General features: G+C 45.1%; 1 protein-coding gene across 2 annotated transcripts; it reads right to left on the bottom strand.

Moving 5' to 3' along the window:
• Positions 1-43659: 43659 nt before the first annotated feature.
• On the bottom strand, positions 43660-133614 carry LOC148529109 (uncharacterized). Of its 2 annotated transcripts, XM_088468872.1 has the most exons (8): positions 133570-133614; positions 124861-125172; positions 121187-121501; positions 74291-74371; positions 65300-65324; positions 59984-60024; positions 45612-45649; positions 43660-43850 (listed from the first exon to the last, which is right to left on the bottom strand). In XM_088468872.1, the coding sequence occupies exons 1-8, from the start codon at positions 133610-133612 to the stop codon at positions 43713-43715; spliced, it is 993 nt and encodes a 330-aa protein (XP_088324998.1). In that variant the 5' UTR covers positions 133613-133614; the 3' UTR covers positions 43660-43712. The 2 variants fall into 2 exon arrangements, with proteins under 2 accessions (XP_088324998.1, XP_088324999.1); XM_088468873.1 differs by lacking the exons at positions 59984-60024; positions 65300-65324.
• Positions 133615-144179: the final 10565 nt, after the last annotated feature.

Here is a 144179-nt window from a genome sequence, read left to right as displayed (position 1 = left end):
GATAAGCTCAAGATTCCTAGAGGCCAAGAGTGTTTTAAGTTTACCCTGAGATTGAAAAACCTGCTTAAACAGAGAAAGAAAATCACATACTGTAAGCAGCACACACATGCCTTGTTTAAAAATAAAACAGACTGCAAGTTCATTGCAATTGTATCACTCTACCCAGTGCAATTCAAGGTGCATGCCAATAATCCGCTCTTCCACAAACTACAAGTGCCCAGAGGAGTGTGGGAGGAGGACAAATGGCCAGAGGTGCAATGTACAAGAATGTCAATGTTACATCAAAATCCATCCAACAGACATTTCATTAAATAAAACTTTTCCATTTTTCTGATAAAAACTACTGAGCTACTTCTCGATTTAGGATCATTTCTTGGCTTAAATGAATCATCTGAGTGAGGACTGTTTTATCTTTGGCCTCGTTATCTTATCTTTCAATCTTATTTCTTTAACCTTCCTTTTCTTACTTTTCTCTTCGCTCTTTTGCCCTTTATCCTATTTGTCCTTCTCTCTTAACATAACCATATCACAACACCCAGAGCCGTAACTAGACTTTTTGGTGCCCTGTGCCAGAAAGAGCATTGGCGCCCCCCTCATTTTTCAAAGGGACATAATGCACCTAAAAAAGGAAAATGGCCTCATGGGGAAGGGCCAGGGAAGAGATAGGGGAGGCCAGGAGCTGCAGGGGATGAAATAAGAGGAAGCTACAAGTGAGAATGATAATAAACAGAAATTTGACAGGCCCAAACAGCGCCCCCTGACCTGTGGTGCCCTGTGCGATGGCACCAACCGCATTACCCTAGTTACGGCCCTGACAACACCTACTTCTGTGTATCGTACAGCTACACCTTTTTCTCTCTCCCAGAAACACAAAAAGGGGTATATTTACTAAAGTGAGAGTTTTTAGAAGTGGAAATGTTGCCCATATCAACCAATCAGATTCTAGCTATTATCCTCTAGACGGTGCTAGATAAATGTTAAGTAAAATCTGATTGGTTGCTATGGACAACATCTTCACTTCTAGAACACAGCACTTCAGTAAATATACCCCCCAACTATTTATCTGAGAATTATCTTTTATTTTTAAGGCCCCACATCGATTCTGCAGTGCTGTATGGGCAATATACAAAGTAACAGTTAACCTGTTATATCAAATGTAAAATAAATGTAAGATTACACATTTTAGGAAAAACAAAGAGAAAAATACTGTCAAACTAGGTAGCATGCAGGCAAAGGGCAAGGTTGAGGTATTTCACTGTATCTTAATGGGCAAGCAGAGGTGAGTCCTGTGGGGCCTATTTACTAAGCCTTGGATGGAGATAAAGTGGATGGAGATAAAGTACCAGCCAACTAACTGTCATTTTTCAAACACAGCCTGTAACTTGACAGTTAGGAGCTGATTAGCTGGTACTTTGGGCCGTATTCAATTAGCGTTGAAAAGTCGGAATCCGTGAAAAAGTATCGCGGATGACATCATTTCGCCAGGCGAAAACTTTTCGCTGTATTCAATTGCAAAAACTTTTCGCATACACGGAAAGTCAACGTAATGTAATAGGGGAAAAAGTTTGCCTATGAATAGCGGAAAAAAATGCAGAATTGTGGTTTTGGGGTGCAAAGGTGCATAAACCACTCTGCACCCTTGGAACAGCCCCCCAAAGAATAACTGCATAAAAAAAAACTAAAAAAAAGAGGAACACCCTAAAAATTGTCTTTGAAAATGGGGGCTTTTGGGGTGGTCTGCAAGTATGGGGTAGGTGTTTTTTGGATTGCAGGTGCATGCTGAAGGTGCGTTTTTGACGTCACTTAAAACTTCACTTTTGCGAATTTAAGCCATGTTTGCACCCTTTTTCAAGTACCCCAAATTTGACAGGACTACTTATTTTCTCCAAAAAAACTGCTTAATGCTATTCTTCACCACTTGTGCAAAGACGCTATATAGAGGCAATTGAAAGCACTTAAGTGCCCGAAATAGCTCCAGGGGGGCTAATCGGGGACATCTATACTGATCCCCAATGTTATTGTATCTTTTAGGGGGTGTTAGGCTGATTTCCCCATCTCTGACAGCACTTTTCGCCTGTTTGAGTTTCGGCGGGCCACGTTTTCGCATCCTTTGGAATTGAATATGGCGAATAGCGGGGGCACGCGCAAAACTTTTTGCATCCAAAACACACGATGTAGGCGAAAAGTCCGGCAGGCGGAAAAGTATCGCGGGTGCGAAACGAATTGAATACGGGTTTATCTGTGTTCACATTATCTCCTTCCAAGGCTTAATAAATAGAGCCCACAGGGAGGCGAAGACAGTTCACTGCTCAATGAGCCTGTATTCAACAAAGGGTGAGCACACAGCGTCAGAGTTGTTGTATTGGTCTAAGAGAGAAGGAGAACTGGAAGTATGGATAGTATTAGGAGAGAACATGAGGAAGGAGAGCTCTGCCCATGAGAGCTTACATACTAAGATGATGGGTGAACAGTTGTAAGTTAACCTGGGAAGAAAAGAAAATCAAGGCATGAGAGGAGAGTGGAGATTTAGGAGGAGGTAGGCTGTGATGAAGAGGTGTTTTGAGTTCACATTTAAAGCTGGTGATACTGGTAAAAAATCTGACTTGTGAGTGAGTTCCAGATTAGGGGGGCAGAGAGGGAGAAATCTTGAAGGTGGGCTTGAGAGAAGGTAACCAGGATGGAGTAGTGGTGGCAATCAGAGGAAGAGTCCGGAGGGAATGGAGAGGGAGTGTTAGGATCCGCGGGTAGCGGATCATCATTTTGGCAGGTCCCAGCCATAGTTGCGACTGGGATACTGCATCTAATCCTGTCTTGTCTGTGTACAGCTCATAGCCTGTCATTCCTGTCTGCCTGTGTACTGATCTCATGTGCTCACTAATTAACTAGCTGTCTGTGTGCAGAGCAGGTGTACCTGTCAGCATTTGTTCAGTGGCATTTCTATACTGCATGTCCTGTCAAGCTGAGTGTCAGTATTCAGCTGTTCAACCTGCTGTACACTCTATCCAGTTGTTTATACCCTGTGTTCCGGCTGTAACTGTGTTCAAGTTTCTGTCACCTGGTTCCTGCATCCCGGGTGTCTCAGCCACACCTCAGCCTGCAGGCTGCTTCCTAGCCAAATATCACCCAGCTCCAAAAGCTGCACCTCAGCCCGCAGGCTGCTTCCTAGCCAAGTACTACCCGGCTCCCAAAGCCACACCTCTGCTGTCTCAGCTGCACCTCAGCCCGCAGGCTGCTTCCCAGCCAAATACCACCCATTTCCCAAAGCCGCACCTCAGCCCGCAGGCTGCTTCCTAGCCAAGTACTACCCGGCTCCCAAAGCCGCACACCTCAGCCCGCAGGCTGCTTCCTAGCCAAATACCACCCATTTCCCAAAGCAGCACCTCAGCCCACAGGCTGCTTCCTAGTCAAGTACTACCCGGCTCCCAAAGCCGCACCTCAGCCTGCAGGCTGATTTCAGCCAAGTATCACCCGGCTCTTAAAGCCGCATCTCAGCCAAGTATCACCCGGCTCTCAAAGCCACATTGCGGCTGTCTAAGCCACACCATGGCCTCAAGGCCACATCTAGTACCTTGTATCCATTTTGTTGTGTCCATCTAGTTCTTGTCTGTTTTTCTGTCAATCTTGTCATAGTCTATTCTTGTCTTGTCCAGTCTACTCTGTAATCCTGCTACATCTCAGTCCAGGTCACTCCTGCCCTGCAGCAATTAGTATTGTCATGCCACTCATTGCCTGACTACTCAGTTGCTCCTCAGTCCCTGACATACCTAAGACCATATTGTTCTGTGTAGTACTATCCTCCCACAGCCACACTCCAGCTAGTTCCCTAAGGGGAAGGACTGCCACCTCATCATCTTGTCTAGCCCTCAGCAGTCCTGCAGCCTCACTATCATGTGAGATCATCCCATTATAACCGGCCAAATAACAGACGCTACTGGAGTGTTCTACATGGTCTCTATTTTATCAAATCCGGTTCAGTCTTGAACCCTGATTTGGGACATTTATGAATAAAATTCTGACCCTGGAGAGTATGCAAACACTGCTGCTATGGGCTTTCCTAGGATAATCATCTCGTGTGGACGTGCTGTAGCAGCAAACAATTCAAGTCTCACAGAATTCAGTGGACGCAACTAGGTATTGCAAAAGTCCATCTAGGGAGGAAAAAGTGGGTGGCATCCCAAGTGAAAACTTTCAGAACATCTCAGTCTTTTGGATTGATGGATCCTGAGTTGCTACAGGAATTTCTTCTAAAGACTGAACAGTTGCAGAATTTGTTGTGTAGTACTAATCTGTTAGTACAAAAACTTTTTGGGAATTTTTCTGACTTTGATATTATTCCACCCTTCCCAACAGAAACTAAAGAGGTGACAGACTCCATTCCACATGCTTCTACTGTGCTATCCATTATGCAGAAAAGAAATGGTTTTTGGAGCTACTTATGACCCAGGCTCTCTGAAGCCTAGCGGCAATGGCGTAAGGAATATCGCCTCTGCTTATACTGTGGGAATGCTGATAATTTTATTGGCTGACTGTTCTTTGTGCAAACCCAGGAAAAATAACCAGCCACAAAGTCCTAAGCCTCAAGTTGTCAACTTGCCTTGTAAGCCTACTTATGCCTCTGACTCCATAATTCTCAATAAAGGTGCCGACGTTCCCCAAAAGAAGCCAGTTATTTATAATTGGGGTCCTGTTAATAGAGGACCAAATCTCAAATTTGGGAACCGCTTACATAAAGACTCTCATGTTACCAGCAAGGGTTCTGTTCTTTTGTTTGCAGAAAAAGCATCCGATATTGAAGTTGTCTTGAACTCGACTGTGTCTACAAAGAATGACTAATGCTCCCACCTCTGAAGAGGTGTCCGAAGTACCAACACTTATTGAAGTGTTTGATGTACCCACACCTGAAGGAGTTTCCGATGTCTCAATCATCCAGATTCCAGCAGGGGAGACTGATGTGCCGACCTCAAGTGAGCAGTCCAATGTTTCAACTCTAGTAGGTGTTTCCGATATACCAGTCATCCAGACCCCAGAAAGGGAGACCTACATACCTACCTCTGAAAGGGTGTTCGATATAGTGCCCTCAGAAGAGGCCTCTGTAGTACCACTTCCAGGTGAGGAGTCTGATGTTCCGATTCCTGCGCTCTGGATTTGAACCCTAGTATGTTAGGGACTTACCCTAAAGAGGTTACATGGATATGGTGGGTAGGCCCATAACCTTGGCCATGATTATGCTAAAAACCTCTATTGATTGCAACATATTATTGCATTTATATATAATCAGTCATTTGGAGTTGTGCACCTGAGATTTGTCTATTTCTGATGTTCCGATTCCTAAAGTGGTTTCCGATGTCATCAGACCCCTAGAGGGGATTTAGATGTACCAACCTCAAAGAGGTGTCCGAAGTACCAACTCCAATAGTTTAGATTGATGTACCGACCTCAAGTGAGTCTGATGTTCCAACTCTTGAAGGGGTTTCCTATGTGCCAGTAGTCAAGACTCCAGGAGGGGATTTCGATGTTCCAACCCCTGAAGAGGTCTCCGAAGTACCATCCCCAGAAAGGGAGTTTGACATACCAACCTCAAATGAGGAGTCCAATGTTTCGATTCCTGAAGGGGTTCCCGAAACGCCAGTTATCCAGACCCCAAAAGGGGAGTCCCATGTATCGACTTCAGAAAAGGTGATTGATGTACCGCCCTCAGAAGAGGGCTCCATAGTACGGCTCCCAGGTGAGGAGTTTTATGTACCAACCTCAGAGGAGAGGTGTTACGTACCGACACCTGGAGGGGAGTTTGATTTACCGATCCCAAAAGAGAAGTCTGATGTACCATTCCCAAGAGGAGAGTCGAATGTATCTATTCCAGCTGGGGATCTTCAAACGGTGAAGCCAGACCAGGACCCTGATTGCCTTATCTTTAATGGGGAATTGGAATAATTTGGGGATCTAATGCTTCAATGCCAGGAGCTTCCTCCAGACATTTCTCTATCTGAAAAAATCATGTTCTTGCTCTTGGCATTTAAAGGAGAAGATAAGAAATGGGCTGAGCCCTATATAAGATCTGACAACGCCATTCTCCACAGTCTAGATTTATTTGTCTGTGCTGTCCTTAGGAGGTTTGGGGGTTGAGACATAGTGATTGCTGAACCTTCTGGAAGTCCTACTTGTACCTCCAAAGGACTATTCAAATCAAGATCTGCTAAATCAGCCAGCAAGTCTCAACTCCCTCAGGAGTGTACTATCTCCTCATATCCACATGAGTCTAGACCTACATATATCCACTCTGGATGCTTGTTAACTTATCCAAAGATAGGATCTCCAATGAATTTGGAAATGAGGAAGTCATTAGCATCTCTATCTGTGAAGCAAGCCATTTCTAATAAAAAGTGTATGGTTCAGCCTGTAGATGATGGCTCCAGTTCTGACTACGATTCTGTAGCAGACAGAAGATTCTTGGAGGAACTTTCTGTGGATGATAATAACATCTTTATGTGTGTGTGTGCTGCTGGGGTGTTGGAACTGAATGGAGGGGGAGGAGAGTGTGTGACTGGGTGCTGATTGAGTGTTGGTAGTGAATGTGGTTTAGGGGGAGCGTGTGTGAGTGTTGCTGGGACTGGGATGCTTGTAGTGAATACAAGCGAAGGGGGATACCAACAACTATCTTGCCTCTGGGCTCCTGATATGAACTTAGGCCCCTGTTTCTACTATATTCCAGAACAAACCTAATAGTATAATTTCACGAACCCATTACTAGAAGCAGGAGTGGAAAGGGAACGATGGCAGGTGGGACGGTCCAATAGTTGCTGATTTGGGCTGGCTGCCGGCACACCTGTCGGCTGGGTGCAATCTGCCTGTAGGCTTAGAGGCAGGCAGCATGCGCCACATGGCCATTTACACAGTCTGTTGTGTCCAAGCCCCCAGCTCCACCTCCACTTCCCCCTGCTTCCTTCATTGCTGAGCTGCCTACAGTGTTGGACTGGGACATGAAGGGCCCACCAGAGGAATGCAGGGATAAGGGCCCATACTTAAAGGGTGTGGTCATCCACCAGAAGGGATGTGGCCAACATTACAGATGTTTGGCTAACAATTAGGCAAATCTAGGTAGTTTCTATAGAAGGCGTCGAAGCTGGATAATTGGCTGAGACAGAATCAGTTTAAAATTAAATTGGAACAATGCCATCTTGCGAATAGCCACAAGACACCATCTTAGAAAATGAGATCTGCACGATGCCATTTTGCGAATCCTCCAGGATCCACGGTGTTCGTATAAAGGTAGTTTATGTCTCCTCCTAGAGACACATTATTGATGGATTAAGAACCACCATGTGCCATCCCATACTATAACATTAAAATAATATGTAAAAATGTAAGCCTAAAATAAATGTAAGACCAGTGTATGATAGCATGTTGGTTGCTATCAAAGGGTGGACTGTTGAAGCTGGATAATTGGCTGAGACAAAATCAGTTTAAAATTAGGTTGGAACGATGCCATGTTGCGAATGGCCAGAAGACACCATCTTAGAAAATGAGATCTGCATGACGCCATTTTGTGAATGGCCGCCCAGCGCCATTTTAGAGAAACTCACACTTAAGTACACACGGCGATGCTATTATTAGCATCATGCGATCGCATATTTCACCATACCCCATACACACATTAAATACACACAGTTGCGCTGTTAACATGACGCACATTAGCGAATGCATAAAATCCTGAAGGCGAACGCTGTTTAATAGCTTCATGCGTACGCATCTTCCCTAAGCTACATATAACTAACTAGTGTCTTTTCCCAAACCCCCTCATACTTACACACTGCACACTCACATAAAAGGTTCCATAGCTCCAAAGTGTAATATTCAAGGGTTATCCATTTATTACTAATGTTGTGAAATAAAGACTATTTTGATATCTAAGGTTTAGTACATGATAAGTAAACTGTGTTTAGTGTTGTACTGATCTACCCTGTCTCAACAGCTTTCCAGTATCATCGAGGAGAAGATCGCAACATGCATTCTCAACTTATGGACTGTAGATAGTTAAAACACTAAAATGTACTGTGTAATGTTAGCAGCTTAGATTTGCATGCGGCGGGAAAAAGGATACAAAGGGAGGTTGGAGACCGTTTGTATCCATTTGAAATTGTCCAATAAATTATCCTGTAACCAAGACAACTTTAAGAAGAACCAATGGAATCAAGCCAAACTTATCTATTGTATTCCCAATCCCTGTAAGGGTATAAATGTGCGTACCGACTCCAATCTGGAGTCTTCTTGCTGATGCTGTTGACGGAGGTCTCATGTTGATGCCGGTAACTGGTTCCAGTGCGCGTGCATATGTATAACTGTACCTTAGGTCTGTATAATTTCTTTGCGCTAAATGGTCTTTAGATCACAGCGTGTAACCTACTGTTTTTATGTGGAATAATTTACTTTGTGCATTGGAAACACATTTCAATGTCTGAAGGCTTTTATTTTACTGTATGACTGCGTACACAAATAGCGTCAACCTAGAAGGTATAGGCAGGTGCGTATAAAGGTTTAGAAGGTATAGGCAGGATTGTACAAGGTTTAATTACGTTATAACAGTTGGGGGCTCATCGAGTGAAGTCACGATACCAATTCACATGATAAACATACGGTTATCAATCTCTCACCAAAGGGTGGAATGGCCACACGCAGGGTTAACCTGCAACCACTTGATGCTGAAAGATCGCTATTCGTTATCGGGTGAGTCAAGGTATGCTGACTAGAATCCAGGGACAAAAAAGGAAAAAGTTTGTTTTCCTTGTTGATAGAATTGCATGCTAAAAGGGCTACCGCAGTATTGCGTACACGGCTGGGTCGCATTTTTGTGTACGCAGCAGAGACGCATTTTTGCGTATGCAGCTAAGGGTAAGAGTCATACGGTTGTGTAGTAGTCGCATTATTGTGTATGCGACTAGTCGCACAATAGCGTATACGTATTTCCGGACTCGCTGCCACATGTTTTAAACAAAGCCATTGAGATTACTTTATCAATTGTTGCCAATAACTGTGTTAACATGTATTTTTCTGCGCAGGAAAAAAGTGTGAAACTGTGAGTATTTGTTTAGGGTGTAACACGAGACCTAAATGCTATGGGTATCTTAGGACCCTTAAGTGCTAGGCGTAACAAACGGCCTAGTGACTCGGTAGCAGCTTACCGTTTACTTTACACAAGGCAGGTGTTATTTTTGTTAGGGTTCGGCTCCCAGTGTGATTATAGTATTCAGTAATCAGTGTGTGATAATCTGTTAGGCTTATTTGAGCACTATAATTGAACCACATAGTTTTGGCTAAACTTTGATTGTGAACTGGTGAGAGGGTGGACGAAGTCAACTGGAAAACAAAGGGTATTTTGTTGCCCCCTAGTGGTTGAAATGTAGTCAAAAAGGGATTTCTGTGTGAGAGCAGCTTTTCTTCCATAGGTGAGTGGAGGCGTCTAGAGGTCTTCCATAGGGTTTGTGGATACACCCTTTTTCCAAGGCGTCCACAGGTAAGTGAAAGTATTTTGACTGTCTTTCACCAGTTTAAATCTTTATTGAAAACGTAGGAGTTGTTCCAAGATGGGAGCCACGCAAACAATAGAGATGTTAGACAATGATGTGCTGCTAATGGAAGTGCCGCTTGGATCAGCCTGTCGTATTATGCATACTAAGTACGGTGCTTATGCAATAAGTATTGTGACATATGGTTTAAGACAACGATGAAGAGTGTTAGACCATTTCCCAGAATTGGTAGTTTTAATAAGGATGTTTCGAACAATGTCCGAGATCACATCACTCTGGTGCATTCTTGAGAAAAAGGTAAAATATTACGAATGTTTAAAATTGTGGCAACATGAAGCAGATACATGGTTTAAGGATGCACAAGCGACGCAAACTAGCATTGCAAACGCATTACCAGAAAGTACACCCGCAGCGCTGAATTGCAATGCGTGCAAGCCGCGAAATAGCGAGCACGTGCAGCAAAGTAGCCTTGTGGAAGGTATTGCCAGTGGTTCACGCGCACCACCAGCGCCCTATGTTGATGGTGGTGCAGGTACAGTTACTGAAAAAACCCATAAAAATGTAACAAGTAATTTGTACCCTCTCTTGAGTAACCATAAGGAAAATGTTTATGATGTGGATGATGAGCCTATTGTTATGTCTGCCATTTCCCATGCTGTACACATGTTAGATGCTTCACCACGACAATCACAAGTGGTGCCACCATCTTTATCAGTGGTAGTACAGGAAGTGTTAACATCCACTGCACCTGTAAAGGAAGTTGTTAACTCTATACGTTGCAGTAACAGACTAAACCCCCAGCCAGGTAATAACGTAAAAAGTAGCAGTGTGGCCGGTCTGCATCCCATCCGGACAATAACTGTTCCGAATGGGAATGCGGATGCGAACGGAGTAGTGCCCACAAGGGAAGTAGTAATGCATTGTCCTTGGACAAGAGCGGAGCTAAATTCCATAATGAATGATTTCCCCGATCCCAAAAAGGAATTAGCCAAATGTCAAAGATTTTTGAGAAATTTGGGTAGTTCTCACGAGTCAACCAACAAAGATTGGCGAGTAGTGTTAAGGGCCTGTCTACCACGCAATATCGACGTGACAAAATTTATCACGGATTGTGTATTGGATGGAGATGTTCCCTTAACAGACCAAATTAATCAAGGTAACATTTCCCGCATTGTAACTCAATTGGGTATATATTTTCCAGTAGTAGTTAACTGGAACAAAATCTTTACCATAAAACAAAAAGAGAGTGAATCTGCAGAAGATTATTGTGACCGGGCTCTGCAGGCTATCACCCAGTACACTGGGTTAGAAGATATTAAAGATAGCACTCACCACAGGGGAATGATTGTCACTGTACTCATGGATGGTCTTAAAGAGAACCTAAAGACGCAGGTTCAGACCTCACAGGCTGGATGGAGGGGAGTCATAATAGACAACCTCATAGAATCTGCAATTGAACATGATAAGAACATCTCTAAGAAGAGAGAGACCCAGAGCGAGAAACTAATGGCTGTCAGTATTCAAGCTCTAGAAGGAATGATGGTAACACCACAGCCAGCAGACACACCTGCATCCACACCTGCACCTGCACCTGAACAGTTACATGTCCTCACTAATCCTACACCACCAAAAATGCAGCCCTACCCCACTTATCACTCACAGCCACAGGTCCCATACTATCCACAAACCCCATATCTCCCACAATATCCTCTCCCTCAATATCCTTACCCATACCCACCACCTTTCTCTCCTGCTCAACCTACACAACAAACCTTTCATTCATCCAACCCACGAAAGTGTTTTAATTGCAACCAGCCAGGACATCTAAGTAAGAACTGTATGGCAAAGAGGGTAGGACCCCCTAACCAGGGAGTACCTGGGTATCCCCATAAAGGATATACACAGAGACCAGCCAATGTCCAACAGGCACCAGCTCCAATTGTTGCCGTTAATGCTTTATTGGAGAGTGGGAGTCAACGCTAGGGGTCAGGTCATACCTGTAGTCTACAGATAGTCAGGTTAATGGGAAGTACTGGGGAAGAACCGGTAATGATGGTTGCTGTAGCTGGTACTAAATATCCTTTTCTTGTAGACACAGGGGCGACCAGGTCAGTGATAAAATCTCCCGTAGATTTACAGGTAACCAACGAGACCGTAACAGCAATGGGCGTAACGGGTAAAGTGCAACATTATCCTTTAACAAAATCCACAGAGGTTACTATCGGGCCGTTGCATACCAGGCATTCTTTCCTCCTGGCAGCAGCAGCTCCTACTAACCTACTGGGAAGGGATTTCTTATGTAAGATGGGATGTGTCATATATTGCACCCCTGATGGTGTATTTCTAGATATCCCAGAGAGAGTTGCGCACGAGGTGAGGGATATGTCTGACACTCCCCAAAGGATAATGTATCACTCTACCAGTGTAAATGGAAATCCATCTCAGGTAGATCAAATGTTATCCCAAATTCCAGATTCACTTTGGACGAAGGACGGACAGGACACTGGATTAATGGCAAACATAAGCCCCGTAATGGTAAATTTAAAAGGCGGTAGGCAAGCTCCAAAAATTCCCCAGTACCCATTAAAACTAGGGATGTACAGGCTCGGATAGGTTCCAGTTTGCATGCCAAGTTCGGATTTTTCCCTCCAAAAAAACGGAACTCAGAAAGAGGCAAAACGTCATCTTGCATGGACAAACATCATCATTCCTGGACAAAGTCATCTTGCATGGACAAACATCATCATTCCTGGACAAAGTCCAGGAATGATGATGTTTGTCCATGCAAGATGACGTTTTGCCTCTTTCTGAGTTCTGTTTTTTTGGAGGGAAAAATCCGAACTCGTCATGCAAACTCGAACCAATCCGAGCCTGCACATCCCTAATTAAAACAAGAGGTAGAATTAGGGGTGTATCCCATAATTGAGCGATTGTTACAACAGGGAATTTTAGTTCGTACAGCTAGTGTAGCCAATAGTCCCATCTTTCCGGTAAAGTAGAGTGGCGGGAGGGGTTATAGGCTGGTACAAGACCTTAGAGGGGTTAATAAGGTGGTAGAGAGCCAATTTCCCGTAGTGCCAAATCCAGCTGTCATTCTCATGCAGATCCCACCAAATGCAACCCATTTCACTGTCATTGACCTCTGTTCTGCTTTCTTCTCTGTTCCTCTCCATCCTGCCTGTCAGTACCTATTCACTTTCACATACAGGGGTGTACAGTACACATGGACACGATTGCCCCAGGGTTTCATAGACAGCCCTAGTATCTTTTCCCAGGCCTTACATGACTGTTTACAATCTATTCAACCTGCCAATGGATCTGTTCTAATACAATATGTAGATGATTTATTGGTATGTTCTGATTAATTTATGTCATGTTTAAATGATACTAAACTTTTGTTGCTTCATCTCTCGCAAACAGGACACAAGGTTGCTAAGGACAAACTACAGCCGTGCCAATCCAGAGTAAAATACTTGGGACACTGCCTAACCCAGGGGTTACGACATCTAACTACTGATCGAATCCAGGCCATACAGAACATGACACTGCCGCATAACCAACAGCAAATTCATACCTTCTTGGGAATGTGTGTATACTGCCGAATGTGGATCCCAGGTTGTTCTATTTTGGCCTTGCCATTACAGGACTTAGTCTCTTCCTCAAAGCCCGACCGTGTCATACACACAGAGGAATCAGAGCAGGCTTTCCTTAATCTTAAGGATAGTCTGACAAAAGCCCCTGCATTGGGAATACCTGATTATGGAAAACCTTTTGATTTGTATTGTACGGAACCCGATGGTTGTGCAGCAGGAGTTCTTACACAAAAACATGGTGATGCCAGTAGACCGGTAACATACTACAGTACCCAATTGGACACTGTGGCAACATCACTCCCAACGTGTTGAAGAAGTGTAGCAGCAATGGCTCTATTGGTGAGTAAAAGTGAGGATGTAGTATTGGGCCATGATATGATTGTCTATACTCCTCACGCTGTATCTGCTATGCTGAACTTTGCCCAAACCAGACACGTCTCTTCAGCAGGTTCACCAAATGGGAACTAGCTCTAATTGCATCTGCAAACATCACTATTAAACGATGCAATACGCTGAACCCAGCAACATATTTACCATATGTACATCGTGATGTACAAAGGGTGGAAGGAGATGAGGTGCTGGCGGGAAGTGAGTTCAGCGGACATAGTGCACATGATTGTATGGAATATCTGAACCAGACCTTTATTGCACGACCTGACATACGTGACACCACTTTAGAGAATGTGGATGTGACATTTTACACGGACGGGAGTTGTCATAGACAAACAGACATAGGTGAATTATGTACAGGTTATGCTGTTGTAAATGACACAGACATCATAGAAGCTGAACCCCTTGGTCCTCCTCACTCAGCCCAGGTGGCAGTTAGTAGCACTAAAAAGAGCGTGTGAATTGGCAGCAGGCAAATCTGCTAACATTTACACTGACTCTAGGTATGCGTTCGGAGTGGTACACGATTTCGGAGCTCTATGGCGTCTGAGAAATTTTATGACAGCAGCAGGCACACCAGTTGCACATTCCAGACACATAGAACAATTACTAATAGCAATTCAACTGCCCAAAACGGTAGCAGTAATTAAGTGTAAAGCCCATACATGTGAGGATGATCCGGTGTCACTGGGCAACTGTCACACGCCGCTCTGGAGACCCCAGAATCAGACCCCGCTGCTTACCTTTGCGAGCGCTGACCTGCGCTTTCTTCCGGCTCCCGCACCGTACTCCTCTCTCAGGGCGGTCTTCTCTGTTCTCCTCTGGAGGGTCCCGCTGCTGTGCTGCTTCCTTGCCGGCTCCTGCTGATCGCTGGTCCCCGCTGGTTTCTTCCTAGAAGCGCTGTCCTCCGGTCCATGGGTGCAGCCATCTTGGATTGCCCACGTGACTCCACTTCCACCAATGAGGAATCTTCTCCTTCTCTCTCAGCCTGTCAGCTCTCAGCGTCCACTATAAAAGGATCCCCAATGCTGACACAAGTTGCCAGTGCAACTACTTTCTTAGTTCTACTAAGTGAGCCTTCCCACTGTGCTCTGAAGGTGTTTCCTGCTAGTATTCACCTCCCAGCTACCAACGTCTCCACACGGCTATCCAGCCGCTCCACATAGCCACTCAGCTACCAACATCTACCCACGGCTATCCAGCCGCTCCACGTAGCCACCAAGCTACCAACGTCTCCACGCAGCTATCCAGCTGCGCCACGTAGCCACTCAGCTACCAACGCCTACCCACGGCTATCCAGCCGCTCCACGTAGCCACTCAGCTACCAACGTCTACCCACGGCTATCCAGCCACTCCACGTAGCCACCCAGCTACCAATATCTACCCACGGCTATCCAGCCGCTCCACGTAGCCACTCAGCTACCAACGTCTACCCACGGCTATCCAGCCACTCCACGTAGCCACCCAGCTACCAACATCTACCCACGGCTATCCAGCCACTCCACGTAGCCACCCAGCTACCAACGTCTACCCACGGCTATCCTGCCACTCCACGTAGCTTCCAAGTTACCTTGCTACTTCTACATTCCTCAAACTCCTATCAGTTCACTGCACCCTCTCATGCGGAGAAACTTTATTAAGCCAAGTCTCCTCCAGCGAGCGTCTGCGCCAAGTAATACAGGTCCAAGGCCCAGTCCGGGAACACAGCTTCCAAATCCCACAATTGTGACAGCAACAACAGAGCAGATGAAGCTGCAAAATGGGCAGCAGGGTTAAAAATGAATATACCAATGGAACAAATTATGTCTTTTCAAACGATTGATATGCAGAAATTAATTGAGATGCAAAATTTGTGTTCTATCCAGGAAAAATCAGTCTGGAAGTCCAAAGGATGTGGGCAAGAGTCCTCTGGACTCTGGAGGTACAGACAAGGTAAGCCAGTAGCTCCCAAGGCATATTACCCCAGCCTGGCAGAGGCAGCGCACGGTCTGACTCATTTGGGAAAGAAAGGTATGTGCAAATTGGTGAGAGCATACTGGTGCACACCAGGGTTTTCTTCTCAAGCGGAAAATAGAGCAATGTCCTGTCTGACCTGCTTGAGGAAAAACATTGGGAAAACGATCCCTACCGAACCATCCCACATTCCACCGACTGATGGACCTTTCCAGATAATACAAATTGATTTAATCAAATTACCACCTTGCAGGAATCTTAAGTATGTACTAGTGTGCACTGACGTGTTTTCCAATTGGGTTGAGGCATACCCAGCGGCCACTAATACTGCTGTGTTTACTGCCAAAAAAATTGTACAGGAGTTTGTATGCAGATACGGTATCCCTAAAATTATCGAGAGTGATAGGGGTACTCATTTCACAGGTGATGTTTTTCAAAATATGTGTAAACTGATGGGTATTAATAGTCGACTTCACACCCCCTACTGACCACAAGACAGTGCCAATGTAGAGTGGATGAACGGGACTATTAAAAATAAGTAAAATCATGGCAGAGACTGGACTAGGATGGCCAGAAGCATTACCGTTGGTCCTACATAGCATAAGGACACTCCTATACCCCCTCTAAATCTGTCCCCCTTTGAAATATTGTTTGGTAGACAACCTCATTTGATTATAAGTCCACAGGAAGACTTGAAGGGTAACAATATCAATGAGTAAACAGTTAAAACAACAACAGCAGAAATTTAAATTGTTGTCCCATGATATGCCTGAAACTAACTGTCATGATGTTGAAACTGGAGAATATGTTATGATCCGAAATTTCTTACATTCAGGTTGTTTGACTGATCATTGGGAGGGTCCATATCAGGTGTTACTGACGAGTACCACATCTTTGAAGGTGGCTGAGAGAGATACCTGGGTCCATTCCACTCACTGCAAAAAGGTCAACCAACCAGTGGAGAAACAAGGCGGAGACAAGGCTGATAACGTGTACCTGTCGATAGAAAGCTTGTTTCGGGAGGATTAAAAGATTGTAGTGAGATACCTGAGCTAGAGAAATTTGCTGGTCCTTGCTGCGGTGATGGACTGGTCTGCTGTGTCCATTTTAATACTCTCTTCCAGAGTTTCCATCATCCTGGTTTGTTTGGGGATATCTAGTTTCTGTGATGGGAGAACGATAAAGGAGATGGGAGCTTATGGCAGTGCTGATGGAGTGGAGTCAAGAGGAGGAGTGCTATGCCAATCAGGGGAGTGTTTGACCAATCTTAGTACTGTAATTGTTAAGAGTTCTGCTATGCCGGATACTCGGGGATGGTGTGGAGGTTTATCGTCTGAAGATTCCTGTATTTGTGAACTGTGTGGGTCCCTAGTTGATGAGAAATGTATCCAACGGTGCCAGCCTAAATATAACCCGTACTGGGGTGGGTATCCTTTAGAGGATTATCATAGCATGGGTGTGCTCACACGTGCCACAGGGACATCATAATGTAGGGTTGGTACCATTCCCGCTGAATATTATGGAAATTTTAGAATTACAGAAAGGGAAAACGCTGGATGGAAAATTCCTCTCATCCAAACCACCTCATTTCAAACTCCATCAATTCCAAGTAGATAGATCACTTTTGTGTTTAAACATAACCAACCCCAATAAACCAGGGAGTTGGGAAGTGAAGGGGAATAATCAGACGATGACCTTCTCACTGAGAGCTGATAATGAGCCTATGAATCGTGATCTGTTACACTGAATTAGATCTAATGGGAGACACTTTAGGTATCGGTATACACTAAGTTCCACCAAAGAAATGATTGGTAAGGTACCAGAAGGATATTGTGCTAAGATCATACAACCAGAAACTTGCATGTACCAGATGGAAGAACCTGAGATAGGATTATTTGCAAGGGAAATGTGTTTAATGATAATGATGCATACTATTCCTTATGTTCTCCCCGATGATGTATATTTTATATGTGGAAGGAAAGCATATAAGTGGCTCTCCCCGAGTTCTGAAGGTTTGTGTTACCTGGGAAGAGTAGTCCCAGAAGTTATGACCCTCACACATGTTAAAATGCTTGGTATTCATAAAAACACACCATCACCATATCTTCACACGCAGTATGAACACAGAGGCAAAAGAAATATGATACTTGGTGATGTGCATAAAGCCACTCAGTTAATTAGTGAGACAACTGGCTTTCAAGTTTTAGTAGCATTGGATCCCACCAGGATCGCTCGGGGTACACTAAATTTTAGATATATCCAAAATCTTGCTAAATTGATAGATAATATCACCAAGATGTATGATGACACCTTCAGGTATACAGGTAGGGACTTGCAAGCATACAAGAAAGAGCTGGTGCAACACAGACTAGTGTTAAATTATTTAACAGCTGTCACTGGAGGGTACTGCGTAACTTTGGCCACCCAATTTGGAGTGAAATGTTGCACTTATGTCACGAATGATACCAGCGACCCCAAGGAGGTGATAGACTGAAAGATGGATGAAATTCTGCAGCTAAAATGGGAATTTCGAAAGAACCACAAAGCTTCAGTGGCTGAAGTAGAAGAGAAGGTAGAGGAATGGGTTTCATGGTTGAACCCAGCAAAATGGTTCTCAGGTCTAGGAGAGTGGGTCCAGGAAATGATCGCAAGCATAGGTAAACTCCTGATCCTCATACTGGTTGTCATCATAGTAATTGGCATATGTGTCAGGTGTGTTCCTACTGTGTTGAAATGTGGAATATGTAAAGATAAGGTAAACCGGAAGAACGAAATTATGATGGTGGTTAGCAATGACAATATGAATACTGAGGTAAATGTAGAACTGTATTACAACCCTGAACTAGGAAATACCATCATATAATGTATTATGTTTACACATGCATAAAATGTATTATTAAAATGTAATTCTAAAAACACCTCAAATAATGTAAGTCCCTATCTCCCCCACAAGACTTCCTTTATAGGATAGGTGCATCCCCACACCTTTCCCATGATCCTCCAGGATCCACGGTGTTCGTATAAAGGTAGTTTATGTCTCCTCCTAGAGACACATTATTGATGGATTAAGAACCACCATGTGCCATCCCATACTATAACATTAAAATAATATGTAAAAATGTAAGCCTAAAATAAATGTAAGACCAGTGTATGATAGCATGTTGGTTGCTATCAAAGGGTGGACTGTTGAAGCTGGATAATTGGCTGAGACAGAATCAGTTTAAAATTAGGTTGGAACGATGCCATGTTGCGAATGGCCAGAAGACACCATCTTAGAAAATGAGATCTGCATGACGCCATTTTGTGAATGGCCGCCCAGCGCCATTTTAGAGAAACTCACACTTAAGTACGCACGGCGATGCTATTATTAGCATCATGCGATCGCATATTTCACCATACTCCATACACACATTAAATACACACAGTTGCGCTGTTAACATGACGCACATTAGCGAATGCATAAAATCCTGCAGGCAAACTCTGTTTTATAGCTTCAAGCATACGCATCTTCCCTAAGTTGCATATAACTAACTAGCATCTTTTCCCAAACCCATTCACACTGCATACTCACATAAAAGGTTCCATAGCTCCAAAGTGTAATATTCAAGGGTTATCCATTTATTACTAATGTTGTGAAATAAAGACTATTTTGATATCTAAGGTTTAGTACATGATAAGTAAACCATGTTTAGTGTTGTACTGATCTACCCTGTCTCAACAGCTTTCCGGTATCATCGGTGAGAAGATCGCAACATGCATTCTCAACTTATGGACTGTAGAGAGTTAAAACACTAAAATGTACTGTGTAATGTTAGCAGCTTAGATGTGCATGCGGTGGGAAAAAAGATACAAAGGGAGGTTGGAGACCGTTTGTATCCATTTGAAATTGTCCAATAAATAATCCTGTAACCAAGACAACTTTAAGAAGAACCAATGGAATCAAGCCAAACTTATCTATTGTATTCCCAATCCCTGTAAGGGTATAAATGTGCGTACCGACTCCAATCTGGAGTCTTCTTGCTGATGCTGTTGATGGAGGTCTCTTGTTGATGCCGGTAACTGGTTCCAGTGCGCGTGCATATGTATAACTGTACCTTGGGTCTGTATAATTTCTTTGCGCTAAATTGTCTTTAGATCACAGCGTGTAACCTACTGTTTTTATGTGGAATAATTTACTTTGTGCATTGGAAACACATTTCAATGTCTGAAGGCTTTTATTTTACTGTATGACTGCGTACACAAATAGCGTCAACCTAGAAGGTATAGGCAGGTGCGTATAAAGGTTTAGAAGGTATAGGCAGGATTGTACAAGGTTTAATTACGTTATAACAAAGGGAACAAAGCACCATGTTGATCAATGGTCCAGCTCCACTATGTAACTGACTACCTAATAGAGTAACAATGTATAATTCAAAGGAGGGGGGTCGGCCCTCAGGCACTGATGTAATAAAATGTCATGTTATACATGAGGGTACAATGTATGGTGTTGTGTTCATTTGGATACCAGATCATCTGTTTCTTCAGAAAATCATTCACAAATTACTCACTACATGCTGCCATATTTTTGTAAAATTCCACCCCATGCTCTCAGTATATACAGGACTCTCTCCCCATCCCTTCCATGAATTTGGGGAATAAGTGCTCTAATCTATTTATACTCTGAGAATTGTATTCACAAAGTGACCAAACGGGCTGGGGCCGGTCCCACTGACATCACAAGTGCATCAAAAGCACTCCAGGGCTTGCGGCAATGAGACCCTACCTCGTCGCAAGCCCGATGGTCACGATGGTCTTGACCATCGCGACCATCTTCCTGGCCGCTCGCTATAGATGTGGGTGGTCACCCACAGCTATACGAGCGGCCAGGAGGCCGCTCTAAAAATTAAGAAGGACAGCCCTGATTCAGAGTGATCCCACTTCAAATAAACCCTGACATTGTACATTACATTATCCCAGCAATGAGATCAGGGATGTCAGTCACTCTCATTATATGTTAGTGGATAATATTAAATATTACCACCACTGAGTTACATAGTGTATTTATAAAAATGTCCAGTAGTAATGTGATGCGGAGCCAACTATTCACTATTGATTAATTAATGAATTGCCTAATAAATCATTCAAAACCGGACTTATTAATTTTACCGTATGGATCCTTAAACTCCAAACGTCTGAATTCTCCATAGTCATCTTCTGATGGCCTGATTCCAAGCCGCTCGTAAGCGGCCGCTCGTTTGTTCCTACCGATGTTCGCACAACTGCGCATGCGTACGGATTTGTATACGCATGCGCGAACCAGTCAGTGCGGCCGAAAATCGTGTGCTCGCTAAATAGCGAATGCCTGCTATTTTGAGTGACAGAATGAGGCGTTTGTGGGTGGTAACAGGGGAAGGTGCTTGAAAACGGGGAGTGGAGATCCGAACGCAGGCGTGCTTAAAGGTCAAAACGGGCGTTTTAAGGGTGTGCATAATTAACAAAGCAGCGTCATTGACCACGTCACTTGGTTGTTTTATAGTCAGAACTGCTCGCATGATTGTGGTAGGGAAAACCAACCACAAGAATAGCGAGCAGTTCAGACGCCTTTCGATGTACTCGATTAATCTAATAAATAGCGGACATGACGTAGGATGCGAGCGGCCAGGGGGCGTTTTTTTCAAAATTACGTTCGCATGTTTTGTTCGCTCGTTCAGACATAGAGGCGTGAACAGACCGCAAAGAGCGAACGGTTCATTTAAATAGCCAGCCCCTTTTTCTGAATGAGCGAGCGCAAATAGCGCCCGGCTCTGAATCAGGCCCTGAGTCCGCTATACAAATAATTAGCAGATTATGGGCTTATCTCCCTCTCTCTTTTAAGAGAGATCTGCAAAACATTATATATAATACAACAGGGAGCTCTGGGCCTGATTCAGACCCGCTCGCGAGTGCTGAGCGCTCGCAAGCGGGTCGATGTTGGCCCAGGGCGCATGCACACGACGGAGCCGGCTCCGTCGTGCACTGAATGAGACCCGGATAGCGATGGGCAAGCCGTCGCTCCGGGTCTCGCACCAAAGGGGGCGTGCTGTCGATGGTGAGTGACAGCACGCCCCCTTTGGTGGGCGTGCCAGGGGCGTGCTGGAGGCCGCTCTAAAAATTAAGAAGGACGGCCCTGATTCAGAGCGAGCGCTCTGTCAGAGCGTCCGGCTCTGAATCAGGGCCTCTGTTCCTGTACAAAATTCCATTCCCCCCTTGTTACTGTGACTTGTACCTCTATACAAGGGCGTAACTAGGTATTTCAAGGCCCCATGGAAAAAGTGTGTAAGGGCCCCTATCTACCACCCAATGGTGAAATATGTATATAACACATGTAAGTTTGACAAGAAGATGGGCCCCCACGGCTTTAGGCCCCATTGCAGCTGCACCCCTTGTACCTATGGTAGATATGCCTATGCCTCTGTAGATGATGGTTCCTATGCCTTATTTGACCTTTGGGTAGATCTGATACAAACAGTGGCATCACAAGGGGGGTGCAAGCAGCACACGGGTGTCACCCAGCCGAGGGGTGACACCAAAGTGCAGACTCCCCCTCAGTGACAGGAGCCCGGTGCTGCACTTTAGCATTATGTGCAGCACTCGGCTCCTGTCACAGTGAGGGAGCCGGCACTACAAGTACACTGGTTCCCAGGGGCGGCCCGCACCTTCGGGAACCACTTGAGAGACTAAAACCGGGGTTTGGGTGCGTTGCCCTGCACCCACCCGTGAGGCCATGCCCCTTGACACGTGGCCATGCCCCTTTTTCCTGGCGCGCAGAGATTCCACGTGCACTGCTAAACTACCCACCCCTACCCGCAGCGGGTGCATCAACAGGTAGAGATGCCACTTTATACAGACATATTGCATTAACCTCACTCAGGGGCATATATATACCGCTTAGCCAGGATGGCACTCGCCAAGGGCGCAGGCCAAGGGGGGGCACCATATGGCAGTGCTGCCCGCAGCCAGGGGGTAGAATCAAGCCGGGACTGCCAGGACTGGAGTCCCGGGTATGCCTCTGGCTCCTAGATGTCCAGGGCCATGCAGTCAGGTACAAAGAATTAAAAAAGTTTGGGGGGTTTTTGAGACAAGGTGCGCATTACATCATGACGTCAAGTGTGCTCCATGAGGAGCCAGCCGCAGACGCAGCCAGAAGGTACAGAAGATGGTAAGTATCTGTGGGTTGCGGGGGCTGGATGTGGGGGTCCAGGGGCTGGAGCTGGGGAGACAGATAGAGTATGGCTGGGGAGACAGAAGGGGGATGGCTGGGGAGACAGGTGGGATGGCTGGGCAGACAGAAGTTGGCTGGCTGGGGAGACAGAAGTGGGATGGCTGGGGAGACAGAAGTGGGATGGCTGGGCATACAGAAGGGGTGCAGACAGATGAAACAGAAGAAGGTGCTGGCTGATGAAACATGGGGGACTGGTTGGGGGAAAGTTATAAGTACAGTGTGTAATTATTAAAAATATGGGGGGTGCTAGTCCATTACTTTACCTGGGGCGCTTGGACACCTATATACACCCCTGTCCTCACTGTCTCCCTTATACAATGTTACCCTGTTATAATGTGATCCTACAAACAGGCAAATTCTAGTCCATGCACAGAGCTACTTTGTGGCTAAACCCAGGAATCCTTACTTCCTGCAGTGTCAGTAACAGCAGTTCTCGCTCTTGCTTAAAACTTCTGATACTTTAAGTTAGAATTTCATAAGTAGTCTATTTTTTAGTGGCAAAGCTCTGCAGCAGTTGCACCATGCAAGGGCTTCCTGGGGTTCTGCAATGTGCTGCTGCTGTCTGTGAGGTATGCAGTCGGGAAGCCGGGGGACGTAATCCCAACAGCAGGCTTCCCGACTGCTTTATCCTGGTGAGGGTTAAATGACAGGAGTCTAAATCTAGACGCCTGTCATTTTACTGACACCGGGAGACATCCCGATCAAAGTGATGCCGGGCGCCGTGGAGGATTAGGTTTAGGGCTCCCGGGGGGGACTTAGGGTTAGGCACCCCCCCGGGAGGTTAGGGTTAGGCTTGGGGGAGGGAGGGTTAGGGCTAGGCACCCCCGGGAGGAGGTTAGGGTTAGGCACCCCCCCGGGGGACTTAGGTTTAGGCGGCGGGGAAGGGGGTGTTAGGTTTAGGCACTTAGAGGGGGGATTAGGGTTAGGCACTGGGGGGGAAGGTTAGGGTTAGGCACCCCTAAGGAGGCTAGGGAGGGGAGGTTAGGTTAGTCAAACTTACCTGGGGACGATGAAGATTTTCCCCCATGTTGGGCAGCCGCTGTCGGGATTCCAACTGCCGGACAAGCGGCCGGCGGTAAATCATACCGATTCCGTCTGTGAGAATGGTGGATGTGATACTTCTAACAGCAGATCAGTGAGTTGTGTGCCCAGAAAATATTCCAAATAAACACAGCTTAATTCAACTTGGGTGGACAGGCTTACCAACAGGCTAATTTCCCAAATAAATGGGGGGAGCAGCAGGACCCCATTGGCTGGTACCAGAGAGACATGTGGTCAGAACTTGCAGATTTTATTTTATTTTATTGCTTATGCAATGCAATTGTAATTAATGTTGATGGGCTGGGTGGGAATAGGAGGACTGTTTATCATAGACAAATTATTTTCCAGTGCTAAGTCAACATAAAATTACAAACTTCCATCAATTATTTAACATGTTTAAGCTATTAATAAGAGACAGAGAGCAGGCTGTGGAAGGCTAAGTGGTGGGACTCAGGCTACAGATTTCCCCTTCTCGTCTGCTTCCAAAGCTTCCAGCATCTACAGCAACAGCATACACTTATCTCAGAGGCCAAACAGAGGAGCTTCCTACAAGAGTTCAGTCATCGGTGGGCGGCAGGGTCCTGACTGCAGGAAGGACCATGCTGGGGACTTGTTCTCCTTAGAGGAAGGTGGCTCTGCGCCATGAATCCCCGATGATGGCGCGTGACGTCACCGGCACCACTGATTCCGGAATATGGAATAAGTGGTGCTGGTGTAGACAGTGCAAAAAGACTACTGCCTGCCGCACACACTAACCAGCCGACCGCCGCACACACTATCCCGCCGACCGCCGCACACACTATCCCACTGACCACCGCATGAACCCACTGGAAAACAAGTTGAGAGTGAACAAGGCACTAAGCCATGCCCTCCCATGATAGAGGGAGTGGCTATGAAGCAGCGGGGCCCACCGGGGAATCCCCCGAATCCCCGGCGGCCCAGTCCAAGCCTTGCTGCCTATCACAGTGTGCAACACAGTCTGAGCCAAAGTCCGCCAGTGCCAGCATTAGGCAAGTTTCCTCTGATCTGTGCTGGTATCATGGACCACCTGTATAAGGAGCATCAGTCTAAAAGAAGTCAGCAACAGTGACTGTAAATTCCACTACTATCTACAGTCATCGCCAAAACTTTTGAGAATGACACAAATATTGAGTTTCACAAAGTTTGCTGCTTCAGTGTTTTTAGACCTTTTTGTCAGATGTTACTATGGTATACTGAAGTAAAATTACAAGCATCTCATAAGTGTCAAAAGCTTTTATTGACAATTAAATTAAGTTTATGCAAAGAGTCAATATTTGCAGTGTTAACCCTTCTTTTTCAAGACCTCTGCAATTCGCCCTGGCATGTTGTCAATCAACTTCTGGGCCACATACTGACTGATGGCCACCCATTCTTGCATAATCAATGCTTGGAGTTTGTCAGAATTTGTGGGTTTTTATTTGTCCACCCGGCTCTTGAGGATTGACCACAAGTTCTCAATGTGATTAAGGTCTGGGGAGTTTCCTGGCCATGGACCCAAAATTTAAATGTTTTGTTCTCTGAGTTATCACTTTCGCCTTATGGCAAGCTGCTCCATCATGCTTGAAAAGGCATTGTTTGTCATCAAACTGTTCTTGGATGGTTGGGAGAAGTTGCTCTTGGAGGATGTTTTGGTACCATTCTTTATTCATGGCTGTGTTCTTAGGCAAAATTGTGAGTGAGCCCACTCCCTTGGCTGAGAAGCAACCCCACACATGAATGGTCATGTAATGCCCATTCAGTGGCGTCACAAGAGGTGTGCAGGCCGAACCCGGGTGTCACCTGCCAAGGGTGACTCCCCCTCAGTGACAGGAGCTGGGTGCTGCACTGTAGAATTACATGCAGCACTCGGCTCCTGTCACAGTAAGGGAGCCGGCACTACAAGTACAGTGGTCCACGCGGGGCAGTCCGGACCCCCGGAGAGACTTAAACCAGGGTTTGGGTGTGTGACCCCGCCCCCACATGCAAGGCACGCCCCACACTAGGCCATGCCCCCACATACGAGGCCATGCCCCTTTTCCCAGGCACATGGCTGCGCCGCGCACACTGCTCCCTGCCCGACCCACGTGCATATAAACATAGGGACGCCACTGTGCCCATTACACATTATGCAACACAGAGTTATGCCCCTGACACCATTTTATTCCCCACAGTAGGGCTTCGAATTAATTTTAAATTACCTGCTCGTTATCAGGGGTCTCATGCTCGTTGTCAGGGGTTTCATGTTCTGAGTTCCATGCTTGTTGTCATGGGTTTCATGCTCTGGGTTCCATCATGCTCGATGCTAGGGGTTTCATGGTCGTTGCCAGGGGTTTCATGCTCATTGTCAGGGGTTTCATGGCAGAAGATGCAGCTTTCAATCAAAATGCTAGACCCCAACCAGAAGGGTGTAATGAGAGGACATTCCCACCAAATATGGTAGAATGACCCTACAGCTCCAAGACATCTCCAGCAAAGAGGGTATAAGGCCTTAGAAAATTTGTGGATCATATCTTGGCATCTATACCAGCCAGGGGTGCAGAGAGGGAGGGGCGGGTACTAATTGTTGGTGGGGCCAAGGTCCACAGCTCCCCGCCCTCCTGTCAGCCTTCTCTGCCTGCACCAGATAGAGGGGGAGAGTACTCACACTGATCGCGTCCCCTTCTAGATCTGTCCCTGGCTGAGGGGAAAAATGGCACCCCTGTGGCACGCATCGTAATAGTTTAGTTTTTATTTACATTAGGTCATGCCCCCTTGCCATTACCTAGCCATACTATTGTTTTTACGTATATGTGCGAGTTGAATGAATTTACCTTATTTATTGAACCACCTTCATACGTTTATAGATTTTTGAGGCCATGTGCTTGGGGACTGGTTCCTGGAAACATAGAGGGCCTGATTCAGACGTGGACGCAGTGTCAATGTTGTACTCAAACGGCTTATGATTTCAGTCTGCGCATGTGTCCAGATGGTTACTGTGAGAGGTACGCAGAATGAATTTGGATGCAGAGAGAGGCAATTTCAGTGTACTTTCCTGACAAGTAACAGTAGAGTGGCTAGCCAGATGCGGGTGCGTCATGTCAGGGCTGGTGAAATGTCCGATGGTGGCCCCAATGGTGCATTAGCATAAAGTTGCATTCACGCTGTGGAATAAGATGCCATCGCAGCTGCATTAGCGTCCACCTCTGAATCAGGCTCAGAGTCTCAAAAGGGGACAAGTTTCTACCAATCACGGTTACACCACCAATTGAGGTAAAGAACCCTCTGAGATAAAGAGTGCTTAGTTAATAAATCAGTAAAGGACGAGAGTCTGTCCTCCTTAATCAACTGGCCAATTTGAGTGATTCCTATAATCACCCAGGAATTAAAGGTCTCCAGTGTTAGTCATGGATGAAATAAGGCGATGTAGAGATAAGAAGAGGTAACACCAAAGTAGAAACTGTAACCATGTTACAGAGGCTGCATTCTCTATTGCAATCCACTGCTTCTCTGGGTCATTTCTAAACCAGTCTAGAATCCTGTTGAGGGCTATTGCTTGATGGTAAACGAAGAATCATGGAAACTGTTTACCTCTTTGGTGCCTGTGCCTAAATAATGTGCAATGCTTAAAGCCTTTCTTGCAGCCCCCATACAAAATTACAAATAAGCCTATGAGTACCTCTTAAAAGCTGGAAGGAATCTCCACCTGTATAGTTTGGAGAATGTATAAGGTCCTGGGGAGAACTTTCATTTTAATAACATTGAGCCATGCTAACAGGGACAATCTCTGATTGGACCACAGCTCCAACTCCCTACAAATCATAGGGAAGATTGAAATGTAAGTGGCCTTAATTAAGAGAATATCCAGATATTTAATATATGAAGCTTGCCACTCAAATGACTGACCCAAAGCACCTGCAACTGGAGTAGGAAGGAAAATATTGAGAGCAAACAATTAAGCAATTTTAAACTTGGAGATACGGCCAAATCTATTAAATTCACACAAAAGGTTAAGGAGAGAAATCTAGGGCTTTGCAAGGCAAAAGTCCATACAACCCACAGAAACTCTGTTACGATCTCACACGATGATGAGACCGCAGGACTGCTGACAACGGACAAGACTGGGTAGAGGAGTTGCAGTCCTTCCACAAAATTGTAGTTGGTTTAAAGTCACAATTTAGTCTCTTTTTGTGCTTTGTTTTAGTCAGTGGATCTCAGTTGTAATTTTAGTCAATATTTTAGTTATCATTCTTGCAAACAGTTTAATGATACTGTAATGAATTTTACTGAAGAACTTTTCTCTAAAATTCCCTTGAGAACTTAAGGTCAGCATACCTTTAGCTATGTGTTTAGTAATCTAGGCTCAGTAGGAGTGAAAATGTGTTACACACTGACTTACCATAGTACTCTTCCCACATATCATATACATACTGACTTAAGGTGCCCACACACATAGCGACATTTTACACAATTTCGCATCTTCTGATCTGCCGTGCTGTAGGGCAGATTAGCCAACCATGAACACGATGGAAGCCGATTGTGAGGGTTTTTTTCCTCACGATGAATCGTACGATTCATCACACAATGCGGAATTTGACTGACAGACGCCTGGACACGCCCCATCGCCATCTTGTGCAGCATCGTGTATGGAGCAAGACAGTCGCACATTGAGGAGCCTGCACACTGGATTCTTGTTTTGGACAAGTTTTGGTGAGTATTGGTACAGTTTAAATACAACCACACTGACCACCAATATGTGCTCCCCACTGCCCACCAATGTGTGCCCCCAGGTAATAAATGCATGACCCAGCCACCGCCCGCCGTATTGAAGCGGGCGGTGGCTGGGTCATGCATTAAGCTCCCACTGCCCACCAATGTGTGCCCCCAGGTAATAAATGCATGACCCAGCCACCGCCCACCGTATTGAGGTGGGCGGTGGCTGGGTCATGCATTAAGCTCCCACTGCCCACCAATGTGTGTAATACATCAAAAAAAAAAAAAATAAACATGTATTTTACAAAAAAATCACCATACATTACATTTAAAAACACATTATTTAAAGCTGGGGGTCTTCTTCCTTTCGGTCTCCAGCTGTTGTGGAACTACAGATCCCAGGATGACCTGCCACCCACCTTTGAAACTGTTTTTAGGGCATCCTGGGATCTGTAGTTCTACCACAATGACAGGCCCAAAGGTGGAAAACCCATACTGTCAAACAAAGAAAAACATTATATTACCAAGCAATAAACACATAACATTCCTGTAAAAGAAAACATGATTAAAATACCATAACAAACCATTAAAAACCTGTAAAAAAGAAAATATTAAAACATTAAAAATGTGAAGTATAACAACATTACATTTAACAAAACTATATACACAAATATTTAAATGTCCTTTTTTTTCTTATTCATAGATAATGTCCATGGATTCAGAACGTGAATTCGTTACAGGATTCATTGAAATCCTGCACTCGAAAGACTGTCTGTGGAAGATCAGTTCTCGGAAGTACCACAATAAGTCGCACAAGTTGGCAAACTGTTGGTGTATACGAAAAAATACATATCTGATGCAGACCTGAGAACTGTACGGCAAAAGATTCAAAATCTCAGGACAGTGTACATCAAAGAAAAAAAAAAGGTGGATGACTCCAAAAAATCAGGAGCGGCTACAGATGAAATATATACTCATGCGCTGTGATACTACCAAATGATGTCATTCATCAGTGAACAAGAGCCTCAAACGGAATCAATCACCTTGATGTCTGAGCGTGAGGGAGATGAGGAGGTTGCAGAAGTCTTGGTAAGTAGTGACACAGATTAAACCAAAATCCTTAATGTTTTTGTTGTTAAATCCCAAATGTCCAATTTAGTCAGTAGTTCACAGATAGTCCTCTGCACCTGGTCCATTGAAATAGGTCATGTACTCCTCCCTCACTTCTTTGGCACGTGCGGTGGATGTTGTTGTAGTTGGTGGTGCAGACACAGATATCAAATGTTCAATGTCCTCCAGGGGTCCTACATCTTCTGGTCTAGCTGGGACTGGTCCTCGTTGAGTAGATTTTCTTCGCAGAAAGTTGTGCAGCACACAGCACGCCATCACGACCCAGTCTATCTTCTCCACATGTAGATTGATGGTGGTGTGGAAAATGCGGAAGCGGTTGCTCATTATTCCAAACGCATTTTCCACATTGCGCCGTGCCCGGGATAGACGGTAGTTGTAGATCCTTTTCTCTCTGGTCAGGCCCCTGTGTGCAAATGGCTTCATCACATGTTCATGTAATGCAAAAGCCTCGTCTGCAACAAAACCGTAATTTAGGCTGTGCTTTGTCTGGTCCAGTGAGGGCAAGTTGAGGGTTTTGTTGGTGAGTCTCTGGTAGAAAGCCGTCTTTTTGAACGACCCACCATCCGAAGCATGCCCATTCTTGCCGACATCCACAAACAGAAATTCGTAGTTGGCATTCACCACTGCCATGAGAACGATGCTGAAGAATCCTTTGTAGTTGTAGTAATATGATCCGGTGTTGGCAGGTGGGTTGATGCGGATGTGTTTCCCATCGATGGCTCCTCCGAAGTTAGGGAAATTCCAACGTTGTTCAAAATCTTCCGCGATGCTGGTCCACTCCTCCACGGTGTTAGGAAACTGTAAAAATAGTAAAAAAGATGTTAAAACATGACTATAAATATTTTTTATATTTTTTTCCCTATATAGACTCCCACCCAAGACCCTGATTTAACATCCACACCGGACCTCAGTCTGCTCGGTGGCGACAGTGATCCGGAGAATAGCACACAAGTGGAAACTCAAGTTCCACCTGGACCCTCATCTTCTCAACAACCCCAAAAAAAGAAAAAAAAAGGCAGAAAGGAGAATTTGACAGAACGTGAGGACCATTTTTTACAAAACGCAGAACGGCTGCTGCAGAAATCCCCAGATGCAATAGATGATTTCACAGCTCATGTGAACAGCACATTGAGAAATCTGGATGCAGATATCCAAAGAAATTTTTTAAGGCTAAACTACGACCTCTTGAGTCGCTGTATGAGCAAAAATATCTAAAATTCTACATACATTGCAGATCCAATGCTATTTTCCCCTGCCCCAAATAGGTATGTCCGCCCCTCCCCTGCCCAGTTAAATATTACTCCCCCACCAAGCACCCCAAGCACCAGCACCACCTTGTATAATGCTCTGCTGGATGCAGCAGATGAGTCGCCCCAATATACAGAGATGTTAATTTTTTCTTGATTTTAATATCACCAAATTTTATGAATTCTAATAGGTGCTTGCTGCATGAGATAGGGTGGTGATGACGCCATTTGGACAAGGTCACTACGCACATGGCACAAGTACACATTGCTGGAAGCCGGGGCCACAATGTGTACTTGTGCCATATGTGTATTGGCCTGTTCAAACTGGCATCTGACCCACCCTATCACATACAGCCGGTTACCTATTGGGATTCATAAAATTTGGTGATAATGTTCTTTTGTAAAATTGTTATAAAAAAAGGATATTGCACACAGTTTAGTGCACAATTTCAGTTGCCTGCAGGTCAGTGCACATTGTACTAAAAGAAGGCAATTTTTTGCTTTATGTTGATTAAAAAATAAAAATAAAATTTTTTCTTTGCACAAGAAACCAATGTGTTTTTTTAAACTTACCTTGCAATAGTGGTACTGTAGCACTTTTACGATGGCTTTGCAGGTCTCCGGAATGATGATGCCCAAGGACTGAGGTGAGATGAGTGTCCCAAACTTCAGGTCTTCCAGTGACCTTCCTGTAGCCAGGTACCTCAGGGTAGCCACCAGTCTATCTTCAGCAGGGATTGCCCTCCGCCACCTTGTGTGCTGTCTCTTGATGTGGGGGTCACCAGATGCAGTAATTCTTGGAAGCTGGCGTCATCCATGAGCAGGTAGTTCCGATAGTCGTCCGGGTTGTTCTCCTTGATCTTCATCAGCAGGGACATGTGAGAGCGGGTATCCCTTTGTAGCAGCCACTCCTTGGTCCAGCATGCTCTCGTCCTTCTTCGCTGGGCCCTCTTCCTAATCTCCTGGACCCCAGCTTCAGCGACCAACACTCTATACTGATAGGGACGCATCAGTACAGAATTCAGGAACAGGATAGAATGCAGGTAGGTAGCACACACTTGCAGGTAGAATAAACTTTGTATAAGGCAAGCCAAATACAAAGAGCACAGTAGCAATGTACAGGATTCAGCAGGAATACACCTAGCCTCATCTAGTAGCAGAGCAGAATGTACATAGAGTTTAAAGGATGCCTACTGTTTATACTCCCTAGCTAGCCCCTCCCATTGTTATGGCTATTTAAATTTCCCTCCAATAGTCAAGAGCCTGTTTTATTTTTTTTTTCAACTCACGATTTGTTATGGCCAATCTCACGATACGTACGATCCGATAGATCGTGAGATCGTAAGACAGATTGGGTGTCTCTTTTCCAATATCGTGATCACGACGGCAAGGGAGCTCCCGTGAAAGTTCATGAGGAAATTGGCCATAAAATCGTATCGTGAGCACATCGGTATATGTGTGGGCACCTTTACTGTAGTTCTTCTCCCATATATCATATACAAATTAATGCCTTAGGTTTGTTAAAATAAGTGCAATACACAATCATATTTTCTTCACAGGTCATATTTATTCTCTGCAAATATTTAGACCCAAACTTGTTCTTTAAAAAATTTAAACAACCCTACTTCAAAAATAGAAAGTAGTATATGTAGTATCAGTGTTAATTTTGACAAGGATTTTAAATTTAGTTTTAGTTGCCTATTTAAAATTGAACAGAGATTTAATCGTAATTTTCGTTATTAAAACGTTTATATTATCGTTACAATTTTGTCCTTCACAAAAATGTTGTCGACAAATACTTTTAGTCAACATTTTTCTCGACAAAATTAAAATTGGAACTTTCCCAGCTCCAACGCTGAACAAAAGGCATCCAACTCCTATTCTTGAAGGATAAATTGTTTGCCATTATGGGAAATCTGTATTCTTATAGGAAAGCTCCATCAAAACTTGATGTTTCTCTTTTTTAGCTTGTCTGTAAAGGGACGTAACATCCCCAGAGGAAACCCACGCAAGCACAGGGGATATACAAACTCCCACAACCTCAGTGCTGTGAGGCAGTAATGCTACCATTACACCATATGATGTCCTGTGGTCTTTCAGGCTGTACCTCTCAAAAGCTCAAGGCCCTATAAGCCCTGTTATAAGTTATTTGGGTATCTGGGTCATTTTCCAGCTGCTCGTTGAATATCTTTGGGCATCAATTATACCTTGAGGACGAACAGACTCAGTTATGCCCCTAATTCTAAAATTATTCCTGTGCCCTTTATTGTCAGTGTAAACGAGACGCGTATGAGTTTCTACTAGATGTTCTTATGAACGTCGAGCAAGACCTGCATGTCGTATTTCCATTAGATCCAAGTCATCTTCAGGTGAAACAACTCGGTCAGCCCCCTATTTAAGATCAGACTGCATGTTGGTGATGTGTAACTGGACTGTCTCCTGAATCTTCTGTTTGTGGACCTGAAAGTATTTTTAAATCTCCTGTCTCGTAGGGAGTGACTTGAGGTTCATCATGATATCACCAATCTCCTCATGGGAGATCTGGGAAGGAGTCTGCTCTAGGGCAGCAGAGAAAGAAAGGTCAGCTGACTGTGAGGTTCTGGTTTTGTTGTGCGCCCGGGGGGATAAAAGGAGCAGACACTGAAGCAGATTTAAAAATAAACGTGGTTTTTAATGAGTGGCTTAACAAACATGAATGTGAAAAAAAAGTCCAGGTATAGCACTAAAGTGCACTTGGGAAACTGTAGTGAAGCTATAGGAAAAAGTCCAGGTAGTGATAACAGAAGGTAATCCAGTATTCCAGGGTTTGTGAGGCATTGCAGGCTGAAATGAGTTGCAGACTGAAGTTAATTGCAGACTGAAGTGAATTGCAGGCTGAAGTGAATTGCAGGCTTAAGAGAGTGGCAGGCTGAAATGAATTGCAGGCTGAGAAATAATGTCCAGGGAAACTGCAAGTGGAGGCAAGGTGCAGGGTAACAGCTGACACAGGTACTCAGGCAAGGGAGAGGCAAAGGAGGAGGTAGGAGCCAGTGGGGCTGGAACAGGCAGGGTGAAGCAGGCTAGGCAATGATCCCAACAGACAGGTGAATGAGCATAGGAACTCTCTCTCTCAGCTCTCGCTGAGAAACACGTTGCACTGGCAATGAGAGGAAGCTCGGCACTCCCTTAAATACCCAGCTGCACTGTGACAGGCCAGAGAGAGCATGTGACACACCAGGATAGGGCAACTAGGTCACATGACCGGAGGCAAGATGGCGGCGCCCATGCCAGAGCGGAACGGAAGCACACCCGGCCTAACCAGACCAGAGTGACAGTATGCCCACACAGGACTACGTAGCCAATGCACCCCGCCAGATACCAGCGCCACCGCCAGACGCCCCTCGCCATAGCGTGCCGAGAAACCCTGGTCGTGACAGTACCCCCCCCTTATGGGTGGCCTCAGGACACTCACCAGGCTTTTCAGGATGGACAACATGGAATTTCCTGACGAGTGCGGAAGCATGGATATTCCAGGCATCAATCAAACAGCGTTCTTCCGGGCCGTAACCCTTCCGATCCAGAAGGTACTGTAATCGACGCCTGTAGACACGAGAATCCAGAACCTGGGAGACCTCGAACTCCACACCTCTAGCAGTTTGGATATGAGGGGGAACAGGGAGAACTTTGAGGAACTTGTTTAGGATTAATGGCTTAAGTAAGGAAATGTGGAAGGAGTTTGGAATTCTTAAGTTAGAGGGAAGCTGAAGGCGATAAGTCACAGGATTGATGATTTCTGTGATGGAGAAGGGTCCGATGTAATGTGGGGCAAACTTCATGGAAGGGACTCTGAGGCGTAGGTTCCGGGTGGACAACCAAACCTGGTCTCCAACTTTCATGTAAAGTACCTTCCTTCGCCTCCTGTCTGCTTGTAGTTTGTAGCAAGAGGACGTCTTCTCCAAATCATTGCGCACTCGAGCCCATATGGATGCAAATCTCTGTACAGTATCCTCGACGGCTGGAACATCAAAAGCTGGCAGACTCCGGAATTCAGGTACTCGAGGGTGAAGAGGGTGAAAACCGTAAACCACCTGGAATGGAGTTTGATTCGAAGAGGAATGATATGAGGCATAGGCCCTCATTCAGAGCCGTACGCTCTGAGCAGAGCGCATGCTCTGAATGAGGGCCGGCCTCCATGAAAATGGAGCGTCCTTCTGGACGCTCGTATAGCTGTGGGTCACCACCCACAGGCTATACGAGCGTGCATTTTGATGGCCGCGATGGTCGTGACCATCGCGACCATCGAAATTGCGAGCCAGAGCCTGCGGTTGAGGTTTTCAACCGCAAGCTCCGGAGTGATTTTGGCTCTATCAGAGCCAAAATCACTCCCACTGACATCACTAGTGATGTCAGTGGGCCGGCTTTTGACGGGAGGCGTTCCCGTGGGAACGCCCCCGTCAGGGAGGCACGCCCCCGGCACGCCTACCAAAGGGGGCGTGCTGTCAATCAACACGCCCCCTTTGATCGGACACAACGAGCGAAGGACTTTCCTTCGCTCGTCGCGTCTGGCGCATGCGCACGACTAAGCTCCCTCGCGTCTGGCGCATGCTCAGTCCAGAACATCGACCCACTTGCGAGCGGACAGCCGCTCGCGAGTGGGTCTGAATCAGGCCCATTGTGCGCAAATTCGGCCCAGGGCAGTAACTCGGACCAATTGTCTTGGGATGATGACATGAAAGAATATTCTTAGAAAAGTCTCAAGGTCCTGGTTGACTCTTTCTGCGGATCCATTACTCTGTGGGTGGTAGGCTGTTGAAAAATTGAGTTTTACTTGCAGAATGGAACATAAATCTCTCCAAAACTTTGCCACAAATTGAACGCCACGATCTGAGTCTATTTCTGCAGGGAGCCCATGCAGGTGGAATATGTGCTGGACAAACAAATGAGCCAAATCAGAAGCTATGGGTAATTTCTTTAAAAGGACATAATGGAACATCTTCGAAAATTGATCCACCACGACCCAGATGGTGGTGTAGCCCTCTGAACTTGGTAAGTCCATTACAAAGTCCAAGGAGAGGTGCGTTCATGGATGTGATGGAATGGGTAGAGGTAACAACTCACCCGCTGGGGCTTGACGGGAGGATTTGTGCTGGGCACATGGGGTACATGAAGAGACAAACTCCAATACGTCAGTATTCATTGAGGGCCACCAGTAGGACCTTTTAAAAAATTCCAGGGTCTTCTGAGTACCAGAATGACCTGCGAAGCATGAGGAGTGAGCCCATGTGAGCACCTGCTTCCTTAACTCCGGGGCCACAAAGGTTTGTAGGAGGCTGTAGCTGTGTGGTAGCAAACACCCTTGATTCCAGCACGGGGGTACTGTGCGAGGTTTCAGTATTGTTGTCACAGGGAAATGATCTAGACCAGGGGTCTTCAAACTTGGCCCTCCAGCTGCTGTGGAACTACACATCCCAGCATGCACTGCCACCTTTTTGATATAACAGCATGCTAAAACTATGTGCAGTGCATGCTGGGATGTGTAGTTCCACAGCATCTGGAGGGCCAAGTTTGAAGACCCCTGATCTAGACAGAGCATCTGCTTTCTGATTGAGGGCTGCAGAGCGAAAGGTCAGAGTAAAATGGATTAGAGCAAAGAATATTGCCCATCGGGTCAGACGAGGACTTACACACTGGATATTTTTGAGGAAGAGGAGGTTTGTATGGTTGGTGAAGACAGTAAAAGGGAATTTAGCTCCTTCCAACAGGTATCGCCACTATTTAAGTGCCAGCTTAACTGCCAAAAGTTCTTGTTCACCAATAGCGTCATTTTTTTCAGCAGGAGAAAACTTCTTGGAGAAGAAGCCACAAGGGTGAACTCAGTTATCCTCATACTGTTGAGACAGAACTGCTCCCACTGCCTCCGAAGATGCATCTACCTCCAACAGAAAAGGTCTATCCACGTCTGGTTGTCTTAACACTGGAGCAGTGATAAAAGCTGGAAGGCTGTCTCAGCTTCAGGAGTCCATAGAGTAGGATTAGCGCCTTTACGAGTCAACGCTGTGATGGAAGCCAACAGGGACGAAAATCCTTTAATAAAGTGTCTATAGTAATTGGCGAATCTGAGCATTCTCTGGATGGCTTTCAATGTCTGGGGTCAGGACCAATCTAGAATTGCCTGAACCTTTTTGGGGTCCATTTCCAGACTGGAACTGGAGATGACATAACCAAGGAATGGCAAACTGGGTACACTGAAAACACATTTCTCTAGTTTACAATAGAGATGTTTTTTTCTTAAACGAGACAGCACTTCCTTCACATGTTTATGGTGCTCCTCTAGAGAGGAGGAAAAAATCAGTATATCATCCAGATAAACGACTACGGACAGAAACTGTAGTGAAGTAATGGGAAAAAGTCCAGGTAGTGATAACAGAAGGTAGTCCAGTATTCCAGGGTTTGTGAGGCTGAAAAGAATTGCAGGCTGAAATGAGTTGCAGACTGAAGTGAATTGCAGGCTGAACTGAATTGCAGGCTGAAGAGAGTGGCAGGCTGAAGAGAGTGGCAGGCTGAAGTGAATTACAGGCTGAGAAATAATGTCCAGGGAAACTGCAAGTGGAGGCAAGGTGCAGGGTAACAGCTGACACAGGTACTCAGGCAAGGGAGAGGCAAAGGAGGAGGCAGGAGCCAGCGGGGCTGGAACAGGCAGGGTGATGCAGGCTAGGTAATAATCCCAACAGACAGGTGAATGAGCACAGGAACTCTCTCACTCAGCTCTCGCTGAGAAACACGTTGCACTGGCAATGAGAGGAAGCTCGGCACTCCTTTAAATACCCAGTGCTGCACTGTGACAGGCCAGAGAGAGCATGTGACACACCAGGATAGGGCGACTAGGTCACATGACCGGAGGCAAGATGGCTGTGCCCATGCCAGAGCGGAACGGAAGCACCACCAGGCCTAACCAGACCAGAGTGACAATATGCCCGCACAGGACTACGCGTCAGACGCCCCTCGCCATAGCGTCCTCACAGGTAATACCTGCCGGCTGACATGCCGAGAAATCATGGTCGTGACACTGACTCTGGAGAGGACATCATGGGTGTCTGTGACAGCCTGTCCAGGGAGGCCATGGAAGATTATGCACCAAACAGGGATTGGAATGCAGTTTGAAAGAAAGATGTGTGAGAGTTGACAGACAACTTCTTGGAAGAGCTTTTTTTTAATCTTTTATAATGTAGATGTAAAATGAAGAGGCAATGGTAATTTTGGGACAAATTTTGTCATATTTTCCACAAATTAGGTTATAATTGTGGCATGGCAGTAGAGGCAGGGCCACAAGGCTGAGAACTTATAAATTGTCAGATATGGTAGATATAAAACAGTACAATGAAAGAGTGAATCTTAGTTTCACAGCTGTATCCATCGAGGGTTGTCTTATCAGTGCCTGAATAAAGGAGGTAGCTTAGCAAGGTGTCTAAACCCCTAACCAGTTTGCAGGGACGCATGCTAAGTATGCCCAGTCCAGCAGGGGAGCTTATCTTATATTGCAAACCTGCAAGGTCAGAGGAGGAGAAGGCCACAGGACCTACCAGGCAAAAGTCAACTCCCTGGAAGAAATGGGAGTCATGAGGTCCATCCAGCAACAGAAGTGTATGCAGAACCTGGGCCAACACTTGTAAATGGAGTGGTAGGTAGAGGAGCAGCTATTTGACTTGATGAGCAGAGGTTTTTGCCAAGGAGGAAGCAAGAGTATGGGATTCTAATATGGTGGCCATCTTGCAGGACCAAGGCTGCCAAGGAGAGCATGTTTCCGGCCAGGAGCCAGCACTGAGCAGTGAGGGTTGGGGAAGCGAGCAGTGGAGTCTGCCTCAAGTGCCTCCCCAGAAGCAGTGGGAAAGGAGATCCAGATAACTTTCGGTCAGCACCCTCAGAGGTCCAGGACGGATGCTGCTTGTAAGTGCAGTCTGTGGCTATAGGTGGATGGGTAGGACCAGGCTGAGGACAGTCTCCAGGAGGTTACGGAGATGCAGCAGGTAAGAACTGAGGGCTGGAGAGAGGGGAGGGACAGTGAGGTAGCAGGTGGTACATATGAAACCCCACCAAAAGGGCCACTATAGAAGCGGGAGCCACAGGGAAACATATCCACTTGTCTAGCCAGCTAGGCCACGCCCCCATTATATATTTTTTCATCTATTTCTATTAATTTTTTTTTATTTGTGGAACTGAAAGCATTTATGTGTTTTATTTGTGTTTTATTATAAGAACGTTTGCATTTATATTTCTGTAAGTCAGTTTGTCATCACTAAGTTTATTCAATAAGCATTGTGCCTTTTTGTCATGTTAATATTGTTCAGTCTTTGTATGCTTAAATAATTTATACAGGAAATTGTTTGGCTTACAATAACTATGATTTATCTAAGTTGTGATTGCATTTTGTGATTCATCAGAAAGTAAGTTAAGACTTCCAATAAGTGTCAGCTGTAGTTTTTAATGTATGGAAGTAGTATGTGGTGCTGTTTCTACTCTTGCATGTAGAAGTAGCATGTCTATTAGGCTGGTAATGAGTATGAGAGGGAGTGTTATTTATCTGTATTAATCATGTTAATTGTTAAGGTTATATTGAAACTTCCCTTTGGATACCCAGCGCAGGCCCTACATGTGACCTTCTCAGCACCAGTAGCACATCTGAAATTAGTGGAGGATGAGGTAGATAATTAATTTTTTAATTATGTCCCATCATGAACCAGTGAATGAATAGACAGCTTTTCAGTGTGCTGAAAAGCTGTCTATTTTTTGACTCCCTTCCATATGTAAAGAGATGTTCTCTATAATGGGGCACATTGAAAACGACAATAACAACAGGTTCACTGATAGAGACCTCTCTGCAGATTTGCATTGTGGCGGTTTAAATCTAACTCTAAAAAGCTGGTGGAAAATCTGATCACCCAGAAGCATCACTGAACTGTCAGATTGGTTTGTTATAACTTATAACAAATGTTTATCTAACATTAAATGGCTGCTGATATGTTATTACAGGATGGGGTATTTTGCTTTGGTTAAATGTATTGTTTATTACTAAGATAATGGGTTGCATAAAGTCCTTGAAGACTATAAGTTTGCTGATCTCTGCACTAGCTGCTAGAAGCAAAGTTGAACTTCCCACACTTTGCTTTTTTATAGATATAGCAAATTACCATGCCCCTTACACTTGCCACCATAGGTGAAACTAAGGGGTGCACTGGACCACCCATTAGCCTCTGCCGCCATTTTGCTTTTTTAAACAAAATGTAAAATAGCCGGGAGTCAGTAAGGCATTACTGCGGCTGCGTCCGCTCTACATAAGTCCGCACCTGACAGGCCGGACCTGGAAAGTCTGCAGCTCCGCCTCCCCTGTGTTGGCCCAATCAGAATTGGCCATCGGTGCAGGAGCGCGCGGTGACGACGACGGACCATGAGCGCTCGTGTGCTACTGAGGAGCGGATTTGCTGTTGCTCTGTGAGCTCAGCTGCCCGGAGGAGGAGGACGCCGCGGCCTCACCCACGCTGTCGCTGACACACTGAGCTGACAGTGACAGCCTGTCTCCAGAACAGAAGAGGAGATAAAAAAAAATGCATTTGCATTTATCCTCCAGCAGGTAAGGCATTTATTATTCTGGCAGCAGCTTGCAGTTGGAGGAGGTGCTCATTTTTGACGTTACCCCTATTTTTAATTTTTGGTAATAATTTTCTCATGAAAGCTATACTTTTTAAATGCAGCATCTTATTTTTTCTACACCTTTTTTATTGGCAGATGTAAAAAGTATATATGTGTGTGTGTAATATAATGTAATATATATATATATATAGATATATATATATATACACAGCAGGTAAAATAAGTATTGAACACATCAACATTTTTCTCAGTAAATATATTTGTAATGGGGCTATTGTAATGAAATGTTCACCAAATGTCAGCAACAACCCATGCAATCCACACATGCAAAGAAATCAAACCATAGATGTCCATTAAGTTGTGTGTAATATTGTGAAATGACACAGGGAAAAAGTATTGAACACGCTGAAATTTATTTAATACTGCGTACAAAAGCCTTTGTTAGTAATGACAGCTTCAAGACACCTCCTGTATGGAGAAACTAGTCGCATGCATTGCTCAGGTGTGATTTTTGCCCATTCTTCCACACAAACAGTCTTCACATCTTGAAGGTATCCGTGGGCCTCTTCTATGAATTCTGATCTTTAGTTCTTTCCATAGGATTGTCAATTGGATTCGTCAGGTGATTGGCTGGGCCATTCTAGCAGCTTTATTTTCTTTCTCTGAAACCAATTGAGTGTGTCCTTGGCTGTGTGTTAGGGATCATTGTCTTGCTGAAATGTCCACCTTCGTTTCATCTTCAGCATCCTGGTAGATGGCAGCAGATTTTTATCAAGAATGTCTCGGTACATTTTTCCATTCATCCTTCCTTCAACCATATGAAGTATGCCAGTACCGTATGCTGAAAAACAGTCCCACACCATGATGTTCCCACCTCCAAACTTGACTGTTGGTATGGTGTTTTTGGGGTGATGTGCAGCGCAATTTCTCCTCCAAACATGGTGTGTATTATGGCATCCAAAGAGTTCAATTTTGGTATCATCTGACCAAACTATATTCTCCCAGTATTTCACAGGCTTGTCCAAATGTTGTGCAGCAAGCTTTAAACGAGCTTCAACATGCTTTTTCGTCAGCAAAGGAGTCTTGCGTGGTGAGCGTGCATACAGCCATGCTGGTTGAGTCCATTACTTATTGTTTTCTTTGAAACAATTGTACCTGCTAATTCCGTTTCTTTCTGAAGCTCTCCACAAGTGGTCCTTGGCTCTTGGACTACTCTTCTGATATTTCTTTTCACTCCTCCTTCAGAAATCTTGCAAGGAGCACCTGGTCGTGGCCGGTTTATGGTGAAATGATGTTCTTTCCACTTCTGGATTATTGCCCCAACAGTGCTCACTGGAACATTCAGAAGTTTAGATATCCTTCTGTAACCAATGCCATCAGTATGTTTTGCAACAATAAGGTTGCGAAGGTCTTGAGAGAGCTCTTTGCTTTTACCCATCATGAGATGTTTCTTGTGTGACACCTTGGTAATGAGACACCTTTTTTATAGGCCATCAGTTGGGACTAAACCAGCTTTTAATAATTTGCACTGACAAGGGGCAGGATTGCTTTCTAATTACTGATAGATTTTAGATTGGTGTCTTGGCTTTCCATGCCTTTTTGCACCTCCCTTTCTTCATTGTTCAATACTTTTTTCCTGTGTAATTTCACATTATTACACATAACTTAATTTATGGACATCTATGGTTTCATTTCCTTGCATGGGTGGATTGCATGGGTTGTTGTTGACATTAGGTGAAGATTTCATTACAATAGCCCCATTACAAATATATTTACTTAGAAAAATGTTGATGTGTTCAATACTTATTTTACCCGCTGTGTGTGTGTGTGTGTATGTATGTATATATATATAAAATGATGCAAGTTGTTAGCCATATCAAAGTTCCAGGTGTCATCAGACCGGTAGACAGAGAAGATCACTCCTCCAGTATTGTTGTTATTGTATTTATACAGCACCACAAGGGTTCCACAGTGCCTTACAAAGTTTATAAACAAATGAGTGTGCAAGAAAAACCAGGAGGCTGATGGAAACAGAGGGGGAGGCTGAGAGACACAGGGTGAGGGGTTGAGGCTGAGAGACACTAGGGGCAGAAGGCTGGAGTGATGGGGCAGGAAGCTGGAGAGACGGGGCAGGAGGCTGTAAAGGCAGGAGGGGATACAGGGGGCAGGAGGCTTGAGTGATACAGAGGGCAGTAGGTGACACGGGACACGAGTCTGGTTGAACCTCGGTTGTATGATGATGACATTGATTATATTCCTACACACACAGGCATCTTCTGGACTATGTGATCTCCTACATGAACAGTGAATACCAAGTGAAGGCACAGTATGCCCTGGGAGGATCAGTTCAGAGCTTCCATGTTGCAGAGAAACCACCAAATAGGTAAGGTGAATTTGGAATGGAATGGATAGGAATGCTGCCAGAGTAACGAGAAATGGGTGGAGTGTCAGGATAGCATGCCCTCATTTTGAGTGACCACGCCCCTTGTGACCCATGGCCACGCTCATTTTTTTTGTCATGCGCCTTCGGCATGCACATGCTCGAGTTCTATAAATGTTTTCTACTTGCAGTGCTGAAGATAGCATAAGATCTGGATCGGGGTTGGAACTGGGACCACCCATTACCTAATGTCTAGTTTCACCTATGCTTGCCACTTGACACATTGAGGAGAATTCCACCGGGATCCAGTGAAGATGCTGAAAGACGGGATGCCGGACATCAGGATAATGATGACAGAAGCCCGCCACCCATGAGAATGCAGATGTCGCTATCTCGAAGAGATCAATATAACAACGTCGGCATCCCGACCGCTGGCACCCCGAAAGCAAGTTTGTGGGTTAACATTAGGGATAGCCCGAGGATGGGGGGATTAGGTTTAGGGACCTCCTGGGGTGTGTTAGTGTTAGGCACCGACCGGTTTATTCTATAATGAGGGGGGGTTAGGGTTAGGCACCACCGGGAGAAGGTTAGGGTTAGACACCACCCTGGGAAGGTTAGGTTTAGGGTGCGGGAAAGGGGGGTTAGGAACCACTGGGGGGAGGTTAGGGTTAGGCACCACCGGGGGGAGGGATAGGGCTAGGGGTGGAGAGGGGGAGGGTTAGTGTACTTACTGGCCCCTATTGGTATTTTGCACATCGGGATGCCGCTGTCGGTCTTCTGACCGCCAGACGGTCATTCATACCGATTCCATTCCAACAAATAGGAAAGCATGAATTATGGGTATATTTATTTAGCGTTGCAGTTTTCCATGACAGGTAGAAAACAATAATCCTTTTACACATATCAGTCATATATTCCATGATGGGTTAGGACCACTTGACTCAGGACAGTATATTCAGTCTCACATTCCTTCATTTCAGTATGCCTTGTGTTTGTTCTCTTGAAACTTGGTACCAAATAGACAATATCAGTATTTTCATCCTGAAAAAAAAAATGTTTAAATATTACTTTACAATAAAAAAAAACAAGGGGCGCCACAAATAGTGCTTTAAAAGTGTAAACACCAATAATTATAGTTTAACCTCTAAGGTTACATGCGCACCCTAACAAAATAATATATGTGCTCATCAAATATGGTCTTGCTTCTGTAAAAAAGATGGGGTCTCAGAGCCTCCATAGATATAGGTACCTCTAAAGAAATTAAATGAAAGCGTTCTGACCTATTGGGATTTACCTGTTGGATATCTTATGTGGAAATTTCAATTTGAGACGTTCCTATGGCCAAAGGACATTCCTAACTTGATGTTACTAAGGATCTCAGATAAGCTATATGTTTTTCTAAATTCATTTATGTGCATTTTTATGTTTTATACTATCTTGAATATACAGCAGTACACTATAGTTTTTTTTGGCTCCTTGTTGTCTTTTAGACTAGTTCATGTTTGAACAGGTGTATTCTACAAGGAGGCTGCCAATCACATTTGTTTTGTGTATCTTTATTTCGGTATGTAGTTATGAAACCGGGGCCGCATGGCATCCCGACACTGTAATCCCGGCAAGGGATTTAACATAGGCGTCGAAATAGCGATGCCTATGTAAATCCTGGCGCTGGAAAGTCCAGAGGACGGCGGAACGATCATCCTCTGCCGGGGGTGAGTATACACTTAGCCAGGGATGGGGGGGCTTAGTTTTAGCGAACCCTGGGGGACTTAGGGTTAGGCATCCCCCGGGGAAGGTTAGGGTTAGGCTAGGGGAAGGTTTAGGCACTAGGGGGGGAGGTTAGGGGTAGGCACCCCCCGGGAGGGTTGGGTTTAGGGTGCGGGGAGGGGGTGTTAGGTGTAGGCACTAACGGGGGGGAGGTTAGGGTTAGGCACTAGGGGGAGGTTAGGGTTAGGCACCCCTAAGGGAGGGTTAGGGTTAGCGGGGGGAGAGGGGTAGGGATAGTATACTTACCTGCACTGTCAGGATTTTCACCCATCGGGCTGCCGGCGTCGGGATTTGAACCACTGGGCTCATGTCCGGTGGTCATTCATACTGATTCCCTTTATTTCACATGGTTTTTGTTACTTAGCACTAATTTGGGATCTTAACTTTTCTATTCACTAATTATGTTACAATTGGTCTGCATTTTTCAATACATAAAACACATCATTCCACAAAATGCTGTAAGATCTGTGTGGATCAATAGTGCTTCTTATTGTCGTCTCACATTTTCTGTTTACTAAACACTATAAAATGCAATGTGGGATTAAGTTGCTGAAAATCGCATTGAGATAGCAGCAACTGTGGCCTCCAAGTCGAGGGATGTAATAGCCTGTGTACAGTAAAGAGCTGGAAAATTGCAGATATGATGGCGATGTTATTAAAAGTATGTTGTGTAAATACTCCCTACATCACAAATGCGATAAGCACACTGAAGTGTCCCCAGTTCACATTATGCCATACAGAACCCCCATCCCCCGTTCACATATGCCACAGTGCCCCTCACACTAGGCAACTGCCCCTGCTGCCCTGTTATTAATCCTGCTTTGGTGTAGGGTGTGCAGTGCCAGGAGTGTGTGTGTGTGTATGTGTGTTTATGTGTGTGTGTGTGGGGTATTACAGAACATATTGAAACTGTAATATGTTCTACCTCTCAGTACAGTTACATAAAGTGATATTTTTTTACCTCAAAGTACTTTTCATTACATAAAATAAAGAAACATTTAATACATTCAGAATCTGGTGCTGCAATGTTCCCACCTCACTGCTCTTTTGATGTGTTGGCTCTGTTGCAGCCTCTGTGAAGAGAAATAATAAATCTTTAATCTGACACTCTATTACTGTTTGTAAATGTACATATAAAAAGTTTAAACATTTAGGGGCATAGTCAATTAGGTGTGAAAAGTACTTTTCGCATGCCAGACTTTTCGCCGTCATCGCTGGTTTTCCATGCGAAAAAGTATCGCTCGCGTCTCTGCTTATCCCCGTATGCAAATAGAAATCAGCAAAAATGGATCCCGGCGAATTCAAAACCAGCGAAAAGTCCTGTCAAAAATGGGGAAAACACTCTGTACCCCCCGAAAAGCTGCACTAACATAAGGGATCACTATAGGGGTGTTCTAGTACCCCAAATAAAGCTAATCTGGGAGTTTTTTTCCTCAAAAAGTTTGCTATTAGCGTCTTTGCATAAGCGGTGAAGAATGGCATTAAGCAATATTTTTTCTGCAAAATAACTAGTCCCAGCATATTTGGGGTACATGAAAATGGGTGATAGCATATTTTGAAGTTGCTAATGTGAAGTTTTAAGAAACTTAAAAAATCCACCTGCCGCAAGCAGCTGCAATCTTAAAAACACCTGGGGCATACTTGGGGACCCCCCTGGAGTATATTTCACTAGTTTTTAAGTTTGTCCCCCAACTTTGTTTTTTTTTTTGCCCCCAAAATGAAAGTACTTTTTGGGGTGTTCTCAAGTTTCTTTTAAACTTTTTTCGACACAGTTTACCTTTGGGGACCTGTCCCAAGGGTGCAGTGTGGTTCCCGCAAGTTTGCACCCCAAAACCCCAATTCTGCACTTTTTTTTGATAGTTTTCATAGGCGAATCTTTTTCACCTATTCCAATGCACTGACTTTCTGCATCGGCGAAAAGTCTTTGGAATTGAATACGGGGATAAGTTTTCGCCTGGCGAAATGACGTCACCTGTGATACTTTTCCGCAGAAACTGGCTTTTCGCACCTAATTGAATATGCCCCTATATTGAAAAGGGAAATACATGTATTTACAACATTAAAGTCAATAAAATACAAGTCTAACTTCATGGCAAGTCCACATAGCGCACAGTTCTCTGTTATCATCTTGCATACTATCTAGGCATAATTCTTAAATGATTGTATGACTGTAAGAATCTTCGGTTGTTTGGACCGCCAAGCAATACATGGTAATTATTTGCAATTCATGTTTGACGTGTGTGTAAACCAAATAATATTCCAGTGCTGTTCATCTGTTACTACAAAATAACTGAAAAAAATATGTTGACATTTTCAGTGGCTTGTAAAGTCTTTGACTATACTAAAGCTGGCCACACATCTAAAGATTATCTGTCCAACCAGCCAATTAGTTGATTGGTTGGAATGAAAATCTGGTAACGTATGGGAGTAAATGATTATCAACAATTTGCTCCTAAATGCCAGAAAACAGATGAAAATGGTCGTCAGACAAGTTTGTTAAATGTTTGATCTAAACAATTTGTTCAAATAACAGTTTTTGTCCATTTTCTGGTGTTTGGGAGTAAATTGCCGATTGGTATTTGCTTTCATACCTTACCAGATTTTCATTCCAACCAATCAACTAGTTGGCTGGTTGGACAGATAATCTTTAGATGTGTGGCCAACTTTAGAGACTGGGCCAGATAAACAATTGGCGAATGGAGCTCCAGCTCCAGGCCTCCACATAAAAATAGGCCCATCATCATGACAGTATGATGATGATCAGCCGTCTAGATGACGATATCGTTGGCCATAAGTCATAAATATTAAAACATATTTTCTAGTTTTCTCACAAAACTACTTTTATGTGTTTAGGGAGACAGTGGGGCTGAATGTGTGAAGATTGTACACACCCACCAGGCTCTGGCCACACCCTCAGCACTGGTCCTCCGCTCCTCCCCTTCCCAATATAGATTCTTGAATATTTGTAGCTACAGGCCAATATGACTCTTAATGCGGCCATGCTAAAAGAATATATTTCCAAAAACAGTGCATTGTATAACTAGCAGTTGTATTTACGTATACCAAGTTCCAATAGTTATATATTTACAACATTAGGCTAGTATATATATTTTTGTGAACGATATATTCAACTTTTTTTTTATTATGAATACTTTTATTTTGTGTTCGGCAAAAATAAGACTTGTAGTTCACTAAAGAACCTGCAGAGGGTGCTGCTCACAAATCGATGAGCAAATGAAGAGCTGCGTTAGTGTCTTAGTATGTTTTTCTATTGCTTTGAATATGCATGAAGCAAAGAGCTCACAACTATTAACAAGCTCCTGAGTAGATGCACATTTCTTCCTCTCTTAATTAACTCTTTAGGTTTAGATTTATGTCCACCTTTCATAAGGTTCTGCACCCACATCACTTCTATATATTATATTATTTAAGGTATAAGTTATTGGCGGATTATAAGCTCTTCAGGACACTCTTTTCTCATACCATATTTGTGCTTTGTATAATAATGTTATTTTGTGTAACCATTTCATTTATGTAGATTCCATATATACTCACTTTCATTTATGCACTTTGGGAGAGTGCTGTATATCAGAGCCCGCCCTAGGCATAGGCATTCTAAGCAAATGCCAAGGGCATCTGTAATGCCTTAGGGCAATGGTTCCCAAACTGTGCGCCGCGGCACCCTGGGGTGGCTCGGGACACTTGCAGGGGTGCCTCAGGTTGGTGGTCCAGCACCAAATCAAATTCTTTATGGTCAATGTAATGTAAATATGTGCACAAAAAGAAGCACAAACCTGTCCACCACTATATAACCAAACCTAAGGATGACAAGTTCACTGTACTACTGCCCTACATTTTTTTCTGAATTTCTCAATAGCAAACTTTTGGCTTAGGGGTGCCGTGAAAACAATGCTAATACTCTAGAGCGCCGTGATTCAAAAGAGTTTGGGAACCGCTGCCTTAGGGGCAGTATCCGGTCATTAGATCTACATTGACTAGATAGACAATGTTTGGGTAGACAATGGAAGATAGACAGGCAATAGATAGACAAGGAATGAAGGTCGACAGGGTCTGAAGGTCGACACACTCAAGGTCGACTGGTAACAAGGTCGACAGGTACTGAAGGTCGACAGGTAGTAGGTCGACAGGGACTGAAGCTCGACAGGGTCTGAAAGTCGGCACACTAACGGTCGACTGGTAAAAATGTTGACAAATATGAAGGTCGACAGGCAGTAGGTCGACAGGGACTGAAGGTTGACATGGTCAGAAGGTCGACACACTAAAGGTCAACTGGTAACAAGGTCGACAGGTATGAAGGTCGACATGGTCATCAGGTCAACACTCATATGGTCGACATGCAAATGGTCGACAAATGGTTTGTTTTGTATTTTAGCCCTAAACTTTACCCTAACCCTAACCCTCCTCTTGGTGCCTAACTCTAACCCTCCCTCCTGGTGCCTAACCCTAACCGTCGAGGTAAGTGCCTAACCCTAATCGTCGGAGTAAGTGCCTAACCCTAACCCATTGGAGTAAGTGCCTAACCCTAACCATCGGGGTAAGTGCCTAACCCTAACCCGTCAGAGTAAGTGCCTAACCCTAACCCGTCGGAGTATGTGCCTAACCCTAACTGTCGGAGTAAGTGCCTAACCCTGACCCTAAAAAAAAAATGCAGACTATATGAGAGTCGACCTACTGCCTGTCGACCTTGTTACTAGTCGACCTGTCTGAGTAAGTGCCTAACCCTAAGCGTCGGAGTGAGTGCCTAACCCTGACACTAACCCTAACAAATAAATAAAAAATGTGTTGACCATTTGAATATATGAGTGTCGACCTACTGCATGTCGACCTTCATAGCTGTCGACCTTGTTACTAGTCAACCCGTCGTAGTAAGTGCCTAACCCTAATTTTTTTTTAAAAAATGTGTCGACCATTTGACTATGAGTGTCGACCTAGTGCCTGTCGACCTTCATACCTGTTGACATTGTTACCAGTCGACCTTTAGTGTGTTGACCTTCTGACACTGTTGACCTTCAGTCCCTGTCGACCTTCATACCTGTCGACCTTGTTACCAGTCGACCATTAGTATGTCAACCTTCTGACCCTATCAACCATCAGTCCCTGTCGACCTACTACCTGTCAACCTTCAGTTTCAGTACCTGTCAACCTATTGCATGTCGACCTTGAGTATCTGTCAACCTTCTTACCAGTCGACCTTTAGTGTGTCGACCTTCAGACCCTGTCGACCTTCAGTCCCTCTCTATCTTCCATTGTCTACCCAAACATTGTCTATCTAGACAATGTAAACCTAATGAACCACACCCCTTAGGGGCATCCCACAGCTCTGCAGCTGCGATATGGAAGTTCAGCTCCAATTGGGCAGTGGTCAGAATGAGCTTCTGCGCATGCCAGGGGTTCTGTGTTGGGAGAGGGGTCGTGGATGAGGCCAGGAGTGCTGTGCTGGATGAGGGGTGCTGTGTTGGGAGAGGGGTGCTGGATGAGGCCAGGGGGGTTTTCCTGGATGAGGGGTGCTGTGTTGGGAGAGGGGTGCTGGATGAGGCCAGGGGTGCTGTGTTGGGAAAGGGGTGCTGTGTTGGATAAGGGGTGCATAATGAGGCCAGGCGTGTTGTGCTGGAGGGGTGTCGGATTGCTGGATAAGACCAGGGGTGCCGTGCTGGGAGAGGTGTGCTGTGTTGAGAGCTGAGAGGGGTGCTGTTCTGTGAGGCAGGCATTGTAGGGGCAGAATGTGGTGCTGTGAGGAGGGTCAGTGAGTGCTGTGAGGTGGGCGGTAACTGTATTAGTGTGTGTGCGCGCTGTGCATATATATAATATATTTATATATATATATATACACAGTATATATATAATCCAATAGTTCGGCACTCCCTAATGACAGAAATTACTTTACCCCGTTGCCAGCATCAACATATCAACATAGACATGCTATAATAAAGGAGCAGAGTATATGTGGCACTCAGAGGCTTCAATAAGACACATAACACAAGTCTTCCTGTGGTCAACATTTCAATGGCTATGCATTTTCGTCAGGACAAAAAACAAACATGACACCAACCATTAAATATGTGCTCCCCATTAGCGCACCAGCTTGGTGAGGGGGTGCACCTATTTAATGGTGAGTGTCTTATTGAAGCCTCTGAATGCCGCATATACTGTTCCTTTATATACAGTGCCTTGCAAAAGTATTCACCACCTTTGCATTTTTCATGTTTTGTTGCCTCACAGCCTGGAATTAAAATGGATTGTTTGAAGGTGTGCATCATTTCATTCACAGAACATGCCTACAACTGTGAAGTTGAGTTTTTTTATATTGTGATTCTAACAATATTTATTACAACATAACAGAAAACTTCAGCGTGCATAACTATTCACCTCCATAAAGTCAGTACTTTGTCGAGCCACCTTTTGCGGCAATTACAACTGCAAGTCGCTTTGGATAAGTCTCTATGAGCTTGCCACATCTTGCCCCTGGGATTTTTGCCCATTCCTCAAGGCAAAACTGCTCCAGCTCCTTCATGTTGGATGGTTTCCACTTGTGAACAACAATCTTCAAGTTTGACCACAGATTCTCAATTGGATTGAGATCTGGGCTTTGACTAGGCCATTCCAACACATTTAAATGTTTCCCCTTAAACCACTCGAGTGTTGCTTTAGCAGTATGCTTCGGGTCATTGTCCTCCGTCCCAGTCTCAAATCACAGGCAGACTGAAAACAGGTTTTGCTCAAGAATATCCCTGTATTTAGCACCATCCATCTTTCCCTTGACTCGAATCAGGGTCCCAGTTCCTGCTGCTGAAAAACATCCCCACAGCATGATGCTGCCACCACCATGTTTCACTGTGGGGATGGTGTTCTTGGGGTGATGGGATGTGTTGTGTTTGCGCCAGACATAGCGTTTTCCTTGGTGGCCGAAAAGTTACATTTTAGTCTCATCTGACCAGAGCACCTTCCTCCATACATTTGGGGATCGCCCACATGCCTTTTGGCAAAATAAAATCGTGTCTTCTTATTTTTAGCACTAAGTAATGACTTTTTTCTGACCACTCTTCCATAAAGCCCGTTTACGGCTTATTGTGGTCACATGCACAGATACACCAGTCTCTACTGTGGAACTCTGTAGCTCCTTCAGGGTTACCTTTGGTCTCTGTGCTGCCTCTCTGATTAATGCCCTTCTTGCCCGGTGTGTGAGTTTTGGTGGGCGGCCCTCTCTTGGCAGGTTTGTTGTGGTACCGTGTTCTTTCCATTTGATGATGATGTATTTGATGGTGCTCCGGGGGATCATAAAAGATTTGGATATTTTTTTATAACCCAACCCAGAAATGTACTTCTCAACAACTTTGTCCCTGACTTGTTTGGAGAGCTCCTTGGTCTTCATGGTGTGATGCCTCTTGCTTAGTGGTGTTGCAGCCTCTGGGGCCTTTCAGAAAAGGTGTGCTTATACTGACAGATCATGTGACACTTAGGCAGGGCCGGATTATAGGCAGGGCGACAGGGGCGATCGTCCCGGGGCCCCCACACATAGGGGGCCCCCACACACTGTCCCCTGCCACTACTACTAAAGACCGGCGGAGTACAGCATTTAGCTGTCTCCGCTGCGGTCCTCCTCGGCAGTCAGTTCCTATGGTGACTGACTGCAGCCGGGCAGAGCTGAGCACTTGGGCTCAGAGCGCGGCGCTGCTCCGGCCGGCGGGCAGACTGTGTTGGGTCAGTGAGTGCTCTGGGACTTTAGCCTGATGGAGCACAGCATATCCCAGTATCCAAGAGAGCTGTCAGCTGCAGGTACCAGTCGCCTCACAGTACAGTGTACGGGGAGTGCGGAGTGCACCGGGTGTCACCAGCTGAGGGGTGACACCAAAGTGCTGGCTCCCCCTCAGTGACAGGAGCCAGGTGCTGCATTACGTGCAGCACTCGGCTCTTAGCACAGTGAGGGAGCCAGCACTCAAACATGCTGGTCCCCGGGGGAAGCCTGTACCACCAAAAACGGGGGTTCGGGCCACGCCCCCACCCACGAGGCCACGCCCCCTATTTTTCGGCGCGCACAATGAAGTGTACCTGTCCTCCCGACCCGGGCCGCACCATGTGATGTCAGGTAAGACGCCACTGACTAAAGGGGCAGCATTCCTGCTCCACCAGTGCAGCGCTATGACATTAACTATGCCATTGGGGGGATCGGCTCAGGGAGCCTTGCAACCTGCTATGGCTCTGCACTCAATTGTGATATGTGAAACTACAGTAATACTACTATTATAACCAAGCTGTGTTATCACTGTCCCTGATACTACCCAGCAGCTTCTATTAGTATTCCTACTACTATCACTACCTCTGAGCATCAGAGTCCCTACTTCTAATACTAGTACCAAGCTATAATTTTGTGTCCCCACTACTACCTCCACCCGATCTGCATTCCTACTATTACCCCCACCCACCTGTAAGGTGTCCCTAATACTATACTACCTCCACCCACCTGTCATGTCTCCCTACTATTATACTACCCCAACCACCAGTCACGTGTCTCTACTACTAACATCCCCATCCATCTGTCATATGCCTTTGCTACTGTATTATCTCTACTGACCTGTCCTGTATCCGTGCTACTATACTACCTCCACCCAAATGTCATATCATTATTACTAATATCCCCACCCTCGGACACATTGTAGGCAGGGCGACTACTACTAAAGACCGGTGGAGTACAGCATTTAGCTGTCTCCGCTGCGGTCCTCCTCGGCAGTCAGTTGCTATGGTGACTGCAGCCGGGCAGAGCTGAGCACTTGAACTCAGAGCGCGGTGAGCAAACTGTGTGGTGGGCTGTACGGCAGTAAGGGGCGTGACGTCAGAGGTCACGCCGCGCAGCCCCACTCCAACCCACTCCCTCAACAGCGGTGTCTGAACCGTGTCTAAAGCCCACCGACGTGAGAAGACAGGAGCTGCACCTGCTGCTGCAGGTCGCTACTGTTGTGTTATTGCCCTTTCCCCCTGCAAACTGCAAGTTTTCAAGGAGGGTGAGTCAATTAATATTTTTTTTCTCTAAGGTGGTGCTGCTGGGCTGGGTGTGAGGGCACACTATTAAAAGATATATATATATATATATATATATATATATATATATATATATATAAAATCTTTGATCACTAATGGGGGCCCCCACAAGTTTGTTGCCCAGGGGCCCCCACAGACCTTAATCCGGCCCTGCACTTAGGTTTCACACAGGTGGAATTAATTTCACTAATTATGTGACTTCTGAAGGTAATTGGTTGCACCAGAACTTTTGAGGGGCTTCATAACAAAAGGGGTGATTACATATGCACATGCCAATTTTCCGAATTTTAGTTATAAAGATTCTTTTTGTATATATATTTTTCTCATTTCACTTCACCAAATTAGACTATTTTGTGCAGATCCATCACATAAAATTCAGATAAAACAAAAAAAAAATGACAAGTTGTAATTTAACAAAAAAGGTAAAAAGCCAAGGGGCATGAATACTTTTGCAAGGCACTATATATATTATATATACACACACATACACACCATACTTGCCTACCCTCCCGATTCGGTCGGGAGCCTCCCAAAAATCGGGTGCCGCTCCCGCACCCCCAAAAAGGTAGGCAAGCCTCCCGGGCCCCAGCGCCCCCCATGCACTTACAGTATAAATCCCGGCAGTGGAGGGGCCGGTGACGCGATTCGCACTGAATTGCGTCATTGTGGCCCCGCCGCCTGCCTCACAATGCCATTAATAATGGCATTGTAAAGAGGGGGCGGAGCCATGATGACGTGATCACGATGTCCCGCCCCCAAATACGTGTCATCGACGGGCCACGTCCCCTTTTTACAGCGACCCGCCCCCCGCCGAGAAAGCCCGTCAGCTCCCTCCCGGAAGGAGGGAGTGAAATGTCGGCAAGTATGATACACACACAGGGCTATTTTTCTGGAAAAATAGGTTCAGGAACTGTGGATGGAGCTACTGGGGGTTCAGCTATAGAAAAGCAATTATATACATTTTATATATATATATATATATATATATTATACATACAAATATATATACATATATATAATATTTAGAAAAGAAGGCACTCAAAAGGGAATATACATTTTGGCCCAGGACATTACGTCATAGTTAATGAGAGGTTCAGGAACTGAGGGCCTGATTCAGACCCGTTCGCTAGGCTGCATTCGCACGTAACCTGCCAATGTTTGCGCGAACCAGTCCATGCGATCGGGAAGCGTTCGCACCCCGTACACAGACGCTTTGCAAGAACGTGTGACAGGAAGTGCCGTTTGCGGGTGGCGACAGGGGGTGGTCAATGGTAACGGTGGTGTGGTTGTGCGAACGCAGGCGTGTCTGTGCGTCTGAACGCCGTTTCAGGGGCGTGCATAAGATGCAATGTCAGCATACATGTCACATGACTGAATTAAACACAGCAGCACTCACAGTGCTTGCGGTAGGTTATGGTCAGCCACAAGTGGTGCGTATGGGTCCGATGTTAGTCGATGTTACCGATTGTTTAATACACTTTCTGGACATGACATATGTTACTAAGGGAAAGTGGGCATCTTGTGTCAGGCTGGTGGGCATCTAAATACATACTGCTATCGCACGGCAAGACATAGTGGGCGTGCTAATGTCTTGCTAGCGATCGCGGGATTTGCATACTCTGGCTGCTGACGGCTGCGTGCAAAAGCATCCTAGCAAATGGGTCTGAATTAGGCCCTGATTTCCTGCTGAAAAATAGCACTGTGTATGTATATATATAATATAAGGGCACAATTGTGCCCTTATATTAAGGCTGAATCGAAAAAATCGGAATTCTCCCATAGAGAACTCCCGAGGGGGAGGCATGGTGTTTAAGCGGCTACACCTCAAAAGCTATTGGAGGTACTGAACTCCAATAGGTTTTTTCCTACATAAACTTATGTGAAGGATGTTCTATTTCAGAATGCTAATGAAGAGTATTCTATTTGTTTTTGGCACGGGCAGTAGAACTGTCTCTCTGTGCTGCATGCCAGATTTCAAAGCAAAAAAATAAAATAATGAGGATTTGGGAGTAATCTAAAGTTCCAACTTACATTTTTTTCCGACACTCTCAATTAGGACCACTTTTCTGCTGTTCTCTATGGGGGATTTTTGGAAAGGCATAAGTCAGGGTACAGTGCGAATTTAGACTTGGGGTTTGTTTTATTAGGTATCTATTGTTCCAGGGTAGGTGCTTTTGGGTAATTGAGAAAGTTACAGTTTTTAAACTATTACCTCACATTTACGCCATTATACAGATAGGAAGCTTCAACTTGTTGCGCAGCCTCAGTAGGTGTCTCCAGCAGGAGGGTGTACTCAAAGTGGCTTCACTTGGGTGCACCAAGATGGCTGTTCTTTGTGGGTGGTAGCGGCGGTGGGACTTGGGGGAAGGAAGCGTGCGTTAGATGTGGCTGGGACCCGGGGAAAATAGCCAGCGTTAGTTGCGGCGGTGCTAGCTGCATGACCCGGGGGAGGTATCAGGTGTTAGTGGCATTGCGGGTGGCAGTGGTGTGGGCTGCAGTACCCGGGGGAGGTAGCGGGCGTTAGTGGCAGACAGATGCAGGCTTGGATCAGGAAGATCCATGATGCCTGCATCTGTGTATAAATAAAACACAGAAGAACGGACAGGATCAGTGAGATCCACCTGTGCTTCTGAGATTAAAAAAAAATAAAACATGTGTAAAAAAACGTGCGCCCCCCCCCACCACCAAAAGAACAACCAGCACTGGGCTCTGGAGACCAAATTACATGGGGGTCCCCTGTATAAAGCACAACCAGCACTGTGTTTTTCAGAACCAGTCCTGGTTGTCAAAATACAGTGGACAAAAGATGTAGGGGTCCCATGTTTTAAGCGCAACCAGCACTGGCCTCTGAGCCAGTCCTGGATCTGGAAATACAGGGGAAAAAATGGTAGGGTCCCCCTGTATTATCCAGAACCAGCACTGGACTTTTTCTAGCAGGGGGTAATGCCACAGCCAGTGGAGCCCTTTCACTGGGTCCCCCAGCCGAAGCATCACCCCTGACCGTTAGTCAGCCAAGGCCGGGTATCCCTGGGGACCCTCCCAATAAAGGAGTCCCACTCTCCAGGGCACCCCAGGCCCAGGCTGGTAGCCAGGGATATCCCCGGCACCCCTGGGTGGTGGGTGCCAGGTTGACTGAATGGGAAGATTGTGGGCACTGAGTGGGATGTGTGTGCCACATAACTGCTTAGACCTCAGTTGCATAGACTGCATTCCAATGAGCACACAATTCTGTGAATTAGCAGCTCCACCATTTTGTGAGGGACAGCAATCTCACTCTGTGAGTGCTGAATCTGCAGTTAACCACAGGGTGTGATGGCATACAATATCTGTATTGCGCAAGGAACATGTCCATGAAGATGTGAGCCTTAATGATCGGAATTTTATTGCTGTTTTAAGTTTGAGCGGCAGAAATTCTGTAGGTTTTGTAAAATTTCAGATCATGGCCAAGAAGCCTCAATGGGACATGTGAAACCGTAAGGTTTTTTGTCTATGCAATATATATATATATATATATATATATATATATATACTGTATATATTGTACAGCAGTGTGCAAAAGTTTTAGGCAAGTGTGGAAAAAATGCTGCAAAGTAAGATTGCTTTCAAAAATAGAAGTGTTAATAGTTTATTTTTATCAATTAACAAAATGCAATGTGAATGAACAAAAGAGGAATCCAAATAAAATCAATATTTTGTGTGACCATCCCTTTGCCTTCTTCTAGGTACACTTGCACACACATTTTGAAGGAACTCGGTAGGGAGGTTGCTCCAAACATCTTGGAGAACTAACCACAGATCTTCTGTGGATATAGACTTGCTCATATATCCTTCTGTCTCTTCATTCAATCCCAGACAGACTCAATGATATTGAGATCAGGGCTCTGTGGGGGCCATATCATCACTTCCAGGACTCCTTGTTCTTCTTTACACTGAAGATAGTTCTTAATGACATTGGCTGTATGTTTGGGGTGATTGTCCTGCTGCAGAATAAATTTGGAGTCAATTAGACGCCTCCCTGATGGTATTGCATGATGGATAAGTACCTGTCTGTATTGCTCAGCATTGAGCACACCATTAATCCTGACCAAATCCCCAACTCCATTTGCTGAAATGCAGCCCCAAACTTGCAAGGAATCTCCACCATGCTTCACTGTTTCCTGCAGACACTCATTATTGTACCTCTTTCCAGCCCTTCTGCAAACAAACTGCCTTATGTTACAACCAAATATTTCAAATGTTGACTCATTAGTCCAGAGTACCTGCTGCCATGTTCTGAAACCCAGTCCCTAGGTTTTCGTGCATAGTTGAGTCGCTTGGCCTTGTTTCCATGTCGAAGGTATGACTTTTTGGCAAAAATTCTTCCATGAAGACCACTTCTGGCCAGACTTCTTCAAGCAGTATATGGTTGTACTTGGGGTCCACTGGTTTCTGCCAGTTCTGAGCTGATGGCACTGCTGGACATTTTCTGATTTCGAAGGGAAGTAAACATGATATGTCTTTCATCTGATGCATTAAGTTTTTGTGGTCGACCACTGCATCTACGGTCCTCAACGTTGTCCATTTTTTTGTGCTTCTTCAAAAGAGCTTAAACAGGACATCTTGAAACCCCAGTCTGCTTTGAAATCATTGCCTGGGAGAGACTTTGCTGATGCTGTATAACTACATTGTGGCTTGTTGCTGTGCTCAGTCTTGGCATGGTGTATGACCTGCGACATGAAAGTGTCTTCCACAACCTCACCTTTGTAGTAGAGTTTGGCTGTTCTTCACCCAGTTTTAAGCCTCCTACACAGCTGTTTCTGTTTCAGTTAATGACTGTGTTTCAACTTAAGGCCCCCATACATCAGCAATCTGAAAACCACAATTGAACAATTTGAAGATTTATTGCCCGATCTAAGGATTTCCCAATTGAGCAATCTGCGCCCATACACTACAGATCTTTTTCAGTGATTTGCAGATCGATTGCAGCAAACACAGATCTGGCAATCTTGAAAGGCCCATCATTTTGCTAGAAACGGTCTGCAAATCTGCTGATCATGTCCATACACTAGCATCTACAGTCCCAATTGATCTGTGAAATCCAACATGTTGGACAATCTGATTAAACAATTCCAATAACTTTTTGGTTGCAATCTGCGATCTGTGAAGCCCATACATTGCAGATTTTTATACACAATCGATTGCAAATTGCACGATTGCTGCAATCCATCTCTGATGTATGGGGGCCTTCACATATGAAAATCATGATCATTATCACCTGTTTGGTATGATTGGTTAATAATACACCTGACTATAATCCTAAAAAATCCCTGACTTTGTGCAAGTGGACCTAGAAGAATTGATGCTGTTTTGAAGGCAAAGGGTGGTCACACCAAATAGTGATTTGATTCAGAATTCCCCTCTGCTCATTCACTGTGCATTTTCTTAATTGATAAAAAATAAACTATTAACACTTGAATTTTTGAAAGCATTCTTACTGTGCAGCATTTTTTCCACACTTGCCTAATACTTTTGCACAGTATTGTGTGTATATAATGTATATATATATATATATATATATATATATATATATATTTATGTGTGTGTATTATATATATATGTATATCAGTGATATGTGGTCAGGTGAGGCAGAGCCTTTCCTGCCTCACCTTAGATATACTCCAGAGTTTTCACTATAACAATTGTAAGAAAAATGTAAAGAAAATATTATAAATATTTTCTTTGCAGTATTCTAATTATTTTTATAATCAAAACTCTGGAGTAGAAAGTGTATGGCAGGTGAGGCACTGCCTCCCCTGCCTACCTTTTCCGCACATCCCCAATCAAAACTCACCAAATTTTCAGCACTATATACTGCTGCACCTTTGTATAATGCCCACATGAACCCTTGGGTTCATATATATATCTGAAAATCTGGCTCTGATACTAGCCAGTGCCTTCCCAGCCATTTACCTCACCTCACATCACTGATGTACATGTAGCTATATATCTATCTATCTAGAGAGATAGAGATGTAATAGATATGTTAAAATGGGGCAAATGAATCACAATTTTGTGTCCACTGCCAGACTCCTAAAGGAACAAAGAAGAGGAAGCAAGAAAAAAGAGGAACACCTAAGTGAAAATTGAGCATCATGTTTCTAGAGGTGGGGGAGAGAGACTATAGAATGTAGTGTGTTGGGATTATCTGCTAGGGGGCACCCACCATAACCTTGCCTAGGGCACCAAATTGGTTATGGCGGCTCTGCTGTATATAAATATACTTTTTTACATTTATAACTGTTTATTTATGTTAACAATAATTTATTACTAAAAATCATACATGAATTAATAGATGACAACGTGTTTTATCTTACCAGTTATCCTGGTACTTTGTTGTCTTGATGAATTGGAGACTCTGAGGAAGAGTGTTATGAACATCAGCTTTGAAACAAGGCAACTTTTAATACAGGTTGAGTCTCCCATATCCAAAATGCTCGGGACCAGGGGTATTTTGGATATCGGATTATTCCGTATTTTGGAATATTTGCATACTATAATGAAATATCTTGGGTATAGGACCCAAAACTAAACACAGAATGCATTTATGTTCTATATACACCTTATACACACAGCCTGCAGCTCATTTTATACAATATTTTTTATAATTTTGAGCATCAAAAAAAGTTTGTGTACATACATGAAATTCATTTATGTTTCATATACACCTTATACACACAGCCTGAAGGTTATTGTATACTGTATTTTAATGAATTTGTGCTTTAAAACAAGTTTGTGTACATTGAACCATCAGAAAGCAAAGGTTTCACATTCTCAGTCATACTAAAAATATTCCGTAATTCGGAATATTCCGTATTTCGGAATATTTGGATATGGGAGACTCAACCTGTACACAAACAAGGAATGAAAAAAAAAAAATAAGTAGTATTTATTAAAGGTAGTGGAGAACATGTTCTGTAACCATAATAACAGACTTTAGCTTTTGTTTTCCAACCAGTGACAAAAAAAATGACTGCAAGAATTAATTTATTGGTGCTGTTAACAGTGGCGTCACAAGGGGGGTGACACCAAAGTGCTGACAGGAGTTGGGTGATACACTGTTACATTACGTGAACTGTACAATGGTCCCCGGGGGCAGTCCACACCTCTGGGACCCCCGGAGTCACTAAAACGGGGGTTAGGGCTATGAGGCCATGCCCCTGTCCATGAGGCCATGCCCACTGCCCGCGAGGCCATGTTCCCTTTTTGCCCTCGCGTGGCTTTCCCGCTCATGTGACAACACTCCCCGCACCGGGTGTCACAGTGGGGAGGGACGCCACTGGCAATTAACAGGTACTTGTGAGCCACATTTCATAAATGTCCTCCCTTGGCATTATTATAAATGAACCACAGATACATGTCATAGTAGGATTAAAGGTGGAATTATCATGGTAACAGGGTGTAAACCTGCTACATAGCCAGTCTCTCCTTTCCAATCCCCATGTATTCCTTCCAACACCTATGTAGCAAGGGATGGTGGAAGGTCTGTGGGTGCCCCTGGCATCCCCATCTCTCATGGCCCACCTTATGCTTCTTATCTTGGCATGCATTAGGTGGATATCCCCTGCTACTGTTAGTCTGGTAGTATGGAGCTGTGACATCAAAGCCAAGCACCATGCTCCCATCCCATTACCAACATGGAAATGGCTCTCCGCAGGCACTTGATTACAGTGTGTCTCCCCAGCATGATAGTATACAAAGTTCCCTCCAGAAGAACAGTATGGGCGCAGCCATGTTGGACTCTGGGCCTGATTCAGAGACGGACGCTCTGAACGAGCGCTCGCTCTGAATGAGGGCCTTTTTTTTTTTGTCCACCCACAGCTATTGCGAGCGGCCAGGTTGACGGTCGCGATGGTCAAGACCATCACGACCATCGGGCTTGCGACGAGACCCTTGTGGTAGGGTCTCGTGGCTGCAAGCCCCAGAGAGCTTCTGGCTCTAATAGAGCCGGAAGCTCTCCCACTGACATCACTAGTGATGTCAGTGGGGCCGCCCCCAAATGGCAGGCCTTCGGGAACGCCTCCGTTTGGCCAGCCACCCCCCATGCCCGCCTCCCAAACGGGGTGAGCTGTCAATCACCATCGACAGCTCGTCCCCTTTGGTGCGAGACCCGGAGCGATAGAGCACCCGTTGCTAGTCGGGTCTCGCGCATGCGCACGACAGAGCCGGCTCCGTCGTGCGCATGCCCAGTGGGCAAACATCGACCCGGTTGAGAGCGCTCAGCAACCGGGTATGAATCAGGCCCTCTGTCACCTGACTCTCTTCCTCCACTCAGAGCGCTGCTCCCAGACCAGCTGATCGCAGCATCCAATCCATGGGGATCCAGCCCTATGAATTCTATTCCTTGACTGGCCCTCAATGCCAGTACATTGCCTCTTGCTGAAATTACAGCTCAGTATTGAGCTCCCAAGTACTTTGTATCTGAACGGTTTTGTTTCAGCAAAAATCGCAATTGCAAAGCTGCATGCATGCAGCTTTGCTATTGCGATCCTTGCTATTATGCAAATGCAGGACGAAGTGTATGACACCCTCTGCTGCATTTATGATCTCAGCACTGCAACGGAGGATGCAGGCTGGGATCACGATCGCGTCCATCATGACCATCGGTGGTTGAATGTTGCGATGTTGGATGGCGCCAGGCGGCTGACAGCTGAGTAAGCCTCAGCTTACTCAGCCTGGCCGGCTTGCAAGCCCAGCAGACTGCATGCGTCCACGCAGTCTCTGGGCTGGCCACTCCCGGAAAATGGGGCGGACACTCCCTGTTTCCGGGAAAACCAGCCGACCCCATCCCCGCACCGCCCCTTAAATGTCTTTACCAGTCAATCAGGCAGAGGCATTCAAGAGCTTGCGAGTGTGTTAGTGTGTACGAGACCCGGAGCGATGGTTTGCCCATCGATATCCGGGTCTCGCGCATGCGCACGACGGAGCCGAATCCGTCGTGCGAATGCGCACTGGGCCAACATCGACCCGCTTGCGAGCGCTCAGCGCTAGTGAGTGGGTCTGAATTAGGCCCCCAGTGCGCATGCGCACGACTAAGCCGCCTCTGTCGTGCGCATGCGCGAGACCCGAATAGCAACGGGGAAACCGTCGCTCCGGGTCTCGTACCAAAGGGGGCGTGCTGTCGATGTTGAGTGACAGCACGCCTCCTTTGGTGGGCGGGCTGGGGGCGTGGTTGCCCAGACAGAGGCGTTCCCATGGGAACGCCTACCCGTCTGGGGCCGGCCCCACTGACATCACAAGTGATGTCAGTGGGAATGCTTTCGGCTCTGGTAGAGCCAAAAGCACTCTAGGGCTTGCGGCAATGAGACCCTACCACACGGGTCTCGTCGCAAGCCCGATGGTCTTGACCATCACGACCATCTTCCTGGCCGCTCGCTATAGTTGTGGGTGGTCACCCACAGCTATTCGAGCAGCCAGGAGGCCGCTCTGAAAAACAAGAAGGACGGCCCTGATTCAGAGCGAGCGCTCTGTCAGAGCGTCCGGCTCTGAATCAGGCCCTCAATTACATCAAGTTCTTCAAATCATCAACATTAGTCTCAAACTGATCCAGCTCTCAATCCAGCATCATCAGTCTCAATCCGATTCTGCTCATTGATTCAGTATTATATATTCAGTTCCATTTCAACCTGCTGGTCAATAAAGACTTTCTATTCCTGTTCTCGCCTTCGGGCCCATCATCCACTGCTGTATCTCTACCTCCTCACATCTATACACGAGGAGGCCCTGGTTCAAACCACCTAAGTTCATCCACACCTCTCAAATCTCTTCAGTCTCCCACGCCTGTTCGAACCCAAATCCAACCCTCAGGTGTGACATAAAATTGGCATGCCCTCCATAGGGTCCTCTGGTAAGCCCTTTTCAAGTTGGGACTGTCCTGTCTAAAGCCGGTTACACACTAGACCAGGTTATGTCAAACTCAAAATACCAACCGGACCAAATATTCAAGGCCTAAGAGGGCATGGGCCACAACAAAAAAGAAAGTTTAGCAATTTGGAAAGCTTTATTATTAATAAAAACCAATACAGTGCCCCCTGTAGTAGTGCCCCTTATGCAATTTCCCCCTGTATTAGAGCAACTTATGCAATGTCACCTGAAGTTGTGCCCATTATGCAATGCCACTTATGCAGTGCCCCAGTAATGTCCCTTATGTTGCGCCCCCAGTAATGTCCCTAGTAGTGCCCCTTATGCAGTGCCCCCCCAGTTGTGCCCTTTATGCAGTGCCCCCAGTAGTGCCCCTTATGTAAAGCCCCCAGTAATGCCCCTAGTAGTGCACCTTTTGCAGTGCCCCAGTAATGCCTCTTATGTTGTGCCCCCAGTAATGCCCCTTATGCAGAGCCCCCAGTAATGTCCCTAGTAGTGCCCCTTATGCAGTGCCCCCAGTAGTACCCCTTATGCAGTGCCCCCAGTAGTGCTCCTTATGCTGTGTCCCCAATAATGCCCCTTATGCGGTGCCCCCAGTAGTGCCCCTTATGCAGTGCCCCCAGTAATGCCCCTTATGCAGTGCCCCCAGTAATACCCCTAGTAGTGCACCTTATGGAGTGCCCCCAGTAAAGCCCCTTATGCAGAGCCCCCAGTAATGCCCCTAGTAGTGCTCCCAGTAATGCCCCTAGTAGTGCACCTTATGTTGTGCCCCTAGTAGTGCCCCTTATGCTGTGCCCCCTCCCAGTATAGAACAGGCCCTACTCATCTGTGTTGTATTTACCTTTCTTCACGATGGCCGCTGGGCACCGCTCCAGTCCACACCGCCATCTCTTCAACCGTCCCGCGTAGACGCTGCCACTGTCTGGATCTAACTAGATCCAGTGCAGCAGGAGCAGGCTTCTCTCATCGCGGGAGATGCGGGTGACGTCATGACGTCACCCGCGCGCTGTATCACTGGGAACGCTGACAGAGGTGATCAGAGGCTTCTTTAGTCTCTGATCACTTCAGAGACCAGTGTTGCCAGTTTTAAATAAAGTAAACACTGCCCGATCGGAGCTGAGCTCTGATCGTGGCAGGGGTGTGGGCCGCATAATATATATATTTGGGCCCACACTGTCGGGCCGCATAAAATGTTTATTTGGGCTGCATGTTTGACATGCCTGCACCATACATGCATACTCTCCTGGGAATTGCGGGAGGCTCCGCGATTTTTTGGGTACTTCCTACTGAGGTGGGCAAGATGGGGAGATTTGACCTGAAATTATCGGGTCCATAGGGAAGGGGCGGGGCTATATAGGGCAAATCGCGTCATTTAGCACCGCCCTTCCTCACGGACCCGCGAATCGCGGGGGTTTCCTGTAAAGGGGGCGGGGACCTAATGCAGTCTATAGTATGGCCCCGTCCCCCGAAGAAGAGAGCAGCAGGTCCCCTCCTGCTGCTCCCGGAAAGCTGCCAAGGAATGTAGGTAAGTATGGCCTGCACTAGACGATATGTCTTCCGATCTGGCGGATCAGAAGACTTATCGTCCACATCGACCAGTGTGCACCGGCTATGTCGCTGACAAAGTGCACTCCAGCGCATCATGAGCGTCATCGCCCATCGGGCCTGCATGCATTAAGTGTGTTACCCAGCATCAAGCAGGGCAGTTGGTATCCACATTGAAAATGTATGTGTATCAACCGATTATTAGTTTTTATAAACTTAAAACATACCTGTTTCCTAGACAGTGGCCTTTTCCTGGTAAATAAAGCAAAAGTGATAAACAAAAATTGTAAAAAATAAACAAAATTTTTTTGTTTTATTTATTTTATTCATTAACATATATTTGTATAGCAGCACCATATATTTAATTTGTAACAAATATAATAATAAAATGGCTAATAATAACAGACAAACAAAGAGGTAAGAGGGTTCTGCTCACATGCTCATATACACATAGAAAGTAGCTTATGTATAGATAAAGAACACATGTAAGTTTTAATAGAGTAGGTAGTTTGATAAGCTTGCCTGAAGAGGTGAGTTCTCAGAGAACATTTGCAGGTTTAGAGGTCTACGGGCCTGATTCAGACCCGCTCGCGAGCGCTCGCAAGCGGGTCGATGTTGGGCCAGTGCGCATGTGCACGACGGACCTGGCTCCGTCGGGCGCATGCGCGAGACCAGGATAGCGACGGGCAAGCCATCGCTATGGGTCTCGCTACAAAGGGGGCGTGCTGTCGATGGTGAGTGACAGCACGCCCCCTTTGGTGGGCATGCCGGGGGCGTGGCTGGCCAGACGGAGTGGCCAAAAGCACTCCAGGGCTTGCGGCAGACGAGACCCTACCAGAAGGGTCTCGTCGCAAGCCCGATGGTCATGATGGTCTTGACCATCGAGACCATCTTTTTACCCGCTCGCTATAGCTGTGGGTGGTCACCCACAACTATGCGAGCGGCCAGGAGGCCGCTCTAAAATCGGGAAGGATGGCCCTGATTCAGAGCGAGCGCTCTGTCAGAGCGTCCGGCTCTGAATCAGGGCCTATGTACTAATAATCGCGGACCAGCTGCTAGATTATTATCTATCCATATCCCTGGGGATATTTAAATTTTTAATTAAAATATCCTCGCTATGTACAAAGGGGAACTCACAGGGACATCGGTTGTGGCAACCGCTGTCCCTGCGAGTTATATCCTCAGCAATTTTTAAAGTCTTTCAAAGAAGTGAAAGACTTCTCCAGGGGAAGCTGACTCTCCGGATCACTATTGCAGGTCTGTAATCGCTCGCAGGTCTGCTGCGAAAATATGCTAATGATTGCTATCGCACTGCCAGCATAGAGAAGACCACTGACTCCCACTACCACTATCTCAAATCTGTAATGCCTTACAAACCTCCATGAACTTCGGTAACATTGAGTACCATTGGCCCCTCAAGCAGAATTACAACAGCCCTGACCTTACTTAGAAATTGCTAACCTCGTTGCACGCAGTGGGTGCTCAAGCTGCGTGTGCAATCGCAATGGCTAATTTATGCATGCCCATGCAACGGCGTTCAAACAGTCAGGCACGCGTTTCTCCAACTACTACCCCCCCCCCAAATGCACACTGCATGTCAATCACTCTGCGTTGGCTCTGCATGGTCTCCGCCATCACAGTGGCAGGCTTGCCGACTTTCTGGCTGCTCCTTCCAGGAGGGAGCAGCCAGATCAACATGATGGGGCGTGGCCATTGCAAGGAGGCGGGGCCGGCCAGACGTGCATTTGTGGGTGGAGTGGGGGTGGGGCGGCACACGATCGCGTAATTTTGTCCCTGTCCCCGCTGCACAATGACGATATTACAGGCATTGTGAAGCGGGGGCGGAGCCAAAATTACGCGATTCAGCCTGAATCACGTCACCGGCCCCCTTGCTGCGGGGGTTTCTAAGGTAAATGCGGGGGAGATAGGAGGGGTGGACGGCAGCCGGGAGGATTGCCTGCCTTCCCGGGAGGTTGGGAGCGGCACCCGATTTTTGGGAGGCTCCCAACCAAATCGGGAGGGTAGGCAAGTATGCACAGTGGTGTCTTTGCGCACGCGCATTGTGATGCATACGCATGCACAGTATGCAACAATCGCCCGTCTGAGTACGCTTTAGCACTAGGGATCCATAATCAGGCCCAGTGTCTGCTTCTGGAGCTGGCTGGGGGCTGCGAAAGAGAGATCGAAAGATGTCTCTCCTGCACCTGTAGCTACATAGGCTTAAGGGGCCTATCAATTACGCAACCTGAAAAACTGAACGTCTAGCGTTCAGTCCTTCAGGTCGCTGGGTGCGGTGCCCGCACTGAACCTCTTTCAGTGCAGGATCCCGACTCCCTATCTGGGAACATGTGGAACCTGACGATCGTTGTCAGGTTGACCAGCATATTCTGTAGATAGTCGGGGTCGGCAAGGACCCAGCGTGCATGCACTTCGCTGGTCCTTGCCGGCTATCCATTAAACGACTTTCTGAACAACGCGACCAAAACCTCCTGGTTTTGGTCGGATCGTTCAAAAAAGTTGTGTAATGGATAGGCCCCTTTACAGTAGTTTACACCATCTGAAGATGGTGTAATCTATCAGGGCTAAACTCCAAAAAGCTTTGCTTTTTGGAGTTTAGTACATAGGGGGCAGATCGTAATCCCCATTGATAATAATGGGGACTGCGATCTGAAGTGCTAATTAGCACTTTGTCTGAGATTTCTGTGAAACCTTTCGCATTGTGCCATTAGTACATAGGAATGCGGATGACATATGCAGAGTAGAATTGTTGAGTTGGGAGATATTTAGCGGTAAATTTACTAAAGTGAGATTTTGTAGAAGTGAGTTTTAGAAGTGATGTTGCCCATAGCAACCAATCCGATTCTACTTAACATTTAACTAGCATCTTCTAGAAGATAATAGATAGAATCTGATTGGTTATTATGGGCAACATCACTTCTAAAACTCACTTCTAAAAACTCTCACTTTAGTAAATTTACCCCTAAATATTTTTATGCCATTGTATGTACTATGGGGGTCATTCAGACCCGCTCGCGAGGGAAGGTCGCTCGCAAGCGGGTCGATGTTGGTCGAATGCGCATGCGCATGACGGACGGAGCTCCGTCGTGCGCATGCGCGAGACCCAGCGAGCGACGAGAAATACGTCGCTCGGGGTCTCGCACCAAAGGGGGCGTGCTGTCGATGGTGAGTGACAGCACGCCCCCTTTGGTGGGCGTGCCAGAGGCGTGGCTGCCAGACGGAGGCGTTCACATGGGAACGCCTACCGTCTTAGTCCGGCCCCACTGACATCAGTAATGATGTCAGTGGGAGTGATTTTGGCTCTGATAGAGCCAAAATCACTCCTGGGCTTGCGGAAGCGAGACCCTACCGCAGGGTCTCGTCGCAAGCCCGATGGTCGCGATGGTCTTTGACCATCGCGACCATCATCATGGACGCTCACATAAGCTTTGGGTGGTAACCCACAGCTATGCGAGCGTCCAAAAGGCCGCACCATTTTCAGCTAGGACGGCCCTGATTCAGAGCGAGCGCTCTGGTCAGAGCGTCCGGCTCTGAATCAGGCCCTATAAGCGAAGACTTGTAAGTACTGACATAGCAAAGCAGCAGCAGGAGAAGAACATTTTACAAGGAGAATTGGTCTAGCAGCTGCATTCAAAATAGATTGTAGAATGTAAAAGTTTGGCTAGATGGAGACCAATAAGGAAAATTTGCAATAGCCAATGAAGAAGATTGTGGGGCCTATTCATCATCACTTAATTTTCACAAAAGCAGGTGAAAAAGCACATTTTCACCTGCAATTGTAAAAATTAAGTTATCGGGCCATTCATCAAGAAGGTAAAGCAGGAGAAATCACAGATATCTCCTACTTACATTCCTCTCGCGGAATGGTCCGCAGTTCCCATACACTAGTATGGGGACAGTATTCATCAAGCTCCGAAAAATATAATATTTTCAGAGCTTGACTGCGGGGGCATTCGCCATCTTCAGATGGGGAATGCTCCTGCTTCGGTATCGCAACCCGCTCCTACTCTGTGGGAAGGAGGTCCGGGTCGGGAAGAGGGATCCTTTTGGATCCCTCTGCCCCTGTCCGATTCTTCCACTGGACGTCGGGGCTCTTGTGCGCATGCGTGACCTGTAGGTTACACATGCGCACTCCCGTCACTGCTCCGAAAGATGCAGTGAAAAGATTCACTGTTCCAAAAGGGGCAGTGAAGCCGCTCGCAGGGACAGTTGATTTTGCTTCAGATGTCACCGCGCCGGAGCAATGATGAATTGCTCCAGCAGCCGCAGCGAGTTAGAATTTTAATTATCGGGACCCCGATAATTAACATCATCAATAGGCCCCTATGAGAGCATGAATTAGGTTTTGCACTGTCTTTGCTGTTATCACTGTTTTAGTTGTTTTTAGAGCGAAATGAACTTTGTAAAAAAATATATTGATATGTTGTAAAAGAGAAGTGAACTGCATTTGTTTCCAGACTCCATCTTTACAGTCCTTGGCCCTCATTCAGAGCCGCTCGTTAGCGATAGTACGCTCGTTCCGAGCGATGTTTGCACATCTGCGCATGCGTACGGTTTTTAGTACGCATGCGCAAACCAGTCAGTGCGGCCAAAAATCGTTTGTACGCTATATAGCGAGTGCCTGCTATTTTGAGTGACAGAATGAGGCGTATGTGGGTGGTAACAGGGGAAGGTGCTTGAAAAGGGGGGAGTGGAATTCGAACGCAGGCGTGCTTAAAGGTCAAAACGGGCGTTTTAAGGGTGTGCATAATTAATCCAGCAGCGTCATTGACCACGTCACTTGGTTTTTTTAAACTCAGAACTGCTCGCAAAATAGCGGTTGAAAAAACCAACCACAAGAATAGCGAGCAGTTCATATGCTGTACGATGTACTCGATTAATCAAATAAATAGCGGACATGACGTATGGTGCGAGCGGCCAGGGGGCGTTTTTATCAAATAAACGAGCGTATGATTTGCTCGCTCGTTCAGACTTAGAGGTGTGAACAGACTGCAATTTGCGAACGGATCATTTGAATAGCCACCCCTTGTTTTTGAACGAACGACCGCAAATAGCGAACGGCTCTGAATGAGGGCCCTTGTTTTAAGGATATACATGCTTGAGTCTAAATGGTTAATCAAATTGACTCAGGTACTCATTAAGTCACCTGTGCTCAAGCATGGATAGCCTTAAAACCTGGACCGTAATGGCGAAGAATGGGAACCTCTGGACTAAACTGTTTGTTGCTGTGTGCATATAAAAGAGCACAAATACTCTTGTGATGTCATGTGCTTACTTTTGTATGAGTGCACCATGGTTTGCAGGAAAGCTCATTGGTTTTTAGGCCAGGAAAGCTGATCTGCTAGTGTGCAAAAATGAGCTCAAGTTGGATGGTGTTGGTCAGATCGAAGCAATTCCTTGACAAGAGAGTATTAGTTGGATTTGTGACATGACATTTTGCAGGACAGAATTTTTAAAATGTGTATATAATATATACCTGTAGTATTACAAAACTATGACCTCCAGTTCATGTTATTTCAGACAGAACATGTTTTGTTCCTGAACATTTGGGTTAACTAAAGCTAGGTACACACTGGAGTGATCAGCAATCGTTCCGACTTTACTGACGATTTCCCTTGAGCCCAGAACAAGCGATATTGAGTGTACACACACTGCAATCTTGTGAACGGCCGTACGATATATTGTATAGTTTGGTCGCTAGTGATTTATCATTCCTCCTGTGCACACTAGAACAACCGTCATTAGGACGAAGTTGACGTCAAATCGGTCCGACATATTGTTTGTCGTCCGGTTTGCTGTACACACTGCACGATAGTCAGAAAATTGCTTGCAAGATCGCCAGGTATGATGTGCAGCACATCACACCTGGCGACCATCGCTTGCGACCGCGGGAGCGAGCAATCATGCATACACACTGAGCGATGTAGGCGATATGCCATTACGAAATGGCAAATCGTCCTGACATCGCTCCAGTGTGTACCTAGCTTGAGCACAAGGTGAGATGGTGCTGAGAATCTAATTATGTAAATGAACATTTTGGCAGTTAATATCCCTTTAAAGTATCCATAAATAGTTGCATCATGTACTGGAATTTATAACACCTGTCTAAAAGCAAGATATTGATTTAATTTGACTATATTATTCCTTTGGAAGCAAGTTGTAAAAAAAACCTTCTTTTATTTTCTGTTTCCTTTTTAACAAATTGAAATAAACTATAGAATCATCTTTCTTCTCACCAGAGTCCTTTCTTCGTATGTGTCTCACTGCTCAGCAGGTCTCCAGTTATCGCAATAGCCATTAGCCTCCTTGCAAGTGTTGCTCAGCTGGAGCAGACTGCACAGCCTATCCCTGAGTTCAGGATTGGGGGTCTATTCATCATTTCTTATAAAGGTATCACAGGATATTAACTTGAGGAGCTGGTGCGGTCTACCGTCCCCATCAGGGCCCTAGATAGGGTAGTGTGGCCGGTGCCATCACACAGGGCACCGCAGGGCAATGGGCGCTGTTTGGGCCTGTCAAATTTCTGTTTATTATCATTCTCACTTGTAGTTTCCTCTTATTTCATCCCCAGCATCTCCTGGCCTCCCCGATCTCTTCCCTGGCCCTTCCCCATGAGGCCATTCCCCTTTCTTGGGTGTATTATGTCCCTTTGAAAAATGAGGGGGGCGCCAATGCTCTTTCTGGCACAGGGCACCAAAAAGCCTAGTTACGGCTCTGGTCCCCATACACTAGTTTATATAGTAGATATATAAAAGTGCCCGCTAGTTTCTTGGGAAGACAGTCCAAATTGCAAAGAGGGATCCATTCGGATCCCTATACCCCCTCCTTTCCTGCACCCCTTCCGGTAGTGTTCATGCAGGCACAGTAACCCATATTTGCAGTCTCTGCAGACTTCCTTGCTGGGTTGCTGACTGTTCCATGAACAGCCTTTAATCCAGATGTTCGTTAAATTTGATTGTTGGGTTTGTACTTGGGTTATGCAGGTTGTTGTGTATTATAATATACTTGAACCATATTGGCTACTGTGTATTATACATTATAATGTACCAGAGCTGTGTTAATTGCTGTGCATTATATTGATTAAAGACATGAGGCATGATTTGAGGGAGGTTCTGTTCTGGCATAAGGGCACATGATGAGGGGGCTCTCTCTGATAGCATGTAAATGGGCATAGCATGTTGGACCTCTGACATATATATGGGCCTGAAGGGTCTCTTATGACATATGAGGAGGTTCTCATGACATAGGGGCATGAGGGGGGCTCTGGCATATAAAGGGGCATGTGTTTATTTAGATTGGTAAGAAAATAGCCTGAAATCTGAAAATTAAAATGGTTGTAATTAGAGATGAGTGAGTTCGGTTTCCTGGCCTTAGCTTATCCGAGTAGATTCGAGCTGCTGCTCGTAGGGAGGCCAATCCTGGGATCGGGATTGGCGGGATATCGAGATTTTGGGCAAAAAATGCTAGGATTTCAGTCATGGGATTGGTGCTTCCAATCCTGGAATTTCATGCGCAGTTTAGTCGGGCAGCGCTGTTTTTTTTCTTAGTGTGGTGCTGGGCTGGCTGGGGGTGCCATGAACGTTATTTTATTCCTGTGAGGTGCAATGGCTGGAGGCCCTGAAAGTTTAATTTTTTTCCTGTGGGCCTCTACTTTTGGGCCAGAACAGCCCACAGGAAAAAAAATAAAACTTTCATGGCCCCTCCACACCACAGGAATAAAATAACATAAAAGGCCAGACGCACGACGTCATCTTCCCCATGGCGGATCTGATGTTTTCTTGATCCGATATAAGTCCCTCCCGCTGTGATTGCAGTGGTTCTGCATGAAAATTAGCTGTTTCTCCTCTATGGGGAAGGATTAAATGTACCAAATAAAGCAGCATCAAACCCGGCTGGAGCTACAGTGACTGACATGCATCTAAGCCAAGTCCCCAGGCAGCAGCCTGATGATGCAGTAAGAGAGAGCCATGTGAGGATCCATCTCAGGCTTCTCAGCATGGTTTTCTCTGTCTGGACTGTATGGTGCCCTGATAACACAGGGAGCACTAGTAGTAACACAAGTGCCTGTTGATACACAAGTGCAGACAGGGCTCTGCTAAATAATTCTAGAACCTACACTAGGTAGAATAGTAATGCTGCTTGACAGGAGAGGGATAATGGGTGGTCCTGTGCACCCCCGGACCACCCCGTAGTTTCGCCTATGGGCCCAAACACACTTCAGCCACAAGTGCCAGTCCCTGTCGCTGAAGTGGTTGGTTTGTTAAACTGTGCATGTCCTGTTTAATATACAACATAAGGATGGGTGGTAGGGCCCAAGGACATCTCCATCTTGCACCTCTTTTTTTTTACATTATGCGCTGTTTGGGCATTGTTGGCTGTCTTTTTGCATAGACGACAAACATTTTTCTAGTTTATTAAACTGCCATCCCATCTGCCACTGCTGTGTAGCAATGTTTCATAGATGTCCTATATTCTTTTAAACTGCCCTAGGTTTGTGGCGCTGCTCTGTCGCTTAGTTTAGCCAGCCAGCTCGCTGCAGCCTGTGCCCTATATTGGTGAAAACTAGTAAAACAATATTGTGAGCTGTGAGGTAGTCAAAATTGACTGGAAATGACTGGAAATTAATGTTAGTGAGGATAACAATACCATAGGAACAAAAACATGCCCAAATTTTGTGATTTGAGATGTTTTACCAATTAAAAAAAAAAATACAGATCCAAAACCAAAACACGTGAGGGCGATTTTGGCAAAACCAAAACCCAATGACGAATCAAAACCAAAACATGGGGGTCGGTGCACATCTCTAGTTGTAATCCTACTGTGGATTTCGCCACACCCCGTCTGAAAATCTGATAATAAAAAGGTGGTAACCCTAAACATAACACCTGCATGTTTGAGGTCTAATGTTTGCCAGCCCAGACCCACATGACCCTGAGGTAGTAAGGGCATAACCAGATAGATGTTATGGAAGATACACTATCACAACACTTGCATGGACCTACAATTACTGAGGTTTTTATGCTGCCTGACACATGAGAGTGGGAATCCATGTTACACATACACTTGTAGTGATTTAATCCTTGTTATTTACACTTGTTGCTTTTATAAATTAATTTAGCAATTAGTTTTTTTTTAGCACTCAAATGTTCTATATCCATTTAAAAATTGTGTCCATCTGTATAAATATTTAAAATTCATACCAATTTTGTAGACAACGAAAGACAGAAGTGCAGAAAACAGGGCTCCACCAATTATGTACCACATCAAGTCTTTTAGGGCACCTAAAAGTAGATACATGAAGGAAGGAAAGAGCGTCAGCATAGTGATCATGTTAGAGAACTAGCACTTCAATTTGGTGGTTATAAAATAGACATGAGCTCAATTACACTGGAACACACAATATTTTTTGGATGAGACACCTTTTTTTAATGCACATGCTCAAAAAAAATGCATATGCCAGAGGTTCCCAAACTCCACCAATGCAGTCCAGGTTTTAAAGATATCCACGCTTGAGCACATGAGAATTAGGGCCTGATTCAGGTTGGATCGCAAGTGCGATTACACATGCAGACGGCCTATTGTTGCGTTCTGCGTATGCACCACAATGCGCGTGCGTGAACCAAACACTGCAATCGAGACTGCGATCGCAGTGATTACACAGACCCATCGCAGAATGATTGACGGGAAGTACCGTTTGGAGGAGGTGACAGTGGAATGGTTGGTGAAACGCAGGGGTGCCAGTGCGTTTCAACGCCGTTGCAGGGGCGTGCATAAATTAGGCACTATTATGGCATACACAGAGCTCTCACAGCATACCGTAAGGTTAGCAATTTCTGAGTATTGTCTGACCTTGTGCAAGTGTGCGTGATGCTCTGATTGTACACGATGTTACCGATGGTTTCACAGCCTTGCACAGTATTATGGATGCGTGTAAGGTAAGGTGGGCGTCCTTATGTTATGCTGCGACGGCATATCGATCACAGTGGATTAGCATATGAGTGCAGTGGGACTGCGTGCGTAATCGCAGCCGCGATTGCACTTGCGATACAACCTGAATCAGGCCCTTAATAAGCACATCAGTCAATTTGGTTCAACCAAACATGGATATCTTTAAAACCTGGATTGTAAAGACGGAGTTTTTTATTATGCGGTTACTGGAGGGCTGGTTGAATGATACATAAGGATTGTGACTATCATCCGCACTATCCAGGGCCTTAACTAGTGGCGCACAATCGGTGCCTCTGCACAGAGCACTATATATATGCTTCTGATTGGCTGATTGAATAAATAGAAACATAAAATTTGACTGCAGATAAGAACCACTTGGCCCATCTAGTCTGCCCCATTTTTAAACATTTTGTTAACTCAATCCTTATTTATCCTTACTTCTTCTGAAGGATATCCTTATGTCTATCCCATGCATGTTTAAATTGCTCTACTGTCTTAGCCTCTACCACCTCTGATGGGAGGCTATTCCACTTGTCCACTACCCTTTCTGTGAAGTAATTTTTCCTCAAATTTCCCCTGAACCTACCACCCTCCAGTTTCAGAACATGTCCTCTTGTTCTAATACTTCTCTTTCTTTGAAGAATGTCTCCTTCCTTTACCTTGTTAAAACCCTTTATATATTTGAACGTTTCTATCATGTCCCCCCTATCCCTTCTCTGCTCCAAACGATACATATTAAGATCTTTTAGTCTTTAATGGTACGTTTGTGGTGTAGACCTTGCACCATTTTAGTTGCCCTTCTTTGTACAGTCTCTAATGTATTAATATCCTTCAGGAGATATGGCCTCCAGAACTGAACACAGTATTCGAGATGAGGACGTACCAATGACTTATACAGTGGTATTAGCACTTCTTTCTTTCTACTACTGATTCCTCTCCCTATGCAACCAAGCATCTGACTTGCCTTCCTCATTGCTTTGTTACAATGTTTGCTTGCCTTTAAGTCACCTGAAATAGTGACTCCTAGATCCCTTTCCTCTTCAGTAGTTTCCAGTATAGTGCCATTAATACTAAATTTAGCCTTTGGACTTTTGAGACCCAAGTGCATGATCTTGCATTTTTTGGCATTAAACTGTAGTTGCCACATTCTTGACCATTCCTCTAGTCTACCAAGATCATCAATCATTTGTTTTACCCCTCCTGGTATGTCTACCCTGTTGCATACCTTTGTGTCAACTGCATAAAGGTATAGTTTCCCTTCAATACCATTTGCAATGTCACAAATAAAGATATTAAAAAGCACTGGTCCAAGTACAGATCCCTGAGGAAATCCACTGGTAACATTTCCCTCGTGAGACTGCACTCCGTTTACTACAACTCTCTGTTTCCTATCCTGCAGCCATTATCTTATCCATTCAATTATCTTTGTATCCAATCCCATGCTTTCCAGTTTATTTAACAGTCTGCGATGTGGAACAGTGTCAAAAGCCTTACTAAAGTCTAGATAAGCTATATCTATGGCCCCCCACTTCATGTATTTCCTTAGTCACCCAGTCAAAAAAAGTCAATAAGATTTGTTTGACATGATCTCCCCCCAGTAAATCCATGCTGTTTGGGGTCCTGCAAATAGCTGGATTTAATATAATCTACGACTCTTTCTTTTAAGAGTGTTTCCATTAATTTCCCTACTACTGATGTAAGGGTCACTGGTCGGTAGTTGCTTGCCTCTTCCTTGCTTCCACTTTTGTGCAGTGGGACAACGTTTGCTCTTCTAACTGATAATATGTAAACATTAGTTTGTGGCTTTATTATAAGAAGTTGCAGTCATCTATCTGCATTACTTAATTAACAATTTATTTTTGACTACTGCTTGAAAGAAGATTCCCACTGATTTATAAAGGTGTAAAAACAGTTGTGGATATATTGGTATTTAATACAAATATTGAAAATGCTACATTCACAATTATTATTACATATCACTACATTACTCTTGTGTATATGACCCTTCATTACATTATTATATTTCTGTCATTGCCATTTGCAGCACATTTCATTCTCATGCACTAATGTAGGTCTACACTCTACAGCCTCTACCATTAGGCATTGATGATGGCTGCCTTAACTAATTTATGGATGGGGGGGAGTAGCCAATATTAACTTTGTATCTGTATCTGTACACTCAATGCTACTCTGTAGTAAGACCACTTAAGATTTATAGTGCCCTACTCTACCTTGGATGAATGGCTAATTTAACAAGAATACCCCTAAAACTCAACAAAGCAAGTTCTATGCCAATTTCTGAAAATCTCTAGATCCTCTGCTATGGGTGACACTCCTCAGGGTTTGGTATTGCTGCACCCAATACACAGGTTGCTGCCCTCTGAGAGAGTTCCTAGTATATGGGCTGGTGACGACTGGTCACAGAGAAGTGTCCTGGAGACAGGTTGTCAGGCATAGGTCAGAACTAGGCCGGCAATGCGGTACTAAGGGACGGGCAGAAGCAAGTCAGGATGAAGCCGAAGTCAGGACCAGAGAGCAGGCAAGAAGAATCATCAAACAGACTAGATCTGGATGCAGGTAAGTTCATTGGAAGTTCAAACAGAACAGACGCTGGAGCACTGAAGTGAGCCTGATACTCTGGCATTGACTAGTACCCAGAGCCTTCCTTATATAGGGAAGGGATTCAAATTTGGCACCAATGTGACATCACTTTTTGCGCATGCCTGTGCCTTTAAGAGAGGAAAGAGGTGGTTTTGAGGGGAGCCTGTACCACATCGATATTTCCCTCTCAAGGAATCAGATAAGACATTCTTGATTCTATAGCATTTTATTGCGATTGTCCTTATTCATGCTTTTATTATTTTATTGTCTGATTTTGTTATGTTTTTTAAAATATGTCTGTATGCTATTTATGTTTGTATCCTACCTCAATGTAGTATTAATAAATTAATATTTTGCATGTTTACTCATCCACTTGCATTATCCAGTCCTTTAAAATCAGTCACGTGGCACGTTTATATTTGTACAAACACTCTTTTTACATATACCTGTTATATATGTATGTGTATTTTGATTAGCACATTTTATACATTTCCATAATCTGAGGCACTTTTTAGGCACTCTGATCCAGTTCTGTTTTCTATACATTTTCCAGGGGCTTACCACCCTGTAGTTCCTATTGGATTGAGCTGACATCCCATACTGGTTGGGCAGTGCTCGTTTTGTGTTTATGAACTTGTATGCTAAACACTTATATCCATTTGGGGTACCCTTCTTTTGTGTTATTGGTGCCCCTAGGAGATTATTTATTTCTATATTTATTTATTTATCTGGAAATTTTCCACAGTAAATCACAATCACTGGCGCTTGAAGAATTCATTAGTTACAGTATCTCCATATTCAAATCCCCGGAGTTTTCGCCTACGCGAAAACTCCATAGGCAAAAACAGGAATAGTTTCTCCAGCAAAAGGAAGGAGAAAAGAAGTGCAAAATCCATATTTTGGGGTAAAGATGTGGGTACTTAGTTCAGAACCCTTTAGACATCCCCTAATGGCTAATAGCGCAAACAAAATAAAAAAAATTACTTAATTCACCCCAAAAAAGACGTAATTTTTTGGGGGCAAAAAGAAAAACATGTTGGAAATTGTAAAATAAAGTGGGCTGCCTGGTACTTTGGGTGGCTATATGGTTGGGATAGGTGTTTTTGGGATTGCAGGAGGCTGCAACAGGTATATGATTGAGATTTTTTAAATCTTCATTTTAGAGACATAAAAATATACTAGTACCCATTTTCAGGTACCCCAAATATAACCTCGGTACTTTTTGTTTTAGAAAAAACATTGCTTTCTATCACTTATCCACACATATTAAAAAATGCATATAACAGCCCTTTGCACCCAAACCCCCCCCACTAAATACTTTTATTAGGACTACTAGTACTATTCTATATTGATTCCCAGGGTCACTGAAGCTTTTTATGGGGTACAGACTGATTTCTCCCAAAAAAAGAGGTCCTATACGCTAGTTTCGCTTTGTTAAACATTCGCCTATCTGCGTTTTCGCGTGTTTTACAATTGAATAGGGCAAAAAGCAGGGCCGAGCATTGAGAAAACATCACGGCAAAACAGGCGAATGAGGCGAATTCATTCCGCTTTTTCGCCAGACTGCACTTTTCGCAGCAAATTGAATTCGGCCCTAAGTTTCATGCAGTTTATTATTAGATCTTCTATACTATGTTACATTATTTGTTTTGTATATAAATTGATTTGTTTTCACTGATACTTGTTTTGTTCCTATTTTATATAGTTATTTTATTTTATTATATTTAATTATATACTTCCTGAGAAAGGCAGAAAACTCATGCATGACTCATTATTGAGAGGTCCATGTATTATGTTAATTATCGAGGGCTGGCAGCCCCTAATAATTAGGGTTCCAACTCACTGCGAGCAGCAGCAGCAGTGGATACAAAGCCACCGAAGCAATTCAGCATTGCTCTGGTGCGGAGACAGCTGATCTGAAAATCTGCAATCTCCTAAACTGCTGCGAGTAGCAGCAGTGAAAATTAGCACTGCCGAGTCTGACTGCGCATGCGTAAACGTCGGTTCACGCATGTGCAACCTCCGGCAAAAGGAGCTGGACGGTGGCGGAGGGATCTAAATGGATCCCTCTTCACAACCCAAGACTCCTTCCCATAGGAAGGAGCTGCGATCTGGGCACAAACGCTGGGTTTTGCTGTTAAATTAGGGGAATTAAAATGGGACGCAGTGATTTCTATAGAAATCACTGCGTCTTTTTTCTCCCACCTCCAGAGCAAGTCAGATTTTTCCTAAAATGGTTAATTTTAGGAAACATCTGCGGGACTTGCTCTGGGACCCCTGCGGAGCCCCCCATGAGGACTAAGCAATTGAAAGTATCCAATTAGCTTAATGAGTCCTTAATTACTCACCTTCCAAAGCGGTGTCTTCAGGCCATGGCACTTAATACTTGGTTGTTGATGCCCTGCTGCTTTTTTGAGTGTTATGATCGCTATTGCAGCAATGTTTCTAAACTATGTTCTTATCCTGTATTGTTTTGTACTGTAATGGTGCGTATCCACTATACGACCTTACTGAGCGACTGCACGATTACGACATCGTAATTGTGCAATCGTCCAGTAATCGACCGCAAATCGGGCATTTAAAAGTCAAAAAGGACCAGCGATGCGCGTGCTCGCCGGTCGTTATGACATCTATCATCACCCATACATGCTGGTCAATCTGACGTTCACGTCAGGTTCAGCATGTACTGGGCTGATGGATGTGCCTACACTGAATAACTGAACGTTCAGTGCAGGCACATCACAGACTGTGAAACGACAGCACGATTACAATGTCATAATTGTGCTCTTGTTTCTCCATCTATTAGTGGATACACACCTTAAGTCGCTGTTTTCGTGTTTGCTCATTTATTTATGTACTTTGTGAGGCGCTGCGGAACCCTTGTGGCGCCATATAATTAAAGGATAATAATGATAATAATAATAATAATAATAATAATAATAATGGGGCAGGGACGGTGACGGCCACAGAGCCATGCACTCTGTATGGTGGCAATTACTATACTCCTTAAGATATTGTTGTAATTGCATTACGTGAGCCATAATGTGGCTCCTACTTCATAGCCAGGCTATCTGTCTTCGTTTCATTTGCTCCTCTCCCATGTTTGCATAAATAAATGTAGTGTTTGTATTTTTCTTACTGTTTTATGTATTTAACTTAATAAGTTTTGTTGGCTTTTGTTTTTATTATTGGATTTATTATAGTTGCCATTGATTTCCCATACCCCCATATGTTACTTTCTGGACATAAAGGCCCTCATTCAGACCCACTCGCAAACAGCAGTACGCTCGTTGCGTTCCGATGTTGACTAACCACGCATGCGTCGGTGTTACACTGCGCATGTGCGTACGGCAGATTGCGAGCTTTTTATCTGTCGTTCCTAAAATAGCGTACAGGAAGTGACATGTCAAATGTGATTGACAGAACAGGGCGTTTTTGGGTGTTGACGGGGGTGGAGATGGAAAAACGCAGGCGTGGCGAGGCGTTTTTTGGGCGTACATACATTAGCAGATGCGAGCGTAAAATGTGTTCGGACCGTCACATACGTCACTGGAACATCCTCTTTCCCTTCAAAATGCTCGCACAGTTTAGGGTCTGGATTACTCTACCACATTGGCGATGGCCTTCTCCTCCGTCCCGGGACTCCACGATGTTGCAGCGATTAATCGCGGGTGGTCACAAAAGCAATTAGTGTTGTATTGAAAACCGGCTTGGTATGTGTTTGGAAAGCAGTTTATTGGGATAGCACAAAACCGTACGCAGGTGGAAATCATACCTGCTAATGTCAGGATTACACAATCAATTGGCGTACATTTTTTGGGGTTTTTTTTGGCCTCAATTTGTTGTTTATGGCCTATTGTGACAATAATGTCATCATGTTTTAATTAGCTCCCCCTTTTTTTTTTAAATGTGCAATTTGCATCGTTATGTGTTTTTTTAAACGTTCCTTCAAGAGGCCTTTTTTTTAGACAAATGAAATGGTTTTTGGTGTCCTTTTTTGCCTTTAGGGCCAGGATTAAATGTAACCCATTTGTCCAATAATGTCACAATACAATGTCAGATTTTTGGCATAAATTTATTGTTTAAACACAAACCAATTGGCATAATATTTTTTTTTAGTTTTTCTGCCAAAGATACTTTTTATCCCAAAAAAAAAAACAATAACTGATAACATAAACGTACAAAAATAACTTAAAAACATTTCACAAGAAAGGAGAGGGAAGTTTTGACCAGAAAGGAATATGAGCCAAGCACAGAAGGAGTGTGGGAAAAGTCGCCATTGCTGTCACCGTTTTTTCGCCCGTTTGGATGGGGGAGGGTGGGCGCCAGACCGGGTCCGGGATGCCATCGGGCTGGCCTGTCCAGAGGCAGATGTTGTGGCCTCTGGACTAGGCACAGGGCTAGGCACATTTGGAGGATTGGCTGATGTTGTGCCAGAGGTGGAGGATCCTGATGTTCCGGCAGGAAGGGAGGTCGGCTCCACCATGTGCTGGCGAACGAGCTGCTCCAGGGCATCGGCGATGCGGATGTTGGCCCTGGTATTTTCCGCCAGGGCCTGACCAATGGTCACGTTGGCCGCAGCATTTTGCTCCAGGGCCTCAGCCACCCGTAGCAGACTGGCGTCCATCCTCTGCAGAATCTCCGTATGGAAATCCGATTTGAAATTGAGTTCTGTGAGGAGGCCCACTGCCTGCGAGGGGGCATGCCCTGGACTGGCTTCTGCAGGTTCCTCAGCCGGATGTACTGGTTCCTCCCCTGCAGAGCCAGCAGAAATTCTGCGGCCAAGGCTTCCCTCTGGAGCAGACTCATCCGCCTGTGTCTCTGTTTGAAAAATGAGAAAAGAGTCACATTAGAATCTACATATTGGCACAATAGCATTTCAGAGTTGGTGACATCACAATACTTACCTGGGCCAACATGAGGAGCCGCAAAGTCTGGCATGTCCGTATCCATGTTGGACACGCCAAACACCTCCACAGGCTGCACACACCCCTGTGCCAGCTCTTCTAAATCGGTCAACTCCAATGACACAGGGGTGGGACCCCCACCTGTCCCCCTTGCATGCCTAGCCCTGTCCGCGAGTTTTTGCTTTAGGCGATATTTGAAGTCGCCCCATCTGTGGGGAAAAATGGAAGCCATTATCCTTTGGTTTAAAATGGGGTTTGTTTTTAGGGGGGGCAAGGGTTTACTTACCGCCGTTTGACATCCCGGGCTAGACGGACATAATCACCCACCGTATTGACAGCAACGGCTACCTCTTCCCACATTCTCCACTTCTGGCTTAGACTCATATTCCTGTCTGCCTGTGGCAGGATGTCCACACACTTCTGGATCAAAACCTCCATCTCCTTTCTTGTGAAATGTGGCTGCCTTTTTTTTTGGGCCGCTTTGGCCGGAATACTGGGCCCAGCAGCCTCTTCCATGTCATCCTCCTCACCTATTTGTGTAAAATTACAGAATTCACAAAATCACAACTTGCCTCATCTTATGGTTCAAATTAATCGTTGATAGAAAATGCATGAAAGACTTACCGCCTGACTCTTGGGCATTTTTTCCCTGGTCTGTCGCCATGTCTGCGGTCCAAACAAGAAATACACCAGAATTTGAATGTGTTTTCGTGACGTATTTATACATGCGTCCTTATTTTGCAGCCGCATCATTGATTGTGCGGCCCTATGATCCCTCCTTAATTTGTGCGGGAAACGAAACACTATTTATGGCTTGGTGTGTCTCAAGTCGAGGTGGCGTTTTTGGATTGTTGGAGGTTATCTTGGCTGGAGTGTATTGATTGTGTAGAAAGGAGTTGGAGGTTGTTGAATCGTTTTTTGGTTAGATTTGCGTTTTTTTTCCCGTTATCTTTGTTGGTTTATATTTTTGGGACCTCGTTTGTTGATTTGGTAAGTTTTGTGAAGTCTAATTTTTGTTCAATTGTTGTTTCATTGTGTTTCGTATATTTTGTAATTTTTGGATACCTAATTTATTCTATTTTAGATTTTGTTTTTTTTCGACCCCAAAGACCTTTTGATTTTGCATCTTAGATATTTGCTCTTGGTAAGTCCATTTTTTATCTTGTATTAGCGAACTAATTAGCGCATTTTTAGTAGTTACTCTTGGGACTTGTATTAGCGAACTAATTAGCGCATTTTTAGTAGTTACTCTTGGGACTTGTATTAGCGAACTAATTAGCACATTTTAAACAGCTTAATAATCATTCTAACTTATTGATGGTTTAGCTTTCGCATTTTTAAGCCAACATTTCGACCCGTTTTGATGTACTGTGTTAAATGTCGCTTTGCGGTTTTGCTAAATGGGTGTTTGGCATATTTGAACTTTGGTCTAGCACAAAATGTATCCACAAAAATGCACAGAGTGAAATGTGTCAAGTAATTTTGTTGTTTATTTTCAGTTTGGACGTATCATGACAATACCCCGGCATGTAAGCAGCAATGGATGCTATCATCAAGCTAAGTTGTTTTAATATAGTTTTGGGGTGGGTCAAAAGCCTTACTTTAAAATTTTGGATTTTCAGGTTGATCTGAGGAGGATTGTTCTGGCCATGCTCCCGGAAGCCGACCAACCTCAATCTCATCCCAGGCGTAGGCATCGTAGGCATGCAAGGCCCCAGATATTTCGAACACGTGTCACCCTTTTTGGAATGCCCGATGATGAGGTTTTAAGACGCTACCGTCTACCTCCCAAAATCATCATAGACACTCTCTCATTAATAGAAAGTGATCTTGAGCGGCAAATTGACAGTCCAACAGCAATACCACCACTGACGCAATTTATGGCGGTGTTACATTTCTGTGCCTCAGGATCGTTTCAAACAACGGTTGGAATAGTGGCGGGCATCTCCCAATCCTCCTTTTCCCGGATCCTGAGGGCAGTGATGGAGGCACTTTTCAAGCACCTCCATCATTTTATTCAAATGCCTTTGGATATGGGTGCCCTTAGTGTGGCCAAGGCCAATTTTTACCAAATAGCTGGCTTCCCACACATCATAGGGGTTGTGGATGGTACTCACATACCACTTCAGCCTCCAGCACGGCTGGAGGCAATATTTAGAAACAGGAAACACTATCACTCCCTGAATGTAATGGTGGTATGTGATGCCTCCCTCCAGATCCTGTCCCTGAATGCTAAGTTACCAGGAAGTGCACATGACTCCTTCGTCATCCGGCAATCAGGGATATGGCAGAAATTAACCAACCTACAAGCTGGTGATGCGTGGCTTCTGGGTAAGTGGAGACCTTTAGTACATAACAATGTTAAGCTTGATACACAGTGTTCCTGATGTTGTCTCTTATTTTTCACAGGAGACAGTGGATACCCTTGCATGTCCTGGCTGCTCACTCCTTATTTGGCTCCCACACCAGGCCCACAAAGTGAGTATAATTCCGCACTTACAGCCACCAGGCAAGTGGTGGAGCGCTGTATCGGCCTTTTAAAAGGCCGATTCAGATGCCTCCACCGCTCTGGTGGCGAGCTCATGTATTTGCCGGATATGGTGTCGAAAATTGTGGTCCTGTGTGGGATATTTCACAACATCGCCATAAGGAGTGGTGTCCCAATGCAGCCAGAGGATGCCTTACCTGAGGATGGCCCCCCCGAGGTTGGTCGTAGGTCAGTGTGTGGGGGGGCCATACGCGATGATGTGGTGGCCAGATTTTTTAGGTAAGTTTGACCCAAACTACAGTGTTTATACCTAATGTGTTTGTGTTTGTTTGCGAACATCTAATTTATTTTTATTTTTGCACCATCTTCTGTTTGTTCAAATAATCTTTGCCACTCCAACGCTCACTACTTCCTGCTACCCTTACCAAACCTGGATCTGGTGATTTTGGCCATATATTCTGGAACCCATATCGCAACGCCATGTTTGTGGAATCATGTTGGCATGGTCCTTCGTCAACCAGTTCTTGATTGTTTTTTTAAATTAAATATTTTATTTGTATGTGTTGGATTTGAGATTATCAGTGTTTTTTGGTTTTGGGACTGACCACTTTGATTTCTCATTTAAGTTGTGAATAAATGTTTGGAGAGTGAAATGGTCTTCCTTTTTTTGGACGTTAACAGCAAGTGTAACCAGGTTAACACACCTTACAATTGACTAAGGGGTAATCCAGTACTGACACCAGTTGATGTAAACTGAAATATGTTTGCAGGTTCCCAACCCACACCAAAAGGAAGCCTGTCCAAACCTTTGGATTTTGAAGATTGGCCTAAGCAGCTTGCACACCAACTAGGAACCTGTAAACTGTCGAAATATCTAATTGACACTACACCCAAAAAGGGAAATGACATTGTTACTGTTATGTGTTTCTTGTGGCTGTTTAACATACAAATACAAAATACAATCTCACTTTTAAAAAATGGAAATCCGTGCAGGAACAGTCTACTTATGTCAGGGAAAACTATTTGTGTTTTCGAAAAAAAGAATGAGCCAGAACGTATATTAGAACTACAAAATTTATTTACAAAACGAATCCAAAAAGAAAAAACTACTGGCGAAGGATGCCAGACAGCCGGTCAAGGGCCACAAGAAGGCCAATTACATGTTGCCGCATCTGGCCAACACAAGCCTCCACCTCTTGACGACGCCTCTGTTCCTCTGTGGGTGAGAAAAGTGTGTGGATTAATAAAACAATAGGGAATCCACATTAAAAAAACAAAAACACAACGAAATCACTCCTAAACCGAAAAAATAAAATCCAAAACAAAAAGGGGGTGCTGGCAAAAATACAAGGCCTATGTACAAATTCACACAGGTGTGATATGTGTATGTTGAAATCAGCAGGAAGAGGTAAAGGCAAACTGCTAAATCAACAAAAGTAAACCAAACAAGCACGAATAAAGGCACGACACATGATTACATACAAACAGTTTGTGGTTAAAAAAAATGAGAAAGAAAAACATACCGGGAGCCAAAACGGGAGCTCCGGAAGTCCATCCATGTTCCTCCTCGGAGGAGCCTTCATTCCCCAAAGAACGGGGAGGGGTAATGATGGACTCCGGGGAGGGGGTAATTGGAAGAGGGGTGGGTGGAGGAGAGGGGGAAGTGGGACGGAGGGGAAGGAGGCCCGACAGTTCCGGGAGAGGGTCTGGGAAGGCTGGGGAGGAGTGGGGTATAGGGGAAATATTTGGGGTGGAGTGTTGGCTGGGGGTTGGGGATAGTGGCCGGGAACGCCGTCTGGCCGGACGGTGACGGCGTAGTCTTGGCTGTCCTCCTAAAATATGTAATACAAATTGAGGTTAGTTTCTGGGCAAATCCGGGGCCCAAATTTAAAAAAAAAAACCAGCAACAAAAAACATGCAAAAAGGAGTAGAATGAAAAAGACAGAAATAGAGGGAAAACATGCACACGCAGATATGAGGACAAATAATTAATAGGACAGACAGGAAAACATGCACACGCAGATATGAGGACAAATAATTAATAGGACAGACAGGAAAACATGCACACGCAGATATGAGGACAAATAATTAATAGGACAGACAGGAAAACATGCACACGCAGATATGAGGACAAATAATTAATAGGACAGACAGGAAAACATGCACACGCAGATATGAGGACAAATAATTAATAGGACAGACAGGAAAACATGCACACGCAGATATGAGGACAAATAATTAATAGGACAGACAGGAAAACATGCACACGCAGATATGAGGACAAATAATTAATAGGACAGACAGGAAAACATGCACACGCAGATATGAGGACAAATAATTAATAGGACAGACAGGAAAACATGCACACGCAGTTTGCCCCACAAACACAAACATGAAAACCACAATACATAACACTTACTTTCCAGGATCTGCATGCGAAAGCATGCCAGCAAGCGGGGCGTTCGCCGTTGCAGGTCTGACCACCTGCGCTCAAGCTGCCCGATGTTGCGGCGTGAACCCATCGACCGCAGGCGGGACCGTGCCTCCGCATACGCGGAGCGCTTCTGCCGGTTGGTGATGGGTGGAGGCTGGCTGGTGATCCGCCTATCCATCACCTCTGTAAGCACCAGCAGCTCGCGCCTGGTGAATGCGGAGGCTCTCATGATGGCAATGGAGTTTTTCATACAAAACATTTTTGATAAAGTGTGGCCCAAATTTCTGATTGGCTAATGTATTTTGGAAATTAACAGGAGCAATTTTATTGGTTAGTGTATGAGTCATGTGTTCAACAGGGCCAGAAATCTCTGGAGAGTTATGATAGGCTTGATGCAGTGACATGCGTTTGCAAATTTAAATAAAGAAATGAACCCCGGAAAATATGCGGGGATCCACAGCAATAGAACAATTGTTTAATTGTGGTTCACATGTTTTTTGAACAATAAAAGCGAATGTTCCATCCATACGTATTCTGCGGGTAAACACAAACACGGACAAGAGTAAAGTTTCTTGCATTGTGTTGGAAAAAAAAAAAAAATGAGCTAATTGATACATTGATTGGCATGATATGATTGAGGGAGGTAGGCAGAATAAAGGAGCAGGTAATCGACATCTGACAAGGCCACTTCCGGTTTCACTTGTGCGTGCGTTCCCTTCAAGCCATTTCGGGGATGTACGCTCGCTATTTCGCACGCTCGTTAGTTAGAGGAGGGGTCGCCTGAGTTTAGGGAGGAATTTTAGATGCGAACGAAAATACGAGCGAGCCATTGAATTTAAATAATTTTGTACGTACGCCTAACGTACGTGCGCCCGCTTGCGAGTGGGTCTGAATGAGGGCCAAAGTTGTTTTAACTCCCATTCTCTGCAGGAGTGGTTTAGAGTTAAGTTCTTTTTCACCATACTTCCTTCCCTTCCCCCAGCATTCATTACCTCTCCTATTCATGAAGTCTAGTATTATGTTATCAAAAATTACTTATAGCTGTTTTATGCACAATGGGCCTGATTCAGAGCTCTTTGAGAGCGTTCGCTCTGAATCAGGGCGTCCCTTTTGTTTTTTAAAGATGGCCTCCTGGCCGCTCGCATAGCTGTGAGTGACCACCCACAGCTTATGTGAGCGGCCAGGTAATGGGGTAATGGGGCTTGCCAGGTAATGGGGCTTGCGACGAGACCCTTGTGGTAGGTGCTCGTGGCCGCAAGCCCCAGTGGACTTCCTGCTCTAATAGAGCAGGAAGTCCACCTACTGACATCATGAGTGATGTCAGTGGGGCCGCCCACAAATGGCAGGCATTCCTTCGGGAACGCCTCCGTTTGTGTAGCCACCCCCCCGCCCCGCCTACAAAAAGGGGCGAGCTGTCGATCAACATCGACAGCCACCCCTTTTGTAGTGAGTCCAGGAGCGAGAGAATTTCTCTCTCGCTCCGGGGCTCGCACATGCGCGCGCACAGTGGGGGACCATCGACCCACTTGCGAGCGCTGTGCGCTCGTGAGCGGGTCTGAATCAGACCCACTGCTCTTTCAGAATACCTCTCTCCTCCTTTCCAACCCACTGTGCTTCAACCACCTACATAATAAACTCTAGCCAGATTAGCTTTCATTATTTTCAACATTCAAGTGAACTTAGTTTACACTCTAGCTTCCTGTTTATCATACAGATGTCACAAGTGTCAGAACTGGGTTATATGCGTTATGAGTTTATATGTATTTATTTGTATATTTTTTACATTTCTGGTGACCAGTAAACACCACAGAAAACTGACAGCTAACCACAAACAGGAGATTTCTATTACCTTTTTTCTAACAGGAAGATGGAAACTATTTGATATAATTAGGTGAGCACTATTGCAAACTTTGAAAAGAAACTGAAAGGTCTGACAGCATTAAAGAAATGTAATGAGATCATACTTGCTTACATTCTAGAAGAATCCAAGTGAGTAGGCCACCCCCCCGGATCTGTGGCCCCTGCCGCTGATCTGATCATTATTATTGATGATCCGCAGCACTAACAGCTGTCAGTGGCTGCTACTTGTCTGGGGTTGCCTTGGACAGTGTGGACTTTCAGCAATCCCGGACACGCTAGGCTTCTGCACATGTGCTGCCTGCTGGGGACTGGGAGAGGTGATCTCGCGAGTTCTGCAGGCAGGGTACTGAGTCAGGTCACCCTCTGCCCATCATCCTCTGCCTCTTCCTGTCACCACATGCCCATCACCCTCTGCCTCGCCCTGTCACCCTCTGCCCATCACCCTCTTCCTCTCCCTGTCACTGGAGCTGAAGCCTACCACAGCCTGGCCGGTGCCTGGTCTCGCAAGAGGCCAGAAATCTGCATCCGCAGACGCAGACCCTGGCCTCATCCCTCCCGGAACATGGAGGCAATATGCCTCAGTTTCTGGGAACAGTGGCCAGGCACGCCCCCGCTCCACCACCCACACGCCGCAGCATGTCAATCATGCTGCTGCCTGGCGGGGGAGGATATGCAAGCGAGATCGCAGGACCCATTGTGCACATGCGCAGAACGGGTCCTGCATAGACGCAGATCCTTCAACTTCAGAGATATGCGTTCATCCTCAGATGAACATACATGTCTGAATTAGGCCCTATTTGTGGATTTTAAAACTGGAGAATAGCAGCTGCTGGGTTGTTTCTACATTTAGTGCCACAAACTAACGACAGTAAACATTCCAAAGTCAATGGATTGAAGTGCAAGAGTGGAAGAAAGTCACACACCGAAGTACAACTTAAATACTTTTTTGTGGAAGGATACATTTATAAATATTTATTGTCCCTGAGTTTATATGAACTATTCCTAGAAGCATCTCTCAAACCAGTAAAGACTTGTGGTTCCTTTAGGATTCAGGCTCAAAGGTATAGTGCAGCAGTACTCATTTTATAGTGTACTGTATAATCTATGAGAGGAAAACTACAATTATATATTTTCTTATCCATTTACTTGTGGTGCTGTGCGGCATCTGCTTGTAAATTTGTATCTTTTAACCAGTTATATATAGCTCATTAGTAAAACCCTCACAAAAAGTTGTATGGGTAATAAGTTTATTACCGCATATCTACTGAGTATTGCATTTCAATGTTATACTACATAGTATAATGAATCGTTTAATATTTTGATGGAGTGAGTTTTAAATTATATTTGCTAAAAATGTTATAAAACTTTAGTTGATTACTTACCTGACACTCTGAATTAAAATAACAAGTAAGTGGGTTTACCCAAGCAGGCCCACTTAATACTCTGCTTTAGTGTACAGCTTGGGTGGAGGCACATAATTTAGTAACCAAGGGTCCCTTAGGAGATGTCTAAGAGCAGAACATGGGGGCCACCTACTATTAGTGGAAGAGTGGGGGAAGTAAAGTCATGAGAGGAGACAGAAAAGTAGCGGTTACTCAAGGAGCTTGGAGGCAAAAGGGAGGAGAGAGATGTGTCAGTGGATCAAGCAGGGAGTGGGAGGAAATAAAGGCAGTAAAACGATTGTAAACAATATGCTCAAGGAGTTTGGAGGCAAAAGGGAGGAGAGAGATGTGTCAGTGGTTGCAGAGAGTGTTAGGATCAAAGGTAGGTTTTTTAAGAATGGGGGATACAAGGTCATGCTTGAATGCAGAGGGAACAGTGCCCGATGAGATTGAGGTGGGCAAGATGGGAACAGGCAGAGGAAGAAAGGTAGTGGAGGAGGCCAGAGGGGATAGGGTCAAGGGGGGGCATGGAGGGGGCTGAGAAAAGAGGCCATCCTGGACAACCTTTTGCTCTATAAGAGGGCAGCCGCAAGGGGGTGTGTGTGCAAGCAGATGAAGTGTGGGTGAAGGCGGGTCCGATTTTCACTAGCATCCCAGCCATTCTGGGAGAGTAGGCAAGTATGGGTGTACCCCACAGACTGATAACCTGGTCTCTACCATGTTGGTAGAGGACAATCAGGCTAAGCAACCAGGGCACTCGAGATCAAGTTGGAAACCAGCATACCTACAACAATGTAACAACAGGTAGTTCTTCTTCAGCAGTTTCTCTTTCTATGGTACTTCTCACCCTGCAAATGTGGATAAGCTAGAGACTATGGAATGCTTAAGACCATAAAGATGGCCGAACTATTAGGGGGTGAAGGGCACTCCAAGTGAACTCATACTTGATGGTATTATGTTGTATATTTTGTGTATATATTGTATATACTGTAGCTATGTTACCGTTTTTACATTGTTACATTGCATGTTGTGGAAAATAAAGGCAACATTTTACCTTTGTTATTGTCTCTTTCCTGTGTGATCTATAAATCCATAGGGTGTGGCTCAAAAGTCTGGACCTCATTCAGAGGCACTCGCAAAATGCGAGCGCTCGCTCTGAATGAGGGCGGCTGCATCTATTTTCTGAGCCGGCCTCCTCACCGCTTGCTAGGGTGTGGGTGACCACCCACAGCTTTAGCGAGCGGCCAGGTTGATGGTCGCGATGGTCAAGACCATCGCGGCTTGCGACGAGACCTTTGTTGGAGGGTCTCGCTTGCCGCAAGCTCCAGTGAGCTTTCGTCTCTATTAGAGCCGGAAGCTCACCACTGACATCACTCGTGATGTCAGTGGGGCCGACCCCAAACGGCAGGTGTTCCGTCGGGAACGCCTTCGTTTGGCAAGCCACCCCCGCCTACAAAACAGTGCGAGCTGTCGATCACCATCGACAGCTGCCCCTTTTGTAGTAAGCCCCGGAGCGAGAGAATTTCTCTCTCACTCTGGGGCTTGCGCACACGCAGTGCGGCTGCTGCGCGTGCGTAGGGCCTCTACATCGACCCGCTTGCGAGCGCATCGGCGCTTGCAAGCGGGTCTGAATGAGACCCTCAGTTCTTGTCTGCAATTTATCTGCAATTTCATGGTGTGTTAAACATATATGCTAGTGGCAGAGATTGATATCCCTTGATAATACCATATGGGTAAATTCAAATGTGGGCATATTTCTTTCCTGTTTAGTTTCATAACGTTGCCTAGTGTTATCATGGCTGCTTCCAATTAAGGCTATGAAAGGCCTAGTTGGGGGTGGCTCACAAGCCAACCCAGATCTAGCTGTTTAGCTGCATACACACACAACGATTTTTTGAACGATTATCGATAACGATATCGTTTATCGTTCAATCATTGAAAAAACATTCACTTTCTGAGTTAAAACGATGAACGATTATCGTTCATGCGCGTTCACATTTGTAGTTTATAGTTCAGTCAGACTGACCAACTCAACGATTTTCAGTAAGGGAATATGCAAATTCATTTGTAGTTAAAAAAAATCGTTCATTACGTTTATTTAATGAACGATTTTAGTAAACAATTTTCGTTCATTTTTCCCTTGAAAAAATGAACGAAAATAGTTTACTAAAATCGTTCATTTAATGACCACCCCTCCACAAAAAAAAAAATTTGGAGCAAGATGTGCAGCTCCGCGAGCTCTATCCCCTTACCAGTCCAGCAGTCACACTGTGCTCCTCCCAGAATGCCGGGCACACCATGACTAGGGAGGGGGCGTGGTTGCATATGGGAGCGGGGATGTGGCACCACATATCTGCTGTGAATACATAACTAACACCTTGTTGTGCCAAATGGTATAGCAAATTAACATCCCACTTATATTTTGAGCAGCTCAGTGACTGATATTAGGAAGTAGAAGTTCTGGTATGAAATTTGAAAGTAGATGGCTGGGAGCCTGGGGGCCGCCTAGGTCCCTAAACGCTTTATGAATTTTGACAGTGAGAAATTAGATGCATTTTCTGCACCAACTGAGACTCAAATGTTGGGCCAAATGTTAGGCCACTTAAAAGTTTTATAGCTAACTACTTTTATTAGTCTTTCACAACTCTTCAATAGACCAAGGGCTCTATTTATTAACAATATTTTTACTAAAAGAAAGTGAAAAAGGGTGTTTTCACTCCCTTTTCACATAAATTTACTAAAGGGCAATTGGAGTAGAATTCATAAAATTCTACTCCAAGCCCTAATTGTTACATATCTTGAGTAAACAGATCGCATTTCCCATAATTGTAATGGGAAATGCAATTTGCCTGAGATTCACTAAATATAAAATGTTAAAAAAGTACAGTGGACAGCTCTGTGATAATAACGCCACATGGAGATGGCGTTATCCAGGGTTCCCCCCAGTTCCCCAACTCCTACTCTGCTCTAACAGGCTGTGTGGTCCCCGGCAAATTGTAGAAGTCTTTCACAGAACTAATAGACTTCTCCGGTGGAAGCTGACATTGCGCATACGCATAGTATCAGCTTCCGAAGTTGCCTGGGGGCTGGGAGAGAGAGAGATCAAAAATCTGAAGATGGTGTAAACTACTGGGGCTAAACTCCAAAAAGCTTTTTGGAGTTTAGTACACAGGGGTCAGAGTGTAGTCCCCACTCCCCATTGATAATAATGGAGGCTGCGATCTGCAGTGCTAATAACAATTTGCCAGAGAATTCTGTGACATCTCCTGCATTATGCCATTAGTACATAGGAACAATACATGAAATAATGCAGAAACTGCAGTTTCTGCATAATTTGATGTAAAAAACAGCTTGATACATAGGCCCCTTAGTCTTTCTACCTCACCCAGGGCCGGCCCGAGTCCAATTTTTTTGGAATGTGAAAATGTATTTCGGCCCCCCAGGTGTACTGATAAAATTAAGGGGGCGTGGTCTCATGGGAAAAGACGTATCCATGAACCACACCCCATTTTTGTTACACTGGAGGCATGCCCAGTACCCCGGGAGAGAGAAGGAAGCCAAAGGGGGGCAAAAGCAAAGGGGAGAGAGACTGTAGACAGGTGCAAGTAGAGAGAGAGAGAGAGAGAGAGAGTAAGAGAGGCAGAGAAAGAGAGAGAGAGAGAGAGAGAGGGGGCAGAGAGAGGCACAGATATGAGCACCCATTGTCAGTGTAGTATGGGCCTCCTGTGTGACACCATGTACCCCTCCAAGTCCCTCCTGCTGCTGCTGCTGCTGCTGCTGGATACACACAACCCACACTCCCCACTCACCGGAGGGCACATTTCTCACAGCATGGACCCAGCAGACTGCTTTTCACCAGCCTGCCCCCAGCACATATAGATGTGTCTACATACATCTATCCTCCGTGCGCTACAAGTCGGGGTATACTTAACTAGAGATGAGCGGGTTCGGATTTCAGAGATCTGAACCCACCCAAACTTTGGGGATCCGAGTTAGATCAAAGTCGACTTGGTTTTTCCCATCTGACTCAGATCTGAAAACGAGGCAAAACATCATCATCCCGCTGTCGGATTCTCGCTGGTTTTGGATTCTATAAAAGGTCCTGCGCTCGCCACCATTTTTCATTCAGGGGCTGGCTGCTTATGACATAGGGGACGGGGCTGGCTGTTGTCCATATACTGGGGTTGGCTTGCTGTTGTCCTGTCCACGCCATAGGGGCTGGCTGTAGTCCATAATATCCATATATCCATATATAGTTATATTATATACTGGGGCTGGCTGGCTGTTGGCCTGTCCACTCCATAGGGGCTGGCTGTTGTATATAGGGGCTAGCTGTGTTGTCCAGGGGGTGCTCTGTCCATCAGGGGTGCTATTAACCCCCAGTGTGACAAAAATAAAGTATAGTTCTGTGGTGAGAGCAAAAGGGTTAATGTCCAGGTAGAAACAATTAGAGCTGTCCAGGTGTGCAGGTAGTGAAACTGAAAATAATCAAGCCAGGTTTGCAGGTAGTGAACTGAAAATAATCAAGCCAGGTTTGCAGGTAGTCAACTGAAGCGCAGGATGTCAGCAGGCTCAGGCACTCAGGTATGGGCAAGGGTGATGGAGGAAACGGGGTAGTCCAGTGGGAACTAGGAGCTGACAGGCAGACTGGCAGACAGCGAATTCACAGGAACAGGAAAGCACAGAGAACTCCCTCACAGCTAGGCTGAGATACACGTTGCACTGGCAAAGAAGGAAGGCACTGACCCTTCCTAAATACCCCATGCCGTGCTGTTACTGGCCGGAGGGAACATGTGACTCACCAGGATTGGCCAGCCGCATCACATGGCCAGAAGGGAAGATGGCGGCGCCCATGCCAAATGGAACGGAGACGCCGCCAGGCCTCACCAGCGCAGAGTGACAACAGGGCCGCTCAACAACGCACGCAGCCAAAGCCCCCCGCCAGACACCAGCTCCGCCACCAGACAGCCCGCGCCACAACGACCTCACAGGTAACACCCGCCTAGCGCCATGCTGAAATACCCTGGCCGTGACAGCCAGGGCTTAAGACAGGCCAAAAAGTCAGGGTAAAAAAAACTACTTTTACCCTGTTAATGAAAAAAAAATCTAAAGGGAAGTCAGCTTTAGAGAAACAAAAAATTGGCAATATGCCATTCACTACACAAAGTGGCAAAGAAAGGATAAGGCCTTGGCTTTTATTATTTATGACTGGTGGTTTTAGTGATGATTTAAGCCCCTCTGCTTGTAGGAGAGGTACCAAAAAAATTAAAATTGTTAAAATGAGTAAAGCTGGCCACACACTAGACCAACTTACATCCAACCAGCCAACTTGTTAATTGGTTGGAGTGAAAATCTGGTAAGGTATGGGAGTAACTGATGATCAGCAATTTGCTCCTAAATGCCAGAAAACAGATGAAATGGTCGTTCAGACAAGTTTGTTAAATGTTTGATCTAAACTATTTGTTCAAACAACAGTTTTTGTCCATTTTCCAGCGTTTGGGAGCAAATTGCTGATTGTCAGTTACCAGATTTTCATTCCAACCAATCAACTAGTTGGCTGGTTGGACAGATAATCTTTAGATGTGTGGCCAGCTTAAGACACTGGAACCAACTGTGTGCTCTGAAAAATCACAAATCCCCAACGAGAGTCGAAGTGTGTCCGCGGTTGCCATGTGTGAGCCTGACCTTTTGGATCCTCCTGCGTAATTATCCAGCAGCGGATCTGAGCGCTCCCAGAGTGGGGAAGCCCATTCCAAGGCCTGGCCGGATAACAGAGAGACTATATAAGCCACTTTAGTTCTTGCAGTTAGAAAATTGTCAGGCTGCAGGGTAAAATGTATGTCACACTGATTTAGGAATCCTCGGCAGAGTTTAGGATTGCCGTCAAATTTATTTTGTAAAGGAAGACGTAAGCGGGGAGATGATCTGCCTCCTGTATTCCCAGACGCTGATGCGGATGTAGATGCTGGTACTTCAGGGGTAGAAAAGGAAGTTTGCAAACTATCCTGTCGCTTGGACATCTCTTGCAGAAATTGAGCCATCTGATGCTGCATGTTTTCCAGATTTTCTAAACGACCAGAAATGCACCTGAACAAATCCACTCCTGACTCCTGATCCGTGGCCGGCTCCATGGGGCCAGTGCAAACTGTTATGTTCTGGGTTGCTTGTGGACCTGGGGTGGTAGCAGGAGTGATCACAGAAGCAGATTTGAAAATAAAACTAGGATTTTTAATAAGTGCTTGAGTAGACATATAATGTGGCAGTAAATAAAAGTCCAGGAAAATATAAATGTGCACAAGAGTTCTGTGGTGAGAGCAAAAGGGTTAATGTCCAGGTAGAAACAATTAGAGCTGTCCAGGTGTGCAGGTAGTGAAACTGAAAATAATCAAGCCAGGTTTGCAGGTAGTGAACTGAAAATAATCAAGCCAGGTTTGCAGGTAGTCAACTGAAGCGCAGGATGTCAGCAGGCTCAGGCACTCAGGTATGGGCAAGGGTGATGGAGGAAACGGGGTAGTCCAGTGGGAACTAGGAGCTGACAGGCAGACTGGCAGACAGCGAATTCACAGGAACAGGAAAGCACAGAGAACTCCCTCTCAGCTAGGCTGAGATACACGTTGCACTGGCAAAGAAGGAAGGCACTGACCCTTCCTAAGTACCCCATGCCGTGCTGTTACTGGCCGGAGGGAACATGTGACTCACCAGGATTGGCCAGCCGCATCACATGGTCAGAAGGCAAGATGGCGGCGCCCATGCCAAATGGAACGGAGACGCCGCCAGGCCTCACCAGCGCAGAGTGACAACAGGGCCGCACAACAACGCGCGCAGCCAAAGCCCCCCACCAGACACCAGCTCCGCCACCAGACAGCCCGCGCCACAACGACCTCACAGGTAACACCCGCCTAGCGCCATGCTGAAATACCCTGGCCGTGACAGTACCCCCCCCTTTTGGGGTGGCCTCAGGACACTCACCAGGCTTCTCCGGATGGGCAGAATGGAATCTCCTGATGAGCGTGGGAGCGTGGACATCACGAGCATCGGTCCAGCAATGTTCCTCTGGACCGTAACCTTTCCAGTCCAATAAATACTGAAGATGACCTCTGCGCAGACGAGAGTCCAAGATCTGGGCGACTTAAAACTCAACTCCTCTCTCCGTCTGGACTCGAGGAGAAGCAGGTAGAGCATTATGGAACTTATTCAGGACTAGGGGCTTTAATAAGGAAACATGGAAGGAATTGGGAATTTTTAGGTATGGGGTAACTGTAAATGGTAGGCCACTGGATTAATGACTTCTGTTATGGTGAAGGGACCGATGAAGCGGGGTGCGAATTTCATAGACGGAACTCTTAGACGAAGGTTCCGAGTAGACAACCAGACCTGGTTTCCTACTTGCATGCGTGGAACTATTCTACGCTTCTTATCAGCCTGGGTCTTATAGCGAGAGGATGCCTTCAACAAATCAGACCGTACTTGAGTCCAGATGGCAGCAAAATTCCACACCGTGTCCTCCACGGCTGGAACATCGAAAACAGGCAGGCTTCGGAATTCGGGAACACGAGGATGAAGGCCATATACAACCTGAAATGGCGTTTGGTTAGTTGACGAGTGGTAGGAAGCATTATGTGCAAACTCAGCCCACGGCCGCAAGGCAGCCCAATTGTCCTGGCAAGATGACATAAAAATTCTTAAGAAAGTCTCTAGATCTTGATTAACTCTCTCGGTGGAGCCGTTGCTTTGCGGATGGTAGGCCGTGGAAAAGTTTAACTTCACTTGAAGAACAGAACACAAAGCCCTCCAGAATTTTGCAGTAAACTGCACACCATGGTCAGAGACATGTTCAGCAGGAAGGCCATGTAGACGAAATATGTGTTGGACAAACAACTGTGCCAGGTCAGGGCAGAAGGTAACTTCTTCAACGGTATATAGTGGACCATCTTAGAAAATCGGTCTATTACAACCCAGATAGTGTTGAAACCTTGAGAGACTGGCAGGTCTGTGACGAAATCCATGGAGAGATGCGTCCATGGACGTGATGGAGTAGGTAATGGAAGCAATTCCCCAGCTGGAGCTTGTCGTGATGATTTATGCTGGGCACAGGAGGAGCAGGAAGAGATAAACTCCATTATATCTGCCTTCATAGAAGGCCACCAATAGTGTCTTTTCAGGAACTCCAAGGTCTTCCGAGTGCCTGAGTGCCCTGCGAAGCGAGAAGAATGTGCCCAAGTGAGAAGCTGCTTCCTTAATTCCGGGGCCACAAATGATTTTCCCGTAGGAGGCTGAAGTTGTAATGCGGCGAAAACTCTTGATTCCAAGACAGGGGTATTGCTTTGATTTTCAGATTGATCGTCACAGAGGAGAGATCTCGATAGGGCATCAGCCTTCTGATTAAGTGCTCCAGACCGGAAGGTCAGGGTGAACTGAAACCTGGCAAAGAATATTGCCCAGCAGGCCAAACGAGGACTCACACATTGGAGGTTTTTGAGAAATAGGAGATTTCTATGGTCTGTAAATACAGTAAATGGAAACTTGGTGCCTTCTAGCAAATATCTCCATTCCTTCAACGCCAACTTTACAGCTAGTAGTTCTTGCTCACCTATGGCGTAGTTCCTTTCGGCAGGAGAGAAAAGAACCCACACGGATGGACTCGGTTGTCCTCATAACGTTGAGACAAGACTGCTCCCACAGCTTCAGATGATGCGTCTACTTCCAACAAAAAAGGCCTGTCCAGATCGGGTTGTTGAAGAACTGGTGCTGAGATAAAGGCCTGTTTTAGAAGATGAAAGGCAGACTCTGCCTGAGGTGACCATTGGGCAGGATTAGCACCTTTGTGGGTCAAGGCTGTAATGGGAGCCAGCAGTGTACAAAATCCCTTAATGAAGCATCTATAATAATTTGCGAAGCCCAACAATCTCTGGATGTCCTTCAGTATCTGAGGTCGGGTCCAATCCAGAATTGCCTGTACCTTCTTGGGGTCCATTTCTAAACTGGAGCCAGATATTACATAGCCGAGTAAAGGTACACTGGGCACTCCAAAGACGCACTTCTCCAGTTTGCAGTAAAGGTGGTTTTCTCTCAAACGGGTCAAAACTTCTTTAACATGTTCTTGATGTTTAGCCACAGAGGGTGAAAAAATCAGTATGTCATCCAGATAGACAACAACCGAAACATATAACAGATCCCGGAAAATCTCATTAACAAAACTTTGAAAGGCAGCAGGGGCGTTACACAATCCAAAAGGCATTACTAAATACTCGAAATATCCATCTCTGGTATTAAAAGCGGTCTTCCATTCATCGCCAGCTCGGATACGAATGAGGTTGTAAGCCCCTCTTAGATCTAATTTCGAAAAAATGACAGAGCCCTTGACCCTATCAAACAACTCAGTAATCAGGGGAAGAGGGTATCGATTCTTTACAGTAATGTCATTAAGGCCTCGATAATCGATACATGGTCTTAGACTACCGTCCTTCTTGCCAACGAAGAAAAACCCAGCTCCGGCAGGTGAAGTAGAGGGGCGAATGAACCCCTTTGCCAGGTTGTCCCGGATGTATTCGGTCATGGCTTGAGTCTCAGGCAAGGACAGCGGATAGGTACGACCACGAGGTGGTATCTTATCAGGTATCAATTCGATTGGACAGTCCCATTCCCTATGAGGGGGTAAGATATTTGCTTGTTGTTCAGAGAAAACGTCGGCGAACATCTGATATTCCTTGGGAATGGCAGAAGAAACTAATGGAACTGTCTTTCTCACAGGTCAAATTTTTGGAAGACAGGATTTCTGACAGTCCATACCCCATGACAGAATCTGCATAGAATTCCAATCAATCCTGGGATTATGTTGACGTAACCAGGGTAGACCAAGAACAATTTCTTGAGAGGCCTCTGATATCACCAGGAATTTTAAGGACTCAGAATGAAGTGCCCCAATTCGGACCAATACTGGTTGAGTCTCTTTGGTGACTATCCCGTTAGTTAGAGGGCATCCGTCTATAGAGGTCAGAGAGATGGCATGGTTGAGAGACAAACAAGGAATCTGAAATTTATCTATGAAACTAGACGTTATGAAATTTCCGGCTGCTCCCGAGTCGAGTAGAGCAGTAGCAAAGACAGGTTTGGGTTTAAGATCCAAGGCTAGGGTAATCGTGAAATCTTTAATTTTTGGAGATGGGTTCATAACTCCTAACTTGATGTCTCCAGGGTCAGTTAGGATTTGGCATTTCCCGGTTTACGGGGGCAGGAGATCAGCAGGTGACCGGACTCTCCGCAGTACAGACAGAGGTTCTTTTGCATTCTTCTCTGACGTTCTTCTTTAGAGAGGTGTGTATGATTCACCTGCATAGGCTCCTCTTCAGTAGGGGAAGGAATGGGACGGGTAGAAATGGAGGGGGTAAATGACCTTTGCCGGTCAGTTCTGTTTTTTTCAGCCTGACGTTCCCTGAAGCGTAGGTCAACTTTGATACACAATGAAATCATGTCGTTCAGATTAGTAGGAAGCTCTCGAGTGACTAGATCATCCTTTAGTCGGTCTGACAACCCATGCCAGAAGGTCGAGGTGAGGGCTTCCTCATTCCATTTGAGCTCTGATGCTAAAATTTGAAATTGCACGGCATATTGACTGACAGGACGGACCCCTTGTCTCAGTGTCATGATGTTTGACGATGCTGATACAGTACGCCCAGGTTCATCGAAAATCCTCCTGAAGGATGACACAAAGCCTGCGTAATTATCCAGCAGCGGATCTGAGCGCTCCCAGAGTGGGGAAGCCCATTCCAAGGCCTGGCCGGATAACAGAGAGACTATATAAGCCACTTTAGTTCTTGCAGTTAGAAAATTGTCAGGCTGCAGGGTAAAATGTATGTCACACTGATTTAGGAATCCTCGGCAGAGTTTAGGATTGCCGTCAAATTTATTTTGTAAAGGAAGACGTAAGCGGGGAGATGATCTGCCTCCTGTATTCCCAGACGCTGATGCGGATGTAGATGCTGGTATTCAGGGGTAGAAAAGGAAGTTTGCAAACTATCCTGTCGCTTGGACATCTCTTGCAGAAATTGAGCCATCTGATGCTGCATGTTTTCCAGATTTTCTAAACGACCAGAAATGCACCTGAACAAATCCACTCCTGACTCCTGATCCGTGGCCGGCTCCATGGGGCCAGTGCAAACTGTTATGTTCTGGGTTGCTTGTGGACCTGGGGTGGTAGCAGGAGTGATCACAGAAGCAGATTTGAAAATAAAACTAGGATTTTTAATAAGTGCTTGAGTAGACATATAATGTGGCAGTAAATAAAAGTCCAGGAAAATATAAATGTGCACAAGAGTTCTGTGGTGAGAGCAAAAGGGTTAATGTCCAGGTAGAAACAATTAGAGCTGTCCAGGTGTGCAGGTAGTGAAACTGAAAATAATCAAGCCAGGTTTGCAGGTAGTGAACTGAAAATAATCAAGCCAGGTTTGCAGGTAGTCAACTGAAGCGCAGCATGTCAGCAGGCTCAGGCACTCAGGTATGGGCAAGGGATGATGGAGGAAACGGGGTAGTCCAGTGGGAACTAGGAGCTGACAGGCAGACTGGCAGACAGCGAATTCACAGGAACAGGAAAGCACAGAGAACTCCCTCACAGCTAGGCTGAGATACACGTTGCACTGGCAAAGAAGGAAGGCACTGACCCTTCCTAAATACCCCATGCCGTGCTGTTACTGGCCGGAGGGAACATGTGACTCACCAGGATTGGCCAGCCGCATCACATGGCCAGAAGGGAAGATGGCGGCGCCCATGCCAAACGGAACGGAGACGCCGCCAGGCCTCACCAGCGCAGAGTGACAACAGGGCCGCTCAACAACGCACGCAGCCAAAGCCCCCCGCCAGACACCAGCTCCGCCACCAGACAGCCCGCGCCACAACGACCTCACAGGTAACACCCGCCTAGCGCCATGCTGAAATACCCTGGCCGTGACAGCCAGGGCTTAAGACAGGCCAAAAAGTCAGGGTAAAAAAAACTACTTTTACCCTGTTAATGAAAAAAAAATCTAAAGGGAAGTCAGCTTTAGAGAAACAAAAAATTGGCAATATGCCATTCACTACACAAAGTGGCAAAGAAAGGATAAGGCCTTGGCTTTTATTATTTATGACTGGTGGTTTTAGTGATGATTTAAGCCCCTCTGCTTGTAGGAGAGGTACCAAAAAAATTAAAATTGTTAAAATGAGTAAAGCTGGCCACACACTAGACCAACTTACATCCAACCAGCCAACTTGTTAATTGGTTGGAGTGAAAATCTGGTAAGGTATGGGAGTAACTGATGATCAGCAATTTGCTCCTAAATGCCAGAAAACAGATGAAATGGTCGTTCAGACAAGTTTGTTAAATGTTTGATCTAAACTATTTGTTCAAACAACAGTTTTTGTCCATTTTCCAGCGTTTGGGAGCAAATTGCTGATTGTCAGTTACCAGATTTTCATTCCAACCAATCAACTAGTTGGCTGGTTGGACAGATAATCTTTAGATGTGTGGCCAGCTTAAGACACTGGAACCAACTGTGTGCTCTGAAAAATCACAAATCCCCAACGAGAGTCGAAGTGTGTCCGCGGTTGCCATGTGTGAGCCTGACCTTTTGGATCCTCCTGCGTAATTATCCAGCAGCGGATCTGAGCGCTCCCAGAGTGGGGAAGCCCATTCCAAGGCCTGGCCGGATAACAGAGAGACTATATAAGCCACTTTAGTTCTTGCAGTTAGAAAATTGTCAGGCTGCAGGGTAAAATGTATGTCACACTGATTTAGGAATCCTCGGCAGAGTTTAGGATTGCCGTCAAATTTATTTTGTAAAGGAAGACGTAAGCGGGGAGATGATCTGCCTCCTGTATTCCCAGACGCTGATGCGGATGTAGATGCTGGTACTTCAGGGGTAGAAAAGGAAGTTTGCAAACTATCCTGTCGCTTGGACATCTCTTGCAGAAATTGAGCCATCTGATGCTGCATGTTTTCCAGATTTTCTAAACGACCAGAAATGCACCTGAACAAATCCACTCCTGACTCCTGATCCGTGGCCGGCTCCATGGGGCCAGTGCAAACTGTTATGTTCTGGGTTGCTTGTGGACCTGGGGTGGTAGCAGGAGTGATCACAGAAGCAGATTTGAAAATAAAACTAGGATTTTTAATAAGTGCTTGAGTAGACATATAATGTGGCAGTAAATAAAAGTCCAGGAAAATATAAATGTGCACAAGAGTTCTGTGGTGAGAGCAAAAGGGTTAATGTCCAGGTAGAAACAATTAGAGCTGTCCAGGTGTGCAGGTAGTGAAACTGAAAATAATCAAGCCAGGTTTGCAGGTAGTGAACTGAAAATAATCAAGCCAGGTTTGCAGGTAGTCAACTGAAGCGCAGGATGTCAGCAGGCTCAGGCACTCAGGTATGGGCAAGGGTGATGGAGGAAACGGGGTAGTCCAGTGGGAACTAGGAGCTGACAGGCAGACTGGCAGACAGCGAATTCACAGGAACAGGAAAGCACAGAGAACTCCCTCTCAGCTAGGCTGAGATACACGTTGCACTGGCAAAGAAGGAAGGCACTGACCCTTCCTAAGTACCCCATGCCGTGCTGTTACTGGCCGGAGGGAACATGTGACTCACCAGGATTGGCCAGCCGCATCACATGGTCAGAAGGCAAGATGGCGGCGCCCATGCCAAATGGAACGGAGACGCCGCCAGGCCTCACCAGCGCAGAGTGACAACAGGGCCGCACAACAACGCGCGCAGCCAAAGCCCCCCACCAGACACCAGCTCCGCCACCAGACAGCCCGCGCCACAACGACCTCACAGGTAACACCCGCCTAGCGCCATGCTGAAATACCCTGGCCGTGACAGTACCCCCCCCTTTTGGGGTGGCCTCAGGACACTCACCAGGCTTCTCCGGATGGGCAGAATGGAATCTCCTGATGAGCGTGGGAGCGTGGACATCACGAGCATCGGTCCAGCAATGTTCCTCTGGACCGTAACCTTTCCAGTCCAATAAATACTGAAGATGACCTCTGCGCAGACGAGAGTCCAAGATCTGGGCGACTTAAAACTCAACTCCTCTCTCCGTCTGGACTCGAGGAGAAGCAGGTAGAGCATTATGGAACTTATTCAGGACTAGGGGCTTTAATAAGGAAACATGGAAGGAATTGGGAATTTTTAGGTATGGGGTAACTGTAAATGGTAGGCCACTGGATTAATGACTTCTGTTATGGTGAAGGGACCGATGAAGCGGGGTGCGAATTTCATAGACGGAACTCTTAGACGAAGGTTCCGAGTAGACAACCAGACCTGGTTTCCTACTTGCATGCGTGGAACTATTCTACGCTTCTTATCAGCCTGGGTCTTATAGCGAGAGGATGCCTTCAACAAATCAGACCGTACTTGAGTCCAGATGGCAGCAAAATTCCACACCGTGTCCTCCACGGCTGGAACATCGAAAACAGGCAGGCTTCGGAATTCGGGAACACGAGGATGAAGGCCATATACAACCTGAAATGGCGTTTGGTTAGTTGACGAGTGGTAGGAAGCATTATGTGCAAACTCAGCCCACGGCCGCAAGGCAGCCCAATTGTCCTGGCAAGATGACATAAAAATTCTTAAGAAAGTCTCTAGATCTTGATTAACTCTCTCGGTGGAGCCGTTGCTTTGCGGATGGTAGGCCGTGGAAAAGTTTAACTTCACTTGAAGAACAGAACACAAAGCCCTCCAGAATTTTGCAGTAAACTGCACATCATGGTCAGAGACATGTTCAGCAGGAAGGCCATGTAGACGAAATATGTGTTGGACAAACAACTGTGCCAGGTCAGGGCAGAAGGTAACTTCTTCAACGGTATATAGTGGACCATCTTAGAAAATCGGTCTATTACAACCCAGATAGTGTTGAAACCTTGAGAGACTGGCAGGTCTGTGACGAAATCCATGGAGAGATGCGTCCATGGACGTGATGGAGTAGGTAATGGAAGCAATTCCCCAGCTGGAGCTTGTCGTGATGATTTATGCTGGGCACAGGAGGAGCAGGAAGAGATAAACTCCATTATATCTGCCTTCATAGAAGGCCACCAATAGTGTCTTTTCAGGAACTCCAAGGTCTTCTGAGTGCCCTGCGAAGCGAGAAGAATGTGCCCAAGTGAGAAGCTGCTTCCTTAATTCCGGGGCCACAAATGATTTTCCCGTAGGAGGCTGAAGTTGTAATGCGGCGAAAACTCTTGATTCCAAGACAGGGGTATTGCTTTGATTTTCAGATTGATCGTCACAGAGGAGAGATCTCGATAGGGCATCAGCCTTCTGATTAAGTGCTCCAGACCGGAAGGTCAGGGTGAACTGAAACCTGGCAAAGAATATTGCCCAGCAGGCCAAACGAGGACTCACACATTGGAGGTTTTTGAGAAATAGGAGATTTCTATGGTCTGTAAATACAGTAAATGGAAACTTGGCGCCTTCTAGCAAATATCTCCATTCCTTCAACGCCAACTTTACAGCTAGTAGTTCTTGCTCACCTATGGCGTAGTTCCTTTCGGCAGGAGAGAAAAGAACCCACACGGATGGACTCGGTTGTCCTCATAACGTTGAGACAAGACTGCTCCCACAGCTTCAGATGATGCGTCTACTTCCAACAAAAAAGGCCTGTCCAGATCGGGTTGTCGAAGAACTGGTGCTGAGATAAAGGCCTGTTTTAGAAGATGAAAGGCAGACTCTGCCTGAGGTGACCATTGGGCAGGATTAGCACCTTTGCGGGTCAAGGCTGTAATGGGAGCCAGCAGTGTACAAAATCCCTTAATGAAGCATCTATAATAATTTGCGAAGCCCAACAATCTCTGGATGTCCTTCAGTATCTGAGGTCGGGTCCAATCCAGAATTGCCTGTACCTTCTTGGGGTCCATTTCTAAACTGGAGCCAGATATTACATAGCCGAGTAAAGGTACACTGGGCACTCCAAAGACGCACTTCTCCAGTTTGCAGTAAAGGTGGTTTTCTCTCAAACGGGTCAAAACTTCTTTAACATGTTCTTGATGTTTAGCCACAGAGGGTGAAAAAATCAGTATGTCATCCAGATAGACAACAACCGAAACATATAACAGATCCCGGAAAATCTCATTAACAAAACTTTGAAAGGCAGCAGGGGCGTTACACAATCCAAAAGGCATTACTAAATACTCGAAATATCCATCTCTGGTATTAAAAGCGGTCTTCCATTCATCGCCAGCTCGGATACGAATGAGGTTGTAAGCCCCTCTTAGATCTAATTTCGAAAAAATGACAGAGCCCTTGACCCTATCAAACAACTCAGTAATCAGGGGAAGAGGGTATCGATTCTTTACAGTAATGTCATTAAGGCCTCGATAATCGATACATGGTCTTAGACTACCGTCCTTCTTGCCAACGAAGAAAAACCCAGCTCCGGCAGGTGAAGTAGAGGGGCGAATGAACCCCTTTGCCAGGTTGTCCCGGATGTATTCGGTCATGGCTTGAGTCTCAGGCAAGGACAGCGGATAGGTACGACCACGAGGTGGTATCTTATCAGGTATCAATTCGATTGGACAGTCCCATTCCCTATGAGGGGGTAAGATATTTGCTTGTTGTTCAGAGAAAACGTCGGCGAACATCTGATATTCCTTGGGAATGGCAGAAGAAACTAATGGAACTGTCTTTCTCACAGGTCAAATTTTTGGAAGACAGGATTTCTGACAGTCCATACCCCATGACAGAATCTGCATAGAATTCCAATCAATCCTGGGATTATGTTGACGTAACCAGGGTAGACCAAGAACAATTTCTTGAGAGGCCTCTGATATCACCAGGAATTTTAAGGACTCAGAATGAAGTGCCCCAATTCGGACCAATACTGGTTGAGTCTCTTTGGTGACTATCCCGTTAGTTAGAGGGCATCCGTCTATAGAGGTCAGAGAGATGGCATGGTTGAGAGACAAACAAGGAATCTGAAATTTATCTATGAAACTAGACGTTATGAAATTTCCGGCTGCTCCCGAGTCGAGTAGAGCAGTAGCAAAGACAGGTTTGGGTTTAAGATCCAAGGCTAGGGTAATCGTGAAATCTTTAATTTTTGGAGATGGGTTCATAACTCCTAACTTGATGTCTCCAGGGTCAGTTAGGATTTGGCATTTCCCGGTTTACGGGGGCAGGAGATCAGCAGGTGACCGGACTCTCCGCAGTACAGACAGAGGTTCTTTTGCATTCTTCTCTGACGTTCTTCTTTAGAGAGGTGTGTATGATTCACCTGCATAGGCTCCTCTTCAGTAGGGGAAGGAATGGGACGGGTAGAAATGGAGGGGGTAAATGACCTTTGCCGGTCAGTTCTGTTTTTTTCAGCCTGACGTTCCCTGAAGCGTAGGTCAACTTTGATACACAATGAAATCATGTCGTTCAGATTAGTAGGAAGCTCTCGAGTGACTAGATCATCCTTTAGTCGGTCTGACAACCCATGCCAGAAGGTCGAGGTGAGGGCTTCCTCATTCCATTTGAGCTCTGATGCTAAAATTTGAAATTGCACGGCATATTGACTGACAGGACGGACCCCTTGTCTCAGTGTCATGATGTTTGACGATGCTGATACAGTACGCCCAGGTTCATCGAAAATCCTCCTGAAGGATGACACAAAGCCTGCGTAATTATCCAGCAGCGGATCTGAGCGCTCCCAGAGTGGGGAAGCCCATTCCAAGGCCTGGCCGGATAACAGAGAGACTATATAAGCCACTTTAGTTCTTGCAGTTAGAAAATTGTCAGGCTGCAGGGTAAAATGTATGTCACACTGATTTAGGAATCCTCGGCAGAGTTTAGGATTGCCGTCAAATTTATTTTGTAAAGGAAGACGTAAGCGGGGAGATGATCTGCCTCCTGTATTCCCAGACGCTGATGCGGATGTAGATGCTGGTATTCAGGGGTAGAAAAGGAAGTTTGCAAACTATCCTGTCGCTTGGACATCTCTTGCAGAAATTGAGCCATCTGATGCTGCATGTTTTCCAGATTTTCTAAACGACCAGAAATGCACCTGAACAAATCCACTCCTGACTCCTGATCCGTGGCCGGCTCCATGGGGCCAGTGCAAACTGTTATGTTCTGGGTTGCTTGTGGACCTGGGGTGGTAGCAGGAGTGATCACAGAAGCAGATTTGAAAATAAAACTAGGATTTTTAATAAGTGCTTGAGTAGACATATAATGTGGCAGTAAATAAAAGTCCAGGAAAATATAAATGTGCACAAGAGTTCTGTGGTGAGAGCAAAAGGGTTAATGTCCAGGTAGAAACAATTAGAGCTGTCCAGGTGTGCAGGTAGTGAAACTGAAAATAATCAAGCCAGGTTTGCAGGTAGTGAACTGAAAATAATCAAGCCAGGTTTGCAGGTAGTCAACTGAAGCGCAGCATGTCAGCAGGCTCAGGCACTCAGGTATGGGCAAGGGATGATGGAGGAAACGGGGTAGTCCAGTGGGAACTAGGAGCTGACAGGCAGACTGGCAGACAGCGAATTCACAGGAACAGGAAAGCACAGAGAACTCCCTCACAGCTAGGCTGAGATACACGTTGCACTGGCAAAGAAGGAAGGCACTGACCCTTCCTAAATACCCCATGCCGTGCTGTTACTGGCCGGAGGGAACATGTGACTCACCAGGATTGGCCAGCCGCATCACATGGCCAGAAGGGAAGATGGCGGCGCCCATGCCAAACGGAACGGAGACGCCGCCAGGCCTCACCAGCGCAGAGTGACAACAGGGCCGCTCAACAACGCACGCAGCCAAAGCCCCCCGCCAGACACCAGCTCCGCCACCAGACAGCCCGCGCCACAACGACCTCACAGGTAACACCCGCCTAGCGCCATGCTGAAATACCCTGGCCGTGACAGCCAGGGCTTAAGACAGGCCAAAAAGTCAGGGTAAAAAAAACTACTTTTACCCTGTTAATGAAAAAAAAATCTAAAGGGAAGTCAGCTTTAGAGAAACAAAAAATTGGCAATATGCCATTCACTACACAAAGTGGCAAAGAAAGGATAAGGCCTTGGCTTTCATTATTTATGACTGGTGGTTCTAGTGATGATTTAAGCCCCTCTGCTTGTAGGAGAGGTACCAAAAAAATTAAAATTGTTAAAATGAGTAAAGCTGGCCACACACTAGACCAACTTACATCCAACCAGCCAACTTGTTAATTGGTTGGAGTGAAAATCTGGTAAGGTATGGGAGTAACTGATGATCAGCAATTTGCTCCTAAATGCCAGAAAACAGATGAAATGGTCGTTCAGACAAGTTTGTTAAATGTTTGATCTAAACTATTTGTTCAAACAACAGTTTTTGTCCATTTTCCAGCGTTTGGGAGCAAATTGCTGATTGTCAGTTACCAGATTTTCATTCCAACCAATCAACTAGTTGGCTGGTTGGACAGATAATCTTTAGATGTGTGGCCAGCTTAAGACACTGGAACCAACTGTGTGCTCTGAAAAATCACAAATCCCCGACGAGAGTCGAAGTGTGTCCGCGGTTGCCATGTGTGAGCCTGACCTTTTGGATCCTCCTTCCACCATTTGTGTGCCCTCTGCAAATGTGGGGATAAGCAGCACAAGTCAACATGCTGACATAGAAATCGAGGATGCTTCTGTGGAATTGCACGAGGAGGATAAGGAGGATATTTATGTAGTTGGCGATAACAACAAGGATTATGTTGATGATGATGAGGATGTTAATGTCCTCCGAAATGCCGTTGTGCCCACTGTCCACTTAACCACAGATATGTGGACAAGTGGGACAGGGCAAACTAAAGATTACATGACTGTGACAGCCCACTGGGTACGTGTATTGCCTCCAAGAGTGCAAACAGCAGCAGCAGCATCTAACAATCTGGCTCATTCAGAGGCAGGCTACTCTGTGTATCACCGGTTTCACTAAGAGGCATAATGCTTAGAACCTCTTAGAAAAACTCAGGGAAATCATTGCAAAATGGCGTACCGCACTTGGACTCTCCTCAGGATTTGTGATTTCTGACAATGCCAGCTATATTGTGCCAGCATTACATCTGGGCAAATTCGAACACATCCCATGTTTGCTCACACAATGAATTTAGTGGTGCAACATTTTCTTTAAAATGACAGGGGCGTGCAGGAGATGCTCTTGGTGGCCCGAAAGATTTCTGGACATTTTCGACATTCAGCAAATGTGTGTCGAAGATTGCAGCACCAGCAAGAACTGTTGAATTTGCCCTGCCATCAGCTGAAGCAAGAGGTAGTAACTAGGTGGAATTCTACCCTCTATATGCTGCAACGGATGGAGGAGCAGAAAAATTCCATCCAAGGCTATACTGCGGGACAGGAGTGGGAATACACCTTAGTCAAGCGCAGTGGAGAATAATTTCTGCGTTGTACAAGGTTCTCAAACCCTTTGAACTTGCCACATGTGAAGTTAGTTCAAACACTGCCAGCTTGAGTCAGGTAATTCCCCTAATCAGACTTTTTCAAAAGCAGCTGGAGAAAGTGAAGGAGGAGCTGAAACAGAGTGATTCCGCTGTAGATCAAGCCCTTCATTCGCTTCGACAGGATCCAAGGGTCGTCAATCTCTTGAAATCAGATCACTATATTTTGGAGACCATACTTGATACTAGGTTTAAGTCATACCTTATGTCTTTCTTTCTGACGGACATAAATCTGAATAGATGCAAAGAGCTGGTGGTGAAAAAATTGTCAGCTCAAGCGGAACGTGACACTGCAGCATCTCCTCCTTCATTTTCTACAGCTGCCAGGAAAAAACTAAATATTCCTAAGAGACCAACTGCTGGTGGTAATGCAGATCAGTCAGCAAAACCTCATGACATCTGGTTGGGTCTGAAAGAACTGGCTACAATGAGTGACACGTCTACCGTGACTTTGTCTGATACGGTCACCATTCAGAGAATGGTGGATGACTATTTTAGGGATAGCATCCAAACAGGCATGTCAGACAGTCTGTTTCACTACTGGCAGGAAAAAGAGGCAATTTGGAGTTCCTTACACAAACTGGCTTTGTTGTACTTAAGTTGCCCACCTTGCAGTGTGTACTTTCAGCGCAGCCGGGAACCTTGTCAGTGATCGTCGTAGGAGTTTACTACCCCAAAATGTGGAAAAAATGAAGTTCATCAAAATTAATTACAAATTACATGAGGATGACCTTTACCAGCACTTACATCCAAAAAATACAGAAGCGCCTGTAACGGTGGATTCCAGCGGGGACAAATTAATATTCTGTGAGGAAGAGTAGGATGCACACACTGATGGGGATGACGATGACGACATCTAATCTAATGTATTGTAAAGCCAATTTGTGTATCGGATCATTGCCACCAATGTCCACTGCGCATTGGCAGCTTGTTTTGTGGGGGGTCCAAACAAACTAATAATTTCAGCCACAAGTGGCAGTCCCTGTCGCTGAAGTGATTGGTTTGCTAAACTGTGAATGTCCTGTTTCATATATACAGTATAAGGGTGGGTTGGAGGGCCCAAGGACAATTCCATGTTGTGCCTTTTTCCTTTCCATTATGTGCTGATTGGGGCATTGCTGCCTGACATTTTTAATGTTCTGGTTTATGAATGTCCAGAAGTTGTAATGGCCACAGACAGCATCTCCTGCATGCACCTTTCCTTTTTTTTGAAGCAAATTCTGAACCAATTGCTGCTTGTTGTGTCAACACGACGGCACAAGTCACACAACAGTGACATTTAGCCAAGGGTTCTCAGCCCTTAAGGCTGCTACACGGCCCAAAGGCCGCATCCTGCTTCACGGCCCAAAAGCCACCTGTCATCACTCCTCACCAGCCCTCAAGGCTGTAATGGCCGCAACTTGCCAAGAGTTCCAGGCCTAAAGGCTATTGCAGGACTGGTTCCTTCCTAATCATAGCTCTGTATTCCACTACTACTCAGCCCGGAGGCTGCATCAACAATTAACTATCAACTATCAATTCTTCAGCCAGTGGCTGCACCAATTATCAATTCTTCAGCCAGGGCTGCACCAATTATCAATTCTTCAGACAGTGGCTGCACCTATTATCAAGTATCAACTCTTCTTACTTCAACCAGTGGCTGTACCAATTATCAATTCTTCAGCCAGGGGCTGCACCAATTATCAATATCAACTTTTCTTACTTCAACCAGTGGCTGTACCAATTATCAATTCGTCAGCCAGGGGCTGCACCAATTATCAATATCAACTCTTCTTACTTCAGCCAGTTGCTGCACCAAGTATCAATTCTTCAGCCAGTGGCTGCACCAATTATAATGTATCAACCCTTCTTACTTCAGCCAGTGGCTGCACCAACTATCAGTTCTTCAGCCAGTGGCTGCACCAATTATCAACTATCAACTCTTCTTACTTCAGCCAGTGTCTGCGCCAACAATCAATTCTTCAGCCAGTGGTTGCACCAATTATCAAGTATCAACTCTTCTGACTTCAACCAGTGGCTGCACCAATTATCAATATCAACTCTTCTTACTTCAGCCAGTGGCTGCGCCAACTATCAATTCTTCAATCCTCAAGGGGTACCCCAACCATCATCTTTGCACAGTCCTCAACTCTATTTATCAATCAGTTTTGAGTCAGCTAGCTGGATGTAACCTTTTAACTAGATGAAAAAATCAATACAGAGAGTTATGAGGTGGTCAAAATTGACTGGAAACAAGGGGAAATGTTATTGAGGTTAATAATACTGTAGGAACAAAAACAGGCCCATTTTATGTGATTTTAACTGTTTTTATGATTTTTTAAGAAAAAAATCCAGATCCAAAACAAAAACCGAAAAACAAAACACGGAGGTGATGTTTGGCAAAACCAATCCAGACAGATCCAATCCAGATCCAAACCAACACCAATACGAAAACACATGGGGGTCGGTGTACATATCTACACATAACGCGGAAGCTCCATGTGACTTGGTGGCACCGAGCTTCTTTTCATGCGACTTATTACATTCAAATGCATGTTAATCGCACAACAATGCGAATAGGTAGCACAAGCAGCTTCTGCTGATTAAAATAATATACGGCATACCTATATTCTGTGAGTGACTGCGGGTGTATCTGCATGTGAAACGCTACGTTACAGTGTCACAGCTGCTGACACTGTAACGTAGCATTTCGCATGTAGATACACCCGTAGTCACTCAGAATAGAGGCATGCCGCATATAATTTTAATCCGCAGAAGCTGCTTGTGCTACCTATTCGCATTAGAGATGAGTGTGTCCGTTTCTCCGAGAACTGGACCCACCCGAACATTGCAATTCCGAGTCGGATCTGAGTCCGGCTTGGGTTTTCCCGCCTAACTCGGAATCCAAAATGAGACAAAACTTCATCATCCCACTGTTGGATTCTCGCAGGTTTTAGATTCTATAAAGGTCTCGGTGATCGGCACCTTTTTCACTCTTGTCTATTAAGGGGCTGGGGCTGCAGTACATAAAGTGTGTGTGTGTGTGTGTGTGGGGGGGGGGTGCTGCTGTGTCACTGTTGTCCTGTCAATCAAGGGGCTGCAGTACATAAAGGGCTGCTGCCGTGTTGGCTATTAAGGGTCTGCAGTACATAAAGGGTTGCTGCTGTGTTGGCTATTAAGGGGCTGCAGTACATAAAGGGCTGCTGCTGTGTTGTCCATAAATGGCCTGGGGCTGCAGTACATAAAGGGGGGCTGCAGTGCTGTCCTGTCCATCAAGGGGCTAGGGCTGCAGTCAGGCCCAGATTTCCCACAAGGCAACCTAGGCGCTCGCCTAGGGCCCCACGAGTCCCAAGGGGCCCGTGGATGGGCCCCTTTTGACTCGCGGGGCCCTAAACGGGCCCCTTTTCCCCAAGAAACCTGGCTGGTCAAAATGCTTCCAGAGGAGCACTGTACAAGTACCGCATGACATCATGTCACGAGGACCCGCTTATAGAGTCCCGCTGCGGCACCACTGTCTGTATTGTCACAGAGTGACTGTGCATAAGAGGGAGGACGAGGGTCACCGGCTCCTCCGACCAACCCCATCCAGCTCCAGCCCACCCCCAGCACAGCAGCCTCTGCCACTGACTGCCAGGCTTAAAGCTTGCCACCAGCAGCATGCATCGGTGGCACCCAGCAAGGAGCAGAGGGACAGGCCAAGGCAGAGTCTGGCTGAGTGAGACAGTGACCGAGGATCCAGATCTCAGGGAACCACAGCAGCCAGGCAGGTAGGGTAAAGTACTGTGCTATTCTCAACTACTCTAATATAGATTGAATTATGTAGGATTTATTTTTTATGGTATATGGGGTCTGGGAAGTGGACAGGACTGCCTTATATTACAAGCATATAGTAATATACATTATGATGATCATGATATTATTAGTACATCAATCCAGGATGATGGTATTTTCATGTTAGGTACTTGTAATATACTATAATGCAGTCCTGTCCACTCCCCACCTACCATTACAAAAATAAATCCTCTAGTGTACTTTAAAAAAAAAAGGGGGGGGGGTGTAATGGTGATGACTTATCACCATCATTGTACTCAGCTGAGCAGTCACAAACAATACTGGGCATGGCCACACCACTACCCCCACTGCAGATGCCACCTCGCAGCTACCTTCTAATCCTTAGCACTTCTCAGGCTTATGTGATGTATTCAATGGATAAGGAGGAGTAAAACCTTAGGGTATTAGGTTTAGTTTGGGTTTTGGCATTAGGGATAAGGTATTAGAGTTGGTGTATTAGTTTGGGTTTTGGCATTAGGGATAAGGTATTAGGGTTGGTGTATTAGTTTGGGTTTTGGCATTAGGGATAAGGTATTAGGGTTGGTGTATCAGTTTGGGTTAGGGTATTAGGGGCAGATTAGGTGTTTGAGTTGGGGTATTAGGGATGGTGTAGGGTTTAGCGGTTAGGGTATTAGGGTTAGAGGTTATGGTTAGTGTCAGGTTTGAGCTTAGGGTTGAGTTAGGGTCAGGATTAGGGTAGGGATGCTTTGCATGAATCAGGAACGCAAATAAAGTGCTGTGCATTGTTTGAGGTAGGGGGGCCCAAAACTGGTTTCTTGCCTAGGGCCCCATGAAGTCTAAATCCAGCTCTGGCTGCAGTACATAAAGGGGTGCTGCTGTGTTGTCCATGAATGGCCTGGGGCTGCAGTACATAAAGGGGGGATGCAGTGCTGTCCTTTCCATCAAGGGGCTAGGGTTGCAGTACATAAAGGGGTGCTGTGTCATCCAGGGGTGCTCTTCCCCAGTGTAAAAATATAAAAAGTTAACTAAAATTAATAATTATCATTCCACATAAAAAATAAAAAACAAATATATATATATATTTTTGTGTGTGCTAGCTACACTATTACTTCTAATGTGGAGTTTATCATCCATGTATTTGTGACTCTGCAGGTTGTTCATCCGCACTTCCCAGGGGTGCTTTGTTGTCCATAAAGGGGTGCTGTGTTCAGGGGTGGATTGGGCCCCTGGGAAAGTTCCCGCTGGGCCGGTCCCATTCTCCCCTCTACCTGACCGGCTACCACTGCCTGCAAGCCCGGGCTGGCGGCCACTATTCCGGGATCTGTGGGGTGGGTTATCTAGAGCCGCCTGCAGCCGCATGTGCATGGCTACCTGCGGGATGCAGACAGGAGGAGGCAGGCAGTGGATGTTCGTCGGTTGCTCTGTGTGCTATACAACACAATCAGAGCAGCCACCAGCTCCGCCTCTTTGTGTACCTCTCAGTCTCGGCAGTTGTCAGGTGCGCACGTGCTGAGCAGTGCATACCACAGCAGGAGCCAGCTCATAGAATTGATGGACTAGAGTCAGACCAACGAAAGAAAGGTATGTTTGGAGGCGGTGCCGGTGGGGGTGTGGGGAGCGTGTGTATTGAAGGTGCGGGAATGCTGGGAGAGCTAGCATTGAAGTGGCCGAGGGAGGGAGAGGGGGGAGGGGGGGAAGAGTGATGAGAGAGGTGGATATTGAAGTGGGAGAGGGGGTAGGAGTGCTGGGAAAGGTGGAAATTGAAGTGGGAGGGAGGTAGGAGTGCTGTGAGAGGTGGACAATAAAGTTGCCTTAGGCAGGGTAGAAGTGCTGAGAGAGGTGGACTATTGAGTCAACATAACCAAGTTTTGATATCTGGTCAGGTCTAAAAAGAATTGCCTATAATTAGAGACTATAGCGTTGGGATGTATCTTCCGGCACATGCAGGGACAGGGGGAGCCCGTCCCTGCAATGTGCCCAGAGTACTGCCAGGTATACTGCGCATGCACAGTCCCGCTGACTGCACATGCACAGCCGCCATTGCCAGAGGAGGGTTTATATGGATCTCCTGGTAAGTTTTGCGATGTGTAGACTATTGGTTACAATGGGCTTAGGCCATCTTCAGATGGCGTTAGCTGCGGGGGCCAATCTCCGGAATGCATCGCTTCCTGCAAGTTGTTACATTTGGGAATATTGCATCCTCCATAGAGACCTAAGGGGGAAGTCGTTGCCAGCGGGAATGGAGGGATCGCAGCAGTTATCGGAGATATCTGCTGCGGTCTCTCCTATATACATCTGAGGGGATCTTAATATTTGCGGTTAACCCCCAAAAACTGGTGTTTTGGGGAACTATGCCACAAATATGTAATGATGGGCCCTCTAGAGTTACACTTCCCCCCAACCAACACCCCAGCAGCAACCAGAGACACACTTCCCCCGCTTAACACCCCAACTTCACCAGGACCTACATACACCATTACCTGCCCTACCCACACCCCAGCAGCAACCAGAGTTATACTCCCACCCCTCTGACCAACACCAGCATCACCCAGAGACACATTTACGCCCTCTACCAACAACCCAACCCCAGCAGCACCCAGAGTTACCCTCCCCACTTGACCAACACCCCATTACCAGCAGCAGTTACACACTCCCCCACCCTCCCTTACCTAACATGAGCAGCAGTTACACCCCCCCCCTCCCCATACTAACACCCCATCACCAGTAGCACTTACAAACCTTATATGGGTAAAACTGTGTGCGGGCATATTTCTTTTTTGATCTCAGTCTAGTTAAAAGCGGTGAGAAGTTGAGGTTGACCAAATGTGTTATTATCATTAGAAAGAGTGATGCCTAGATTTGCGATGGGCGCCAATAAAATCAGAACGCTGACAGAAGGCATCCTACTGAAGTGACCACAGAATCTGCCATATTAAAATTTAGGACTACTGACTTTCAATAATTGATCTTAAAGATTCACCACTGGCCAAAGATCTTAAATGTTTTCAGAAGGATTGTGAGAGAATTGACAGGATGTGTAATTATGGGAAGTTGGTTGTACCAAAAAATGGCGAGTTTAAACTCCCCTATACCCATTCTAAATCCTTAAACATTAAAATGGAATTTTATAGCCCTAGTAAAAGCCTCCATACAGAATATAAATGACAGTGGAGTCAGTGGGCAGACTGCTATTGGAGATAACACTGATTCTGAAAGACTGGCTTTCATTTTGATCAGCAGCCTATATAGTGCAAGAATTTTGATTAGGCAGAAAGGGCTCACTCCCATGTACCCCACTGTCATGATTAAAAGCCTATTCTGCACCTGTAGACAGTAATTAGGCTTGGTTAAATAATTTGAAATACAATAGATGAGGTCAATGACTTTTATGTTCTTATTACAGGTTCCTTGACTGATCTTTGTGAATTACACTATGGAGGTATGCCTTCAAGACATTGGCAATCATTTTGAAAAAGAGTTTAATGCCAATATTCAGTAGATAAATTAATGTTATATCTTGCACAGTGAGGGGTCCTTACCTTAATTTGGAAGCACAGTGATGAGAGCTCATTAAAGGCCTGAAGCATAATAGGAATACTTTTGTCCTTAAATGCTTTATAATAAAATATAGGATGCTTAAAAATGTTGAGTACTGTAGCTTCATGAAGGCTTGCTTTTTTGTAAATAAAAATGGGCTTTAACCCAAATCGGGCTTTGATTCAGGAGGAGGGGATTTTGGGTCTCCCGAATAAGGATTGCATATTAATCAGGTGTGTTATGTCAGTGTATTGCGATCAATGTATATCCTGCGTGTGTAGGATAATTAGATGTATGGAATAAAAAAGGGTGTCCCAATGGGGTCTTAATGTGTCACATGGACCAGATTAGTACTCAAAGGACCACAGGCTTGAACATACTGCAGACTAGGAACCAAATGCTCAACTATCTGTCTCGACCTCTCAGTTTTTGGTGATCTTTTTTGGTTCAGTAGATTATCCAACATTTCATATCAAACCAATTCCCAGCTGTAGATATTGAGCTTGTGAAATACCTATTCTGGAGTTTCTGGTTAGTGGAAACCTGATCCACATAGTACTACAGCATGGCTCAATGTAAATACCTAATTTTGAATGGGTATCCTTGGTGGTATCCAAAATACCTTGCCTCTACTTGAACCTTTGGGGTTCTTGAATATGTATCCCCGGATTGTATAATACTTGAGACGTAGAGAGTTAAAAATGCAGAATGAGTGACATAATGTAGTTAATCCAATGTTTTTAATGCCCCCATGCCACCACCACATGGAGAGATGACCACTGACATTTAGGGGAAGTAGCCAGCATCTTCTTACATGTGACAATGCTGGCTGCTTATTCTCCATGTCAGTGTTACACAGGGAGTGTGGTGCTATGATGTCAATCAACATGCACCCAATTTCAAGAGCCTAGGATGCTGCCCCCACCTCCAACAGGTCTAGAGTATAAAGGCTTGGCCACAGTTTTGAAGACTTCACCTTTAAGGAATAGCCAGATAAGAGATATCATCAGCAGCATTCAATTAATTCCTACCAATGAGATATAACTTGCTACACAACTGTATGCTCTTTTGTACTTCATTGTAGATAAATGGTCATTATATACTGAGATCCTTTATGAAACATATTTTTGTTGTTATAGGGTTCTGAGTAACATAGAAACATAGGGGTAAATTTACTACAGTGAGTTTTTAGAAGTGAGTTTTAAAAGTGATGTTGCACATAGCAACCAATCAGATTCTACTTAACATTTAACTAGCACTTTCTAGAAGATAATAGCTAGAATCTGATTGGTTGCTATGGGCAACATCACTTCTAAAACTCACTTCTAAAAACTCTCACTTTGGTAAATTTACCCCTAAATATTTTTATGCCATTGTATGTACTATAAGCGAAGACTTCTAAGGACTGACACAGCAAAGCAGCAGCAGGAGAATATTCTACAAGGAAAATTGGTCTAGCAGCTGCATTCAAAATAGATTGTAGAATGTAAAAGTTTGGCTAGATGGAGACCAATAAGGAAAATTTGCAATAGCCAATGAAGAAGATTGTGGGGCCTATTCATCATCACTTAATTTTCACAAAAGCAGGTGAAAATGCACATTTTTTCACCTGCAATTGTAAAAATTAAGTTATCGGGCCATTCGTCAAGAAGGTAAGGCAGGAGATATCACAGATATCTCCTACTTACCTTCCTCTCGCAGAATGGTCCGCAGTCCCCATACACTAGTATGGGGACAGTATTCATAAAGCTCCGAAAATATTATATTTTCGGAGCTTGACTGCAGGAGCATTCGCCATCTTCAGATAGTGAATGCTCCTGCTCCGGTATCGCAACCCTCTCCTTCCCTATGGGAAGGAGGTCCGGGTCGGGAAGAGGGATCCTTTCGGATCCCTCTGAACCTGTCTGACTCCTTCCGCTGGACGTCGGGGCTCTTGTGCGCATGCGTGACCTGTAGGTCGCGCGTGCGCACTCCCGTCACTGCTCCAACAGTAGCAGTGAAAATATTCACTGCTACCAAAAAGGAGCAGTGATGCCGCTCGCAAGGACAGTTGATTTTGCTTCAGATGTCACCGCGCCGGAGCAATGATGAATTGCTCCAGCAGCCGTGGCGAATTAGAATGTTAATTATCGGGACCCCGATAATTAACATCATGAATAGGCCCCTATGAGAGCTTGAATTAGGTTTTGCACTGTCTTTGCTGTTATCACTGTTTTAGTTGTTTAGATTGGTTGCTATGTGCAACATCTCCACTTCTAAAAACCTGTACTTTAGTAAATATACCCCTAGCTCTCATTGGGTTGCAGATCCTGAATGCTGCTCTAAATCAGGCACCCTGCTAGCCAGTTGCAGGAACTCTCCACTAGTGTATGGTGGCTCAGGTGCCGGGAAGGGGTGCCATGTATTGGGCAGCCGTGACGGTACACTCTGAGTACATAGTTACAGCCCTAAGTAGAGTGAATATGTTGTGGACAATGGAGTAGGTGCCCCTTCAGTGCTGGAGCCCGGCGGCAGGCACCTCCATTGTCTCCCATAGTTCTGCCCCTGATCAATATACTTATGTTGACCATAGATACTGCAATTTTGCAGCAGATTTGTAATATAAAAGTATACTTTATAAAAAGTAACTTTAAATGGGGCTTTGGGCATTTTGATTGGATGTCAGGTTTTTAATTAAACATAATCCCCTGGAAATCACCATTGACTGTATCTACTACCTAGAACTGTGCATACTGTAAGTGACAAAATAATGTTTAATGTCCTACCTTTTGGTGCCGGTGTAGGTGGAATGCCTAAGTAGAGAGTATTTACTACTTTGATTCTACCAGTCCGATGGCCTGCTGCACAGGTTACGTTTGTATTAGCACAACTGGAAATCTTTAGTAAGTAATTGTAGCTGGCGTTAAAAGTTCCATCTGTATTTCCTACAGTTTGAGAGTCATTCTCCGGTTGCAGAACTCTACCACATGCGACCAGCGAGACATTCACAAATTCTGGATAGAATTCTTTCAGTGTACACATTACAGAAACTTCATCTGTGTCATTATGATATTCAGAATTTATAACCATCTGTGGAGCAGCTAGATATGGATAAGATAAATTGGTTAGCTCAAGAGGTTACAGAAAATTACTATTGTGCATCTGACTATCTATATGATCTATGGTCGAGGTAATGTGGCCAATCAGAGTACTTTGGGCGTTCAAAGTGATTAGTCAGTAACCAGATCTGTTTCCAAATTTGCCACAAGTTGTGAATTAAATTGTAGAGGGCAGATCACTAGACAATAAAACTGAACAACCTGATTTTAAAAGGCTAATGATTTGAAGACCTCTCATCATTGTATACAAATACTGATGTGATAGCTGCCAAACCACTGAAAATTGATATACAGTATGTTACAAACTATTTTGAATAATCTGGGAAATATATGAAGCCGTATACGGTTTCCCTAGTTATTACTTTCTATAAGAAACTGAGAATTTTGCTATTTAATGACATAAACATTCAATAAAGTCATAATAATCAAATAAGTTGCAAATAAATAGTCAGAACTGTAATCTATCATATGGAGCTTCAATTTAATGGCTGAATACAGAACATGTAGTATTGAAGATGCACATATGGGGGTAATTCAATTCAGCGGGAATTGAATATCAACGGGAAGGAGTTCCCGTAGCTATTCAATTCATCGCGCTGTTAAGCCAACTAAAGGATTTCTTCTGACACCCTCCACAGAGTAAGAGCAGAAATCCAACTAAAGTGCCAGCCGCAAGGCTGTTTTTCAGCATAGTACGGCACTAACAGCTGCACAGCCGGCACTTTAGTCTGAGAATGCCGTTTCTCGCGACTAAACAGCCAGGTTAAGTTGTGAGAACCGGCATTCTCTGACTTATGTTGTAATAGTCAGACTAACCAGCTCCCTGAATTGAATAACTCCAGGACCAACTTCCCAGTGCTATTCAACTCGCACTGAATTGAATCGCCCCAATTGACTAAAAAGATTCCTTTAGGGTTTAAAGTACGTTTTCCCAGTACTGCAATGCCATTTGTTTTATGTATCTTTCTTAGACCAAATGATGCAAGGTTCCCAAGGATCACTTTATAATGCACTAAATATAAACTTTCACAAAGTCGTAATGTAATTATTCTGTGAAAAAATACTGACAATATTATACAATGGGTCAGTGCCTTAGCTAGCACTCCTGGCTCTGGGTGCAGGCCATGCGCATGACGTTGCAAGGGGAAGCGGTGTGACCGTCTGGAGCAGTGGTGTAACTATAAATTTTGCTCTCCCATGCCAAAAAAGTTTCAAGCGCCCCCCCGCCCAAAGATCAAACACACACAAAGACTACGTTTAAGGTGTGTGGTTACATGATACAGCAACGTGCCTTACACATTATGACATACTAAGTAATGCCACTTATAACACATTATGCCACACCGGAGTGCCCCTTACAGCACATTATGCCACACAGCAATGCCCCTTACACATGCCACACAATAATGCCACATATAACACATAATGACATACAGTAAAGCCCTTATAACAAATTTATGCCATGCTGTAATGCTGTAATGCCCCTATTTCACATTATGCCACACTGTAATGCCACATACAACACATTATGCCATTCAGTAATGCCACATACAACACATTATGCCACACAGTAATGCCCCTTACACATTATGCTACACAGTAATGCCCCTAATAGCACATTGTGCACACAGTAATGCCAAATACACATCATGCCAAACAGTAATGCCCATTACATCCCACCCTGACAGATCTACTTCACCAACCCTCCTCTCTGCTCCTGCCAGTCTGTCACCTCAGCTCAAGACAGGTTTCACAGTTTTTATGTCCGTGTAGAACCAGATTATTGGGAACATAGTTTATAACCTGTAAACTGTGTGTATCAAGTTAGTGCCCCTTATACAGTGCCCCCTGTAGTTGTGCCCCAAAATGCAATGCCCCATATACTAGAGTCCCTTATGCAATGCCCCCTGTAATAGTGCTCCTTATGCAATGTCCCCTATAGCAGTGCCCATTATGCAGGGCCCCCTGTAGTTGTGCCCCAAAATGCAATGCGACCTATACTAGTGCCCCTTATGCAATGCCCCCTGTACTAGTGCCCCTTATGCAATGCCCCCTGTAATAGTGCCCATTATGCAGGGCCCCCTGTAATTGTGCCCATTAAAGTAGTGCCCTCTGTAGTTGTGCCCATATGCAGTGCCCCCTGTAGTTGTGCCCCTTCAAGTAGTGCCCCTGTAGTTGTGCCCCTTCTAGTAGTGCCCCCTGTAGTGCCCATTTTAGTAGTGCCCCCTGTAGTTACCCCCAGTGGTGAGCCCCCTGTAGGTGCCCCCAGTAGTGAGCCCCCTGTAGTTGCACCTAGTTTATCCCAATAGTGAGCCCCCTGTAGTTGCCCTCAGTAGCGAGCCCCCAGTAGTGAGCCCCCTGTAGTTGCCCCCAGTAGTGAGCCCCCTGTAGTTGCCCCCAGTAGTTACTCCCCCCCCGCATGCACACACAAACACACACACACACACAAAAAAAAAAACACTTACCTTTATCCCCGCTCCAGTGCTGCTGCCGTTCATACCCCGGTGTCCGTTCCTCGGCACTATGGGAGTGACGTCATGACGTCACTCCCATAGTGCTCTGCGGGACCCGGAAGACGGAGCTCACTCCTGAGCTCCGTCCCCGGCGTCCGCTCCTCAGCACTATGGGAGTGACGTCATGACGTCACTCCCATAGTGCCCTGCGGGACCCGGAAGACAGAGGGAGCTCCATCCTCCGGCTACCGCCGGGGGTTTGAATAGGAGCCGGGCGCCCACTGGTAACACACTCAGCGGGTGCCCGGTAGATGGAGGGTGCAGGGGGTGCGACCGCACCCCCTGCACCCTCCGTAGTTACGGGAGTTCCGCCACTGAGTGGCGTAACTACTGCCCGCGACACCCCCAAGCTACCCAGCGCCTCCAAGCCACCGCGGGGGCAATAGTTACGGCCACTGGTCTGGAGCATCCTAAGGACACTCCAGGCAGCACTGCTGCAGAGATTCTGGCAGCGGGGTGCCGTAACGGGCACCCTGTAGCCAAATGCAGGAGATGTGGTTGAGCAGCAGTGCCGCCCACAGAGCGCTGCGCACTGCTTGCACACCCCTAGTAACGGTCCCACCAGGGGTACACTGATAGCATATATACAGTATAATCATTCTCCTATATGCAGTATCTGAGTAGCTCATACTATACCCATACTATAGTGGGTATTAGTCTCTTCCTCCACACTATAATATGAATATGTCCATTTTATAAACTCCTGTGTGTTTTGGATCTAAGAGCTTGGATCTAATGGGTTCTCATACTGAGATTGGGATAAATGTGTGATGAAAAACTAGGTAGTGCTTGTGGCCTTGTTTGTTATGATGTCTTGTTTAATATTACCTTGGACAATGAGATGAATAGGTGGAGCAATCAGTGTCCTAGTAGGAGGCGGTATTGTGGTAGTGATGGTACAGTTATACAGTCCGTTGTCTTCTACTTTAGCTTTAGCAATCAGCAGTGACAAACCAGTACGGTTTTCCTGCACTGCATTTTCTCTGTCCCCTGGGAAATGTGATACTCTTACATGTCCAGGTTTATTGGAGATCCTCCAGTATAGAGAGTATTGCTGCAGAGCCAATGTGTCTAAAGAGCAGTTCAGAATAACAGGGCTTCCTCTGAGCACAATCACTTCAGACACGGGGGTTTCACAGGCTGTGGATATGAAAATAATAAAATACATATTTTAATATTACTGATGATTATATTCTATCATACAATATGAGTTATAACTAACACATTTCAGATTTCTGGATGGCAAACAATAAGTGCTATAATCACTAATATACTAATTATCCTACTGTAATTTATTATTAGGATATTAAAAGTTATAGAGCAGTTCGGTGACCACATAAAGGGATAAGCTGGGATGTCAGTTGCTTTTATACTGATAAAATAAACTACAATAACTTTTAATATCCATAATAAATTATAGAAGACATTTGTGTCATTCTTTATAATACATATGTTTTCCCAATCAAACTTGAAGTGACAAAATCAGAGCTAATCATACAGATATGGTTGACCTATGAATTGTTATTAATGTAGGACCTAAATATTATGCAGCACTTTACTCTTCATCAGTCACATCAGTGCCATCTCAGTGGACATTACAGTCTGTGCAGGGGTAGATGCACTAAGTCTTGGAGAGATTTAAAGGGGAGAGAGATGAAGTTCCAACTAAACAGTTACTGTCATTTTTCAAACACAGCCTGTAACATGACAGTTAGGAGTTGATTGATTGGTTCTTTATCTCTCTCCAAGGTTTAGTACATCTCATATTCGCTACCAAACGGACATACAGTATGCACACTAGGGTCAATTTTGTAAGAAGCCAATTAACCTCTCCTACTTTTTTTTTTTACTGTAGGAGAGAACTGAAGCATCCAACGGAAACCTACATAATAATGGGTGGAGCATACAAACTCCACTCAGTCCTATATTTGCAGGACTTTATACATCTATTAGCATAATTGGTTTTGGAAGATACTGATATAATGTTTGTAGCACACAGGTTGTCAATTTTTTGCCTGGAGGTAAGCATATAGTAATCCCCACAATTTGTGACCCAGCTTTAAAAAGTGGTTTTAGGCAAAGAACACAGGGGTTAATTTATCAGAGGGTGAGAATATGGAGAAAATGGGGCTGACTCAGAATCACACACCCACTTTCAATGCCTGTGGTGATTTCAAACACACCACCATCAGCGCACCATTGCGCTCACCATTGTCCTCACCATTGACACTTGCACCAGTCTACGGCAAGTACAGTGTCTACTTCTGATATCCCACTGAATATAGCTCTGTAGGCTTAGAGCCGGATTAACAATGGGGCGGGTGGAGCTGCAGCTCCAGGCCTCCCCATTAAAATAGGCAGACAGGATCTGCATTAGACTGGAAAAAAATATTTCCTGTTACAGCCTACCAGTTGCCGTCCGGCCGAGGCCAGTCTGCCCCGTCACTCCCTCCATACTGTTCGTAGTTCAATCACCGGGCATACTGTGTTACACAGAGACACATCGCTGCAGCACAATGGAAGGCTTCACTAGCCCGTCCCTCCTGCTCTCCATAGTGTCACGTGCTTGCGCTGCCTCCACTCCACGTGGTCCTCCACTCCGCGTGATGTCATGTACACAAGCATTCCAAACACACAGCAGCAGTAATACACACATCATCCCTTTTGTATAAAATCCATCTGCCTGCCCGGTGCACGGTTACTATGGAGAAGGGGAGAAGCACTCAAAGCTGCAGCCGGAGGTGGACCTTATCCTCCAAAAGGTATTGCCTCACACTGGCCAAAGCACAGCTTTAATAAAGCCTACATTGCTGAGACAGCCCACACGCAGTACCCGGACTGCAGAGACTCTGCCCCACAACCCCATCTCCCTCATCTCCATACAATCAAACCCCGATCTCCCGCTACTGCCAGTACCCTCCTTCCCCCTCCCCACACTTACCTGTTCCTGTCTACTCACCTTCCCTCCCACCAACCTACGTTACTGTTGACTATTCATTGCATTCACAACTTGTTTTACACCCTTTGTTTTTTGCCACTGTATATTCAATTCTTATATGTATATTAGCTATTATGTCTTCCACAACACACATCTTTTTGCCGGCCACCACCAGCATCAGGCGTCTACCCATCACAATTTGGCCCTTGTCAAAGTTGCTCAAAGCTGTACGCTTGCCCATTTTGCCTGCTTCCAAAATCAGTTGCTGATATATATAGGTCCTCCTAGTCTGCCCTGTCTTCCAATGCGCATGCATGTCAATTCAATGCAAATGGCGTCACCAACCATCTGGACCTCCCACTTTACTTGGGAAGTGAGAGGCTGCAGGTGTCTTTGGGAGACCCCTCAGTAAAGGATCCTAAGGGGTATATTCAATTGGGCGCGAGGTTTAGCGAGCCTAAAACCTTGCGCCCCTCACGGCCAATTTCGGAATGCCGCGGGTATGCGTTCTTACTGGAGAGGGGGCTGCTGGGAGTCTCGGGGGCTCCTGGGAGGCTCCAGGGGCTGGTGGGTGCGGCAAGGGCTGCTGAGAGATGTAGTTCTCCCAGCGCCCATTACAGGGGGACACACTGACACCGGGACACAAACACACACACTCATACACACACACACTTACAAACACCACACACACTCACATACTCACCCCTGCTGCAGAAGAGCCAGCTCCCGACGCAAGATGAAAAAGACAGCGCTGCCGAAGGTAAGTAATTAAGGACTAATTAAGCTAACTGGATACTTCCAATTGCTTAATTACTCTTCAGGGGGGGTGCCGCGGGGGTGTCAGAGCAAGTCCCGGTGATTTTACCCAAAATCAGTGATTTTCGGAATAATCACGCTTGCTCAGGAGGTGCGAGAATTAAAACCTCCCGGTGCGTGTTTTTAAAAAAAACACGCACCTAATAGAAAAGCATTCCGCACCTGCAGGAAAAACGTCGCAGGTGCGGGTTTTTTGCTATTCTCGCAGCCTATTGAATATGCCCCTAAGTGGCCCTGAATATAGATAGATAGATATTTACAGTATTTATGTATTATTTGTGTCACTTCCTTTTTTTTTTTGTTCTCATTCTGGTGTCTACATCTGATTGTTTTTCTCAGTATAGCTATTAATAGGGTAAGTTCTCATTTTTATATAGAGAGATTTCACATTAATGACCTTACTAAGTGCTTTTTTTTTAGTCAGATTATGGTCACGCTAACAAGGGATGTTTCGCTTTGTGCAGGCCACAACCCCACAACACTGGTTACACTTCACTACTCACCTCCCCATGGCGCTAATCACTCCCCGTGGTGGCACACACAATAGGCCCATTATATATTTCAGCTCCAAGCCCACATGGACCTTTATCTGGCACTGTCTGTAGCTGTGGCTCTGTGTCTGAGAAAGCAGCCGCATTTACTGACACGCCACCGCAACACTCCCATAACATGCCCCTGAGGCAGACTATTTTTTGTGTGCCCTTCAGGGCACCTCCCAGTCACCATCTAGGAACAATAATAAAAAATGGTTTTACCTCGTCGTTCCTAGCGCCAGCGCTTCTGTACACAACAAACATTTGTGCACAGCAGATGGAATGATGCAGTGAATTACGCCATGCTGCTAAATGCAGCATGGAACGCTACATAGCACCGTCGTACACCGCATCATGCAGTGTGTACAGACGGTGCAATGTATCGTTACATTGTGTCGTTCTGTTGATGGGTACACTATTGTGTAGTATGTACCCAGCTTTAGAGTCAAGGAATTTACAGTAATTTCTAATTGTGTCGCCTGCTAAAGTGAATCAGGCCAATATATATAAGTCCACAGCATACAGTATGTACAGTTAATTTAAATGAAGTTTTGAAATGTATTAATTTGAGTCATACAGTATTCAAACATAGTAAAATAACCAAAGTTATCAGAATGGAGGGAGTTGCGCAGTGAAGACGACTGGTACTTCCTATCGATCAAGTGGATTTATGTTATTAAGAGGAATATATACGTATAAAAATGCACTTACAATAGTGACACCTTTTAAGACAACTTTGAAATAAGAGTTGGATGCTGACACAGGTGGCGGAGGAGAAGTAATTTTTATAAAGACGTTATAAATTATGTTCAAGATTATTGTGTGGATGATGACCATTGTTATTTATATAAACTGATCCTACTTCAGAGTTCAGAGTAACAAATGCACTTAGGATCGCTATTGGAATATTCTTTGCATCATGCTATGACCTCAAAGGATTAACTTGATTTTCTATGTATAAAATTTTTTTCAGTTGTTTACACAATATACATACATATTTGATTTTTTTCAAGAATCTTTCGTTTTATTTTACAGTAATTTTTAAATATTCAACAGGTTCATATAGAGATGATGCTGCAATTAGTTTAAAGGCAAAACTAACCTAGTTTTGGCTTTAAGGAAATTGACTCTTTAAATCTAATGGCTGACATGCTGGTTTCCTCAAGTCACGGGCTATTACATTTGGATGTTTTAAAACATTAATCCTTATGTGCCTGATATATATTTATTAAATAACCTGTGTCAAATTCATCCTTCACAATGTTTTCTGTTTCAATAATGTTTTCTATAAAAAAAATTGGTCTACAGTAGTACATAGCATGGGTGGCTAATTTATTTACAGGGTGTTGGGAAATTCATTATACACAGTACTTGGCAAAATAGCCCTTTCTTTACATCAAATTTTTTTTGTAAAAGATTCAGGGCTCTATTTATCAACATTATTTTTACTAAAATAATGTGAGAAAGGGTGTTTTCACACCCTTCTCACAATATTATAGTTTCACCTAAAGTTACTAAGGGGCAATTGGAGTAAAATTTGTAAAATTCTACTCCAACCCCTAATTATCATTTATTTTAAGTAGTCAGATCGCATTTCCCATCATTGTAATGGGAAATGCGATCTGCCTGGTAGTTACTAAAAATAATTTGTGAAAAAAATACCGGGAGAAGCCCTGTGATAATAATGCCACCTGGAGGTGGCATTATCCAGGGTCTTCCCCGGTTACCGGACTTCTGCTCCGCTCTAACAGGCAGAGCAGAGCCCAGAGCCGGCCGCAGTGATCAGCTGTGTGGTCTAAACAGACCACACGCTGATCTCAGCTAAAAAAAAATATATATATAGTGAAAAAATAAACTTACCTGAGTCCAGGGACCGGAAATCGAGGCTCCGGAGATGTCCTCCCTCCGGTCATCAGGTGACCGGGTCCCAGTGCACGATGGGATGTCAGCTGACCGGAGCCATGGAGGACATATCACTGGAGCCCCGATCACTGCAGGTAAGTGCAATTAAGTGAGGGGGGGGGTCGCAGGGGGAGCCACGAGGGGGGTCACGATCGTGGGGGGCATGGCTTAGAGACGTGGGTGTGGCTTAATGCGGCCGGTCGGTGCATGCGCGCACACTTGTCACGGTATTTTTTGCAAAAATACCGTGAATAGTGTGCGGAGGGGATTCGCAGGGACAGAGCTTTATCACAAGCTCTGTCCCTGCAAGGGATTTTTAGTAAATCCCTGTGATATTGCCTGAATTCGCAAAACGAATTCAGTCGATAATATCACACTACAATCTGCATTCAAAATGCGGATTGTAGTAAATAGAGCCCTCAGTGATAAAAACTTGTTGTTGGGGTCAGGCAATGAAGATAAACACTTTTAACAATTTTTTTTATGAGTCTTAGGGGTCTATTTACTAAGCAGTATTAGGACAGAGTGAAAATTGATAAGGTGCCAGCCAATCAGCTCCCAACTGTCATTTTTCAAACACAGCCTGTGAGATGGCAGTTAGGAGCTGATTGGCTGGCACCTTATCACTTTTCACTGTCTTCTAACACTGCTTAGTAAATAGACCCCTTAAGGTTTTTTGTTTATCTTAATGTTGCATCTATTGATAATAACTATCTTAAACTACATATCAGCACATATTTCAAAATTGTTAAAATTCTGAAAACAAAGATCATAACATAATATAGTACAATGGGCTTCAATCAGAGGTTTTTTTTGTTATTGTGAGTATGGATGAGGATTTAATGTTTATACTTTATATGGTATGTTACAATATCTTTCTCTTCTGTCAAAGTTCTGGTAGGCAAAAGCTGTGGTCAGATTCTTGCAAAATGTTATCCTGTTTGGTTAAACATGTTTTTAAGGGGATCAGTATGACATACCACCGGATGCATGAAATACTGTTGATTCAAATCACGACGCCAGAAGACCGGCAACTGAAGATCCCGACATGTATTTTAACTATAACTAACCTTACCCCACCCTCCCCAACCCTAACCCTCCCTTAGGGGTGCCTAACCCTAACCCCCCCTTTCCCACAGCCTAAATCGAAGTCTCCCGGGGGGGGGGTGCCCCGTGGGGGGGGTGCCTAGCCCTAAGTCCCCCCCCCTGAAGCCCCTTATCTAACCCTCCCCCCCCGCGTGGCTGTCCGCTCCCGCCACACGGCTTACCTTCTTTCGGTATGCCGGGCATCAGGCTCCCGGCGTAGGTAAAAAAAGATTTCGACACCTGTCATTAGACCCCTGCCGGGATTAGACATTCGAAAAGCCGGCGGTCAGCATTTCGACCGTCGGCTTCCTGACTGCATCCCAGGCTGGTGGGCAAAGACTGTAGGCGGATACTTGGCCAATGATGATTACTGTGACCACATGCAGTCAAATATTCCCGTCGATCTGCTTCCTTGGTGCTGGTAGCGTGTAGGTATGGGGTGCTGGAACACTTATAATAATATAGGCACTATTTAAAACTTATCACACTTTTATGTTAGATCAATTACAAGCAAAATATATGGACTTAAAAGTAAAGTTAAAAGTCAATGTCCTGTCCACACACCCACAAAGAATGACAACGGCATTCTGGGAGTGGCCATGCGCGAGAGAAGATGGAGTAGCAGCAGCAAGGAGGATGAACTCACCGTAAGAATTAGGCAATCGGCAACTTCCCCCCCCCCGGTAAATGTGCCCCCCTGTGACATGACTATGCCCCCTGATAAGGCCACACTGCCTCAGCTCAGGGCGCCAAAAAAAACTCTCGCCTTGAGCTCCACAAAGTCTAGAACAGGCCCTGTGCATATTCATCCTTCGATAATCGGCTACTTGAGTAAGTCTATGGCAACACAGCATGGCAGACTGAACTGAGATACCGGAGCCATACTATTAGAGTACAGGAGCACAGACGCAGCCAGCGACACACCCAGAAAACGGCCATAACATGCCTGCATTTTTTTTGTCACCACTTCCCCATCAACACCCCCAAACAGTGCCTGACTGTCTATCACTCTGCATGAAGGTAGGCGCTGCAAGCAGCATCGCTAATGGAACTTGGCGCATGTGCAGTGAGAAGCATATGCATGCGCAGTTTACCGATAATCGCTGAATTGCGATAACATCAGTATAGCATACAACGCTGATTCAGGCACACTATTAACAACAGTGGACACAATTAAGAACATTGTTCAGAGTTATATGTTATTTATATGTTAAAGAAAAGAAAAGTTTTGCAGCGGCGCTTTGCGCTGGCGAGGGGGGCGCAGTGAGCCCCCTCAGCCGGCCGCATAACCAGTGGGGGCGCAATCAGCTTGATCGCTCCCCCCACAGGCATAGGAGACAGCTGTGGCTGCTTCAGAGCAGCCGCAAGTAGTCTCCCAGTGCAGTCCTGTGATGTAGGAGGGGGGGAGCAAGCCCGGGCAATTAGTATCGTTCCCCCCCCTCTCGGCGCTCCTGGTTGCATACATCGGCTATCTGAGTAACCTGAAGGTTACCCAAGGATGGCTGTGAAATTCACGCTTCTGGGGCCAGTGAAGCTGTGTCAGAAGATGCTGACACTGGCCTCGGCGCACCCAGAAAAAGGGCCAGACACGTCCCATTACCTGGTATGCTGGCTGTTGGCCGCCCCTTCCCCACCAGTCAATCAGGTTGCAGCTTATGGGGCACTGCGACCATCCTTGCAGCAGAGATTGGCACATGTGCAGTACAGATCCTGTGCTTGCGCCAATCGGCCACTATCGGAGTTGTATGAAAATTACCTGATTTGCGTACAACTTTGAATCAGGCCCTTTGGACACTATTGAGAGCTTTGGACACTTTTATGAGTAAAACATCTACTTTTATTACTTATATATATTTTGTTTTCAATTGCAAAAGCAACCCTCATAGAAACCTATAGGGCTGCTTAATGACCAAATTGACATAATATGCAAACATGTTACAACTTGTTACATGTTAAACATGTTACAAATCCATGATAGTAACATGTATACCATAAAATAAGATGCCAGAAATAGACAAAGCACATAATATTTGACACTACAATTTAGATAAATAGATTAGTAGCTTTTATTGCAGATGTCAACAGCAAAGATCTATTTGACCATATAATTATATTACTTTCTGGATGTCTTTGCAGGAAATATGTACTATAGTGCAGATAAATATAAATATACAAATTAAAAAAAATAAGAAATTATTTTAAGAAAGATGTCCAGTGTGTATCACTTTACTAAAGCATATAACAATAGCAACAGGCACTCACCTGCAAGTAATGTCATCCACAAAACTATCAGAATTTGTGTCATCTTATGAAAGAAGGAACAGTAGTGAAACTGCAGCCACTCATGGTGCAGCACTTATACATCACAATCAGACCAACCCATTGCCAAGCCTACAATAAACAGCACTCACTACTCAATGGATTGCAGAGGCTGCTTAGATGTCTATTGCATTTTCTTGTAAATGTTTAAACTTTAAACTTTAGATTTAACATAATTAATAAAGCAAACCATTGATAAAACAAACAAAAAATAAGAATAAGAATGTACGCTAACTTTGTACTATTTAATAATTATAGAATGCATACACTAATAAAACCATGCTCTGCCCTCTCCCTCCCATGCTAGACAAGGCACTTCTTCAATTCTGTTCTACCTGTAGAATATTGTGGAAGTTAGAGCATTTTCCTTCCTGACCCCACCGTTTTAGATGATACATATAACCACATTACTTTTGAAAAATCATTTCAGATAGATTGTGCAAATAAAAGCAAGGTATTGAAGGGGTTTTGTCTCGCTCCATGCAGGGGGGTATCTAGTGCTGACCAGGTTCGTGTTCAGCACCACCAGGAGTAACTTGTAGAACTATGCGCAGCAAGCTGTCAGACGTTTTTTTTTGTAAGAATTTCATACCCCCAGCTGTATAGTGTACAAGGGCTGAAGGAAAGATAACAAGGTTGCATTGAATTGGTGACATCATGCCATAACATGCACTCACATGAATACCCAAGCCAGCAGTTTGGGAGTCAGAGCAAGCATCTAGGAACATAGCCTACCTTGCCTAGAGTCTCAGAGCCCTCCCAATAGGGATCGGTATGAAATACCGCTGGAAGACTGTCAGTGAAGATCCCGACAGGTAAGTATTTTCACTATTTACTAACCTAACCCTCCCTTAGGGGTGCCTAACCCTAAGCTCCCCCCCAAGTGCCTAACCCTAACCCCCTGCTTAGTGACTAAACCTAACCCCCCCTTCCCCACAGCCTAAACCTAAGTCTCCCGGGTGGGTGCTTAACCCCAACCTCCCCCTGGGGGTGCCTAACCCTAACCCCCCTTCCCCTAGCCTAAGGTTAACCATCTTGGGGGGTGCCTAACCCTAAGTCCCCCCTGGGAGCCCCTAACCTAACCCTTCCCCCTATCAATGCCCCCCGCCCAGCTTACCTTCGATCGGTATGCCAAGCGTCAGGCTTTCGGAGTACGTAAAATAACAGGCGTCGGGAATTTGACACCTGTCATTGGACCCTTGCCGGGATTAGACATTCGGGAAGCCAACGGTCGGCATTTCGACCGTCGGCTTCTTGACTGCATCCCCTCCCAATATGCTGGGAGTTTCCTGGACGTCTGGGAGCAACGTGATAAAAAAAAACAAAAAACAGTAGGAATAAAAGTTGTTCTGCATATACAACTCCCTTGGGTGGTTGGTATGTAGGGCAGGGAAACACAGGGTGCATTATTTGAAATCTTTAAATTATTTTCATTAATAAAGAGGTCTCTTACTAATTAACTACTTGGGATGCTCCAGGGAAAGATGAACTGACACAATTCGAGTACTAAAATTTATTTAAAACCACAGCTGGGTTTAATTTGTGGTATACCAGGTGTTGTGGTGGGCACGGATAAGAGGTCTAGATCACAGGTTCTTAAACTCAGTCCTCAGGACGACACACAGTGCACATTTTCCAGGTCTCTTCACAGAATCCAAAGTGAAATAATTATCTCCACCTGTGGTTCTTTTAAAATTTGTCAGTGATTAATGACTACACCTGAGCACCTGCTGGGTGACCTGGAAAACGTGAACTGTGTGGGGTCCTGAAGACCAAGTTTGAGAACCACTGGTCTAGAGCACGGGTTCTCAAACTCGGTCCTCAGGACCCCACACAGGTCACGTTTTGCAGGTCACCCAGCAGGTGCACAGGTGTAATCATTACTCACTGACACGTTTCAAAAGGTCCACAGGTGGAGCAAATTATTTCACTTGATTCAGTGTGGAGATATGGAAAACATGCTAGATGATACCCTACAGTAGAGATGGCAGTTCCAGTGGATTATACTTTTCTCTCTTTGGCAATGACTCTAAAAGCTTATGCTTCTCAGGCTGTAGCAAAGAGGCTAGCCCCATACACACAGTAAAATTACATAACATGATGAATAGAATAATCTAGTAGTTTTATAAACCACTTAACTGACATAGTCGTATGGGATGCGAATGCAGCCATCTGTGCTTCAGCAGACAAAGGAGCTGATTCAGACCCGCTCGCTAGATGCATTTGCTCGCATTCTGCGTATGCAAATTCAGCGCACGCCCAGCAAGGCAGGAGATCGCAAGGCATTAGCACGCCTACTATGTCTTGGCGTGTTATCACTTTGTATATGCAGACGCCCACCAGCCATTCATAGGACGCCCACTTGCACACGTCATCTCCTGGAAGTGCATGAAAACATTGGTACATCGAGCACCATCAGATGCAATCGCAGCACTTGAGGTTGACTATACCCTGCCGCAAGCACTGCGATCACTTCAGTATGAAATCCCACCATGTGACGTGTACTATGACGCTGCCTTTTAATTATGCACGCCTCTGAAACGGCGTTGAAACACTCAGGCACGCCTGCATTCGCACCTCCACTCCCCCATTTCTAGTGGACTGTCTCTGTCACCACCCACAAACGGCTTCTCCTATCACTCATTCTGCTGGGCTCTCTATGCGCAATGAGCGAACGCATTTTGATCTTTCGCAGTGGTTTGCGCACACGCATTCCAATGCATGCGCAGATTGCAACTATCGGTCAGCTTCGAGAGTTCGCATCCTAGCGAGCGGGTCTGAATCAGCTCCAAAGTGCGACCACACCGTCCAGCTGTGTTTTTGAAGACGAAATTTGTTCTACACATGTGCAGATGGATCTCATCTTACTCCCTGGACTCTCCTGTTGACCCGGCAATTTCTGACTGGTTTTGGAAGGAAATATCGTCAGTTAAGTAGCTAGGGTAGAGGGAATAAGAGTATGGAGAAGATAAGATTCATAATATTAATGACATGCAATCTTACACAACAAATCACTACAAATATATGACAATAGCAATATGGTAATAGATAAGCAATAGGCAATAGTTCTATTTAGTAGTTAAACAGACCCGTTTATCCTAACTACTGCAGCCAGCACCTATTTAGCTAGGACTAAGGAAATGCAGTTTCTCAATTACTTCAATTCACTATATTCTAAACACACAATAACCTTCTCAAAAACACATATATAAATATAATTGAATAGCAAAATAGATTATTACTCAGCAAACTAGCAAAACCCCAGGCTGATCAGTAATTTACTTAAAGGTGAACACAGCGTTCTTTAGTTGGAGTATTCTCATGCTACAGTAGGTAGTCACTGTCCTATTCATGCATGTACTGTACTTGTAATCCACAATAGGTTAAGATAGTAGATTTAGCATTTAATGCTGATTTTTCTTGATTCCACTATTTAGTCATCTGTAATATTAATCTTTCTCTCAAAATAACTTCCTCTTTCAGCAGTTTGTTAATATGTGGAAACACTCTAGCAAATCCTCAATTTTTTTCCAGATTAACCAGATTCACTTTTGGACATAAGATTCCTTTGTGTGATAGGAAAAAAATCTGGGTGAAATTTACAAAGATCATCATCAATCGGAAGCACTCCACTCATTTGAGACCTCTTTTCTTCGAAATAAGTAAGTTTATTGCTAAACTTTTAGATTTTGGGTTACTGTACAAAATGTCAAAACTTTTTCTCTAGTTAACCAGACAAATAAGTAGTAAAACTAAAAACTGTTTATAAAATGGTCTCACTCCTACAAAAATGTTTTGGCATAATAATAATTGATGCACACTTTTTGAAAAGGTGGAGAGACCTTTGCAGTCGACTCAAGACGAAGTTGAAATTGCGGATCCAACACTTTAATGGGCCAGGGGGTCCCCTCCCTGACATCTTGGCTTTGACCAAAAGGCAACATCGACTTTTGGGGGCTTTAGATAGGAGGATAGTGGTGGAGGCAAAAGTATACCATCAGGAGCCTCCTCAAGATGACGCAATTTGCATACACCTGGCTCGATCTGTTTTTAATTAAATTACTTTCTATTAATTTTTTTTGTTTCAGCCATTTTTTAGTAAGTAACATGGCTGAAAGCCTTCAGATGGATGGGGTGACGGCATAACCTTCATCAATTGTGCCTCCCCATCCTCCACTGCCACCCTTACCATAATCATGGATGGGCTTAGGGTGGCAGTGTTAAGGCAAGCAGCAGCCACGGAGGGTGTCCAGGCCAGCATGTTGGAGCAAACCTCCTATCTAAGGTCCATAAGCCAAGATGTCAAGGAGATTAAAGAACAAGGTGGCGGTGGACCAGTGCCCTGCTGTGGCTGGCCCGAGCACCCAGCAGGGTCCACGGCGGTCCCCCCGGATCCGTAATTTCAGTTTACCGGAGTCGGCTGCAAAGAAGAAAAAATCCAATTGATGATCTTTATTTTATTTCACCCAGAAATTTCCGAAATTATGTCCAAAAATGTAATCTGGTTAGTGCCCCTGAAAGACCCTCAAGGACTATTTTGATTTTGTATTATTCCATGTGATGTGCCTGCCACGTTTTGAGGTGATGAGTTTGTAGGAGGTGCAGGAGGATCATCTGGTGGCGGCACAGGCACACTTTCATCACCCACATCTGCAAGTGTGTCCACATCTTCATTTTCTGTTGGTAATCCAAAACCAAATTCGTCCCGAAAATCATGTATTTTTAATGAATTAAATTGTTCATTTTTTTTTTCCCCAAAATTATTCAAGTGATGCATTTTTTTATTTTCGATTCCCAAAAAATTATGATGGTTTTGGTAATAATATATATAAAATAAAAAAAAATCTACATTTACAAAATGTTTTTTGGATCTTCTTCCAACATAAATTTTTAAATAGAAAATAGTATGGTTGAACAAATCCGGCCATGGCCTGCAACAGTATTGCAAAAAAAACATGTATTTACTCTGGAATGGCATGCTGGGATGTGCAGTTCCACAAACAAAAAATAACTATCACTTTAAAAACTTAAAAATAAAAAAAACATGTATTTGGGAAGTAAAAAAATATAGGGACTATTGTTTGGGAATTCAAATTTCAATGGGTTTGGAATCAAATTTAGCATCCAATTGACACACAAAAATAGGCAAAAGAAAACAAATCTTAAAAAAAAAATATGCTAATTTACGCAACCACTTTGCTATTAAACAATGCAATGAGTAACACCTGTTACTCTATTAATTGACTGCGAACATCGGCAGAGGAAGAAACCATCGCCTGCACAGTGCTTGTGGTAGACCCTGGGCTAACACAAGCACTGCGAGTAGTTCCATCGTAATGGAGGCGAAATTACATGTGCTATGACGCACACTTTAAATTATGCACGCTCTTAAAACTCCGTTTTGACGGCTAGACACGCCTGTGTTCGCAGCACCACTCCCCCGTTCACAAGCACCTTCCCCTGTTACCACCTATAAACGGTACCATCTGTCACTCAGAGCAGCAACCTGACAGTGTCTTACGAGCTACCAAAATGAGGTTGCAACAACTGACTTGTGCACGCCAAATTATACGCATGCGCAGTTGTAAAAAAAAAATCGCTCGGAGCGAGCGGCTCTGAATCAGGCCCCTGGTCCACTGAAATAGGCCATATACTTCTCCCTCACTTCTTTGGCACGTGCTGATGATGTTGTTGCATTTGTCGGTGCAGACACTGATGTAAACTGGGCAATCTCCTCCGGAGGTCCTACATCTTCTGGTCTAGCTTCTGGTCCTCGTTGTGTAGTTTTCCTTCACAGAAAGTTATGTAGCACACAGCACGCCAACACAACCCAATCTATCTTCTCCACACGTAGGTTTATGGTGGTGTGGAAAATGCGGAACCGGTTGCTGAGTATTCCAAACGCATTTTCCACAATGCGCTGTGCCCGGGATAGACGATAGTTGTAGATCCTCTTCTCTTTGGTCAGGCCCCTCTGTGCAAATGGCTTCATCACATGTTCATGTAATGCAAAAGCCTCATCTGCGACGAAAACGTAATTTAGGCCATGCTTTGTCTCATCCAGTGATGGCAAGTGGAGGGTTTTGTTGGTGTGTTTCTGGTAAAAATCAGTCTGTTTGAAGGACCCACCACCCGAAGCACGGCCATTCTTGCCGACATCCACAAACAAAAATTCATAGTTGGCATTCACCACTGTCATGAGAACGATGCTGAAGAAGCCTTTGTAGTTGTAGTAATATGATCCGGTGTTGGCAGGTGGGTTGATGCGGATGTGTTTTCCATCGATGGCTCCTCCGCAGTTAGGGAAATTCCAACGTTGTTCAAATTCTTCAGCGATGCTCTTCCACTCGTACACGGTGTTAGGAAGCAGCAAAAATAGTAAAATTATTTTTTAGATAAACATAACTTTAATAATTTTTTTTTTTCCTATATAGACTCCCACCCAAGATCCTGATTTGTCCATGACGTTGGAACTCACTTTGATCGGGGACAGCGAGGTAGAAAACGTCACCACAATGGCCACACCCATTGAACCAGGAGCATCATCCTCCTCGATACCACCCAAAAAACAAAAGCAAAAACACACAGAACAGGAGGAGTTGTTTCTACAAAAAGCAGAAAGCATCCTTCAAAAAGCCCCTGATGCTATTGACGACTTTACTGCTCACATAAATAGCCAGATGACAAAAATGGATGCGGTAACTACAAAATATTTCCATAGGCTCGTCTAGGAGCTTCTCATTCGATCCCTCAGCAGTAATTTGCACTACTCCACCTATATTACTGACCCTATGATTTATTCCCCTGCTCCAAAAGCCTATGTCAGGCACCCCCCAGCCCAGTTTGCGTTTACTCCCCCACCCAGCACCCCAACCACAAGCAGCACCGTTTACAATGCTCTGCTGCATACAGAGGAGTATTTGCCGCGTTACTCTTAATGCTTTTTTTTTTTTGCTTCTTCTTCTGTACTATCACCAAATTTCATCACTCCCGATAGGTGCATGCTGTATGCTATATAGTGGTGATGACACCAATTGGACAATGTCACTACACACATGGCACAAGTACACATTGCTCGAAGCCGGGGCCACAATGTGTACTTGTGCCATGTGTGTATTGGCCTGTTCAATCTGGTGTCTGACCCGCCGTATAGCATACAGCAGGCTACCTATTGGGATTGATAAAATTTGGTGATAATGCTGTTTTGTACTATTTTATACATGTGTTTATGAAATATATTTACAATTACATAACATGTCAACAATAATACTTAAAGACACACGGCGGTGTCACATAGATGGCTATCCCTGCATATGACATTATGAGACACTCGGCAGTGTCTCCGAGGCATATCTGTGCTGGTGACGCTGGATGTCACCAGCTTTTTATACTAACATTCCACATGATTTGGGAACACAGGCATGTCATGACTATACAGTGCATCCGGAAAGTAATAACAACGCTTCACTTTTTCCACATTTTGTTATGTTACAGCCTTATTCCAAAATGTAATAAATTCATTTTTGTCCTCAAAATTATACATACAATACCCCATAATGACAATGTGTAAAAAATGTTTTTGAGATTTTTGCAAATTTAATTTCAAAATAACACTAAGAAATCACATGTACATAAGTATTCACGGCCTTTGCCATGAAGCTTAAAATTGAGCTCAGGTACTGTACATCCTGTTTCCACTGATCATCCTTGAGATGTTCCTACAGCTTAATTGGAGTCCACCTGTGGTAAATTCAGTTGATTGGACATGATTTTGAAAGGCATACACCTGTCTATATAAGGTCCCACACTTGACTGTGCATGTCAGAGCACAAACCAAGCATGAAGTCCAAGGAATTGTCTGTAGACCTCCGAGACAGGATTGTCTCGAGGCACAAATCTGGGGAAGGGTACAGAAAAATATCTGCTGCTTTAAAGGTCCCAATGAGCACAGTGGCCTCCATCATCTGTAAATGGAAGAAGTTCGGAACCACCAGGACTCTTCCTATAGTTGGCCAGCCATCTAAACTGAGCAATTGGAGGAGAAGGGCCTTAGTCAGTCAGGGAGGTGACCAAGAACCCGATGGTCACTCTGTCAGAGCTACAGCATTCCTCTGTGGAGAGAGGAGAACCTTCCAGAAGTACAACCATCTCTGCAGCAATCCACCAATCAGGCCTGTATGGTACAGTGGCCAGACGGAGGCCACTCTTTAGTAAAAAGCATAAGGCAGGCCGCCTGGAGTTTGCCAAAATGCACCTGAAGGACTCTTAGACCATGACGAGACAAAGATTGAACTCTATGTTTGGAGGAAACCAGGCACCGCTCATCACCAGGCCAATACTATCTCTACAGTGAACCATGGTGGTGGCAGCATCATGCTGTGGGGATGTTTTTTAGCGGCAGGAACTGGGAGACTAGTCAGGATAGAGGGAAAGATTAATGCAGCAATGTACAGAGACATCCTGGATGACAACCTGCTCCAGAGCGCTCTTGACCTCAGACTGGGGTGATGATTCATCTTTCAGCAGGACAACGACCCTAAGCACACAGCCAAGATATCAAAGGAGTGGCTAAAGGACAACTCTGTGAATGTCCTTAGGTGGCCCAGCCAGAGCCCAGACTTGAATCCAATTGAACATCTCTGGAGAGATCTGAAAATGGCTGTGCACCGATGCTTCAAATCCAACATGATAGAGCGTGAGAGGTGCTGCAAAGAGGAATGGGCGAAACTGCCCAAAGATAGGTGTGCTAAGCTTGTGGCATCATATTCAAAAAGACTTGAGGCTGTAATTGCTGCCAAAGGTGCATCAACAAAGTATTGAGTAAAGGTTGTGAATACTTATGTACATGTGATTTCTTAGTTGTTTTTGAGATTTTTGCAAATTTAATAAAACAAAACAAAACACTTTTTACACATTTTTGGAATGTCTGTAACATAACAAAATGTGGAAAAAGTGAAGCATTGTGAATACTTTCCGGATGCACAGTATCACCAATAATGTCAACTACATTGGACCACCTTTTGAATGCATGTCGCTGCTGATAGATATATATATTTTAAATGGTATGTTTATTAAAGATCCACACAGAACACAACATCAAAAAACAAAAATAAATGTAAAACAAGAGAATAAGAAAATAAAGGCAAACCGTAAAAGCATACAATAATATAAGTGAAACTGTGGGATTCAATTTGGGAGTAAACAGATAAAGGATTAGAAGATAGAATAGAGGGGGAAAAGGAGGGAAAGAGGGAAGGTGTGGCTAGAACCATCAAAGAAAAAAAAGGGGCGAGAGCAAGAGAGAAAGAGGAGGGAAAAATTAAGTGAATGGGGAACGAGCATTGAAGAAAGATAGCCAGGGGCCCCAGCCCTTGTCAAAGGACTTAGAAGAGTGTTTGAGAATACTGGTCATAAATTCCATGTGATGGACCATCCAAACCCTATTAATGATTGAAAGGTAGGGGGGGTGACTACTTCCAATCAGCTGACAGGTGGCCACTGTGAGAATGTGCTTGATTAATTTATTTTGATGATAAGAGGCATTGTGATGGCCAAGGTTAAAAGAAAAAAATTAGGATACAGAGGGATCAAGAGTTGAAGAATCGAAGAAATCAAATTGCTACTATCCATCCAGAAACCAGTAAGCTTTGGAGAGCCCCACCATATGTGCCCTCCAACATACTGCCACGCCAGCATCTATCGGATGCATTGGGGAGCATCTTTTTCAGATGGGAGGGGATTAGATACCATCTATAGAGGATTTTGTATACATTCTCTTTTATCCTCACATAGATTGAGCTAGAGCCAGCCCTCTCTCTAATCTCAGCCCAGTAATCAGGGTCAAGGGACTCGACCAGGTCCCGTTCCCATGCCAACTCATGCCGGTCACATGTGGGTATTAAGGCTAAAGAAAGCTTGGAATATAATGTCAATATCAGTCCAGCAGTGGAAGACTGACATAGACACAGCAATTCAATAGATGTCAGGGGGCAGAGAGCAAGACGGTGTTCTGTACCATGAAAATTTCGAAGCTGTAGGTATTCAAAAAGTTTTTGGAGGGGATATGAAATTTAGATTGAATATCAAAGAATAGGGTAAAGGAGGTGTCATGAGTCAAATCATTTAGGTATATAATACCACCTTTAAGGCAAGAGGAAAAGCTGAGGGAATCAGGCCGGGGAGAAAATTTGGAGATTTAAACAAGGGGATGGTTGGTATAAGAGATGGAGAAAGGCCACTGAATCCCATAGTGACAAGGAATGGGAGATAATGAGGTGGTCTCAAACTTTTTGTGGACATCAAGCCCATGGGAGCCAGAGAAGGGAAGCAGGAGAAAGCAGCTTTAGAACTTCTGCTTCAATCTGAACCCAGAACCAGAGCCATTCCATAATATGCATTGAGCAACCTGCACAGAAAGATAATAGTGCTTAAAATGAGGGATACCCAAAGCACCATCCTGGACGATATGGAGGCATACCCAAGGTTGCTTACCTGCCCAAATAAATTGTGTGGTGTGGAATTGGAGAAATTTGAAAACATAGGGAGGGGGGCAT

Source organism: Taudactylus pleione, unplaced genomic scaffold, assembly GCF_031769625.1.
Source record: "Taudactylus pleione unplaced genomic scaffold, aTauple2 ptg000086l, whole genome shotgun sequence".
NCBI lineage: Eukaryota > Metazoa > Chordata > Amphibia > Anura > Myobatrachidae > Taudactylus > Taudactylus pleione.
This window is presented reverse-complemented; position numbering and strand designations above follow the sequence as displayed.

Coding starts and splice junctions, on each gene's coding strand:
- LOC148529109 (XM_088468872.1), bottom strand. CDS start 133,612: ATGACACAAATTCTGATAGTTTTGTGGATGACATTACTTGCAG. Junction 65,325..74,290: donor TTTCGTTGTCTACAAAATTG/GTATGAATTTTA, acceptor TTTATTTACCAG/GAAAAGGCCACTGTCTAGGA. Junction 45,650..59,983: donor ACAAAGTACCAGGATAACTG/GTAAGATAAAAC, acceptor TTCTCTTCACAG/AGGCTGCAACAGAGCCAACA.